Here is a 144,179-nt window from a genome sequence, read left to right on the forward strand (position 1 = left end):
AGAACACACACACACACACAAACACCACCAAGCAAGGTCTTTGCTCACCATCTAACACATACAGAGGAGTAACATTTTGCCTAAGAAACTGTATTAAATGTGAGAACATTCCTAACACCATCCACATGAGGAGTCACGACGCTTTGCAAGTCAGATCAACAGCGGCCTCCCAGTGTGCCACTGGAGAAGAGGAAATTGCTAAAACAAGCATTTTTTCTGTTAATTCTGCTACATGAAATAATTGGTAACATGTCAAGCTTTTCCTTTAAAGCATCCATCTCATCCATGGGCTTAATAGGAAGATATTCTCAGGCTGCTCAACTTCAGCCCGCAGCAAAGCAATTATTCATTTTAACATTTGCATTTAAACCAAATGGTATTAAAATTCATCAAGGTGCCATCACTGATGTTATAAAATGGAGGGTGACACTCTCCCAGCCCAGCTCTTTGAAGCAATGTATCCTGCAAATAATGAGACAGCCTGTGGTCAACACAAATTTTACTGACTTTATCGCATTTGCCATTTAGATATGACTGCAACACCGTTAACAGAAAAAATATCCAGCGGTAGGGCTTTCTATCAGCACTGAAGTCAACCTCAAGCAATAGTGGGCCAAGAAAATTCCTTTTGCTTTAAGGACGCAGTGTCCATTTTGTTAGATTACATGGTTTTTTGGAATTCTAAGGAAGGCAGCAATTTCTACAGCATCGCTTACAACAGCACACAACTGCAAGCGTCTTGCAGCACCAGAGAGCTTCAGCTGCAAGAGGTCCTCACTCTCCTTCGGCAAAGCGACTGTTTCTAGCATCTGCCAGAGTCCAAGAGTTCTTTATAGTCAAAGGAACACTCCCTGGGTGAACTTTAATTAGTGGTGAAATATAATCCCCAGATAAGTCAAAGAGGATGACGATTTATTCTTCTAGGACTCGAATCAATACCCCAGGAGCACCCAAAGAGCCAGTCATTTGTATTTATTATTTAATTGCTTCTATTTCATTTCAACCACAGAAGAGCCTTTCGGAGGAGGGAAGGCAACCACAGCTCCTGCTGTTCAGAAGGCACTTTGGAAATCAAGTGGCCGGTGTGTCACTCTGTCAGATAAAGACCCTCCCCCGACTTCGTTGGGAGCGCTCGGGCTTTGTGCAAGAAGGGCCAGCGTTGGGTGTTCATCAATCCCTCACTAGCTTCAGCATCTTCTGTTTGTTCTCCAGCACGCTGAGATAGACCAGGGAGAGCAAGATAAGGCACTTCTCTAAGACCACCGGTGTTGTTTTCTGGGCCACAGTTACGACACCCGAAATGAAGAGATCCACTTGGGCAGAACGAGCCTTGAGATCAGCCTTAAACCAGGTTTTTGCAATCCTGGGAGTGCCACGCGATTTGGGTTCCTGCTTCCTGGAAGGTCCCTTTGGACCCTTTCCCACTTATAGACCCAAAGGCAGCTCAGCGGTCATCAGACCTGCTCAGTGTAGAAATGAGAAATCTGCCAGAGCAGTGATGGCAGGGCAGAATCAGAAGTCAAATGTCCCAGCTTCCCACCTGGAACTCCTTTTCCAGAGCCAGAGCTAGAAAAAGAAGCTCTCATTTCTCAGACCCGACTCATTTGGGATTTGTGACCATTGCCCTTAACTGGGGCTGCTAAAATACTAACATTAATTTTAAAATTAAATACTAAACTTAGCTTTGAGTTTTCTGACAGTTATAAGTATAGTATTTAAATAAAGAAAGAAATTTGCTAAGAGGTAGTGTGAGCAAGATTGCAGGATGCATATTTAACTAATATTTTAGTTAGAATAATTAACTTTATTATATGTTATATATGACATATAATGAACATATAATAATTAACATATTTATCTAATTTAATGAACAGACTATTTTTGAATATTAGAAGGAGTAGTTCATGTACAATACGCTAAAATCAAATACAAATTATGGTGGATGATCCATTAATTCATTAAAACAGAGCCTTGGAGTTTGCATGATGAATACACGACATTTTGCTAATCTCACTAGTGTTTTGTGTAAACCAAAAGTGATACAACGCTTTAAATGAAGGCTGTGACGGAATACTACTCAGCCATAAAAAAAAAATGAAATTTTGTCATTTGCAAGAACATGGATGGACTTGGAAGCTATTATGCTAAGTGAGATAAGTCAGACAGAGAAAGACAGACACTGTTATCACTTATTTGTGGAACCTAAAACATAACACAAACTAGTGAACATAAGGAAAAAGAAACAGACTCACAGATACAGAGAATAAACTAGTGGTTACCAGTGTGGAGAGGGAAGGGGGGAGGGGCAGGACGGGGTAGCGGATTAAGAGGTACAAAGCACTATGTATAAAATAAATAAGCTACAAGGATATATTGTATAGCACAAGGAATATAGCCAATACTTCATAATAACCATAAATGGAGTATAATCTCTAAAAATTTTGAATCACCATGTTGTACACCCGAAACTAATACAATAGTGTAAATCAACTATACTTCAGTAAAACAATGAATGCTATAACTCAGGCTGCACAGATTCCTCTGGCTGTACCCCAGTTGGTCTGAATCACGGGTCTCAACAATGTTCACATACGGGTCTAGCTACGGTGCTGCTGCTGCAGGAACTTGGCGCTTAGCTCAGACACTTAGGAAAGGTGGCAACAGTGGCAGAGCTTGTCTCTAGTCCTCCGCAGGGTGCTTGTGTCTGCGGATCAAAGGAGGAGGTCGAAGAGGGAGTGTTTGTTAGAGTTTCCAAAGGCAGGGCCAGTCCCCGGGGTCCACCGTACGAGGAGAAACCCTTACACAGGATGGAGAGTTTGAGGGAAACAGGGGGAACCCTTATACGGAGAAGGATGAGAAGGGCCCGTCAGACGGGGGGCAAGGGGAATCAGGCACTTTTGGGGCAAAAATGAAGCAAACAGTGGGCTGGATCAGAGCATTCAGGAGCCGTACCCACACCCAAAAGACGCTGGAGGTGCCTTTTTACAAAAGACATGAACACAATGAAAGTCATTCAAATAAGGGGAAATGACAAAATCTACTCAGTGAAGATGAAAGAGTAAAATGATTTTACCAGAAAACCGAGGCCGAGGAAATCTATCAAAATTGAACACAAACCTTGGCTCTGAGTCCCCTGACACTCCATGTACCATAAATACAAAGAAATCTGGATGGGAGGGTGTATGGAAACCACACTGGCACTTCCTCCGTGGCCCAGTGAATGTCATTGCAGAGGACCAGCTGGCCCCCAGCATCCATGTCCCATCCTTCCTTCCCCACGTCTGAGTCACCCCGGCCAGGGTCCTGGCTGTGACTTGGTCTCCGTGTTGCTTTTCCAACCCCCAGCCCTTGGTTCTCACGGCCGGGCAGTTGGCTGGTCGCTCAGACCAGTGACTAGATGATGCTGGGCGGACACATGTGCTCAGAATCACGGCCCCAGGAGGAAGCAGGGAAGAGACAGACACCACTCACTGGCCCTCAGTATTCTGGATTTATGGTGATTGTGTGAAAACCACCAATTATAGGGGCTGCGGGGGAGAATGATATTGGGCAAGAGAAGATACAAGAAATGTTCAGAAGAGACGTGATCCGACCTTGAATTGCTCACAATCTGGGTGGGGATCTTAAGCCCACCCAGGCCCAATTTCTGACACTGAAGGTGCTGCCCTCCCACTCGAATCTCGAAGTTATAAACTGCTCCCTTGCAGGTTTCCTGCGGTGGTTTTCCCCCTGCCTGTCTCTGAATCTGGCTCTGTGCAATAACTCGTCATAAAGCTTCCTGTTCTGCTGAAATGACATCCATTCCTGTATTTTATGTTTATTCCTCATCTATCAGCACGCTCTTATCTGCTCCGCCAGCACTCTGCATCCCCTAACAGCCGGCACTTTCCCAGTTCATCTCGCCAGTGCTTTTACTGTCAGAGGCTCCGACTTCTCCCCTCTTCACCTCGTTTTAACACTTCACAGGCTTTTTTCTGGGGGGCTTGAAAGCAGTGAAATTATTCAGGCAAATAGGAAATATTCATGAGGCATCTGCTCTGTGTGTGCAAAGCTGCAAGGGGCCCGCCCAGATTCCAGGGCCACCTGCCTTCTGTGTCTACAGCCCTTGGTTCTGGGGTCTCTCCCTCTGCCTGGTCCTGCCCCTCCCCACAACCCCGCTCTTAGTCCTCTCAGGGCTGCGACAACAGAACTCCAGACTGGGTGGTTATAAACAAAGAAATGGACTTCTCAGTCTGGAAGCTGGAAGTCCAAGGTCAAGGCACCAGCAGACTTGGCGTCTGGTGAGAACTTGGTTCTCGGTTCATCGACAGACGTCTTCTTGGCCACGTCCTCACGGGGTGGAAGGGAGCTCGGTGGGGTGTCTTTTATTAGGGCATGAATTCCTTTTGTGAGGGTTCCACCCTCGTGACCTAATCACCTCCCAAAGGCCCCACCTCCTAACACCATCACTTTGGGTGTTAGGTTTGAACATATGAATGTGGGGGGACACGAACGTTCAGTCCATAGCACCCACCTTGCTTCTCTGTGGGTGTTCAGTGCCTTTGTGGTCTCCCCCTGCCCACCTTCCTCCAGCAGAAACTGCTGTCAGGAAAACACTGGATTCCATCCTTTTCTCCTCTCCCTGGGGACGCACGGTGGCTCCTCCCCTCTCACTGTGTGGAGGATCCGGGCGTCTAGACAGGGTGGGGACAGCTGGCCCAGCCTCTCAGGTGGCCTCTCCCCATCCCCCGCTACCCCACACCCAGAAGAACCTTGCAGAGCCGTGAGTGCACCTGGCATCTGGGTCCAGCATATTCGTGACATCTCCAGGCACACTTGCATTGAGGGGGAAATCACCCCACAACTTCGATGCCCCCCGATCCCACACAGCCCCTGCCGGCTCACAGCCCTATGGGCTGTGGGCAGGACGGCAGCTCTTCTGTTTCACCCGTGCTCTGATCTCCCATCGCAGAGTGAGAATCCCAGCCTCTTACTCTGGAAAACGTTCACCTAGAATTTAATCTTACCTTTAACCACCTGGGGAACTAAACTTTCATGTTTGATTGGCCCTCCCTTGTGGGCATATCTGTAATCTGAAAAGCTACATCAGCATTTGAGTTACCTACAGCGTGTGTGTGTGTGAGCCCCTCACTCTGCCCTGGGGTCCACTTTCTTCAGGTTTTCCTTTAATTGGCAAGTCTGGTAACACCACGTGTGCCCAGGTGAGTACTAGCATCTCCCCAGGTTCTATTTCCCCTGCCCAGTGGTGCATGCAGGTGAGAAGGTCCTGGATCTTTGCAGTAGAAAGTCATGAGCAGATGGTGGGACTCACTCACCCCAGGTTGGAAACCCTAGGTGCTGAGGCGTCCACAGGAAGCAAGGCTGCCTCCGAGGGACCAGCTGAGGACACGTGCCCTGAGCCTGGGGTTGGGGGTGGGGGCGGGTCACAGAATTACTACGGTGTTGATGCCGCAAACAATAGCTATTTGTTACGGGGCATTGCTTGGGAACTGTTGCAACATATATTTTACTGTTGTTGGCCTTCAAAAGCTCATATAGGTCGTTTATCAGTCAAAATCATTTGCCCATGTGGACTGGTGTCACCTGTCACTGTGTAGAGAGCTTTCAAGTTTCTGAGATTTCTCCCACTTACACATTTACGATTCCGTAATTCTGGTCCTGGGTGTGGGTTTTTCCCCCCGGGTACCTCTGAATACACACACAAACACACGCACATACACACACACACACACACACACACACACAGGTTTAACCAAACACCGTGCAGCTCCTGGCCATGCCAACACCCCCTGAGCCCTGCCGGCTACACTTCATCCTGGCAAGCCATTCTGGTGACGGTTCGCTGTGATCCATTGCTGACTTGCATAGCTCCCGTGAGGAGCCCCCAGCCATTGATCAAGGGCAGACGGCCAGACAACAAAAGGACACAATTCATCATCCCCAGAACACCCACTCCTTGGAATGTATGGAGATTCAAAACAGGCAGGGCACACAGATGGTGACCGTCAAGATCAAACATAGCACACAGGCACGGGAGGCCTGAGAGAGCCTGTCTCTTCCTGCCAGTGACAGCAGCAAAGCAGAAGAGCCAGGTGCTGAGTTTGTTTCCCGGGATGCTCTGCGGGACTCCAGTTGTCAACGTCTGTGAACGAGCATGGCCCTAGGGCGGTACCCACCCAGGTGATGTGACTGCAGAGGCCCCAGAAAGGACTCCACGCCAGCTCCCGCGAAGCGTTGGGGCAAAGAGGACCCTCCAGCAAACCTTAAATGCCCTCTGTCTCAATCTGTGTCAGAAACCACAGCCTCCCCAAGTTCTCAGTCCTCTGATTCAAATGCTAATCTCTTCCAGAAACACCCTCACAGACACACCCAGAAATAATGGTTTGCCAGCTCTATGGGAACCCCTTAGCTCACTCAAGTTGACACATAAAATAACCATCACAGTGTGTTAACTAACCTTATTGTGAAAGTCATTTTGTAATATGTATGTGTACCAAATCATCACCTTGTACACCCTAAACTTACACAATGTCATATGTCAATTATATTTCAATAAAGTTGGGGGGAAAATTAATCACAGCTAGTATGCCATTTCTACTCTTCTTGGAAATCAAAGAAACATGATTCTGGCCCCAGTCATGATGATACTTAACTGTGTGGCCTTGGGAAAGTCATTTCACCTCTCTGAAAAGTTCAAGGGTTGGGCTCAATCAGGAGTCACAACCTGAATGTCCTCAAAGGCTGGAAAGGAACGACGCTGTGTATAGTCAAGGTGTAAGACAAAAGGGAACAGTAGGGCCTGGGGTACCCTGGAGAGCCTACATGAGCATCTAAAAATATTCCAAAAATGGTACATGCAATCCATAAGAAACACTCCTGCAGGCTACAAATCAGCAACCCTAGGACCGCGTGGTCTCTAAAGCCCACTTTACATAAAATTTCTCAATTCCAAGATCTATATGAGGTAGGGCAGATCATCCCCTAAAGAAATCTGTTTTATGTCCCATAAAAAATCTGTTTTATGTTTTAATCAAGATATATTTGGTTGTCAGGAATATAAATCCAAGAAGGCTCGCTCCAGAAAGGAAAATATATTGTAAGTTGTGGGTTTCAGGGATCCCAAGAAAAGCTGAAGAAATGGGGCCGGGACACCTCCAGGGACCTCAGGAGAAGGGTTCTGTAAGCCTTCAGCCCAGAGCCTCACTCTAGTGGGACAGGCTACACTGTGGGTGTTGCTTCTTCTCTACCCTTCTACTCTTTGCTTGATTCTAAGTGCCCACTTTCAGATTCCAAAGGGAGGACTCTTCAGGCCCATCTTAGACCCAGTGACCATCCTTGACCAAGCAGCCATGACCCGGGAGGACCAGGTCACATGGTCCAATCACAGCTGTGCAGGCACACCTCTTCATTAGGCGGTAGATGGGGATTTGCAACAGAATTTCCCAATTCAAAGTCAAAATGGAATGTACTCACATTCCCAATTATGTTTTTCCTGGACATTTCAGATATCTTCTCTCCAGTGGCACCATCAGACCATTTTCTGCCTTCTTCCTCCTGCTAGTTCATGGATAAAATCTTTCCTTCTGCCCTCTCCGCAGCTTTGTTTCCTCCTGCCCACTAAGGACCTGCCTGCTCTGGGTCTCCCTGGCAGCTGTCTGTTGGGTGGGAAGGGAGCCTTAGAAGGTGAGCCCATGGATTAGGTGTCCTCCTGGGACCAGGAGGGTGAAGAGACACAGAGCAGCTTTACCTCCTTGTCATTCATTCTCGGCGCATATGAGATGTCGTGGGACTTTATGAGTGCTAAATCAGTTTTACTGCCCGTATGATTTGATTGATCTTGTTAGACCTGACAAGAAATCAATTGGAAAAAAATATATGTACCTTCCAAGAATGGGTTCTCCATCTTAAGGTAAAAGAACAGTCTAACAACCGCAGAGGAAGATCCAAGAAGCAGTCTTGGTAAAATATCACTGAGCCCATGGCCCTGGGAAGAGGTTACTTTCTGACTTCCAAACACCAGAAGTAAGTGAAGAGGGAGACGGATAAAAGGGACCCAGTAAATTCAGGGATGTCACCACCAGATGACCCTCTGAGCCTCAGAAAAGGCAAACTGTGTGCCCAGACGTCCCCCAGGCTCTGACCACAAACACTCATAGACGATAGCAAAGCAGAGGAGCCATTCTGGAGACTCAGGAAGGTACCTGGCCATATCCATGTCCAAGGTTGCCTAGCATGATAAAAAGAGGAAGACTGACTCGGATCCAAAGTATGACTCTGCCTTTCTCTAGCTGGGTGCCCTGCAGCCTGCAATGTTCCTTCCCTGACCCTCACAGTGCTGGTCTGTAAAATAGGGGTAAGAGGACCTACCGCATCAGACAGTGTGAAGAATGGCATGAGGCTGACATGAGATAATACACGCAAAGCACTTGCACAGCCCTGGGCACTTGTGGGCACAATGCAGGCTCCTGACCTCCTTCCATCCCCAGTGAGAAGGGCAAACCCAGTGCTGGATCAGCACAAAGGCGGAATGACTCAGTGAAAGAACCCGGGCCACACACCAAGGTTCACCTATGGATTCTGACAACATAATTAGCTGTGATATCCTTGATTCTTTGCCTATAAGTGACCCTGCACCAGAATCACTTGTGGTGCTGGACCAGTCAGCTCTGGCTGCCATAAAAGAAAACCATAAACAAGGTTGCTTAAATACAGAACTGTATTTTCTCACAGCTCTGGAGACTGGAATTGCAAAATCAAGGTGCTGGCCAGTTTGGGTTCTGGTGAGGGCTCTCTTCCTGGCTTGCATGTGGCAGACTTCTCACTGTGCCCTCCCATGGTGGAGAGAGAACAAACCATCTCATGTCTTTTCTTATAAGGCTACTAATCCCATCTGATCAGGGCCCCACCCTTTTGACCTCATTCATCCTTAATTACTTCCTTGAGGGCCCTATCTCCAAAAACAGTGGGTGGCTAGGGCTCCAACTTATGAATTTAGGGGAGACACAATTCGGTCCATAGCAAGTGCTTAATAAAAATACAGATTCCTGGGCCCCATCGAGGCTCATAGAATCAGAGCCCATGGGGGTGGGACCCAGTAAGCTGAATGTTTAACAATCCTCTCTTCCCCCCTCCAGGTGACAGCCCTGCACAGTTTGATTTTGAGAACTGCTGGGTATGTCACAGGCAGGCTGGGGCTGCCATGTCACTTGTTCACAGAGCAATGGAGCCCTTTATAAGAGTGACTTAGTTACCAAAGTGTCCCTTGTCAGCCCCTGATTTAACAGCAGCCCATATATGAGCGGCTATGGCTGTTCTGCTCCCACTTCCAACCACGGGCCTCTTTATGCTGCTGCTGGGGAGCCTCTGTGGGTTTGAGAATAAAAGTCAGAGGGAACTTTTAGAGACCCTGTTGTTTCAGAGGAGAAAGATGGGAAGAAGTTGAAAAGCAAGCGTGGTTCAGAGGCCAAGCACAGGACAGGCAAAGGCAATGCCAGCTTGCTCTGTGGCCGACACCCATCACCCACCCCTACGACTGCCAAAACTCTGCCAGATTTATTCAATGTTTTCTCACCTTTAATCACTTTGGTCAATAAGACTTTAGATATTCATCCTTAGAGTTCAATAGGAACATTTTACAGGGGAGGAAGCAGAGATACTAAGAGATCTAGGAATTCTGGTTTTAAATTAATTTGGGTCTTTAGCAGCAAAATCCACACTGAACAAATGAGAGACCCGTACTTTCAGAATGGGAGTATCTAGAGAATTCGGGGGTTATCAGTCCATTAACATTTCTGTGAATTGAGCAAACTGAGCCCCTTCCTTTCTAACAGCCCCCAAAACAACTGCATGGATGGAAGGGGGTCTGGGTGGGGGAGCATCTCCCTAGAGCACAGGGTGCCCCTCATGACCACCAGCCTGAGTGGAGACTCACCAGGGGTCGGCAGACCCTTAAGGTGTCCCGAGGGTCCCGGGGCTGTGTGGGGTGGGAGGGAAATGGGCTGGGAGGTGAAATGAGGTGCAAGGAAAGAGGGGAACAGGTTAGAAGGAGAACCTCACCTAGATTTCTTTAAAACTGCCTTTGGCAACAATAAGCTGTCACGACACACCAGATGCTGGCGAGGATGGGGAGCTACAGGAGCTCTCGTCGTTGCTGGTGGGGACGCAGCATGGCGCAGCCAGTTGGGAAGACCATGCAGGGGTTTCTTGCAAAACTAAACCCTCTCGCCCTGTGGTCCAGCACCAGCCCCATATCACGCAGAGGCCCCGCTGCTGCCTACGCCCTGGGCGCTGTCGATTCTCTGTGGAGACACAGCCCCTCCTGAGAGGGACCTAAGAGGCAGGAGGGCTGGGTTCTCCACAGACAGTCAGGCCCACGGCCGAGTCATGACCCTCTTTAGAGCAGCCCGTAAACGATGATGGGCCAGCGTCCTCTGCGTCCCTGCCCCTCACTCCAGCCCCCAGCTCCACGTCAGCGGCTACACAAACCCACAGCCTGAAGCAAAGCTCACACACACATACACCCCAATTCACACACCACCTACACACACACATACACACACACCAACTCACATACACACACCAACTCACACACACACCATCACACACCAACTCACACACCCTCTAAACACACACAATTCACACACCACCTACACACATACATACACACACACCAACTCACATATACACACCAACTCACACACACACACCAACTGACACACCACCTACACACATATACCATCACGCATGCACACATCCCTCTGGTGAAAGTGGACCACACGAGTGATCTGGGGGAAGGCAGACCTCTAAAGAGCAGCCCTAAGGAAGCACACAGAGAGGGTTTTCCACGCCTCCCCACACCCTGCACACGATGCTGTTTGGGGGTCAGAGAAAGGGGCTGACGTAGCTGAGCGTATACACAAAATACACAGTGAAGCTTGTCCCCCCTGCAGCCAGCCTCCGGCCCCCATGCCCTGCGGCCAGATGGGGAGCCAGCCCAAACCACAGGGAGGGAGGCCACCTCCTCTATGTCCCCGGACGAGAGGTGACGCGGCTGGTGCTGGCCCATCGCCGAGTGACTCACTGACCCCAGCTGCTTCCTCCTGCGGGCCCGGCCTCCCATCAACGGCCGCCTGCTCGGGGCGGCCCTGACCGAGTGGATTTCATTTTCAGTCAGTGAGCTCCATCACAGAGATATTCTTCACTAGGTGACAATACATTTCAGGCAAGGGGTGGTCACCCATTTAGTATACGAGTGCTTTGGGTCTAAATCAGTGGCCGTGGGCCTGGGCGAGGCGGTGCGGTGTCAGACCCAGTGTGCGCTCTCTCTGGTTCAGTGGGTGATGTATTTGAGTCAGGCTGATGAATCTGGTTCAGCAGATGATCTATTTCCATTTCCAGCCAGTAATTATGTTTTAATGTGTGATATATCCCTTTCTGGGTGACGTGTGTTAAATCCCTAATAACTGTGTATTTATTTCACCGCGTTATATATGCACACAGCCATTAATATACATCTCGACGTTTAATGCATCCACTCTGCCATGCCATGTATATCCCTGCCTCTTTCTGAAGTTTAGAAATGAATGGCATCTCATAAAACACCACTTCATTAAGAATCAACAGGAATAAGCCAACCAGAAAAATTTTTTATTGATGAAGGTTGAACAGAGAAATATCAAGTTCACTTCTCACTTCTCACAGGGGAACGAGACAATGAAATCTTTCCTGGGAAATTCTGGATGTCAGGAATGCACTTCATCTTGTCAGGGGTAGCAGAGCCAGGAAAATAGATAGCTTCTGTGAATCATTGCCCAAGAAGCCCTCACATCTCAACAGCTGGCGGTGCCTTTGTGTCAAACGGCCTTGACATTTCCATTCCTGAGCAGCCTTTCTGTAGGTAAGTCCTGCATTCCAGTCCCTTCTAGAAGCCCTTGGGTGTTGAGCCTCCGGAATCCTCTCTCCCCCATCACAGCTGGCTTCCCCAGAGCCGATGCTGTGACGGAGCCTGAGCAGGGGTACCTGGCAGGCGTGAACACCTGGGGAGGGCACGATGCTGCAGAGTGGCCCCACGGGGCCCGCTGGCCCGCTTCCACATCCCTGCCCCACGTGGAGGTGGTACCCAGGACGGCAGCTGAGGCAGCTCTGTGGCCAAGATAGGTCCTGAAGGCCTCCCAGCATCTGGGGCTGCAGGATTCCCCCCCACGACGGGGGACCGGCCGGCCACCTCCACACCCCCCTACAAAATACACAAAATACACACCAGCTCCGCTCTCTCTAATGAGGCTCTCTCCAGGAATTTCTCCAGCAATTCCCTCCCTGTTGACCTTATAATCTACAAGGAGAACGCTGCAAATACTCTCCTAGTGGGTGGGATTTAGATCAAGGTTAAGCTAAGCTTTCCTGACAAATGCCATATGATATCACTTATATGTCGAATCTAAAATATGACATATGGGACTTCCCTGGTGGCGCAGTGGTTAAGAATCCGCCTGCCAATTCAGAGGACATTGGTTCGAGCCCTGGTCCAGGAAGATCCCACATGCCGTGGAGCAACTAAGCCCATGCGCCACAACTACTGAGCCCACGTGCCACAACTACTGAAACCCGCGTGCCTAGAGCCCATGCTCCACAACAAGGGAAGCCACTGCAATGAGAAGCCCACGCACTGCAATGAAGAGTAGCCCCGGGGGCTTCCCTGGTGGTGCAGTGGTTGAGAATCTGCCTGCCAATGCAGGGCACACGGGTTCGAGCCCTGGTCTGGGAGGATCCCACGTGCCGCGGAGCGACTAGGCCCGTGAGCCACAACTACTGAGCCTGTGCTCCACAATGGGAGGGGCTGCAATAGTGAGAGGCCCGCGCACCGCGATGAAGAGTGGCCCCCACTTGCCGCAACTGGAAAAAGCCCTCGCACAGAAACGAAGACCCAACACAGCCATAAATAAAATAAATAAATTAAAAAAAAAGAGAAGAGTAGCCCCCCGCTCGCTGCAACTAGAGAAAGCCTGCACACAGCAACAAAGACCCAATGCAGCCAAAAATTAATTAATTAATTTAAAATAGTAATAATAAAATAAAATATGACATATAAGTCATATTTTAGACCTATCTATGAAACAGAAACAGACTCACAGACATAGACAACAGACTTGTAGTTGCCAAGGGGGAGAGGGGGTGGGGGAAGGATGGATTGGAATTTGGGGATTAGCTGATGCAAACTATTATACATAGGATGGATAAACAACAAGGTCCTACTGTAGAGCACAGGGAACTATGTTCAATATCCTGTGATAAACCATAATGGAAAAGAATATGAAAAAGAATATATATGTGTATAACTGAGTCACTTTGCTGTACAGCAGAGATTAACACAACATTGTAAATCAACTATACTTCAATAAATTTTTTTTAAAAAGATGAGCTTTTCTGCTTGTTCCCCAGAACGTGCCATTCCCAGGTACCCACAGTCCTGCCTGTCACCGAAGAAAGATGTGATCACTGGGAGGAGTGAAGAAAGGGCTCCTGTGAAAGCAAGTGTAACCCTCTGCAGCAGATGGAGGGACCCTGGGGGTGGGGAGCTGGCTGCACACGTGGGGGTCACCCGAGCCTTCACCTTCCCTTGGAGGTCTCGAACTGTGCCTTCCTGAGGTCTTGGGCTCCCTGGGCAGCAGGAAGGGACAGAAACCCTTCCTCCTTTACCCTCAGGCCAGGCTCCACCCGTAGCACTGCTGGCACACAAGCCCGACAGCTCTTGGTTGCGGGCTTGCCTGTGCCTGGTAAGGTGCGGGCACCGCCCCAGCCTCTACCCACCAAGATAACACCCCCCAACCAGTCATGACAGCCAAAAACATCTCCCGACCTGGCTAGATGTCCCCCGAGGCAAGACTGTCCCTGGTTGAGAACCACTGCTGTAGGCGTATTGTTATCAAATGGAACATAGACAAAAGTGATTTTAAAAAAACATAATAATTATGGAAAATGTGAACAGCATGAAAATAACCAATCTGAAAGTCTAGATTTACACTCTAAGTACCTCGTTCAAATCCTCCAAGAACTGCACGGCACCCAAACAGCCTTCTTCCAGGGCAGCTGCCACCAGCTCGGGCTGCACAGCCTGGCGGGGTCCCTCCTCCCAGCTCCATCTCCACCCACGGGACCAGCAGATTCCACTCATCTTGCCGTTGCCATAAAGAAATGCCTACTTCCCAGTTCTTTGAAAAATAAAATAAGGAGGAAGAGGCAAAGAAGGAGAAGAAGGAAGAGGAAACTATTAGAATCATTTCAAAGATTTTAAAGACGTTTCAAAGACAAAGTTTTTTTCATTTGAATGACTCATCATCCCTATCACCTTTAGACACGTATTTTCACTTTTATACATTTCTATCCAGTGTGGGCCACGTGCATATTTTTCAATGACTATATATCAACTACATGCAATTTTGTAGCCTGTTTGTTTTACTTAACCTTGTATTATAAGCCTTTTCCCAAGATGCAGTATAGTTTCAGAATTATAAGTAATCGTGGTTGAGCAATATCTCAACAATGGTAAGTCAGTTAGGAGAAGCTCGGTTTCGCTGTGATTAGAATCAGTTCCAAACTATCCCAATGAGGTTTATTCTGCGCTCACTCCAAGTTCACTGAGGGTGTGGATGGCTCGCTCACTGTGACACAACCTGACTGTGACGTCAGAGTCCCTGCATCAGGGGAAGAGCCCATGGAGAACCCCCAGCAGCTTTACCTGCTCCCCCCAGGTGACCCAGACCACGTCTGCTCCCAGCCCAGTGGCCGGGATTAGTTATTGCCATGGGGCTGGGAAACATTTCCTGTGTATCCAGGAAGAGAGGAAGTGCTGGAAATTCTGTGTGCCCTGATGGTATGTAAGGTACCGTTAGTAAATCGTTCACTCCCATTGCTGAACTTTATTTCCAAAAGCCAACGTTTTATGACTCAAACTGCCTAGTCCTCGTAGGGGAACTCTCAGTTACTTAAATCCTTGATCTCAAACGTCACTAATCGTCAGGGGTGAAACTCAGAAGGTGGTTCTGTTAGAGCCAGGTTGGGGACCACGCCATTTAAGTCACAAGTAGTTTTCAAGGCAAGGGTGATTGATGCCTCAATTTCCAATGATCTATGACAGGGGTTCCCAAGCTCAGAGCTCTGGATCCTTGCTGGGAGCCTGGGAAATAATTACACGGGGCCTACAGATCTGTACTCAAACCAAGCATTGATTGAATACTGAATAAATAGTAATGATTGTGCATACAATTTGGGGAATATATGTGACGCTATTGTGACTTACAAAATATAGATGCACTAAACACATTCCTACAGATATATTTCTGACTCTATGAGCTGGCTCAAGATAGACTATATCAGTCAAAGTCCCAGAAGGAAATAAATGGACACTCAAAGGGGGTGATTGAGGAGTTTAATGAGAGGACTGTTAATCCAGGGAAATCAGGAAAAGATGGTGATGTTTCCCAGAGCTAGGATCAGTGGAGAGCCTTCCATCTCTATATGAGGGGGCAGGGGAGGGGCTGTCACCAGACCCCAAAGAGGAGACACAGCTGCGGGAGAAGCAGGGGCTGTAGCCAGTTGCAGCTCCACAGCAGAAGGGGGTCAGAGAAATTAACACCGTGACCTCATCCTCCTCTGGGCTCTCCCCACCCACACGGGGAGCCTAGGGCCCAGGACCTGGTGAGTCAATATAGGGCAACCTCTCAGGGCTCAGAGCAGATGGAGAAGGCCAAAGAGTGCATCTGGAGAGGCAAAGAAGAACTTTGGCACTGATGTTAAACATTCAACTGTTATTATGTGAGCACCTACACACTTCCTTACGTTAAAAAGTGTCCTCATACCCTGAAGAGCTGGGAAACATTGAGCCACTTGCCAAGCCCAGGTTACCCCTGGAGCACACATTCTGTGATGACTCAGACAACGGAGCCATCTCTCTCAAGGAAGGCAAGTTGTTTTGCAAAATTCCATTCATCACAACTTCCTTTAATCCATCCCATTATCATAGCATGCTGTGTTAGCCAGGATTCCCTACAACAGAGCCTGAGCAAAGACGATGTGCTCACGTTTGATTGCAGGTGCAACCTTAAGGAAGCAAGAGCGACAGGGAAAGGGGAACGAGGTAGGGAAGAGGGGAAAGAAGATAAAAGTCATGCTTTTCAGAGCTGGCTACACTTTCACGAAAAACACACCTAGTTGCTTAGTCATAAGAGATGTTATGGGAATGTCTGGAACCTCTGCATCTCGGAAACATTTATCTGGGAAGGAAGTGAGAGGATGCTGGCTCCTTGCATGTACCTTCCTTCGTTGATCAAAGTCATCCCATGGGGCATTTTCTCCTCACGCATCAAGGTTGTGTCACCAGCACCTCTGGGCAGCCATCGGTGAAGACAGATCTCACACCCACAGCATGGCACTTCATCGGAGTTCTGAAGTGGGGGAAGGAACCGAATTCTCTGTGGATCCATTGGTCAGCTCCAAGCCTCGGATGTTACCTGCCCCTGTGGCCACTATCACAGGACAGGAAGAGAGATACCTATAGCCCATTGATAGACGACCACGTGGCCACCATCACCAGGGAAACAAATCTCAGCCCTCTCATTCTTCCTCTGCTGCAGGACCAAGACAGAGCATCACTTGGACCATAGAGCTGATGCACCCAAGGCCAATTCTCTTGACACTCCCATTCCATTCTCAGCACCCAAAACACATTATTATCATGCACTACCCAAGCAAAGACTATAGAGGTTCATCATTGCCTATAGAACTCCATTTTCACCCAAGATGTGTGTGTGGGTCTATGTGATATATCTGTGTCAGTGGGTCCCCAAGACTACTCCAGAACTTGATGATTCACTAAAAGGACCCACAGGACTCAGGAAAAGCTGGTATCCTCGTGGCTATGGTTTATGATAAAGAAAAGATACAGATTAAAACCAGCAATGAGAAAAGGTCATGGGTGGAGGAACCAGCCCCAAGCTTGCAGGTGTCTCTCCCAGTGCAGTTACAGGAGAACACACAACTCCCAGCAAGTGTGTGACAACACAACGCATGGGAAGTGTTGCCAACCAGGGAAGCTCACCTGTGCCGTGGTGTCCAGGGTTTTATTGGGTCTGTCATGTAGTCCAGGCGGCACATCTACAAGGCAAAGAACAGCAAAGATTGCCAGCGAACCACCAGCAGCCAGGAGAGGGGCCTGGAACAGCTTCTCCCAACCAGCCTCAGAAACCAGCCCTGCCAACACCTCAAGCTCAGCCTCCAGACCTGTAAGACAAATCCTCTTGTGTAAGCCACCCTGTCTACAGCGCTTTGTTCAGCAGCCCTAGCAAACCAATACAGCTAGGATGTCTACTGCAGGGTCCCCCCCTTGGACAGATGCTTTTTTTCATATAAAGTTTTCTCCCTGTATGAGTTTCCTATGGCTGCTATAACAAATTATCACAAACGGTGAATTAAAACAACACACATAGCTTCTTTTACGGTTCTGGAGTTTAGAAGTCAAAAACCAGGACTGGTTCAAATCAAGGTGCTGCTAAAGCCATGTTCCATCCAAAGCTCTAGGGGAGAATCTGTTTCCTTGCCTTCTCCAGCTTCAAGGGCTCATTCCTTCTGGAATGAGCCACAGCAACTGCCTTCATCTTCAAAGCAAGCAGGATAGCACCTGCTTCGACTGTCACATTGCCTTCTTCTGCAACCTAATAGTCTCCCTCTGGCTCCTTCTTACAAGGACATTTGGGATACATTTAGGGTCCACCTAGATTATCCACGGTAACTGCCCCATTCTAAGATCTTAACTTAATCGTATCTGTAATGTCCCTTTTGCCATATAAGGTTAACATCCTCAGGTACCAGGGATTAGGAGCTGGACATCTTTGGGGGGCATTATTCAGCCTTCCACACTTCCCTCCTGAGTTTGCAAAGAGATTTTATTATGGATTAAAGACGTAAATGTAAGACCTGAAACCATAAAACTTCTAGAATAGAACAGAGGCAGAACACTTTTGGCATAAATCATAGCAATTATTTTTTTACCTGTCTCCTAAAGCAAAGGAAATAAAAGCAAAAATAAACAAATGGGATTATGTTGATTTTTAAATGCCAATCTCACATTCCTGGGATAAATCCCTTTTGGCCATGATGTATTATATATTTATATATTTTTAGATTCAGACTGCTAAAGTTGTGTTAAGAACATCTGAGTTTATCATGGCTATTGGTCTGTGGTTTTATTTTCTTGTATTGTCTTTTCCTGGTTTGGGTAGCGATGTAATACTGGACTTAGAGAATGATTTAGAAAGTATTCTCTCCTCTTCAGTTTTCTGAAAGTTTGTTTAGAATTGGTATTACGTCTTCCTTAAATTTTGATAGACTTCACCACTAAGGCTATAGTTTTCTTTATGTGAAGGTTTTTAACTACAAATTCAATTTTTTAATAAATGCAGGGTGATTCAGTATATCTACTCCTTCTTGGGTGAGTTTTGATAGTTTGTCTTTCAAGAAATTTACCCATTTTTATCTAAGTTGTGGAATTTGTGGATTTTTTTTGGCATAAATTGTTCAAAATATTCTCTTATCCTTATCATGTAGGATATTTCCCTCTTATTCCTGACACTGGTAATTTGGGCCTTATCTCTTTATTTCCCAATCAGTCTTGCTAGAGATTTATCAATTTGGTTGATCTTTTCCAAGAAGCAACTTCCAGTGTCATTGATTTTCTCTCGTTTATCTGCAGTCTAGGTCGCTGATTTCTGTTCTTATCTCTATCGTTCCCTTTTCTTCTGCTTCGTTGGAGATTCCGTGCTCTTCTTTCACTAGTTTGCACGCTAGGAAAAGTCACTGATAAAAATGTGACTTCTGCATGATATGGAAAACATTCTCCTGTTTGCCGCTTGCACCTTGTACATTCATGTTACAGCCACATGCTTTGCAGCAGAACAAAATATATTCCCTGCCAAGGGGGACAAAGTTCCCTTTAAGGTCAAATTGGACATGCCCTATGTCTGATCATCATTAGCTCCATCTTCAGAGAATTTGTCCTCATTACCTACCTATAACCTGAAACCTAGATTAACTCAAGATCCCCTTAAATGTTTGTTAGAAGAAATCTTAGAATACGCTTTTGCAGAAAATCATGCCTGTCCTCTTAGAGTTAGGAACGATGTTTGCCATAGAAAATTGAATTCACTTACCAACTTGCTATAATTAACCCAGTAACTTTGACCTAACCGATCTCTTCTGAGTAAAATTGCCTCTACGTAAACTGAATCCATTCTCTTGCTAGCTTACAAAATCTCTCAGATTACGGGTCTAGCTCTTTCTTCTTGCCAGCTATGCAAGTAAAGTTAAAATGGAAGTGTGAGCATTCATTTTGGAAAGCAGTGGGAAATACTCTTCACAGCTCGCACCTTGCCAACAGGCCCCTGGGAGAGGCATCTGGAGCGGATGGTAAACAGTCCTCCACTCGTTGGGCAGTTTTCATTTAAGCTTTGGAAACCTCTGAAGCCCGTGCACGTGGGCTGATCCGCAGGACGGCAGGGAGCTGCCAGAGCTGCAGTGCTTAGGGCGTGACAACCCTCCCGGGCGTGCCCTCACCCCTGGAGACCTCCTGCTCCTGCGGCCCCCGGCTCCGTGGGATTCCCACGGCTGCACGGTGGGACTGGCTTCTCTCCTGTCCTGCCTGCCTGACAAAAAGTCCGGAAATCTTCAGGAAGCTCTGGTTCCAGGAAATTACACAAGGTTTTCTCTTTGATTTAAATTTGATGTTATAAAGAGATGTGAGCAAGGAGAAATCAATCAGGCAGCCTTTGCTGGGAGTCAGGGGGCCAGGGAGTCACGTGATGAGAAGACTGTGGCCTCATCTCTGCTCTGTGGGTGCGTCGGAGCTGCAAGAAGTCACAGCACCATCTCCTTCTGCAGCGCAGTTGTTTTTTTGAAGTACAGTTGATTTACAATGTTGTGTTAATTTCTGGTGTATAGCAAACGGGTTCCAGTATACATATACACACATTCTTTTTCAGATTCTTTATCGTTAGGGTTTATCACAGGATACTGAATACAGTTCCCTGTGCTGTACAGTAGGACCTTGTTGTTTATCCATTCTCTGTATATAGTTTGCATCTGCTAATCCCAAACTCCCAATCCTTCCTCCCCCCTCTCCCTTCCCCCTTGGCAACCACGAGTCTGTTCTCTGTGTTTGTGAGTCTGTTTCTGTTTTGTAAATACGTTCATTTCTGTCATATTTTAGATTCCACATATAAGTGGTATCGTATGGTGTTTGTCTTCTACTCTTTCTGACTTGCTTCACTTAGTATGATAATTTGTAGTTGCATCCATGTTGCTGCAAATGGCAATATTTCATTCTTTTTTTATATTCCATTGCAGATATGTACCACATCTCCTTTATCCATTCATCTGTCAATGGACACTTAGGTTGCTTCCATGTCTTGGCTATTGTGAATAGTGCCGCTATGAACATAGGGGTGCATGTGTCTTTTTGAATTATAGTTTTGTCTGGATATATGCCCAGGAGTGGGATTGCAGGATCATATGGTAGTTCTATTTTTAGTTTTTTCAGGAGCCTCCATACTGCTCTCCATAATGGCTGCACCAATTTACATTCCCACCAACAGTGCAACACCATTGTTTGATGATGTCATCGTGACGTGTCAGTGATGTCAGGGTGGCCCTTCTCTCCTTCTATTCCCCCTTCCTTTCCCTGTGATGTTTTCCTTCCTCCACCACCAGTCACCCCCGTCTTCCCCAGGGTCGTCTGTGTCTTTCCAGCAAGCCCTACAGACCTCTACAACCAAAGGAAGCCACACGCATATTTCTTTATCCCTTTCGTTTTATAGGGAACACCTTTAACTAAAAGTTATCGAGCACTTACAATGAGCCAGGAATGTACACCTTTTGAATTCTCAGACAATCCTATGAAGTAGCAACTATTATGACCTCCATCTGACAGGTGGGAAAGTGAGGCACAGAGGAGGTGAACTAACTCACCAAAGATCTCTTGACCGGAAATGAAAAGGTTGGAATTTGATCCCAGCCCCACTCCAGAACCCCACCTCTTAGCGCCCACACTGTGTGTTATGTATTTTCATTGTCACTTAACGTATGCTATTGTTACAAATAATAGTGGGAAATGTTCTACTGATTGTTAGTAGAAAAATGTAGAGGGACACACCTAGGATCGCCTCATCTGCCATTACTTTTCATGGGACAATCTGCTGCAATGTGTGGCTTTCCAGGAACACGCCTGTCACGTAAAGCAAGGACCAGCTGTGTCTGCGTTTCAGTCCCATGGCCACCCTGCAGGTCAGGGCCAGCCAGGGCCCTGTTACGGAGACAGACCCGGCAACGTGGGACTGTTGGAATAGCCAGGCGTTGGCTGACACGGCACACGACAACTGAAATACAGAGAAACCAAGCCAACTCGCAGTCAGGCTGATGTCCAAAGTCACCATCCTGAGGTCATAACCCCAGGTCAGAAGGTCAGTGTTGCCCCGAGTCTGTCAGACGGCTAACAACCCACCGAGCAACATCCTCGGGGGACAGGGGACACGCGGGTTTGGAAGAAAAGGTGATGGAGAGGACCTGGAGGAGGTGAGCCAGCCGGGGCCTGGGCTGGGGAGTGTCAGGGTCGCTCAGGGCGTGGGGTCCACCGTGAGGAGCCTCCACGTTCCACGCCGTTCATAACAGGCCACAAACTCACAGTGGGGTACGACTGCTCCCCAGAAGTAAGGGAATCCATGGACTATATTTTCGGAATGGTGGTCCATGCCTGCTTTGAACGTGACCTCCTGGAATACGCGAGCACTTAAAAGCAGGCCCCTTGCATGGGGGACACGCTGACCCGCCCGCAGCCGGGAGCCCGGTGCCCGGCCACTCAGCGAGGGTCCAGGAGCTCCGGCAGGGCCAAAGCTGGAGAAAACCCTCCCTTTCTTCACCACATCACCACGAGCCCCTCAACCCCGTCCTCCCATCCCCTGCCCCGCAGCTGTCTGCAGATTCCCCAAGGCCCATCTCCCCACCCGGAGGGTGGCAGGGCTCGACCTCCCCTGGGCACCTGCCCTCCCCTGTGCCCTCCCCTACCAGCCCTGCCCCTCCGGCCTCCTGAGCGCATCACTGGTTCCCAGGACACGTCCCTCACCACCAGCTGCCCCGAGGCCTTCTCCATCTCACACTGCCACTTTCAGATCGCTTCCTCCCCCCCCACCTCCGCTTCCCCCATCACAGTGTCCCTCTCCCTCCCCAAGAGTAGAAGCAAATACAGTGATGGAGACTTAGGGAACCTGGTGGCCATTTTTAGGGACATAAATAAATTAACGAACGCACAAGAGGGGGCGGTGGGAAACATGCTCTTTGGTGGCTTTGTCGGGGCAGGGAAGGGTCTCTGAAACCACCTTCTGAGTGACAACCGCCCAATGACCGAGTGCTTTAACCAGGTGACTGTAGCCAGACACACGATTGGCTCTAATTTTATTCCCGACATACTTCATGGGGAGAGAGGGAATAAACAGTCTGATGAGAATCTTTGCACCAAGAAGCTGTTCATTCTCAGAATCTCTTCAGAGATTTCCAGTAGAAAATGCTAGAAGGATGTAATTCTACAAGGAAGCTGCACGGTTGTCTTATCTGAGAGCTGGTCAAGTAGATGCACAGTCGGGTCAGAAACGCAGACTCTGTGAGCTTCTCTGAGGCTGCCAGTGGTCCCCACGGTCCCGGGGCTACGGGTGACGGATGGGACGGGAGCTAGGCACACACGGCTGACTTCACTCCCGCGCCTGGCCGGCCCTCCCAGCTCGGCCAGGCTGATTCTTACAGATCCAGTTCTGAGTAGATCATCCTGAAAAACAGCTTGAAACCAACACACCGTCTGCGGCTCTAAACTGGAAACTTTGCACAGGATTTAATTTTTTAAAACAGTTTAGGGGCTTCCCTGGTTGCGCAGTGGTTGAGAATCCGCCTGCCAATGCAGGGGACAGGGGTTCGAGCCCTGGTCCAGAAAGATCCCACAGGCCACGGAGCAACTAAGCCCATGCGCCACAACTACTGAGCCCACGTCCCACAACTACTGAGCTCACGTGCCACAACTACTGAGCCCACATGCCATAACTACTGAGCCTGCGCTCTAGAGCCTGCGAGCCACAACTACTGAGCCCACGTGCCACAACTACTGAGCTCACATGCCACAACTACTGAGCCCGCGTGCCACAACTACTGAAGCCCATGTGCCTAGAACCCGTGCTCTGCAACAGGAGAAGCCACGGCAATGAGAAGTCCGTGCACCGCAACGAAGAGCGGCCCCCGTTCACCGCAACTAGAGAAAGCCCCCGTGCAGCAACGAAGACCCAATGCAGCCATAAATAAATAAATAAATAAATTTTTAAAAAGAAGAAAAGAAAACCATTTAAATTACACTGGCAGACAGTTGCCAAAATGTCTGCAAGAAAATCCACAACTTATCCCTAAAGCTCCACGCGCCCCTCGCCTTCCCCTCCCACTCCCGTGGGGGAGATCTGCAGGAAAGCCTGGTCCACGCTGGGTCCTCGCTGGGGGGCCGGGTGGCTCAGCCCCAAGCGGGCTCCCTGGAGAAGGCGGGGGAGGGGCTGCACGGCACAGAGTGCGCGTTAGAATTAGAGATGTCAGACGTGGTTTACTTTTTGCCACGAGAAAAGATGTCATTGACTGCAGGCTTGACCGAGAAGGTTCTTTTAATTTTGGAAAGGACACAAAAGAGTGATCTGAGTCGTGCTTAAGAGCTTGGAGCAGAGGCGCTGAGCGCGGGGCCTCCAGCTCCAGAGAGAAATTAAGGTCCAAGGGAGGGACGTCCTTTATGAGGGAGACTCTGGCCGTGCATGTGCACCTGTGGGCAGAGGCCAGGCCGGCAGCCCGGCAGTGCTGGCCACCCGGCGTCCACTTCTCTCTTCCTGGGCTTATGGGTCACAATGCTGACCTGTTATAGGAACGAAATTGCACACGTCACTTGCATGGTTTGGGGAAGCATGCATGCGCTCTTGCAAATTATATGGATTTAGGCATAGATATAAATATAGACCAAGACACCCCCAAACATGGGGCAAAGGGGAAAGAAGGACTTCACACCCCGCCAGCTGTTGGGGATCGAACTGGGTCCTCCCTGAAATGCGTATTTCGGAGCCCTGACCCCAGTACCTCATGGCATGGTCTCATTTGGAAATAGGGTCTTTACAGAGCAAATCAAGTTAAAATGAGGTCAGTAGGGGAGCCCTCATCCAAGATGGTTGGTGTCCTTATCAAAGGGGGAAATTCGAACACAGAGTCAGACGTGCATACAAGACAGGCAGACATGCATTTATGTGAAGATCAAGACACGTGTCTACAAGCTGAGGAGAGAGAGGCCTCTGAAGGAACCAACCCAGCAGACACCTTGATATGGGACTTCCCACCTCCAGAACCAGGAGACAATAAATCTGAGTTGTTTAAACCACCCAGTCTGTGGTAGTGTTTTGTGGCAGGCCTAGGAGACTGATACACGGGCATATAGTAGGTCCTCAATAAAATTTGAAGATGAAATAAATCATATAATGGTAACTACTTGGAAAACTCCCAAAAGGGATGGAACCCCCCAACTGCTACGTAATCCTTTTTCCTCCCTCCTGGAGCAAGTGACACCAACAGAGCTGACGGCAAGGTCCACCCAGGTGCCAGCCTTCTCTAGGAAGACAGGCCCTCATCCAAGGGAAAATACGAACACATGCTTATCTCCTAATTACCGGCCCTGAGGAAGGAAACCCTGCTTGCATGTTCTTTCTGATATGTACAGATTAGAGAGAAAAGAAAGCGGTCATTGGATTTCTCCAACATCGACAATCTCTCCCCTGAGAAAAGTCAGAGATTAGGGAGAGATGCACCCTTTGTGCTCCAAATAAGGTAAAGAAGTTGTCCTTGGTTTTCACCTCAAGTCTCTAATGGCTAAAAACATGAGAGAAATGGAGAGAACCCCTCTGTGGTGTTGCTGACAAGGGGGCCAGGCCTCTGTGTGCCCATCCTGTGAGAAAGCCCCTCTTCTGTTGCCCTGGGTGCCTCTGTGTGCACCCCCGGGGCAGAGCGCCGCTCAGACAATTCTTTTTTAAAGTTTTTTTTTTTTTATGTGGACCATTTTTAAAGTCTTATTGAATTTGTTACGTTACTGCTTCTGTTTTATGTTTTGGTTTTTTGGCCACGAGGCATGTGGGATCTTAGCTCCCCGACCAGGGATGGAACCCGAACCATCTGCATTGGAAGGCGAAGTCCTAACCACTGGACCGCCAGGGAAGTCCCTGCTCAGACAATTCTAAGTCCCCCTCTGGAGGCAGGGCCGAGAAGCAGAACAAGCTGGAAACTCTCCGACCACTGCCCTTGGTAGAATATATAGGGTCTTCCAAACACATGAGCCAGTTTCTATATATTGGTGTCTTAAAATTTCTCTCTCACTGTGATTAAAAGAAGTCAAAGTGTGATCTGGTCCAGAGAGCAGAGGCAGCCTCAAATATGGCACACCCTAGAACCACTGGCATACCCTATGACAGAGGCCTACCTTATAACCACTGGCACAACCTGTAGCCAGTGGCATACCCTATGACCAATGGCACACCCCATGACTGACGGACTTACAGGGGCTGTATGGGAATCCACAGGAGAACGTGTGGAGTTGTGTGATACACACCAGGGGGTCTGGTAGCATTAAGGAAAGGAGACATCCATTCACAGGAGATGGCACCCCAGTTGTATCTTAGAGCCCTGGAGGCATTTGAATCAGCAGAGAGGAGTGATCTGGGGCCTCCAGCTCTCGGTGGGAACCCTGCCTTCCCACCCCCAGTTCATGCTGTGCTACAATGATGGTCTTTCTTACAGAGAAATAAGCTCACATTCCTCTGCTGCTTGCAGTCTTTCCATGGCCTCCGCTGGCTACAGGGTGAAGCCCCAAGCATGGCACCCAAGGCTCCCTGGGTCCTGCCTGTTCTCTCCACGCCCTCCTCGTGCCGGGCCGTCCCAGCCTCTGGCTGCAGTGCTCACCTCCCTCTGCACACCAGCCTCTGTGCCTTTGCCTCTTCATTCAAGTCCACCTGGGGAGCTCCTACATCCTTAAAAGTAATAAAGTTTCAGGTTGATGTGACCCCCCCCCCCCACAAGAGGGGAAATTCCTCTCTCCCTAGTCTCTGGCGTGCACACCTCTGCACTAGCAGACCACACAGCCATCACGTGAGCACAGGGCCGTCTCCTCTGTGAAACCATAAGCCACTTTGTCAGAATGGGTCCTGGGAGGCCAACTCTGAGATGGAGATAGAGACGGAGATGGAGATGGGGATGGGTTGGGGATGGGGGTGGGGATAGGGATGGGGGTGGGGATGGGGATGGAGGTGGGGATGGGGATGGAGGTGGGGATGGGGATGGAGGTGGGGATGGAGGTGGGGATGAGGATGGAGGTGGGGATGCGGATGGGGATGGGGATGGGGATGGAGATGGGGATGGAGGTGGAGGTGGAGGTGGGGATGGAGGTGGGGATAGGGATGGAGGTGGGGATGGGGATGGAGGTGGGTATGGGGATGGGGATGGGGGTGGGGGTGGAGGTGGAGGTGGAAATGGGGATGGAGGTGGGGATAGGGATGGAGGTGGGGATGGGGATGGAGGTGGAGGAGGGGATGGGGATGGGGATGGGGGTGGAGATGGAGGTGGAGGTGGGGAGGGAAGGGGAGAGAAAGGAATGGAAGGGGCGGAAAGGGGAGGGGAGGGGAGCACTGGGGAGAGGGAGGGGTCAAGCCGGATGCAGTCTAAATAAGACTTCAGCTGACCCTGGGTGGAGGCTGTGAGCCAGGGACCACCCTTCAGAGTTGACCCAAGTTGAGGCCAGAGGGCAGTGACTCTGTTACCCCCTCCCCCCACTTCAGCGAGTCACTGGAGGGGGGAGTGGGAGGGAGAACAGGGGTCCAGGAAATGGATATGACCTTGGGGAGGCTCTCTGCAGCCCAGGCATCCCCATGGGGGCTGCCGGCTGAGAGCTGTCTGCTGGAGCTGAGACCTTCATCACTGGGGGGGGGGGGGGGGGGGGGATGTACGTGGTGCATCGCAGCATGCACCACACTCCCTGAGGGAACGGAGTCCAACTCTCACTCATTACTAGGCACACTGTCTCTAGAAAGGGCATCTAACAAATTTTGGTTGCCTTGAATTAAATATCCTACAAGTAAGGGATCGCCTCATCTCCCGTTATCTTTAGGACAATAGAACTACTCCTCCACCCCGCGGTCCAACGAGTCCCCTGTGGCCACAAGGAGCTCTGCAGACGTCTTATCTCCAGTGCTGCCCACAGCCTGCTGGTGACGAAGAACCTTCCAATTTCTCCAGATCGCCAAGGACAAGACTGCACAACCCAAGGGCATAGATCAGGCAGTGCTGTATGTATTTCAAAAGCCGTAGCTCTGTGCCTAAGATGTGTATATGGCATAAAAGTCCGTAGAATATAGCCCACTAAATGTTCTGGTTTTCGTATTTAAAACCTGGTGTGGATTAGATGCTCTTTTGAAAGAACTTCAGTTAAATCTGCTGGTCAGTCTTAGACTCCTATGAAGACAAGTGAAACAGCCAGCAGGTGGGATCACATTCCTATACCTTGGCGCACTGGTCTGTTCTCTGAGAAGTGGTGTTTGCGTGCTCAGCCCTCCTGTCCGATAAAAAGTGCCTTGTGTAAAAGAAGGTCATTTCTCTACATCATCCTGCTGGTGGGGTGCACTGCGGCTCACCCCCAATCTCTCCAACTGAGAATAATGCCGGCTCCAGCACCCCACCTGGGCTCCCCTCCAAAATATTTCACCCGACAGCGAAAGCCTGGCCAAATACCATCTTTTCACTCGAATTTCTCCTCTGAAATCCTGCAGCATTTGTAGATAGATCAGAGGCTTAACCTTGATCACATATTAACGTATATAGTTTTCCTAATAAGACTACAAAATCTCAAGGGTCGAGAAGGTGCTGAATATTTCCTTCTGGGCACCTGTGCATTCAAGGTGAGATGGTAAGGCAGCTCCAGCCCATCACTGCGGCGGTGGGCGCCTTGGGTGTAGCAAGTGAAGGATGGGGTTTCTCTGATCCAGGCTCACACACCACGGTGCAAAGCGGATGCTAGAAACAGGGGATGGATGGAGAAGGGAGAGGAGGGGGACGCATCTCGGGCGGATGGAGGGGAGGGACCCTCCTGCCGTCTCTCCATCCCCATGCACCCACCCGTGCCCGCTCCCTGATAACGCTCACTCCCAGAGGCACTGCGGAAACGTTTTCATCCTTACCATCCATTAAAGCCGGCAAAGTACAGAGGACCTTTGTCTTTACGAATCAACACAGCAACTTCTCAGCTATGGTCCCTTACATAAAATTTCTAGATGACTCAATTAGTTCCATTTATCCATTCACCAAAACCTTATTTTATCCATTTTAAGCTAAAAGCTTTCTTAAATGGATGACACACCTTCATGCCTTCTTAAGCAGTGAGTACTGATCCTATTTCCTCTTCCTTATTCAGAATCGCCATCGTGCATACTAACTCCTGTGCTGAGCTGACCTCTTTCTCACCATCGGGATCAATCCTACAGTTGGGGTGCAGCCCCTTGCCCCCCTCTGATTTGCGGCTTCTGGTGGGTGAGGCACTGGGTGGGGGGGGGGGCGGTGAGACAGATAGAGAGAGAGAGAGAGAGAGAAGGCGAGAGAGAGAGAAAAATTTGTAGCCCTGAGACAGGGAGGATCCTGGACCCCCCCGCACGAGGATTTGGTGACAGTCACCTCAGCCCTCCTGGGTTCAGGCACCTGGGTCCACCTCCCGGGTGAATTCCACAGTGAGGAAGCTGGGTGTGCGGCCAGCAGGGAGAGGGGGGGCCCTTGGACCCAGGCTTGGCCCTTGGCTCTGAGTTCTTGCTTCCAAAGAGCCAAGAGGGTTTTAGGGGCACACCCTCTCTGAAGGTAAAATCGTAAAATAGTTCGCTGTCTGTCACCCAAATCCCATTTGGTTCATTACCACTCCGTGCTGTGATAAGGTTTTTCAATAACCTGGAAGGGTTAATGCATGTAATCTGTCCTCCCTTCCCTCGGATTTCAGCTCGGAACTGCCCTCTGAGGATGGGTCGTGAGCGCAGCACTTTGCAGCCACGCGGGGCCCCGCTCCCCCGGCGCTCAGCCCGGAGCCAGAATCCGCGAGCCGCCCAGGACCAGAGCGGTCGGCGGTGCTGGGGCGCCCTCTGGTGTCCGCCTATGGGACACGCGGCCTGGAAACCTGCTTCCAAGGGTCAGACTGACCGCGGGCGTCGGGAATCACACATCTTGACGGGTGACGCTCCCGCAACCCCCGGAAACCTAAGCAGTCGGAGAGCAAAGGCAGGGAAGAGAGCGAAGGACCAAGTAAGTACCCAGAGACGGTCCATCTCACACTCTCGCATCCCTATCAGCTTTCCCCCTCCCGGCAACCTCGACAGTTCAATTTACATCCTCCGTTTGGGGACCAGGAAACTGAGGGTCAGAGGTTAAGAAATACACTGAGGTTCACACAATTAATAAGTGATGACCCAGGATTGAAATCTTGGCCTCCAGATTTTCAGCTCAGGTCTTTTAAACACCGTTATGTACTATAATGGAAGGCATGAGTGGGTTGAACCAAAAGAAAGCTTCCTATGGTTTGGAGAAGCAGGATGTGGAGAACAGGCACTTGACCTTCTTGTGTGCTCACTGATAAAGGAAAAGAGACACGCCTCTCACAAGCACCGTCAAAGTGTCCAGTGATGTCGTGTACAGGACAGCATTCTGTACAGTGGGCTTACCATTCATATTCTTGTTTTCACTAAGAGATGATTTTGTTGTTAAATTATAAACCAAAGATATAAATTATAAACCCAATCAAGCAGTCATTTACACACTTCCTCCACAAACACACATACACACACACACACACACACACCTTTCTACCAAGAAATTACTCAAAATCACTACTGAGGTCTACCAGGGCAAGGAAAGTTGCCAGATGTAACAAAGTTTAAGGTAAACAATGAATAACTTTTTAGTATAAGTTTGTCCCATACGATGTTTGGAATGTGCTGCAAATATTGCATGGGACATAGTTATGCTAAAAAATTATTTGTTGTTTATCAGAAATTTCCATTTAACTGGGTGTCCTGTATTTTTTTCTGGTGACCCCATTTGAAAGCTGACTGGGGCAATCTTCAGGGTCACAAAAGCAGCTTTAGGAAGCCAGGTATGTGAAGAATAGCGACGGGGGGGGGGGGGGGGGGGCCGGGTCTCAGAATGTGGAAGGTGTACAGAAAGAGAGGTAAGAGGGCACATCAACACAGACCCTGCTGGGGGCCAGCCCAGTGCACTGTGAAACAGAGCTAGACAGAGAAATGAAGTTCTGCCCTGAAAATTAGGACTATGAAGCCCTTTCAGAGCAAGTCTTTAACATTCGACCAGCAAATATTTAGCAAAGGTGGAAAGAAATGACTTTTCTATTAGTAAACATATTATATCTCTTTATATTCCAAATAAGACATTCATTAAATGCCTTGAGCGTCATATAACATTTTACCCTGTTTGGAGTGGATGGCAATGAATTTTTTTATGAGTCTACTATCGCATGAATGGGGCTAATAATTTACATTTTGTTCATTATGTCAGGATACGGGGAAGCGGGTACTGTGTTTCTGAGTTACGTAAATATTGTATAAATATATATTCTAGATCAGCACCCCAGTCAGCTTCCTGGCAAACCCATCCCTTAATCCAAATGTGAACAGTATCTCATTACGTACAGCATAGCTTATGTTTTTGCTGGGGCAAGGTATTGAAGAACATGAACATGGCAGATTACTTGAGCTGGCTTTCCAAGTTCTTAATTGACTTGTCTCCACCCAGCTTCCTTTCTATCACCATCCCTAATTTGAAAATAAGTATTTTCAACTTCTATGCATGGAAAAATGTGAGCATATATCCCCCTCGGCCCACAAAATCATCAAAATATCAATGAGATGCCAAACCTCCCACAAATTTTGGAGATGAGGGCCAAAATTATTTTATCTGAATAGTGAAAACAAAAACAAAAACCAAATACTAATCTTTAAGGCCTTTCAGGTGCAAAAAAATAAAATCAACGTTGTTTATTAAGTATATGCTAGTCAGCAAGTGCCTCTTCATGCTTCTGTTTGACCATCTGTAAAAACAGGGCATGACAATAGCAATTCACAAGGTTTTGTCAGAATTAGAGGAATTGATCACAGAAAGCATTTAGAACCGTGCCTGGTAGAGTATAAGTGCTTAAACCAATCCACGTCATTATTATTATTATTATTGGTGTTGTGCTACGTGAAATAAGTCAGACAGAGAAAGACAAATACTGTATGACATCACTTATATGTGGACTCTAAAAAATACAACAAACCAGTGAATATAACGAAAAAAGAAGCAGGACTCACAGATATGGAGAACAAACTAGTGGTTACCAGTGGGGAGAGGGAGGGGAGGGGCAATATAGGGATGGGGGAGTGGGACATGCAAACTACTGAGTGAAAGACAGGCTACGAGGATGTATTGTTCAACACGGGGAATAGAGCCAATATCTTGTAATTACCGTAAATGGAGTGTACCCTTTAAAATTATATTAAAAAATTAAGTCAAAAAATTTTTTAAATAGAAGGCATCAGATGACATCCAAGGGAAGATATTTGTTCTAGGCTTAAGCAAAGTTCTGGTCTTCTCCCTCTTTTCCAAGCTAGTTGGGCAGATATTGAGAACCCTCCACCCCCAGAATCGCCGGTCAATTCGAGGAGAAAGTTCATGGAAGGTTCTACGAAGCAGCCCGGCATGTGACCCCACAGATCACAGGCTGCTGTGGTCAAAGTCAGCACACAGGCCGTTGGGGGTGGTTTGGAGGCACCAGCGTTTCTGAGGATCTGAACCATGAATGCTGTATTCGTTTGCTAGGGCTGTCGTAACCAAGTACCTCAGGCTGAGGGGATCGCACGGCAGAAATGTGTGGTCTTGACATTCTGGAGGTCCCTGGGGACCGGCGGTCTGTGGTCCTGGGTCGAGGACCTGGTATATTTAAGTCCTTCTCCTCCTCCACTTGCTCCCTGCTTGACGAGGCCCCAGCCCACCTCTTTGTTTGTTCATCTGTAAAATGAGAATAAGAACACTAGGCCCAGACAAAGAAAGATAAATATCATATGATATCGCTTAGATGTGGAATCTAAAAAAAAAAAGAAAAAAAGATACAAGTGAACTTATATACAAAACAGAAATAGACCCACACTTATGGTTCCCAAAGGGGGAAGGGGGGGGGAGGAATAAATTAGGAGTTTGGGATTAACATATACACACTACTATATATAAAATAGATAAACAGCAAGGACTTACTGTATAGCACAGGGAACTATACTCAATATTTTGTAATAACCTATAATGGAAAAGAATCTGAAAAAATTGATATGTGTATATATATGTATAACTGAATCACTTTGCTGTACACCTGAAACTAACACAACATTGTAAATCAACTTTACTTCAATTTTTAAAAAAACAACACACTAGGCCCTCAGTAGATCTGAGGATGATATAATCAAACTACGGTGAATGGCCTGGTTCAGTGTCTGGCACACAGCAAACACTCAAGAGATGCAGGGCCTGTCCTCACTTATAATAGGATTAAATGGATCCACGTACGGACCTGGCACACTGTAAATGCTACCTATGGCTAGCATTACTATTTATTATTGAATTTTACAAAGTAGAGTACGATTGCAACCATCAAGGAGGATTTGTGCTGAAGAGGAAGGGGTCTGAGGGTATGAAAGCTAGAGGCCAAGGTCATTTACCCGTGTTTAAATGGTGTGCTTGAACAACTTAAGATTAAGGGGAAGGGGGAGGAGGTTGGGGGAAGGATGGTGTGAGGTTGGGATTCGCAGATGCGAACTATTATATGTAGGATGGATAAACAACAAGGTCCTCCTGTAGAGCACAGGGAACTATGTTCAATATCCTGTGATAAACCCTAATGGAAAAGAATATGAAAAAGAACGTATATATATATGTATAACTGAATCACTTTGCTGTACAGCAGCAGAAATTAACACAACGTTGTAAATCAACTATACTTCAATAAAAAATATTATTTAAAAATGAAAAAAAAATCACTTATTAAGGAAAAAAAAGATTAAGGGGGAATTTTCATGAGTCTGTGCTTTAGATCCAAAACCCCACAGGAGCCAGCAGCCCACGGTCCGAAGGTTCCTGGCTTGTGACGCGTGATGACCCCAGACCCGCTGTTCACTCTTTGCAGTCCCAGGAGCTCCCCGTGCGCCCGGGCCCCCGAGTCCTGCAGCGGCCCCATCGCACCTGCCAGCGGCCGGCGGCCACCATCCGGGAGGTCAGCACGTCCCAGGAGCGTCCGATGGATGCAGACCCAGCTCGTTACCACACGCCCCTCGATGCCCTATCAGAGCGGCCGGGCTGCGCCGGGTGAGGGCGCAGTGGGGGTGGGAAGGCAGCTTCCTCACCCAGATTGGCTTTCTCGGCGCGTTCCCTGAGATATTTCAAAGATGACGACTTGGGTTCAAAAGGCAAGCAAGCCAATTCCCTTAATGCCTGGAGACACATGTATCCAGGCCTTCAGACCCACCACGAATTCCCTCGTCTGCCTTTGGCAATAAGCCCTTCTTACAAGGTCTTCACGACTTCCTAATGGTCGGAATTGATTTGCTACATTTCTCGTGTCAGAAAACACTTAAAAAATTAATCTCCAATCTTGGGCTGCTATTCATTTCAAAGCTCCTCCTCCTTTATTAAGGGCATCATTTGTTATTTCAGTCAGACACCCCCCCCCCACCTCCGTAGCCTCCCACACGCCAGAGCACAACACGATCACTGCTTTCTACACCCTCCTTGGCCCGCTGTCCTTTCTGCTTAAAGATTCGACTCCCTCATCACCCAGTGACTGCTGTCACGAAATATCTAGCTGACTCGAAGAGGTCATTTGACGATCACTAGCATTAAAAACCGGCGGGATGGGATGGGATGGGCACGTCCTCTGACGCTGTGAACCCAGGCTTCTCTGGCTTCAAGCTCACAGGTGCCCACGCGGTCCCCTCCCTCTGCCCATCACGCATCCCGCCTTGCCTCCCTCCCGTATCTGCGGTTTATCAAAGGTAGCGGGTGGTGGAGGTCATGGGAACGGGTGATGCCTCCCTGCCCTGGCCGCTCCCTTGCCTCTGCCCCCAGGAGCTCCCAGCTCAGCCCAGATCTTTCCCTGCTCTGTACCTTGTCCATCTCTTATCCCTTAATGTTAAACAGAGTACTGTGGCATCAGAAGCCCACAAACATTAGCTGAAAAATTAATTAACTGGTGCTTAATATGAGAGCAATTACTGATTTATTCATCAACATCCATGAAGAATGTCTCCTAGAATTAGAAAAGCAAACAGGTTCCCTCTCTAGTATCCTCTGGGTGATTCTGAGGCCGGGTCCGGGCTCGGGAGGAAAGAGCATTGCCGGCAATTTCCCAGGATGAACTGAGCCCAAGAGAGGGGGTTGGAGGTCAGGTGTGTCAGTCGGGGCTCCAATAGCAGGTCCAATAGGAGATGTGCATGGATGTGAGGGCAGGGGCCGGAGCGGGATTTATTTTAAGGAATTGGCTCACATGATTGGAGGGACTTGGCACATCTGAAACTTAGAGTGTTGGCTGACCATTTAGGAAGTCAGGAAAGAGCTGGTGTTACAGTCTTGAGTCTGAAATCTGCAGGGCAGCCAGGCAAGCTGGAAACTCAGGCAGGACGTCTATGTTAACAGGCTTGAGGCAGAATTCCTTCTTCCCCAGAAACCCTCAGTTTTTGCTCTTAAAGCCTTCAATTGATGGGATGCAGCCCACCCACATTAGGGAGGGTGATCTCCTTAATGTCAGCTGATCGCAGATGTGAATCACATCTACAAAATACCTTCATGGTAACATCTAGACGAGTGTTCGGCCAAACAACTAGGCACCAGAGGCCAGCCAAGTGGACACATAAAATAACCATCACAGGTACCATGACTCTTCCTTCCCTGTTTTAGAAAGGGCTGCTCATCTAATCTGCCAAAGCCTTTGGGTACACTTTGAACAAGGCTTATGCCATTAGGTTCTCAATGGGACCACTTCTTTTGGGTCTGACTTTTGTTTATTTTTTTTTATTGAAGTGTAGTTGATTTACAGTGTTGTGCTAATTTCTGCTGTGCAGCAAAGTGATTCAGTTAAACATATATATACATTCTATTTTTATATTCTTTTCCATTATGGTTTATCACAGGATATTGAATGTAGTTCCCTGTGCTCTATAGTAGGACCTTGTTGTTTATCCATTCTCTATATAATAGTTTGCAACTGCTAACCCCAAACTCCCACCCCATCCCTCCCCCAGCCCCTCTCTCACTTGGCAACCACAAGTCTGTTCTCTATGTCTGTGAGTCTGATTCTGTTTCATAGATAAGTTCATCTGTGTCTTATTTTAGATTCCACACATAAGTGGCATTGTATGATATTTGTCTTTCTCTGTCTGACTTACTTCACTTAGTACAATCATCTCTAGGTCCATCCATGGAGCTGCAAATGGCATTATTTCATTCTTTTTTATGGCTGAGTAATATTCCTAAATGGGACCACTTCTTAACAGACTGTGGAATTAATAAAGTTGATGCTTGATTGTAGAATTTTAAAACCTTGAGGAATTTAATAACTCAATCAGAAAGTCCATCCATGGAGCTGCAAATGGCATTATTTCATTCTTTTTTATGGCTGAGTAATATTCCTAAATGGGACCACTTCTTAACAGACTGTGGAATTAATAAAGTTGATGCTTGATTGTAGAATTTTAAAACCTTGAGGAATTTAATAACTCAATCGGAAAGTTGTGGGAGGGTCCAACATACGTCTAGTGAACACCTGGTTCATTCCTCTACTCCCTGGAGGTCCTGCGTTCACCATTTTTAAAGTCACAAGAGATTCCTCCCTGATGCCTGAGAAAGGGGAAGTGGGAAAGGGATGTGACGGAAAAATGGAAGGTAACATCCAATACGCCCTAATAGCTTAATACACAGGAATAAATTGGTGTTCCATTAAAAGCCAAAAGGCAACAAGCTAAATAGGCCTTCTCCTGCTTATGGCCTGTACACATGGTGATGTATAGATGCAATAAGACTTAATTGGTTTTGTTGAGACGGCACAGAAGAAAAAACTACAGATCCCAATTGCTACCCCTAATTAGAATTTCAGAGAAACTGATTACCCACTCCTCCATCGTGTTCTAATCTTCTCGATCAAATCTGTGCACCCAGCCTTCCTGGTGAGTCCTCTGATACCCCTCCCATTGGGTCTGAATGACTAGGTCACCCTTGCAGATCGCCACAGATGCTCGGCCCAGGCTGACTGGAGCTCCTGACCGCTAGCGTCCTCCAGCACTTACACATGACCTTGTGTTATTTAGGATGCCATGTGGATGTCTTGTCTCTGCATCAGAATTGCAAATGTTTAGAACAGCAGCCATATCTTACCACCCACTATTCTGGTCAACAAATGCTCCACGAATGATGCTGCTTTACACAGACGTCTGCAAAATGTTAGACACCATGATAACAACAGTGATTGTGCAGACGGCCAACAGAGCACTTCTACGTGTTACCTTATTTGATTCTCCCCACATCCCTGTAACATAAGTGACTTCATTTCTCATGTGGTCAACAGGAAACTGAATCTCTCGTGTCTTCAGTTACAGATGGTGCTGGAAAACTGCATAGCTACATGTAAAAAAATGAAATTAGAACATTCTTTAACCCCATACACACAAGTAAACTCAAAATTGATTAAAGACCTACATGTGAGACCAGACACTATAAAACTCTTGGAGGAAAACATAGGCAGAACACTCTGACATGAATCGCAGCAATACCTTTTTTGATCCATCTCCCAGAGTAATGGAAGTAAAAGCAAAAATAAACGAATGAGACCTAATTAAACTCAAAAGCTTTTGCACAGCAAAGGAAACCATAAACAAAAGGAAAAGACAACCCACAGATTGGGAGAAAATATTTGCAAATTATGTGACCGACAAGGGATTAGTCTCCAAAATTTACAAACAGCTCATGAGGCTTAATATCATCAAAACAAACAACCCAATCAAAAAATGGGCAGAAGACCTAAATAGACATTTCTCCAAAGAAGACATACAGAAGGCCAAGAGGCACATGAAAAGATGGTCAACATCGCTAATCATTAGAGAAATGCAAATCAAAACTACAATGAGGTATCACCTCACACCGGTCAGAATGACCATCATCAAAAAATCTACAAACAACAAATGCTGCAGAGGGTGTGGAGAGAAGGGAACCCTCCTACACTGTTGGTGGGAATGTAAGTTGGTACAGCCACTATGGATTACAGTATGGAGGTTCCTTAAAAAACTAAAAATAGAGCTACCATATGATCCTGCAGTCCTGTCTGCTCCTGGACATATACCCAGAGAAAAACATGGTCTGAAAGGATACATGCACCCCAGTGTTCACTGCAGCGCTGTTTACAATAACCAAGACATGGAAGCAACCTAAATGTCCATCGACAGAGGAATGGATAAAGAAGTTGTGGCACATATATACAATGGAATATTACTCAGCCATTAAAAAGAATGAAATAATGCCATTGGCGGCAACATGGATGGACCTAGAGATTGTCATACTGAGTGAAATAAGTCAGACAGAAAAATAGACATATCATATGATATCACTTATATGCAGAATCTAAAAAAAAAATAAGAATACTAATGAACTTATTTACAAAACAGAAACAGACTCGCAGACTCAGAGAACTTATGGTTACCAGGGGGAAGGGTCAGGGGGAGGGATAGTTAGAGAGTTTGGGATTGACCCAAAAAATTGTATATCACTATATTGTACACCTGTAACTTATATAATATTGTAAGTCAACTATACAGCAATAAAAAAGAAAGAAAAAAAAAAGAAGGGGAGAAGAGGGAATTCCCTGGCGGTCCAGTGGTTAGGACTCAGTGCTTTCTCTGCCATGGCCCCGGGTTCAATCCCTGGTCAGGGAACTAAGATCCCACAAGCCGCACAGCTCAGCCAAAAAAAAGAAAAAGAAAAGGAGAAGAGACGCAGGAGAAAACCATGTGAAGACAGACATCAGAGGGCAGGTGGCCATGGGGTGGCAGAGACAGAGGCTGGAGTGATGCAGCTGCGACCCAAGAAAGGCCAAGGACGATGGCCACCACCAGAAGCCAGAAGAGGGAGCCTGGCCCTGCCAACACCTTGATCTTGGACTTCCAGCCTCCAGAACTGGGAGAGAATAGATGTCTGTTCTTTTTTTTTTTTTTTTTTTTTTAATTAATTAATTTATTTATTTATTTATTTATTTTTGGCTGTGTTGGGTCTCGTTTCTGTGCGAGGGCTTTCTCTAGTTGTGGCAAGCGGGGGCCACTCTTCATCGCGGTGCGCGGGCCTCTCACTATCGTGGCCTCTCTTGTTGCGGAGCACAGGCTCCAGACGCGCAGGCTCGGTAGTTGTGGCACACGGGCCTAGTTGCTCTGCGGCATGTGGGATCTTCCCAGACCAGGGCTTGAACCCGTGTCCCCTGCATTGGCAGGCAGATTCTCAACCACTGCGCCACCAGGGAAGCCCTAGATGTCTGTTCTTTAAGCAACACAGTTTGTGATAGTTTGTGCCAGCAGCCCTGGGAGACTCATAACAGGCGCTTTGTTTTAATTTGTTTTATTTGCTTTAAACAGTAGGCAGAGGGAAAGGGGAATAAGGAAGGAGATTGAGAGTATAAGATAAAAATGAAGGATTCTTCTAGTTATTTCTATCACCTCATTCCTAGTCTCAACGGGCCGAATAAGACAGAATTGGCTGTGTTCATGGGGAATTAAAAGCCAGCAACGAGCGTCTTCCAGGAAAGTGTCCTATTTCCTTAGGCTAAGATCAAAGGAAAGAGGCCTGAAAACCCCGTCGGTGCTCCTTGAAGCGACCAACGTGACTCTTGGGAAATGGAGATTGATGTCAGCACATGTGGGATCTCGGGGCAGGGGCAGCTCTGAAGCACTTGGGCCAGGAGAGGAGGCCCTTTGTCCTTGAAGCATCAGTCCACCCTTTTAAAAAAGAAATCTATAAAAACTGATCCTTCAGCTCAGCTGTGACAGACTGCTCATCAATGCCCAACATCCACTCTCCTATTTTTTAATCATGAAACACTGAGTTTTAGCTAAGCCCACTGTCCCCCAGCCAAACGACTCCATTTACCACCATCGCTGGCAGTTGGTTATTGCCATGCAATCAAGTTCAAGAAAGTGCTGGCTGGTGCTTCCGTGAAATATCCTGAAGAGGGAGGAGTCACTCCCTTTCGAGCCACTTTCTTCATCCTGCTGGCTGGAGAGCATGTGTGTCAGCTGGCGCTCCAGCCACTACTTTGGGCTATGAGGACCAGGGCCACAGTCTAGGGACTGTAGGCCAGAATGTTTGGAGGAGCATGTCCCCGAGGCCCTCAGGGAAATCGTGATGCCAGCCATGGACAGCCTGCCTACAGGAAAAAATAAAACCTTATGTATTGAAACTACTATTGATACTGTTTTTTTTTACAAGCAGTCAAAATAAGTAGATCCTTTTATTTACACATAAAAGCCCCACTCTTACACTAGACCGATAAATATATGGAGGGGGAAAAAATAGGCTTCTACACTAAGTTGGGTTTTTTTTTAAAGATTTTTTGATGTGGACCATTTTTAAAGTCTTTATTGAATTTGTTACAGTATTGCTTCTGTTTTATGTTTTGGTGTTTTGGCCCCAAGGCATGTGGGATCTTAGCTCCCCGACCAGGGATCGAGCCCGCACCCCCTGCATTGGAAGGTGAAGTGTTAACCACTGGACCGCCAGGGAAGTCCCTACACTAAGTATTTTTAACCAACCTCCTCTACCCCTGAAATCTTGTTTGTAGATAATTAGATTCATGAAATGGGAATATTTTCTAACTTGCCTGACAGGAATCATTATTCACCCTGAAGAAGTCATAGAGCTACTACAAGAGCAGTTTAAATTCTTTCTTTCTGTTTTTTTCCCTGCTCTAATCCTTAGTACATCTTATCTTCCAATCCAATAGTAAAATTGAGCCTCTGTCTTCAGCTGACCTGGGTAGCTTCTGCTCCTAGTTCTTCATTACTGGATAACATTTTCATTTCTAAAATGATTAAAAGAATTTGATACTATTCAACTTTACCAAATTTGAAACTAGCGAATCTATGTCCTTTTATCTTCTGCAAAGGGGACAGAGGGTCCAGCATGTCCTTCCCACACAATCATTTCTCTTGTTCTTTCAGTTCTTTGGTCCCTGAGTTCAGCCTCTTCCACACATGTGCTGCTTCCGGAGAGGAACTCAATTTGCTTTCATTTTAACAGCTTCAGAGACAGAGTTCAGATGCACCGACGAAGGAAATAAATCACCATATTTAGGAACAGACTGGTAACATATGTACGGAGAAAAAGAGTTGGAGTCTGAGGAAGCCTGAAGTGAACCGGGCATTGCAACTGCCTTCTCCCAGACACAGCAGCATGAGTCACCCACCCAGGGGGACGTGTCCACCCAGGGGGACACATTCATCCCAGAGGACACATCCACCCAGGAGGACACATCCACCCAGGAGGACACATCCACCCAGGGGGACGCGTCCACCCAGGAGGACACATCCACCCAGGAGGACACATCCACCCAGGGGGACACGTCCACCCAGGGGGACACATTCACCCAGGGGGACGCATCCACCTAGGGGCACGCGTCTACCCCGGGGGAGACATCCACCCAGGAAGACACATCCACCCAGGAGGAAACATCCACCCTGGGGGACACGTCTACCCCAGAGGACAGGTCTACCCCAGAGGGTGCGTCCACCCAGGCGGACACAGGTGGCCTTTCCCAGATGGCCTTGCAGCTGGCGTTCCACATGTGACCAGGGTCTGCCCGGGCAGGAGGCAGCAATGGGAAGGAGTAGCCCCATCCTGAGAAGTCATCTTGGGCAGCACAGGGGTGCAGCCTCGTGTTTTTTTCAGGCTGTAGTGGCCACGGCAGGAGCCACGTGGTGGGCTGGGCCAGGGGCTCTGCGTTTCTGGTTGGCTTCCAGGCGTTTCTCCCGATGACTGTGCCCTGGCCCTCCTGGGCATTCTGAAGCCACCAGCACTCTTGTTCTTTTAAAATCTAACTTGGTACAGCCATTATTTTATAATAATTTTAAGTGGAGTATATGCTATAAAAATATTGAATCACTATGTTGTACACCTGAAACTAGTATTGTAAATCAATGATACTTCAATTAAAAATTAACCAATATAAATAAATAAATAATGAACTTGCATTCTGTGGTCTGTGACTAAAACCCTGATACATGGGAAAGTGGAACATTGGGATGCTGTATCCTGTATGCAAACCCCCTGCTCGTTCCCTCAGGAATTCTATACTAAACCTATGTACTATTCTTCAAGCTCTCTGCTGCTGCATATTATTTAAATTTGAAAGTATCAAGGGCAGAAGCAAGTTTTGATGCAGGTATTTCTTAAAATCCCCTCCCAACCTAACTCTGTTGAAATAACTTATCGCGTTTTCAATGTATCCTATCTGTAGGTAAACTACATGTTTTGCAAATGGAAAATGAGAATAATCGGTTCTGAAGGACAACCTCAATTTGGCCAACCTCTATTAATAGAATACACTTTGGGGGAAAAAAAAGACAACCTTGAGAAAGCAAAAGATAGATAAAATGTTGTTTGAATTGATCAATAGTTTATAAAAGCTCGAGCATGAAATCTGTGGACACGGTTGTTCTTACAATCCTGTGCTTGCTTTATTTCAAGGAGAGACTCCCTTTGGAAGGGACACCCACAGTCTATGCCCACTGGGTGCCCTGCCAACTATGCTGAGCATATTCATGACACATTTTTGCAAATTTTTTAGTTCTTCACTTTCTTACTTGTCTGACACAAACAATAAGTTTAAGCTGGATAATCAGTTTGTGCTTGACCAGAAGGAAAAGGAGATTAGGTGGAGAAGCAAACTGGTCCATCAGTAGGAGTGTCCTTGTTCTGTCCCAGGGCTGAGCCACAAGCCACAAGTCTGCCCACCACGCTCAAGCCTCCCCCTAAACCCTGAACTCAAGGGACACCGCACAGCAACGCGCAGGCGGGAAAAGCAGAAGGCCCTTCCAGGCAGCCCTGCGGCTGCTCTAATTTACTATTCAAGTGTAAAAGTTTAATGGATGCCCTTAAGAAATCAAAATGTGTTTTCTGGCACATAATTGTTTCTTTTCTCCTCTGCTTTACAAGAAGACTCATGAATCAATAAATACCACGCCCGGCCCCCCGTGGCAGATCCACCCCTGCGCTATCTCACCACCTGCGCCTCCGGGAGGGACACAGGCTTGTAAAGAGAGGCATCCTTACGAAGGACTGGGAGGAAGTCGGGTCACTGAGCATTGTGTACCTGCTCTAGGCATCGATCAAACCTCTCCCATTAGCAGAAACACCTGCTCAACCAAAAAGAGCAACATTCTCCCAGCATCAAGACAACTCCTTAAAAGATAACGTTCCTCCTTGATCGCGTAAGGGTCACGTGACCCACCGCCATGGCACTTAGATCTGGATTATGCAAGCTGTCAATAATATATCATTTAATGTACAGCGCTGTCTCCAAAAAAAACTTATATAACTGGGCCTTGACTTCTAAAGGGCAGAACAGTTCTCAGAGCTTTCTGAGATGCTCTTCCCGGGTTATAAGCCTGAAATTTGGCTCAAATAAAATTTTCCAATTCTTTCTTAGATCGACTGATTGATTTTTCATCGACAAGCATCAGCCCAGGAAGCCAAACCACACGTGCAGCAGCCAGCCCAGGACAGCCAGGACTCTACCAATAACGGACAGCTTCCCTAATTTCTGCCCGCACTTCCAACTCAGGACCAACTGGGGAAAACCTAAGATGCTCCCCTAACCAATCACGTGGGGAAGTGAGCCACCCTAGGTCCCCCGCGCCCATAGCCTCCACCAGGGCGCCCCGGAGCCCCCTTCCCCTGGATGGACCCCTGCGCTCCACCAGCGCTAAGTAAGCAGCCTCTTACTTACGTGGTTCATTTATTTCCATACAACAAAGTTGTATCTTCTTTACCACCAATTATTTTCCCCACAACTAAAAGGAAAGCCGTTTTCATCTTTAATTTTCCTCTACGTTCTGCAGAAGAGGTGCTGCCATGAAGTAAAACAGCCTGAGGGCAGGGCAGGGGGGCAATCAGAGTCCCCCCTGGATAATGAAAGGGAAGAGCCTACGCGATGGAAGGTTGATCACACCCTCCCAAGTTCTGAGTCAAGAAAACATCTGAAAGTAAATGACCTTTAGAAACTCTTTGCCCTAACCACAAATAGGATGCCCACTAAAACTATTAAAATGAATAAAAATTTTCCTCTTTAAGAATATCCACACACACCCCCCCCGAAAAAAAAAGAATATTCTCCAAAGCACACAATTGTGACTGGAGATTAAAGTAAAGAAAACTGGGGGTTCTCACTCAAGAACAAAAGATGTCAGCACAACATCATATCGTTCTTATTTTTATCATACTCGTTAAAAGGAATTTGTTTTCCCTAAAAAATAAAAATTGTTGTCCCAGTGACCACCACACTATCAATCCCCCACACACACACCCCCCCCCCCCAGTTAGCACCATAGGAACCCCTGGCATCTCTCAATCTTTTCCTGTCGGGGATTTTGTTCATATTTGAACTCAAACTCCAATGGATAGAAATTATGTCCTTACAGAAAAACTGCATAAATGCAGCCTGAAGACTGTAACACACCGAACCCGTGCATCATCTCAGATGATGAATAAGAGCGTAAGAAATGAAAAATTATGGAAAGAAATGCCAAACAGCCCATTTTCTTAATTACAATCTTTCTGCAAAATACCAAAATACTTTCTGTAACTTCAATTTTCCTTAATTTCTTTTTTATCACCAATGACCATCAGAAGCACAATGATCATTTCTCTTCAGTTCACAGTAAAATAAAAGTAATTATTCCAAAGTAAAAACAAAAAAATCCTTTTTAGAAACCTCTATTTCCCTCACTTAGTCTACCAAGAGCAAGATGAGAGAGGGCCCTCCACCGACAACCCGATCCGAAGGCGGCACTTCCTGGGGGATCCCGGTAGGACGGATTCCCCAAACTCTGTCCTCTGGACCACTGGTGCCGACATGTGTTACCACTTCGGGGGCCAAGGTGTAGACACGGAACGCAGCGCGCTACATTGTGCTCAGAAGGACACGACGCATCCCAGCATATCAAAAGCTCTCGTCGACTGAGTAAAGAAAGATGCTTTCTAAAAAAAAAGAAAAAAGAAATGTGCTTTCTTTAACACAAGGTTTCCCAAATATATCTGAGCTTGGAACTTGTTTTTCATCTCTCTGCTGTAACAAGCACATCCAGAAGCAATTGTCTGGTATTGAGCCACAGTTCACTTGTGAGCAGGCCTGAGTAATTTTTGTTGGTCTCCGTGGGGTCTCTGGTCAATCCTGTGTGATCCAGCAGGCGTGACTCTGTGCGGTGGACACAGCCTGGAATTCTGCTCACCATCAGTCACTTCTCATCCCACGTCGTCAAGAGGACCTGGTCATGGGGAGGGCGGGGAGAGGTGAACTGCTGGGTCTAAAGGTCTGTAACTCCTGTTATCCCCACAAATCCATCTCTGATGTTGGGGGAAAGAACACCAAGTCCCTTTCCCATTCTATTCACACCGGCAACAAGCATCGCCCTTGAATAAGCAGAAGTCCAGTATTTACAGCCCCAAGGCTTTCTAGAGCAGTCCACTGGAATGGTAGAGTTTAAGATTTAAGAAAAAATATATATACGCCCAAAAATGTATATCTCTTTGTGTGAATGTATCAGTGATTTTTTTTAAGAAAAAACAAAATCCTGAAAAACTATCCCCAGGTGTGGGTTTTTTTTTTTTAAACCATCACTTTTGTTATTTATTTATTTATTTATTTATTTATTTTTGGCTGTGTTGGGTCTTCGTTTCTGTGCGAGGGCCCTCTCCAGTTGCGGCAAGTGGGGGCCACTCTTCATCGTGGTGCGCAGGCCTCTCATTATCGCGGCCTCTCCCGTTGCGGAGCACAGGCTCCAGACGCGCAGGCTCAGCAATTGTGGCTCATGGGCCCAGCTGCTCTGCGGCATATGGGATCTTCCCAGACCAGGGCTCGAACCCGTGTCCCCTGCATTAGCAGGCAGACTCTCAACCACTGCGCCACCAGGTAAGCCCTCCCAGGTGTGGATTTTAAGCCCTATCGACATCATCATTCCGTTTTCATGTAGCTGATTTCCTAATGTGACATTGTGAAACCAGGCGCCTACTTTACTATGTCATGAATATAACAACTTCTCAGGGCACTGGCACGACAAACTTAGTACACATATTATTATGAGTGGTTTAGTGATCACCACCAAATTGCAGAGGATGGCTTCCTCCTTGGAAGGGACACTGTCCATAAAGGCTCGGCACAAGTGCTGTCAGCTCTTTAAAAGTTACTCAACTGTAAATCAACCCGGACATGAGCGGCATATCACCAGTAAAAAGTTCATAATGCTATTCATCTTTGCCAGTAGGGGACATTTAAGTTACATATACTATTATAATAACGTTCTTAAACTCTAATTCAGACCACTGTAATGATATCACACAATAATGTTTTGATTACCTATAACGTTTAATTTATCATAGACTAAGAGCTAATGAATAAATGTTAAAACATACTAATTCAGCTCAAGAAAATGACTGCATAATCAGAAATGCAAGTTCAGTATACCATCCTAATTAAGATGAGTCACGCCGGTGGAAAATACCAGTCATTTGTACCTTTATAGCTCACAAACTTATTTCTCTTGATAGCTTGTTTCTAATGACTATTTAGAGCACTTTTTCTACACTGTGCTGTATCATAAGTCCTTCTGTAATAGCTCTCAAATACCACTGATCATGGACAAATCATAGGAGCTCTTTTTCTACAAAAGAAACAAAGCACAGAGCTAAGAAGAGTGAAAAACACCTACTACTTCTAAATTCAGCAGGAGCAATTGTCTTTCAGTTTTAAAACTGAAAACTAACTGCATCCGCTGGCCGTATATTCTATTATACTAAAACCCCGAAAACCCATTCCCCACCTTCATCTGAAGATCGCAGGAGCTGGCTGCTCTGATTCCTTCTGCCCACTGTTCTACAGGGTAAGTCTCGAGAACTTTCTGCCGGTCTTCCCTGGCTGCCTCTGCCAGACCGTCTGGTCTCACGAGACAACTTTCCCAAGAGAACACCCCAGAGCAGCCCTCACGTCTGGCTGACTCCCCTCTTTCCTTCCACATCCGCTCAGTCTCCAGAGGAAAAGCTACAGCTCTTGGCTGAAACTCCCAGGCATGGCTGCCCCAACCTGATCATCCACTCTGATGCTGAAAATTGTCTTACGCGCCTGAGGACCTTGTTCTCCAGAGAAAGACCGAGGTCTGCACCCGGCCCCACCTTGCATGCCTCTACTCCATCCTACCGGGCCTGTGTGTCAGTGAGGCGTTTAATTGCCATGTCAGCCCCTCCTGGCTGCTTCCCCACACCTCCACCCGGCCGGCGTCTCTCGTGGTCTCAGCTGAGCGTCACTTGCTCGGGAAGCTGCGACACCACCCCTCTGCTCACCCACATCCTCACCCAGGGCCCCTGTGGTATGTCTTAGCGCACCCCACACTTCTTTCTCTCGTGGCCCTCTCACAGTCTGTGATAATCTGTGATTATCTGCTTAACGCACAGCTCTCCCACTGGAAAGGAAACTCCACCTCAGACTGGCACATCCTGGGGCTCACAGGCGCTTAGCAAACGTGCGTTGACAGAACGGGGACTTAGCACAGTACCCAGAACCCAGCAAGCACTTGACAAATGATGGCTTTTCCCAGTTTAAAAAAACAAAAACCGGAGGCAACCGCACAAACCCAGAGGGTGTGGTTCTATAGACTACAGTCTGAGAGGTGCAGTGGGAGCTGGACCACAGCCTCCTGTGGTTTCCTTGACAATGTCCCCATCCCCCCCTAGCTCATCTTTCCAGGAACTCTCGTCATCGGAGTTGTCCAGTAAGGTGGGATCCTGCGGCCACTGGCTCCCCTGGAGCACATAACCCCCATCAGTAGGTGAGCAGGAGAAAGAAATGAACTGATATTAACAAGGACCAGCAACAAGCCGACAGCGATGCCAGAGTCTGGAGGCAGGTTTTCAGCTGGCCCGTTCTCTGCGCAGTCGCCAAGTTCAGCCACACTGCCGTGAAAAGGGACACCAAGAGCACCCCTCAGAACTCCTTCTCATCTGGTCACCAGGGCCAAACTAGCTATAAGCACGAGGAGAGACTACTCAGGCCAAAGTGTGTCTGATGGGAAACAATTAAAAATTTATCTGCAGTAAGTGCTAGTGCAGCCATGAGTGACTTAAATGAGGCTCTGATCAATTACTACAGCTGATCTGACCCCTTAATATTGAAAATATAGCCAATGCTGTATCATTTAGATTTTATTGGCCATCATAAACTCTTGGGTTTGTAATTATTAATTTTTAACAATGTATAGCTATATTCCTCTTTTATCAATCAAAAAACTTTGAAATTCTTAGTAGCAAATACTATTAACTTATATATATATGATTGTACACACACACACATAACCAGAAGTAATCTGTAGCATCCCAAGCTAAAAACAAGAGGGTAAAACCTGAGAAATCCATCTTCAGAGAATAAACAGCTGCTTACTTTTGAGACATAATACAGGGTAGAAAGAACTAATATTTTAACATGAGAAAAATCCTTCCATACCAATATCAAACGATAGGTCTTTTCCTCCTTTTAAACAAGATTTATTTCCATCCGACCAAGCGAAATTGATGTAATTGCCAGTTAGAACCCCACACAATTATTTTGCCAATCAATTTATATTTCTATTTAACAAGCGTGACAGTTACTTTTAAAAGAAACATTATGAAATAGTCTTCAATCAGGTAAAGAATTATTTAACAGATAAATATTCTTAATGGCGCTCTCTTGCGGTTTGAAATAAGCTACACGCTTGATTAACCTCACAAGCCTGTTCAGCACAACCGTACTTTTTCCAAATGAGATAAAATGCAGGGATCATAAAAAATGAATTCATCACAGAACCGTCGGTACTTCAGTCACAAAAGAGCTCGTTAGGCGTATTAGTTAAGTTGGAGAATGAACTGGCCATCGCTACCATAAAATATACTTACGTCTTCAAGATTCCCGCGGGGTCATTTCTTCCACTGGGCTCTCCCGCTGACCACACTGCAGATGGTGACACAGTGGAGGGAGGTCCTCTCACACACGTGTGCTACAGCATCGCACACCCACCTGTCAGGTATACGGAACACCTACTGGAGTCATGGCTTAAGAGCCAGATTTTTTTTCAGAAACCTACTAAGTTCTTAACAGCTTTACTGAGATATAATTAACATGCTACAGAATTCACCTACTTAGTGTGTATAATTCAATGGCTTTTAGTGTAGTCCCAGAGCTGTGCAATCCTCCCTAGGATCAACTTTGGACACTTTACTCATCCCAGAAAGAAACCCTATACCTACTGGTAGGTACATTTCCTCCTAACCTTCCCCACCCCCCAACCCTCTCCCAGGCGACCACTGATCTATTTGATGTAAGAGCTAGATTGGGGGGGAGGATGTTGTGTACAATTTTATGTTTTATCTTTTTAAAAAATTTTTATTGGAGTAGAGTTGATTTACAATGTTGTGTTAGTTTCAGGTGCACAGCAAAGTGATTGTTATACATATACACATATCCACTCTTTTTTAGATTCTATTCCCATATAGGTCATTACAGAGTACTGAATAGAGTTCCCTGTGCTATACAGCAGGTTCTTATTAGTTATTTATTTTATATATAGTAGTGTGTATATGTCAAACCTAATCTTTCAATTTATCCCTCCCCCCCTTCCCCCATAAGTTTGTTTTCTACATCTGTGACTCTATTTCCATTTTGTAAATAGGTTCATTTGTACCATTTTTTTAGATTCCACATATAAGCGATATCATATGATATTTGTCTTTCTCTTTCTGACTTACATCACTTAGTATGATAATCTCTAGGTCCATCCACGTCGCTGCAAATGGCATTATTTCATTCTTTTTTATGGCAGAGTAATATTTCATTTTATATATGTACCACATCTTCTTTATCCATTCAAGAGATAAATGTTATATTGTTAAAAGTCTTAAAGTCATGATGGGTAACACCCCAGACACCCGAAACCCAGCTTTCATCCAAGGTTACCCAAACACACAACACTTCTCACTATACAGCATACCCAGCCTGGAAAAACCAGGGATGGAGTCTTCATGTGATTAGAAATTTAATTCAATATTTAATGGGCACCCACCACGTGCCGGGCATTGCAAAGGTCCTGGGGGCACAAAAATCAGTCCCGTTTTCCAGAACCTCTGTCAGGTGAGGGACAGAGGGCATAGCTGGTGCATGGGTAAGAAGAGGCTGACTCGGTGGGGAAGGTCAAAGAAGGCTTCACACATCGGTGATGCTGGAGCCGAGGGCGAGAGCCCTCAGGGAAAGAAACCCCTTCTGGGGCTGATCCCTTCAGGATGCTGTGCGCCAACCTCCCCTTGAAATAACACCGTGATACCAAAGAGGAACTTTCAAATCCCAGTGTGTTCAACGAAAGCATGTCTGTGGAACACGCATAACCAAGACTGAGGCATCCTCACAGTGGCCATACAGCGGCAGCTCCCAGCACAGAGCCAGGTGTAGTGTGTGTCTGTTAATCCCAAACTCCTAATTTATCCCTCCCCACCCTTTCCCCTTTGGTAATTATAAACTTGTTTTCTGTCTGTGAGTCTATTTTGTAAATAAGTTCATTTGTATCATATTTTTAGTTTCCGCATATAAGTGATATCATGCGATATTTGTCTTTCTCTGGCTTACCTTAGTATGATAATCTCTAGATCCATCCATGTTGCTGCAAATGGCATGATTTCAGTGAATGCAAACTTTAGATCAAATAATGACTTCTCTGCTTCCTAACCGTGTGGTCTCGAGCACGTGATTAAATCTCTTTGAGCCACAGTTTCCAACCTGGAAAATGGGGGGGATAATAGTAATGCCAACTTCACAGGCTGCTCAGATTAAATAAGGTCACGTGCAGTCAGCACTTGGCACAGTTCCCCACACACTCTGTGCTCAGCTCGGGGCCACTACCCACGCAGACTCGGGACTTCGGCGACTGGGTCACAATCCCGCTCTCACCTCTGAGGCCCCGCCCCACCTGGGTGACACCGGCGCGCACCAATCTACCCAACACGCTCATGTCAAAATCCCCTCATCTCTTCCATTCCCAGTGACCTCTACACGATGACCACTCACTTCGGTGGTCCTGTTCTCACTGGGAAGTGCTCCACCTCTGAAATCCGAAACACTAACATCTGCCCTATGAGCCCACCCTCCTGACCTTGAAACTCAGGACCTTCAATCCTCCCTTCCCTTTACTCCCCACCTACCCGGACTTCATAGACTTCAAGGACAGAGAACCCCCAGGACACCTGCCCTGTCGCCACACTTGCCCGGCAAAACCCCACTCCCAAGGAAGCCAACTTGCTGCCTTCCTCCCTCTTCCATCCGGGCTACATGGAAGTTCCACTGAAGGGCGTCCCCAGCCCTGTGGATTTGTTCCACTAGAAGGATCTGGTGCATCCTGGGCTTCTCCTCCCCTCAACTCTGGACCACATCATCTCCCACCTCTGCAAGGACCTCGATCAAGGAGTTACCTACCCCTTGCCCCATTGGTATCTTTTTTTTTTTTTTGGCTGCATTGGGTCTTCGCTGCTGCGCGTGGTCTTTCTCTAGTTGTGGCGAGCGGGGGTTGCTCTTCGTTGCTGTGCGCGGGCTTCTCATTGTGGTGGCTTCTCTTGTTGTGGAGCACAGGCTCTAGAGTGCAGGCTTCAGTAGTTGTGGCACATGGGCTCAGTAGTTGTGGCACACGGGCTCAGTAGTTGTGGCACACGGGCTCAGTAGTTGTGGCTCACGGGCTCTAGAGCGCAGGCTCAGTAGCTGTGGCACACGGGCTCAGCTGCTCCGCGGCATGTGGGATCTTCCCGGACCAGGGCTCGAACCCGTGTCCCCTGCATTGGCAGGCGGATTCGTAACCACTGCGCCAGCAGGGAAGCCTCCCCACTGGTATCTTGAACTTCCCTCTCCTGTGTTCTTCCCCTACCCCTCACACATTTAGGAAAAATATCATAAGCCTCATGTTCTTTGATCCAGTCTTGGCTAGAAGATTAGTAAAAGCAGACGTGGAAGCCCTCAGGAGGAGGAGATGAAGCCCCCCCGTGCGAACACTGAGAGGCGGTTCCCACAGGCGGGCTGCAAAGAGCCACCCCGAGCCGGCCACCGCGTCTCGTTAGGAAGGGAGCGCTGGCAGATGCTCACACACCAGTTAGCCAGGTCTTCCTTAAGTAAAGCGTGCCTGTAATATTCTTATCATCATAAAGTCATGTTTACATCTGTCAAATGGGGTGAAGCGACTTCTTGTCGTATCTACAGGTTTAACAGTTGTAAAAACTACTGACTTATAACTTTAGAATGTTTTGTGAAAGTGTGCATTGGTTGAAATTTTTTATAGAAAACTGTTCGCTGAGAGTTATAAGGCATTTATAAGGCATCACAGAAGGTTGATTTTACCCAACAACTCCATTAATACTTAACTCATTGCTACATTATGATCTAGTGCTAATTCAATCTGAAGAAGAGGTATGTGTAGATTTTCTTAAAATTACTAACAACTCTAAGCATTCTTCCTCCTTATAGAATGACCAATGCACATTGCAGAATCACATGCCATTTCTACATCATACAGTATCTGGCAGGTTTATTGAAAAAACAAAAAAATTATGATCACTCCAATCTACTAACAGCAATGGGGCCACTGCAATTCTCAGCTAGATGAGGAAACAGAAGAGAAACCATCTGCATAAGGAACAGCCAGAATTTAGATTCAGATCTTTCAGATTCAAAAGCCCTTCCTCTGCTCACCAGGGTTTTCAGCCCCAGCTACAGATGGGCATCACCTACCACGCTTAAAAACAGAAAGTGAAAAATGAATGCCTTCCTTGTTCCCTCCCACTCCCCCCATCCTGATGCATGTGGTCTGGGAGGGGTCTCAGCCAGAGTTGAGGGCCCCTCATCACACCAGTCACGTTCTCATGTATGACTCTGTCCCACCAATGTTATGTTAAAACAAAATGCTGGGGCTTCCCTGGTGGCGCAGTGGTTGAGAATCTGCCTGCCAATGCAGGGGACACGGGTTCGAGCCCTGGTCTGGGAAGATCCCACATGCCACGGAGCAACTGGGCCCATGAGCCACAATTACTGAGCCTGCGCGTCTGGAGCCTGTGCTCTGCGACAGGAGAGGCTGCGACAGTGAGAGGCCCGCGCACCGCGATGAAGAGTGGCCCCCGCTTGCCACAACTAGAGAAAGCCCTCGCACAGAAACGAAGACCCAACACAGCCATAAATTAAATAAATAAATAAAATTAAAAAAAAAAAAAGCTCTGATGAAGATTCTGTAAGATGAGAAACAAAAGTACAGTCTCAAAGATAATCTTGTCCCGAACAAGGGCAACGGGAGCTTTACAAGTTCTGTGGTTGAAGGACGGGTTACATTAGTTCTAGTTTAGCCAATGTGGGTGATACTGGGCTCCTGACACAGGGTCATTTGAGGGACAGCTAAAACAGGAAGTGGGCACGACCCCTCTGAAGCCCGGGGCCGGCACTGACACACAGGAGCGCATTGCTCTAGGAGTCTGGGGGAAATGCACCTGCCAGCAAAGCACCCGGCCAATCAAAGCAAGGGGGGGACCAAGCAGAGGCAGAAACGGTGCGTTCTCTGTGAGAAGCGCAGAGACAGTGAGGCTGGGGAGGCAAAGGGCCCCAGTGGGAAGATACCCACCGAGGCGGGAGACAGGAGGGGCCCCGAAGGTCCCACGGTTCCTGAACAGAAGAGGAAGGCGGCGGAAGCGGTGTTCGGGGAGGTGACTCCTGCCAACATGTAGGGTGCACGGGGCGCCTGCACGAGAGCTGGAGAGTTGTGACACAGCGGCTGGAAGACCAGGAGAAAGCAACCCAGCCCCGGGGTCCTGAGCAGAGCAGACCCCAGCGGGGCTCCAAAGCAGAGTTTGGACAAAGGAAGAACCAAGTGGCCTGAGACTCTCCACCGAGGAGCTGGAGGGCCTGGGGTCACTGACCAACAGGACCAAGTGGCAGGGACCGCCTACGGCCCGGGAAAACCAATTTTACCACACTGGGCGGAAGGATTCCTTTACTAGCCCAAACTTCTTAACCTTAAAGAGTAAAACCAAATGTTTCTTTACAAAGGCAAATTTTCAGAGAATAAAACATACTTCATGACCTAGAAGAAATACAATAACAGTTTAAAAAGTAACCTAAGTATTATAGGAAGAATGGGGTAAAACCAAATCCCCTAATTTAGCAAATCACCTTTCAAGCCAACAATCCACTCAGCAGATGTCAGAGTAGCTACTCAAAGCTTAAAGCCATGAATTCTGAATTCCCAGGAAGGGGCAGTGGGAACCACGAGGCGCGTCCCTCCACCCGGTCCCCCACGCTCACAGGCCCATCCACCCCACTTCTGACGGCCAAGTGGTCACTGCAAGACAGGCAATCCACATCACTTTAGGAAACCTCCTCCCCAAAACTTGGTGTTAATCATCAAAGCCTCCACAGACGTGAAACAAATTTCAGTATTCTTTGAAAGAAGTTCAGGCACAAAGGGGAAAACCAAAACACCACTACAGCACAAGAGATCTTTATAAAGAGTCTAACTGCTTTTATTACAATGGTGCAAGGTAGTATTTCATCCAACACTCACCAGCAGCAAACCGGCATCTTCTATAAAACAGTTCCAGAAAGTTCAAACAAGAAAATGAAAAGATACGTTGTCTGTAATAATTCTCATACAACACAGCTTAGTGTTTAAACTTCACATCGCTCCAATAAAGTGTAACCATTTTCTAGCAAACATGTGGCCAAAAAAGTTTGCTCTGCTTTATTTTGTCTGCCTACAAACACATCAGAACATGCCTCACAATTAAAAACGTGTTATGACAACACTCCATGACACCGACATCTACTCGTGCTCGGGATCAGCCAGTTGTACCAAATACCGTAAAATACAAAATGACAGGAAATGTAAACATCAATTTGTATTTCAAGTTTATAACGTTTTATTTACAAAAATAGTCTGGGAGGAAAAGGGTTGAGAGCCCCATACTCTGCCCTGGGTGGGGAGCTATTTTGCGCCGTGTTCTAGGGTTTTCCGTAACAAATCTGAGAGTCGCAGCTGAATTCCTCCGGAATTGGGTCTGTGGATGCGAAGCTCGGGTGGAGAGGAGAGCGGGGGTGGGGGTGGGGGGGGGAGGCGGCGGGGGGAGGCCGGGCGCAGAGATGGCTTTGCGGGGCTCCCCGGCACCACGGCACGCGCACTATGTACAGGAGCCGGTCTCCTCCGGGTCTGAAGGACACTTGCGCACCGCCGCGACACCACTGGAAGGGTGGTGTCAAAGCCGCCACTACGACATGACTCCGAAGACGGGGTTGTGGCGGCAGATGGTGGGGCCGTACTCCTCGTAGTCCTTCTTGGTGTGACAGACCTGGAAGAACTCGGGCTGCACGAGGCAACCAGCAGACGGAGCATGAACACTCCAGCAGAGAAACAAAGCTAAGTACACGGCCCAGCAAGTGAGAAACTCTCCTCGCCCCGAACCTCCATCCTCCCCCCGTGACCTCTGTCACGGATTCTGACCTCTTCAAACTGGGACCTTATTTCATTTTTTCAAAACTGATTCAGCTTCTATTTAGGAACAACTATGTGCTTGCCCTACATCAGCAGTTCGTTAGCTGGTCCCAAATTTGAGGCAAGAAAGTAGTAATTGCTCGGAAAAGTCACTGGAACGAGTGATTAACGCAAGATGTTTTAGGTAATTTTTGGATTCTCTTATCCATATTATCTGTACCCCTAATTGGCAAGGATGCTTACGAATTAGCTGTGCAGTTTAAATGGTCATTAAAGTTATTTCTTCTATCTCAGAATTAAACGTGCGGCTGTTTAGAGCCACACACAATTAGAACACGCATAATTTAACCTCCAAAAGACAGCATTTATTCAAACTCAGCAGAGAACACAGAGGTGAGAAGACAGCACAGTCTAGAAAAGGACTTACAGTTGAGGCCAGCATGGAGCCTCCGAACCACACCGCGTAGCGCTGCATATGATGCGTTATCACCTGGACCTCCACGGGCTTGGGCTGGAAGGGGAAGTGATGCGTGCTGACTCACCGGTGCAGACGCCCACACCCTGACGCCTTCCACCTACGCGGCTGCACTCTGAGAGCCTCCTCCCGTCCCGCAGGCCCTGCCGGCAGGTTCAAGCGCCTCCGAGCAGAGGCGAGCCAGAGCAGCCGCACTCCGCCCCGAAAGGAAGGTTCTCAGCCGCTCCTGCTGCCAAACCCGCCTGGCACCCGGCCCCGGCCCCCTCCCCCCGGCCCCCGCCCGGCCCCAGGTGGTGCAGAGAACAAAGCACACAAGTCAAGGGCAGGTTACCTCTATCTAAAGGCATTTTAAAAAGTAAAATATCCAAGCAAATAACCCAACTGATTTTTAACTAAACAAATTAGATGTTTTAGCATTTAGAGAGAATTCCAAATAACACTAAGTGTCCCCAAAATACTGTAAGAATTACACTTTGCCAGCAGGGTGATCCCACTCGGTGAGGACACACAGGTTAGCTCCCATTCACCCCACACCAAAGCCCAAGCTTGCCTGGGTAAACCGAGTAAACTCACCAGCTAGTTAAGAATTATCATCTTGGAGGAACACAGCGTTAACGCCCCGCTCGCGTTAGTCATCTGAGCTTAATGAGAATGTTCCCGAAGGACGTTACAGTTCCTCACCGTGAACTGACCCATCTCCTTGGGATGCTGGTCATTACACTACACACCTGACCTCTTACACGCAAAGGCAGCTGCTGGCGTGCGTGGGTCGGCGGGCAGTGTAAAGCCGCGCAGCTGCCTCGGGAGGTCCGTATCCGCCCTGACCGCACACCTGGGGCGAGTCCAGGTGACAAACCTCTGAATGTCACTTCACACGGTGGCTGAGAGTGGCTGCAACTTGCGCTTCTCCCTCGCTGCCCAGACGGGCGCGCCCGCCGGCCTGTGCTGGGGAGGGGCCTCACCTTTATTCTGCCACCGCTGAGCTCCTCGCTGAGTCTCAGTCTGGCGTCCACCACCCTTTTTAAGTCTCTCTGCAGGCGACGTCCAAAGTCCCTGAACATCGTAGAGCCCCCTGAAAGAACGACATTCTAAAAGACACAAAGCAGAGGTTTCCTTGCATGAAATCACCCGCCCACGCTGGCCTAGCGACCTGCCCACGACACACCCCACGCGCCCAATCGCTTGTTTGAGTAACACACTTCAATCCATGTGAAAAGATAATCACCGAAGCAGAGCTAATGCTATCAAGAAAGTATAAACTGTATTTTTTTTCCTGTGTCACAAATTCTTTCTCTCGGTGCTTTTCCTCAATTATAACCAAGTGAAAACAGGCTGCCCGTTCCATTTCTCAAAGGGCCATCTTCTACCAAAACCCCTCCCCGTTTTCTCTTGACAAACTGCAAATCTAGATCTTTGAGACAACATCCTGCCCCAGAGTCAACATCACGAATAATCACTGCTGCACCCGGTCACCTGTGGAGAAATCGCTCAGAAACAACAGGAGACGGTTCGGCTCCTATCAGAGTCAAGGGGCCACCAACCCACGCTGCTCTCAGGGGTCACCCCTGCTCACCAACACTCCTCCTCGACCTGGCCAGGAGCTGAGAGAACCAGGACCAAGTCCCGGACAGGTCAGATGGCAACCTTAATAGAGTAAAACAAGGGCATTCTGATCCCCACCTTCTTGAAGAGACAGGTCTCTTCACCTGCTAGCACGTTCACATAAACTGCGTATCTGTTTGCTACTGAGAATCACAATTTAAAAGCATTCTTGATATTCTGGGCATCATATCTTAGAATAAGCCTCACAGTTCAATTCTCGACTTCATAAATTATATCGATAAAAAAACTTTATCTAAATCCATCACTGCTCTTCCAATTCTGTCACTTGCACTATTGGCACTCTTTCTAGCATTTTTCTCTCCCGTCCAGGATACAGTCTCGGGTCAGTTACTGCAATTACTTCTCATATCTCTGTAATGAATTTTTTAATTTAAAAATTAACTCACCAGGGTATGAAAACAAATGTTCGTTAAGATCAGAAACATTGCAAGATCTTGAGTTGCTTTCAAAGGCGTAACATATAAGATTCATTTTATCATTCATTCACACAATAAAAACGGTGCTGTGTATACGCTATGTATACGTGGTCAGATGATTTTAGACAAAGCAGCCAAGATACTTCAACAGGAAAAGAATAGTCTTTGCAACAAACGATGCTGAATAATTAATATCCACAGAGGAGAAATGAACATTTGCTTACTTACCTTACTTCACACACACAATTTAACTCAATATGGATCACAGATTTAAAATGCAAGGGCTAAAACTTACAGAGCTTCTAGGAGAAAATATTTTCTTAAAGTCTTCATGACTATGATGTAGGCAAAGATGTCTTTGATCGGACATAAAAAGCGTGAACCATAAAAAATAAAAACTGATAAATTCAACTTTATAAAATGAAAACTTCTATTCTTCAAAAGATACCACTAAGAAAATGAAAAGACAAACCACAGACTAGGAAAAAGTATTTGCAATACATACATCTAACAAAGGACTTATATCCAGAATATAAAAAGAACTTCTACAACTCAATAATAATATAAACAAGCCAATTAAAAAATGGGCAAAAGATTCAAACAGACATTTCACAAAAGAAGATACACAAAAGACTGATAAGTACGTGAAGAGATAGGCAACAGCATTTGTAATCAGGATCATACAAACTAAATCCATTACACACCAAGTTTAGGTTAAAATACAAACAAATGAAACTCTTGCACATCGCTGGTGGAAGTATAAATGATACAACCACTCTGGGAAAAGTTCAGTCGTTTTTATAAAATCAGTGGTTACTGTTTTCTTTCTTAAAGACTTTGGCACTTCTCAAATTTTCTAAATGCATTTTAAGCCAGAAACGATAATCCTCGCTCACCTGTAGAGTCCACGTTTCCTGCACTAAGATCGTGTTTTACGGTGCTGTCCGCCGACCTGCTGAAAGGCCGCGGAGCCCAATCTGCACAGCACCTCCTCACTCAGTGCGGCTGTGCTATCTGCTTACCCAGACCACCGTGCGGACAGGGTTCTTCTACAGACTGCAGCTCACTCTGCTGCACAACTGTTTATCCCGTGATGTCAAATAAAAGCCTCAGTCGTGAACTACCTCTACAAAAGCAAAGGCCCTGTCTTCATGCTAGTGAAGAACATCCCAGCACACATCATCGTGAACACTACACACAGCCTGTCAGCCACCTGATGTTTAAGCCAGAAAGACAAAGTCTATGTTAATAATAAGCTCGTTCAGTACCTTATATAGTATTAAAAATAACAAAAACTCCCATTCCTGTAACGCTAAGTATATTTTGTGCTGGAGACTCTATTCTTACTCTTAATCCCGTCTGACAGACACGCCGTGCCCCTACCCACCGTGCTATTCCTCCGTTAACCAGAGGCACAAAGTAAGATGCTCACAGCGAAGTCTCCACCCCCACCGCTCGCTACAGGTTAAGATGACAACTCTCCCGGCAGGGTCTATTTCCCCTACGTGGAAATTTTGAAAGGCTTGTCCCTCTTTAGGGACAAGAGCTTTCTTTAAAATAAAAAAATTCACAGCTTTTTAGGGAAGCATGCAACTTATTCTGTTACAGCAGTTCTCAAAACTTTTAAAAAAATATTTATTTTTATTTTTGGCCACGTTAGGTCTTAGTTGTGGCACGCGGGCTCTCTAGTTGTGGCGCGAGGGCTTAGTTGCCCCGTGGCATGCAGGATCTTAGTCCCCAACCAGGGATCGAACCGGCGTCCCCTGCATCGCAAGACGGATTCTTAAGCACTGGACCGCCAGGGAAGTCCCGGCACAAGAGCTTTTTTACTCTCAGATGGAACCCAAAGACTGCTATCCCAGCAAAGTCTGAACAAACCTACTTCTCAAAGGTGGGCCGTACGATGCCCTGTCCTGTCCTAGAGAAAATCCAACTCTAAGCCGGCTCGAAGCGGCTGCCTGACCGTAGGAGACGTAACAACCGACGACAGATGTCTTCCGAGAATGACCTGCATGTCTCCTCCGCCCGTGACTCGTCTTCTCCCCTCAGCTGCTGGAACCTGGCCTCTGCCCGCATCCTCACCGAGAACCCAGGGGCCACCTCGACCCCCGTCCTGGGTGACCTCTCGGCGTCACCTGACACGGCTGATGACAGCTGTCTCCCCTTGACTCCCAGAGTGTTCTTTCTCTTCTTTCTTCGACTGCTCCTTCCTGGCTTCTTGGATGGTTAACTTTGTGTGTCAGCTTGGTCTGGCGCCAGCACCCAATGACTGACCCACACGGCAACCTCGGTGTCGCTGTGAAGGTACTTTGCAGATGTGGTCAACGTTAAGAAAAGAGCGCCCTCCCTAACGCGGATGGGGCCTCTTCCAAGGAGCTAGAGGCCCCGGGAGCAAGAATGAGGCGCTGCCCGAGCAAAAGGAGTTGGCCTCAAGCCCGACACACTCCCGTCAGGGTCTGTCCCGGTGCCCACGTGAGGCCGGGCCCTCCTTGGAGGCTCACTGCACATTTGCTCAACATTGTCAAAACGGTGTCAAAACAGTCACCATCGGCCCCTCCTCACTCTCTCATAACGGTAAGCCTCTGAAAGTTCCTCTCCACCTGGCAGGTCAGTGCTCAGCTGTGACATCACTCTTCCCTCCCCAGCGACGCATGGATCCTGCCATTTCTGGACACGTGGGCAGGAAGCATCAGCTATGGGGGTGAGCGTGGCGCTGGGGCTGGACCAGCAAGCCCTGAGCCTGCTCCGTCCACCACCCCGCCCGCTCATCCGCTCACACGTCAGGCTGCACTTGGGATCTCACCTAATAGAAGGCCTACTGCGAAAAGGGGTGAACAAACCAATAACGTCTTAAAATGTGTATTTCGCTCTCTCAAGTATTAAAGATATTTCAACTCGTTCACCATTTAGAATAAAAATACACATATAACTCACTTTGCAATAGCTTCTCTGATTTAAAAGGTATTAACATACTTATATATAACCCAATTCAAGCAATCTGTTCCAGAAAAATCATTCCTTGAACCGTATCAAGATGCAGTCTCGTCTGCTTGACAAACACAATGAATGAGAATTTTTAACAACTCCCAGCCCGCTGCCAAAGCAGGTCTAAAGATATTTAATTGCCAGCCCCGCCCTCCCCCCTGGACTTGCTCCCCACCACCTTCAGTACCACTCTGGGCTCCGCCCGGAGCAGAGTTCTGCAGCCTCTGCCCTGCGCCCGCACTCCCACCTATGCCAAGTGCCCTCCCCCTGGCTTGCATCCCCACCTCATCTCTGCAGGCCGAGCCCTCAGACCAGCTCCATGCCACCTTCTCCAAGGCTTCCTTGAGCCCCTCTCATTAAATTTCCATGACACCTCAATTAACAACATTTAGCTTGTGGTGGTGGTTCCCGTGAGAATTATTTCGGTATTATTTTTAGCTTTTTTATAAGCTCTTGAAGACAAGATCCATCTCTTATACATACTTAAATCCTCTAAGTTAACAACAATAGTGTCGTATTTAGTAGAGACCCAGCTGCATTACAAAGCAACTCAAAATTGGCTTTGCCCTCGAGTAAAGCATGAAAGCTACTAAACGCTGACTAACCCCAGAGTGAACTAGTTGCTAACAGTGGTTCTCAATTTAACTGCACATTAAAATCATCTGGGAAGCTTTTAAAATCCGGATGCCCAGAACAATTACATCAGAATCTCTGGGGGTGGGACCCAGACATCAGTATATTTTAATGCTCCTGGGGTGACGCCCACGGACAGCCAGGGCCGAACACGTCTCGTTTCAAGCAGCAACTGCTGCTGGCAATGACTTGGCTTCGTGGGGAAGTCACAGGCCTCCAAGACTTGGCTCTCACACACGAGTCCCCTCCAGACCCGACCTCCATCATACTGAGAGACTGAACAGAAAAAGAGGGCATGGGAATACCCTTCTGATCTACAGGCCAGACTGAAATAAAAATTAGATTATAACTCCTTTTGTCCACAAAAACCCGTTTTAAGTTTTTGAAGATTCTAAATTTTCAAAGCCACATTTTATTCTCCACTGACTTCTTTTTCTTGTGTACTAGCCTGAGGAAGGTGTTAACTCAAGGACCAAGAAGGTCTCGGGTGTTTCCTCCTGCTCGCTTCACCATAAGAAACTCCACCTACAGTTCCCGAGACTGAGCCTGGGAAACATAAGAGGTCCAGGCCCGACTGGTCCAGACGGCGCCTCTGGGAGCAGGTGAGGCAAAGGGGAGACACCTTCCTCTGACGCTGAGCAGCAGACCTCAGGGCACCAAGCAGCAGCCTCAGAACCCTTCCTGCGGGGCCTGTGGGCTCCCCTCTGGCTGGTTCGGCCCCCTCAGCCGCCCGTCTGAGCCTGTGGGCACTGCGGGGAAAGTGCACGGAGGCAGAAGTCAGGAAACCAGCCTCCTGGAGGGGCACCTTGCCCAGGCACGGAATCCAGCAGGGCTCAGCAGACAGGCTGCTTCCCCTCGGCAATCATGAGTTTCTTTGGGCACGAGCCTGCTTCCTACTTCTTTAGTGGTTACTGAGTACTTTTTTAAGTCCCATGGCAGGTGTCTGAGACACTGACAAGAGGGGGCCCAGCAGGTAGGAAGAAACATCGGTAACAGAGGAGGGAATGACAAAGTAACGGTAAGACTGGAAAGACATGCTACCTAAAGACACGTGAACACAACTCTCCAGAGCAAGACGCCCACGTGTTCTGCAGAAGCACTTGTATGTAGTGTGTCTCTAATTCCTTTCAAAATCCCACAAACTGTACATCTGTGCATTTCATGAACACAGATGTCGCAGTGGAAGGTTCTTTCCACGGCAAGCTCGCGGCTAAACTCTGGAGGAGGAGGCGGAGGAGGGGGAGGAAAGCGGGACCAAAAGTACAGAGTGAATCCGAAGAACAAGGCCGCCCGCCCGGGGTGCTGCCCCGGGAGCCCAGAACACGGGGTGACAGCCTCTGGAGACGAGGGGGCAGAGCAGTGGCCGGCGGGGGCCACAGGGCCCTGGGGTGAGAGGAGCCTTTCCCAACAGCAGCCCTGGCTGCAGTCAGTGAATGAGTGTGTGAGGCCTGAGCCGGAAAGTGTGAGAATCGCACTTCCCGCCTACGTCCCCAACGCCTGTTTTCATACACAAAGTTCTTGGGAACACAACCCCTCCTGGCCACTCGCGTGTTCTCTGGCAGCAACACAGACCGAACGGCCCACAAAGCTGAAAATACTTACCATCTGGCCCTTTGCAGAAAGAGCTGGCCAACCCTTGGTCTAAAACCACCAGGGGAAAAGCACGACGACAGCCATTACCTGGCAGGCAAACACGCAGGAAAGGGCATTTTTAGGCTTCAATATTACACTTGCATTCACTCATCAAGCCCTTTGTTTTGGAAACAAGTCCCTTTCGTGGTGGCCGTGGCAGAGGTGCCAGCAGACAGTCCTCACCCTCCCCACGCCCAGGGCTGGCAGTGCAGCCGGGCCACGTGGCAGCGACGGGCCACGGGCGGGAGCCAGGTGCCTGCCAGCCGCCCCGCAGGGGACAGTCCGTGAACACACAAGTGAACGTGTGCTGCGGGCACACCGGGGTACAGAGCCCGACAAAGGAGAAACACACGGCCCACCCCGTCAGCCCCCCACCAAGCCTACTGAGATCCTACACCACTCGCAAGGCTGCCGTAACTCGGCCAAGGTCCCGCACAGAAGCACTCACACGGCTGGCGGGGCAGGGCCCAGCGACCAGGGCCAAGCAGAAAGCCCTCGAACGCCTCAGGGAAGAAATGACTTTTCCTGGGGGTGAAGCGGTCGGGACAGGGCTTCTCTCTTTGCAGAATCGTCTTCCTTCCACATTTTACATAATCTTCAGTGTGATGTGGTGGAAAAAGCACGAGCTTTCAAAGGTGTGGCAAGTGGACTCAAAATCCAACCCTGCCACTTCGCTAAGCGATCCTACCCGGCGCTTAAGCCCTCTCCAAACTCAGCTGGCTGCTGAACAGCTACATACACAAGAATGAAATCAGAACACTCTCCAACCCCACGTACAAAAATCAACTCAGAATGGATTAAAGACCTAAATGTAAGACCAGAGGCCATAAAACTCCTAGAAGAAAACATAGGCAGAGCACTCTTTGACATAAAGCATAGCAATATTTTTTGGATCTGTCTCCTAAAGCAAAGAAAATAAAAGCAAAAATAAACAAATGGGACCTAATTAAACTTAAAACGTTTGCACAGCAAAGGAAACCATCAATAAAACGAAAAGACAACCTACTGAATGGGAGAAAATATTTGCAAATGATACGACTGATAAGGGGTTAATATCCAAAATATATAAACAGCTCATACAACTCAACATGAGAAGAAACAAACGACCCAATCAAAAAATGGGCAGAGGATCTGAACAGACGTTTTTCCAAAGAAGACATACAGATGGCCAAAAGGCACGTGAAGAGTTGCTCAACAGTGAAGAGTTGCTCAACACCGTTAATCATCAGAGAAATGCAAATTAAAACCACAATGAGCTGTCACCTCACACCTGTCAGAATGGCTATCACCAAAAATACCACAAAAACAAATGTTGGAGAGGGTGTGGAGAAAAGGGAACCCTTGTGCACTGTTGGTGGGAATGTAAATTGGTGCAGCCACTATGGAGAACAGTATGAAGGTTTCTCGAAAAGCTAAAAATAGAACTACCTTATGATCTAGCAATTCCACTTCTGGGTATTTATCCAAAGAAAATGAAAACACTTAACTCAAAAAGATATATGCACCCCTATGTTCATAGCAGCATTACTTACAATTGCCAAGATATGGAAGCAACCTAAGCGTCCATCAACAGATGAATGGATAAAGAAGATGTGGTATATATATATATATATATATATATATATATATATACATACACACATATATACACACACACACACACACACACACAAGGGAATATTACTCAGCCATAAATGAGAATGAAATGTTGCCAATTGCAGCAACATGGATGGACTTGGAGGGTATTATGCTAAGTGAAACAAATCAGACAGAGAAAGACAAATACTATATGAGCTCTCTTATATGGGGAATCTAAAAAAGAAAACAAACTAGTGAACATAACAAAAAAAAAGCAGACTCACAGATATACAGAACAAACTAATGGTTACCAGTGGAGAGCGGGAAGGGGGTAGGGGCAAGACAGGAGTAGGGGATTAAGAGGTACAAACTACTATGTATAAAATAAACAGGCTACAAGGATATACTGTACCAAAACAGGGAATATAGCCAATATTTTACAACAACTAGGAATGGAATATAGCCTTTAAAAATTGCAAATCACTATGTTGTACACCTAAAACTTACATAATATTGTACATCAACTATACCTCAATAATTTTTTTTAGAAGTCCAAGACCAGTTTGCTCCATTTGACCCAGGTCCCTCTAGTTTTGCCTCCTTTTCCCCTCTCTGGGGCTCAGGGCCATCATCTATTAAACAAGGAGCTCAGGTTACAAGGCCATCTCTACTTCCTGTAAATGTACTGAAAGTGAACAATCTGTAACCGTCGGCAGAAGTTTCCTCTCCGTTAGGATGAAATAAAGACTGAAGAGTGCACACCTGTCCCTTGCTTTCATGGACAAGACACAGCTGATGTTACGTGAGATTTAAGAAGCAGGGAGAACAAGGCATGTATTTTACTAAACTTACTAATACTCCCACCTTTCTTGCACATTTTGTTGGAGGAGAGAGCTGTTTAATTAAGGACATGTAACAATAAAAATAGAATTATAATTTGTTTTCACCCATAAAAAGTTGTCTACATAGGAAAATGTTTGCCAATAATAAAAATAACATTTGTTAACTATAAAATTTCAATCTTAAAACACAAGAAGTAGAAGGTAAAAGTTATGCATCTTCCACCCCCAAAGATATTTTAAGAGTTTAGCATTCATTCAAAACCTTTTCATATATATATGCAAACTATATTTTTAAATAAAATAATACTACGTGTAAACTTTACAACTTGCTTTTTCACTTAACAATGTACACTACAGACATCTTTTCATTTGAATTTACACTGATTCACCTCATTCTTTTTAAAGACTGCATAGTATCCCATTGTGTAGACGAAACAAAATTTATTAAGCCCTCACTCCCGAGCCTGGTATGCTCCTCTTTAAACTCAGCTCCCTGGGCTGAGAAGGTAAGACGGGGCAGAGGCTGAGGGCTGAAAATTACATGAGTATTTTCTACCTGACTGCTTCATTTTCAGGCTCTGACCTCTTCCTGGCAACAGCACATTTGGCACAAACCTAAATACGCATGAAGCAAGACCAGTGAATCCATGGAAACCATGAGGGGAAGGATACCCTTCATCTTTCCATCAATACGTAGGGTTAAAATTGTCCAGTTTAAAATACAGCTGGCCACGTAAGAATAAAGCCACGAGAATACTTAAACACTCCTGGTGAGCTGAGTCCTATTTCCAAACATTTAAGTCATCTCCACTCCAAGAAAAATATTTCGCCAGTATGCTGGGCTTTAACAAATCCTGTGAGACAGGAGTGAAACAGGAACATCTGCATACTGACGTTAAGAACCTATTATTCCAAGAATGCTGGGCCTTTAACTGTGGAATGAACCCGAGCACCTTACCCAGGCAGCTTATACCTTATACAGCGGACGACGGACATCGATGGGGCAGTTCTGTATGACTTCATCAACAACGTCCGAGATGGACTCCATAAAGTCTGGGTTGGCAAACTGAATTTCACATAAATATAAAAGAAACATTACACATTTCTCTCAATAACTTGTTAAAAAAGTAACTTTCACAAATACAGAATGTACTATACCTTTAAAACCGTCCCACTGGAATGACTATGTCAAATGTTCATATGTCAGAAGAACCCAAGTGACTGTGCATGGGGTGATGGTGACACGTGCCCTCAGGAGATGACGCGTGTGGGGTCAGCAAGGGGAAAACATCAAAGAGTAGCAAAAACAGACCAGCTCTGTGTTAGGACACACGGTGAATCCTGCTGTCAGAGTGTGAAACGCGTGTGCATGACGTATGTGACATGTAATGAAAACGCTGCGAGTATAGAGTAAGTATATCACTTATGAATGTTAACGTCATGAAAAAACTAGCCATGATATAAGAAAAAAACACAGTCAATGAAAGATCACACTGTAAACCTGAGCTAGAAGCCTGGGGAGGGTTCAGGGGGGTGGCTTTTAAATGAAACAGTCAGTATGGTAGCAATCATGTCACTGAGTAAACAGTCTTGGATTCAATTCCATAAGTTAAATAAGTTAAAGTATAAATAATTCAACTTAAAACAATTTTAAATACACTTTAAAAATCAAGGAAAGCTTTAACGTACTCAAGGGGAAGAAGGTAACATCCAGTTCCTCACCAGCTGTTCACTGGACATTTTTGGTTTTATGTCTATTTTAAATCAATAATATCAAAGGCGTGATTATTAGATTATAGTAAGGCATACATTGTGTGCCATTTCCCTATACAAAATGGTCATACACATCTAAAAACAGGCAGTAGTTTGTAACCTACCTATCAAATGTAAGCTGAATTAGGCAGAAAAATATACCAAAATACAAATAAAATCCACTTTATTTAAACCTTAAAATGTTGCCTCTTGATGACTGCTTCTGCAAAAGTAATAATAATTCTTTGTGACTATAGTTAAAATGATGATATCTGTAATTCCTAAAGCCCATCTAACTAATGGAAAGGTTAGTCCTCAGGGAGAAGCTTTAACTAACTTGCAGCAGGGAACACAGCAGGACCAACTGTCTGGGGTTAAAAACTGCCACTAGGATGGACCATCACCAAGGATGGAAAGGTTACATGTTACCCGACTCCCATACAAAGGCAGACTGCATTCGGCCCCCGGGATTAACTAGTTTTCCTATTACTATGGATTAATTTCATTTCCATTATCTTCTATTGCTCTTAAAGCTTCTCCCTAATCACTCATTATCTCTAACGGAGAACCAAGTCTAAAGGGGGGCATCAGTCAAGCAGGCAACCTGCACAGGGGCTGCAAGAGCTGCAGCGGGTGCAGCGTGTACCCCAGCGTCCTCAGGACAGGCGGCCTGAGAGCTGCTCAGGAAACCCCACTGGGGACGCTCCGTACACACACGAGGTGGCAGTATCGCTCCACACGTGCCATACCTCACACTCAAAAAGCTAACATCGTACCTCCGGGTGAAAGAAAATCTCAGGGCCCAGGAACCTTTCGTAGCCAACGTCTATAATGAACTTCTTCTGGTTGACTGCATTGATCCCCGTGTACTGTTTGATCCACTTCTGAGGATCCACATCATACTTGGCAAATTCCTTGACGATATCAGGGCAAATGTAACAGTATTTCTCCTGCAGACACACACACAGAGATGTCACCAGAGTCTGCCCTCTGACAAGTACCCAGTAACCCGCAGCATCAAACACCCTGAAATGAGTCCCGCCCACACGCAACTCCAGTGTGGACGCGTGGCCAAGCCTCATAGACTTTTCATGACTACGCTCTGGACCTGTAAATCTGCTTCCTTTGCAGCTCGGCTATGAACCTCAGCCCTACCCTATCAAATTTTGCTGCGTATCGTCTGAAGTGATGTCTAAAGGTACCCCTCTCCACACAGCGCCTGGCTGGGCACACACCGCCATCCACCCTCCACCAGCAGACCGCACTCCCCACGGTGAATGCGGTGGATCTCACCCCATGCCCACCAGGGCCCACCGGTGGGCCGTGAACCTGCTGTGCAGCCCAACACAGCACGGTCATCGGCTCCACGACAGCATTCCCTGAGCGCCTAGGCACATGGGATGCGCAAGTGAACAAAACACACACAGACCCCTGCCCACTGGAGCATACGCTCTGGCTGAGAGTCAACAGAGTAAAGTGACAGCGTGATATGTAAGTAAATGACACAGCATGCTAGAAGGCGGCAGGTACCACGGACAAAAGAAAAGGCCCACTTAGGCGGGATGGAGCTGCCGTACGCCCACGCACGAGAACCCGCTCATGGTTTCCACCCCAGCACCGGACCAGCCTGACGGGTGGAAAGTGTCTCCTCAGCATCTGGTGACGCTCGACTGGGGATCTCTGGGTCGATCATCTGTCCTGAGAGCTAACCTCAGCAAAGCAGCAGGTGGAACTTGGGTGGCAGATTCTGAAAGTAAGCTGCCTGTGGGCAAGGTGGGCTTTGTTCAACACCAGGCACACAACTGGTGCTCACTACACATTTTAGAAGGACCTCTGAAGGTCTTTTCATGATATCAAGTTTAAAGTTTCTGAGAATCCCTGAAACAGATCCTAATACCATCCTTGATATACTTTGTCGAATTATAAGCTACACAACCCTGCCTGTTGACAACAGAGTCAGTCCATATGACTTTAAATCTACAGACTGGAGACAGAAACATTACATTGCCTTAAGAGGCCTGGTCAATTTCTTAGGGCACCTCAACTGGCTTAACTGATTCGGTGAAGTGGGATGGAGCACAGCCCTGTCGGCCCTAAGTTCTGGACGCCCGCTGCAAGGACGGTGCGTGCCAGAGCCCACCAGCCTCAGGCCCACCAGCGACCCCGGGAGTAACAAGGTGCAGGGGCTCTAACCGCCCTTTCCAGGATCTCCTCCGTCAGGGAGAGAAGTGAGGCGAGAACGAACAGCAGGGTCGGTGCAGCTCACCTGGAGGGAACACGAGGAGTGTCTTTCACTCCTGACCTCCACTGCCGAGCGGCACACTGTCGGGGCCTGAACGGGCCAGCCCCGGGGTCAGGGTCAGAGCCGGACCCCAGCCAGCCAGCAAGTAGAGGAAATGCCTCCCAATCATCACTCAGGGCTCTGCTCACCCCACGTCCACCCCGAGGGCCGGGTCCCATTTGTGAAAGAGGGGGTGGTGAGGGAACCTGGATCAGAGACCCAAATCTCCTTCCTTGAAGAAAGGCAAGGAGAGGAAGAGGGAAAGTTGGGGAAATATTTTATTCTAAAAAGAAAGTCTTATGTTGCTTCTACAACCTTCCCACCAGAAGGAAAGGACAGGCCCTGGTGCCTTGGCTGGGCATTCGCGGTGCTCCCGTCCTGGGCACATGGGGCAACGGGCCCCTCCTCACAGGAGCCCTGACCACTGCCAGTGCGCCCGGGCTCAGAACACCTGTGCTCACCAAGAGCGGCGGGTGAAACGCGGGAGTCCCGCCCCCGCCCCATGCTTCCTTTCCTTTTATCCAGCCCGGTCCTGGGTGCTTAGTGCGAGGAATTCAGGGAGCAGCGATGGGGGCGTGGGAGAACAGGCTAAACTCCCCTGCGGCTCAGAAGCTAAGTGTATGCTCAAGGCCGTGTGTCATCCCCACGTTTCAATTCTTCTCCAGAAACAAACAAAACCCTTGCTCTTCATCTATATGAAGATCACGCTTGTATTACTAAGAATCTCTTGCATTTTGGCTCAAAAAAAACACAATAATTTGTCCTGATTTTGCAACCTGAAAAGAAAGCTCCTTTAATCAGGGTCTGTCAACTGCTACACACAGAGTCATACAAAGACCAGACTGATGGATCAGGTCAAGCGGGCATTTTAAAAAGGGACCAATGAGCCATTTTCCTTCTACTCTTATTGATTTAATTTTAAAACCTCCTGTAACTTTTCCAGCATGGTAATTACTGTCTGGAAACTACATGTGGATTCTGTTTTATGCTTCCACCCTAGAACAGCATTGCTCTGAAGTGTAGTTCACAGGGCACAGGACCACAGACTCCAGCTACTGGAAACCGGTTTGGATACGGGCTGCCCTCACAGGATTCCTCACGGCCGCTGCTGCCGCCTGTTCCTGACTCTAGAAACGAACGTGGAGGGGGACGTGGGAGGCACATCCAGCTAACTCAAGGTTCCACCTATCGGGCGCCAATGAAACAATGCCGTACTGCGTAGGGCGCTCAACCCCAGCGCCCAGCCTCGGTCAGGCTGTTCTCAAGTATAGCTGGAAGCTCCACAAGCGTACACAGATCGAGACCCACACTCGTGGGGAGTGGGGAGGAAGGAGGGTGAGGGCGGGGGGTCTCGGCAGCAAGGGAAGCACCCAAACACCGTTCCTCTCTCACCCGCAAGCCGGCCGTTTGCTTCTGCTTTTACCTTGATGGCTTTGGCAGTCTCCAGCGACTGCTCCGGAGGAATCCCCACCTCCCGCTCCCTCAGCAGCTGTTGCATGAAATACGTAATATCTCTCCCTGCGATAGGGATGTGTTTGATGCAGCTCCCAATGACATACCCTTCTGCCTAGGAAGAAGAGGAGACAGACGGCGTGTGAGCGACTCCAGGAGAGAAGGGCTCCCTGGACGCTAGGTCAGTCTCCCGCCCCGCCCCGCCCGCGTCACTGCATTTACTGAGCCCCCACTCTGTGCCCAGCTCGGGCCTGGAGGTCTTTTCAAACGACTGCAGGCACAATTCCGGTAGTAGAACCGGAGATGCCCCGTAAGCCACCAAAATGACGTCTTCGTCAGGAACGTAAAGAGAAAAAGCAAATAAAATGGCTCATTTCCAAAAAGTACTGCCGTTTGTCAGAACAATGGATCAATCACTTTTTTCTTCCTCTAACCAAAAGGAAGACGTTTATCTATAAAATCATTAAAACAACTATAAATCCACCCGTATTTGGTTAGCAGGCAGGACATGGACCGCAACCACCTGGACTCAATCCGGCTCCACGTCTGTGGGCTGAGTGGCCGTGGACACGTCGGGTAACACGTTTCATCCTCAGTTCCTTCATCCATAATATGGGGCAAACGGGGTTTACAGTACAGAATTCACGAAACAGAGTAAGTCCAGCTCACAGCCCTGCTTGGGACCGGTAGTTAGGTACTCAATAAACGGTCCGGTTTACTGTACAAAGAGCGGCACTTGGTAGGAGTGATTCTGGCCAGTTCACCCAAATGCTCTGCCATGTGAGACCACGCCGGGAGGAGCTGGGATCCTCTCGCTGGGCCGCCCCCTGCCAGCGCCAGGAAGGGAGCTACAGCCCTTTGCCGGCGGCCCGCAGCTCGGCCCGAGGGCCCACACCTTTTAAAAGGAGCTATACACACACACACCCCCGATATATGCGGAAAATATGCCTGAAATATACATAAATAACTAGTAACAGGGTTCTCTGAGCAGGGGGCCTGGAGGAGGAAGATGAGAAGGAAGAGGAGGTCTGACTGTCCACTGTGTGTCTCCCTGCGGGAATGGCGCCACGGAAGCCAGGCTCGGAGCCTCCGGCTGCTCTACAGAGCTGACAGTCAGAGAGAGAAGCCCTACCCAGCTTCATCAGGTAGAGAAGAAACACTCCGCGATTCCCGTGAAGCAGTGGCTTCTGTGCCAGGTGCCCCTGAGACAGAGGGACAGGAGTGACTCCATGTTTCGGGGGCCTCAGTTCTAACGATCGTAAGCACAGATACAGTTGCCAGTTAAGTTGCAAGAACAAGTCACTGAATTCCTCGTGTGCTTTCTTCTGATGTACCTACTTCTACAAGTAAGAGTAGGTGTGGCCTTTCTAAAGAGTCCAAGCCATTTATAAAATATTTTAAGATCCAGATAAAAGGTATGTACAAATTATTAAAATAATAAAGATCAACTTCAAAACTCCTAAGAATATGAATTCTAACACAAACTATTCACAATTTTTGTAATCCATGCCTTACATATAACATTTTCTAAAATGAATTCAACCAGTGTTAAGTAAGTATCAGCTTCATCACAGCATTAGATATATTAAAACAACCCACAATCCAACAACAGGAAAATAAGTGAGTAATGTTACACCCCCACATGATGGGCTATTATGTAGTTACTATTTTTTCACAGAATATTTAACCCTAGGAAAAAACATTAGGGATTAAACCAACATGCAAAAGATAATTTTAGGATTACACTGTACAATTAGAATACAAAATCAGACATAGGATATTCCAATTTTGCTTAAAACGTGCACACATGTGTTTAAGAAAAAGAGCTTAGAAGGCTATACAACCAAAAGTATGATGCAGCCCTCCAGGTGGGTTTATGAGTCATTTTATTTTCTTCTTCACATTTCTCTATTTTGTCCAAATTTTGTACAACAAATGTAATTTTTATAATCAGCAAAAAAACTGAACTGAGAAACATAAAAAAGTCGAACAACGGCTTTCTCTGTGGGCCTGTACACCGTGTGGCATTCGTTTTCTTTTCTTCTCCTCAATCAGATGGATGAGGAAGGCAAAGAAGCAGGGCCCACAAGCACCTCTCTGGACCTTGGTCTGTGCTCATCTTTGAGCGCAACGCTCAGAGAGAAGGCCGGTCAGCATGACTCCTCAAGGAGCACGAACAGTTGTCACAGCCCCCTAAGGAGGAAGTGCTCGGAGCCCGGCCGAGGGGCGCTCCGAGCACAGAGGAGGCTCGACCCCGTCTCCCTCGCCCCGCGGAGGGCACACTGGCAAGGGCGTGGGGACGACACACTGACCTTCCCCTGCAGTGATTCCTGGCCTTTCAGGAACTAAAGCCTTAGCCTATTAGTACATCATTCCTTCCACTTCCTGAAATGAAAACGGTGGCTCTTTTTTCAATTAAAGTAAATGGTTTAAAAAAAAAACAAACCCAGTTTGCATTTTTAAAAGGAGCTATACACACACACACGCACCCCATATATGCAGAAAATATGCCTGTAATATACGTAAATAACTAGTAACAGGGTTCTCTGAGCAGGGGGCCTGGAGGAGGAGGATGAGAAGGAAGAGGAGGTCTGACTGTCCACTGTGTGTCCCCTTGCAGGCAGCTTCCATTCATCTTCAAAAAAGCAAACTTCAAATAATTCATTTAAATAGTCCACGGGACCGAAAGAAAAATATAGACGTTGTCTCTTGACCCTGAATTAGGAATCACTTCTCTAATATTTTGAAAATTAAAACCAAAAAGTGACACTGCAGAGCATTCTGCAAGTCAAAAGGAACAATCTCCCCTTCTTGGCTCTTAAATAAATTTTGAAAAACAAGAAGCGATTTCTCTAAAGCGTGAGCTGGCTGAAGCCGTCCACATCGTGTCACAGAGCTCACCCTTCAGAGCGGCCGTGCACCACACCTACTGATGCCCAAGCTGACAGCTCAGAACGTAAGCCAGGAAGGCCCTCCTGGTGATGGACCCCCGGTGATCAGGCAGAGCCCTGGAGACCCCGAACGACTGCTGACATCCTGACTGCAGAAACTTCCCAGCATGAATTCCAACTTGCCAGCACCGAAGACACTGGTCTTCTTCTTCTTTCTCACATACCTGAGTTTAAAGACTCTTGTTACCTTTGCTAAGTACAGTTACGGTTTCTAAAGTGTACTTTAGAAAGTACCTTAACTTCTGTACCTTAATTACAGAAGGGTTTTTTCCTTTAATCTCTCCCCTTACCTCCAGTCGGGGGAGGCCTACAGAAAGCGAAGCACTGAACACTCTGCTTACCACTGGGATAGCATGGGTGACCCCATCCCCACTGTCGATGACGATCCCCGTTAATGTACGTTCGCCCACTTGTCGCGAGGTCCAAGACGCTGCTAAGGCCAGCACTGCCTGCACCAAAGACACGGAGACCATTAGCATTCGGAGAAACTCTTCCCAAGGACTGCACCTGATTGTTCTCAGGTTCAATCAATAAGACCTTTCTTATGAGTAACTCTTCCCCTTCCCTATCCTCCATCTTCCCCCCAAAATTCAAATTCCAAATTGAACAACTAACACGCAAATTCTGTATACTTCATCTGGAGGGGTCAAGTTTTCAATAAAATAAAAGTTTTGCATAGAAAAGCCGGAGAGAATCACCAGAGGCAACAGCCTGTGCTATCTCCCAAATTAATTTTCTATGCAACTCCTTCTCCTTTTTCTTAGAAGGGACTGGAATATGCAGAAAACATTTTAGGAGATACTTTCTAAAAATTTATTCCCCAAAATCTCAGTCAATTCCCTTATATAGGGTGGCAGATAAATAACAAAATCCAAAACCAACAGAAATTCCCACACTAAGAACAAGTAGCTTCAGAGGAAGTCCTACAAGCTCATGGAAACACAGGAGCCCAGATCCCAAAGGGGGAACCCTCTAGAGACATTTGTTTTGTTTTTTAGCAGATATTATAGTATCTTTCCTTTTTTATGATCAGAAGTGAAAGAAGCCAAAACAGAACCATCATATCGATCTTGTCACCCAGAGAAGAATACATTAGATTCTAAAGCATGTAAAAAGACAAAAGCTGGACAAACTCTATACCAGCAGTAAAAACATAAAAATATAAATCATAGAACATGGTCTGTACAGTGTCTGAGTTCAAACCTGAATGGGGTGGGTGGGTGGGTGTGTGTGTGTGTGTAGGGTGTGGAAAAGGAAGAATGCACAGCAGCACAATCTTACAACAGAGGCCTTGAGAATCACCATTTCTTCCACTATTAGACAGCTAAGGTCATTTGGGAATCATAAAAATCACTTTGTTTTTACCTGAACTGCAATGTAGAGTCCTGGTACATTAAATGATTCAAACATAATTTCTGCAAGATATTCTCTGTTTTCTGGTGTGTTCAGTGGAGGTTCTGTCTGTAAGAAAACATTCACTATATTTAGTGTTCACCCAAATTTCATGTAACTATATCAGAATCATAAAAAAGTTAACCTAAAAGCATGTTAATTAGGATTCTGTACAACTTCCTGATTTTACAGGTAGCGTACACCCAGAGCGTACTCTAAAGAAATTTGTACTTAAAGAAACTGTCTTAAAGAACTTTGGCTGCGGGGCTTAAAAGCTTTGACACAGCAGAGTAAAGTCCTCTCTAAACACTTCTGCTCTTATTAACCACCCCGAAACAGGAACAAGTTACAGAAAAGGGAACTCTACCTTCGATAACATAACACCCAAACACCCTGAAACTGAAGAGCCCTGCAGCAAGTTGCCAAGGGTAGTAATAACCCCACCGAGACGAGTGAGTATGCCAAGAGGGAACACCGGTGACTTCAGACCCCAGGCAAGCTACACAGGCCTCCAGAGAGAGGAAAAGCAGTGAGCCCGTGCTTGGAACAAGACCAGTTTGAGCAGAACAGCTGAGAAGCCTCCCTCCCCAAGCCCCACCTGCCATCAGAGCACAGGCCGCAAGGTTAGACAAAGCATCTTTGCCATCAGCTGCGAGGCAGAAAAAGCTGGGCAGAAGCAGATTCACCCAGACACTGCCCCCTGCCCGGCCTCGACTCACACACACAGCCTGTCCAGGAAGAATTCCCCTCATTCAAAGAGGAGGAAAGAACACAAAGAAACCAGCCAAAGACCATATAAAAACACTGAAAGAAAAAGAGAGGGAAGAGAGGAAAGGAACAGGAAAAACAAATGGCAGACAAAAAAACATGTACCCAGAAAAATGTAAAAATACAGCAGATGAAAATCATGATAAAGACATTTCAAAAAATTCAAATATCTATTTTAAAATAATAACCATTATCAAATAGGAGGAAATTAACAGGATTACAGAAAGATAAAAAGAATAAATAAACCTGCTTTTTTGTCATTCAGCAATAGGTTGTGAACATTTTTCCATGTCAATAAATATGGTTATACATCACATATTTAAGCTGCAAAACAAAGAAAGAAAGAAAGAAAAAAAGAATAAATAAGAATTCTCTGGGCCTTTTGGCAAAAACTCCCACATTACCCTTTGTTATAGACTGAGCTGTGTCTCCCAAAATTCCTATGTTGAAGCCCAACCCCCAGTGTGACCGCATCTGGGGACGAAGCCTCTGGGGAGGTAATCGAGGTTAAATGAGGTCATGGGGGAAGCCCTAATTCGACAGGACCAATGTCTTTGTAAGAAAAGGAAGAGACACCAGAGAGCTCTCTCTCGCACACGCACACAGGAAAGACCGCGTGAGGACACAGCGGGAAGGCGGCTGTCTGCACACCAGGAAGGAAGGTCTCACCAGAAACCAACCCTGACAGTACGTTGATCTCGGACCTAAAGCCTCCAGAACTGTGAGAAAACAAATGTCTGCTGTGTAAGCCACTCAGCCTGTGGGATTCTGTTATGCTGAGTTCGAGCACCTAAAACACCCTTAAAGCAGGAAAAGTACAGCCAGCCTTGGCCATCAACACAGATACGTTTGTAGCACTGGGACACATGGGGCCACACTTACAGAGTCTTCAGGGCAGGAAGGTGTGACCCAAGAATTCTACCTCTGGCCACACTGCCAATCAAGTATGTTGCAAAAACAAAGGAACTTTAAACATATAAGAACTCGGGAGAATTTGGTTCCTATGAAGCCTTCACGAGTTAACTATTAGAAGATAAGCTTTTGCCAAAAAATAAGAATGCAGAAAGTACAGCCAAAGACTCACAGTGAGCAATTAATCCATTTAAGATGTAGGAATAAAGATTTTTCTTTCCAGGGAATAATAGCTATAGAACAGAATGCAAACATTATAAATTAAAACAGCAGAACCAGCATCAAGTTGAGAGGTACAGATGGAAGGAGAGGTACAGATGGAAGGAGAGAATATAGACATTGATATCCTTGTACCATGGAATCAAAAGATAATTGTTTTATTATAGAGTATCAGAGACATCAGTAAACCCAAAGTTGTAAATAGTAGAATAAGTTTAGTAACATAATCAATCAAAAGCAGGTGACAGAGGAAGGAAGAGGAGGTAAGAAAATGTGGAAATGTACCAACTTGATCACTGAGCACAGTAGGAAGTAATCACACCTAAACAAACACAGGTAAATATATTACACAGAAGTATAGTTACATTAAAATAGTTTTAATGAATTATTAATTATGAATTATTTTTATAAATAATAAGTCTTAAAATACTAATACATAAATAAAACACATTAAAACCAGAAAGCAAAGCATACAGTAGAACAGCTGAACTAAGGCCACACACACCTGTCGCACGGTGGCAGGCCACACCAGCCCAGTTAAAAGGAGAGCTCGTCCCACCTTCAATCTTACTAAGTTTGGAAAGTGATTTCCTCTCAGTGTGTAATTAGCATTGACCTCACAGGAGTCTAAATAAAGTGCTCACGGCAGCACCCAGCACGTGGTGAGTTATTGTTACTAAAATCATCAGCAAGTACCAGTGAGAAACTCACTAAAGACAGTCTCTTAGCTAAGACCATGAAACAAAATCAAATTACATTCTCTAGGCAAGAAAAAACAAGGTGCCTCAGAGAGGTCCAAAGTCAGCATTGCTTCTAAGATCAGAAAAAACCTTGGGACTTCCCTGGTTGTCCAGTGGTTAGGACTCCATGCTCCCAACGCAGGGGGCCCGGGTTCGACCCCCAGTCAGAGAACTAGATCCCACGTGCGTGCCGCAACTAAGGAGCCGGCGAGCTGCAACTAAGGAGCTTGCATGCCGCAACCAAAACCCGGCACAACCAAATAAATAAATATTAAAAAAGAAAAAACCTAAATGCCCATCACTAGGAACTGATTAAACAAATTATGCCACATCCATAAAATGCTACACTTTGCAGCAATTAAAAAGGATGAGGGCTTCCCTGGTGGCGCAGTGGTTGAGAATCCGCCTGCTAATGCAGGGGACACGGGTTCGAACCCCGGTCTGGGAAGATCCCACATGCCGCGGAGCAACTAGGCCCGTGAGCCACAATTGCTGCGCCTGCGCGTCTGGAGCCTGTGCTCCGCAACAAGAGAGGCCGCGATAGAGAGAGGCCTGCGCACCGCGATGAAGAGTGGCTCCCGCTCGCCGCAACTAGAGAAAGCCCTCGCACAGAAACGAAGACCCAACACAGCCAAAAATAAATAAATAAATAATTCTTAAAAAAAAAAAAAAGGATGAGCTCTTTGTGTGCCGGTATGAAACAATCTCTACGATAAACAGTTGAGTGAAAAGAGAAAGGCATCCCCACACTTTACACACCCTTGTATGTTCTTCTGTATCAACAACTTTTTTTAAAAAATCAAGGTGTACGGGGGCGAGGAATAGGGAGCTGTTCACTGGGCAGAGCTTCATTCAGTTCTGCAGGATGCGAAGGTTCTAGAGACCTGTCACACAACAATGCGAATATAGGTAACACTCTGAACTACACACTTAAAAAAGGTTAAGGGAGTAAATTTCATGTTTTTAATCACAATTTTTAAAGGTTTTACAATAAAAAACAAGGTTACAGCCATATGTGTATTTCATTACCATTTTATAAAACAAGTTTATGTATAATCCATATGCCTGCACACAATTATCTCTGGTTAAGAACCGGTAAAGGTGTTTTCCTCCAGGAAGGGGATCTGGGGGGCAGCACAGAGCTGGGAAGGAGACACACATGCACGGGAAATCCTTCTGCACCTTTTGAATTCTGTGCTGTGCGTGTTATCGCTTCAAACAAATAAGCAAGTTTGGCTGTCAGCTCGCGGGGGGCCTTAGCTTAGACTCTTGTGTAGCAATGACGGAAAGCTCAAACGCAGCGCCCCAAGTAAGTTTTAATTACTATGATTAGAATCAATATATAATATTCCCTGGATGGGAGAGAGAAAGCAATCTTAAGACATATGTGAGAAATAATAAAGTCATCAAAAGCAGATTGTAAATAAGGGATCTGAAAGTCACCCAACAACAACATAACTTATTTTAACATGCCTACCTCAGGGGGTTGAGATTAAATTTGTTAATACCTTAAAGCACCCAGCACATAGCTGGCACTGTGTTATGATTACTATTTTAGATTTCTTTCATTTAAAGTACATGAATAATAGCTACACATTCCAACAGTACTGGCTATGTCTCTTTAAAGTACCTCCTATCCATCTGAAAAACAGGCCTAATAACTACCTCCCCCAGGGTTGTTGGTGGGATTAAATAAATGAGTGAATACATGTAAATACTTGGTGAGGGGAGGGGCAGGGCACATAGCAAGCGCTGAATAAATGTCAGCTATACCATCAATAATGTAATTCACACCAGAAAAATTATATATATTAGCTATAGAGATCTATAAAATCTTTTCTCACCATGAAGAGAAATGCAAGCACCTTAATAAGTTAACTTTATAAACAAAGCATTTAAACTGAGTAGAGGGGGAGAAAAGGATCAAGAGAAGAAAACTAAAAAGGCATGAAAAGGGTGAGCACAGTCGAGGAACGTTTCTTGCCTGCCGGCTAAGAGCTGTCTATTTGGTTTGAAGCAAAAAGTGAGCCTACAGAAGACATTCCCAGCAAGAAGTAGATTGACCCTGGCTCCTGGATTCTTCCTGGGTTTAAGTCCAGTGTCAAATGATGTTCCAAATATATCCCAAATGGATGAAAATTATGTATAAACATCAAAGGAAAACAGGTTTACTACATAAAAACTTACAGATTCAAAAACATAATCTACAAAGGGAAAAAAAAACAATTGAGAAAAAAAAGTATCTGCTCCTGACAACAGCTTCCTATCTATTATATGGAAGAGTTCACAGTATAAAAATGTGATACATACATAAAACAGAATATTATTCAGCCCTAAAAAGAAGGAAATTCTGACACGTGCTACAATGTGGCTGAACCCTGAAGACATTATACTAAGTGAAATAAGCCAGTCACAAAAGGAAAAATACTGTAGGATTCCACTTATATGAGGATATAGAATAGTTACAGTCATAGAGACAGAAAGCAGGATGGGGGGTGCCAGGGGCTGGAGGAAGCAGGAAGGGGGAGCTATTCTTCAATGGGGTCAGAGTTTCAGTTTGGAAGATGAGGAAGTTCTGGAGACGGATGGTGGTAACGGGTGCACAACAATGTGAATGTACTCAATTCACCAAACTGTACGTTCAAAAATGGTAAAAATGGTAAATTTTATGTACATTTCATCACAAAAGAAACTTTTAGGTAAAAAAAAAAGATCATAGAAATCACAGCAATAGGAAAAGCAATAAAACACTGGTATGTACAAAACACAGGACATGAATAGGCAATTCACAAAAGAAAAAATACAGCTAATAAACACATGAAAAAATGTTTAAGGTCAAAGTTATTAAAAATGCAAGTTGACAACAAATAATCAAAAATAATATTAATCAATGCTGACAAGAGTTCTAATAATGTGACCTCTAGTGCACTGAAGATTTCAGCGTGAAATGGTATGCTAAAGATTCAAAATTATTAATACTTCTGTACCCCCAAATTATATATAATTTTTATATTTTTAATATAAAAAATGCTAATATAGAAAACACTGTGCAAAGATTACTTCATATTACTTCTTAGAAAACCAAGAAATTGGAAACAACAGTAAACATCTAAAAACAGTGAAACTGCTAAACAGATAGGAAATATTCACTGGATAGAGGATTGTATAGCCATTAAAATGAGGATTACGAAAAGAATGTAAGAAAACGGGGGAAGCGGGACAGAGGACACAATATTGAATGCAAAGGCATACAAAAACATGGGTGAAAAGATTAAATGAAGATACACTAAATGTTAATATTTATGTTAATGGGATGTGAAAAGTCCCACAGATATCTTTCAAATTTTCTAAATCACACTTACAGTTCTATAATAAGAAAAATCTTTACAAGAGTTGTGAAACCCTGGGTTACAGCCTGTGTGTAAAGGCCACAGAAACTCCCAATACAACTTCCTGATTCATTTATCCAGACGGAGAAACTCACAGAGGCAAGACGGCAACACGGCAGAAGCAGCAGTGCGTCTCGACACGGCTTTTCCTGGCCTTCTGGCTCCCGATGGGGATGGAACTCGCCACATCCAGCCAGAGTGGTGAAGACAGCTGAATGAATTCTCGTCTTGCCACTGTCTTCACACCTGTAGTCACATCATTATGGAAGGCACTGCAACGTGCCTACCCTGTACCTATTCTCCCTTCTGCCTTAAGGACAGACCACTGATCAATCACAGGCCCAGAGGAAAAGCATTTCCCAGACTTCCTCATGGACAGGGATGGCTAAGTGAGTAAGTTCCGGCCAAGAAGAAGCAAAAGCTGATGGATGTGGCTTCTAGGAAAGCTCCTTACAGGGTTGAAGGCAGACTCAAGCAGTAGACTCCCTTCTGCTCGCTCTTAATGCCTTCTTTCCTGGAATGCGGAGGTGATGAGGGAGCTGCAGGAGCCAACGTGGGGTCATCAGGTAACCTCGGAATGAAAGCCATATGCTAGAGATACTAGAGCACAGAGACCGCTAATGACACCAGAACGCTGCCCTGCCAGCACTGCCCTCCCTACTACAAATGTATGTAAGGAAAATAAAACCCTTAGCTTGCTAAAACCAATATTTAATTACTTGCTGCCAAACAATTCACCATCTGTGAAGAATTTACATTAAAATATACATACTTCTATTTAAGGGAATGTTTACAATGTAATTAGGTTCTCCTGGCTCCTGAATCAAATTCAGCATTATTAAAGGCATATTCTTACGGGTTCTGAGAATCATAATCATAAACCCATTTTTTCCTCAATCCTCCATTTCTTTTATGTTTACCACCAGTAACTGTTCCTTTAGGAGACCAATTTAAATGAAACTTTCCCAAACCATTATTTACAACAAGATCTAAATAGGAGATATCAAGTTTTTCTTATTTTTTTTTTAATACTGAAGCATATGATTAAAACATCACATGAATGTAAGTTACACAAACAAATTTATTCATAATAATGGTGAAACATCATCTGGTATTAATTCAAAAATAAAGAATTAATCCATTCCATAAAACCAATCCATATTTCTGGATAAAGAGAGCAAACTGAACACATGTCCCTAACACTGCTCCACCCCCAAGCCTCTCTATAACTGCAGTAAAGAAACCTTTTAAAAAATATAAATCCTGAAGGCAGGGAGACCAGGAGAGGAGATGACAAGGTACTGTAAGGTGGAAAGCACGTGGGCCAGGGGTGACGGACTTAGCATACCCAGGGCTGTCAACCTTCGCACCGGCTGGTGGCTTCCGTACTGGACACAGCAGGTCTACATCATTCTCAAGAGCCAGGAAGGCAACTATTATGGCGAGTCAGGACTTACCACGTCATGGTCAGCCTGACTAGGCTAAGGGACACCCGGAGAGCTGGTAAAACATCATTTCTGGGTGTGTCTGTGAGGGTGTCTCTGGAAGAGATTAGCATTCAGCGGACTGAGAACAGAGACACGCCTTCACCAATGTGGGCGGGTGTCATCTGAGCCACTGAGGACCCGAATGGAACAAAAGACGAAGGAAGGGCGATTCTCTCTCTCTCTCTCTTTAAGCTGGGATGTCCATCTTGCCGGCTCCTGGCGCTCAGGCATTCTTGATCAGCACGTGCTGCTTGCTCTTCCTCCTTGATTCATATTCAAAAAGTCTGCCAATCTCTTCTAAAGTTGTAACTCGATTTCCACTCAAGAGCACTGCAATTCTTTAAAATACATGCTTCTGTTTTGAACTCTGGGCACTTCAGTATTGGAGAAAAGAGTAGGATTCCCATTTGCTATCTGCTCAATCCACACGACCGATACAGCTGAGTCTCTGAAACGTCTTGAAAAACGTGAGCCGTAATGAGCTCATTCTCACCTATACGCTCAGGCATCTGGTCACCGCAGTCAGAAAGAACAATTTGGGGGGCTACTGAGGGACCTTTAATTTAACCCCTTTAGACTCTCTTATACCAAAAAGCATTATCTGGTATAGCAGTTCAGTAAATGTCTTCAACTGACTTCTAGACTCGGCCATAAATCTCTATACTTGCTTTACTCCCCTTGAACTATTCCATTAACTGACGACTTAAGGGCATAAACCTGAAAGAAACGTACCATTCTCATTACTTCCTCAATCACATCATGCAATGAACTGACCTTGCAAAATTCAAAGCACAATACACACAACACAATATTTTCTCTGTTTAATTTAATAAACTTGATTATTTTTGAGTATTCATTACAGGTACTCATTTTTGGCAAATGGACTTTTCCATATTCACACCAAACACCTCCAATTCCTTCCGAGAAAGTGGTTTTATCTTACTAGCCTGTAATGTCAGCTAAAGCAGAAAATAATTTCTTGTAGGAAACAATTCCTGCGGGCTGTGTCCTGGTGGTGTGTGTCTGCTCCACAGGCGAGGACTGAGCGTCCCTCTGAGTGGAGTGAGAGGGGACCTCCTGGCGTGGGAAGCTGAGGCGGACAGAAGGAAGCTGCAGGGCGGCGTGCGCTCCCGAAGTCCCGTCCAACAGGTTGTTACGCAACACGCGAGAGATGGAAAGACGCCAAATGGGACGGGTGGGAATCTGTGATCTACTGAGGCTTTAAAGACAAAGCCACTCAGACACACTGTCAGTTTCCTGGCTCCATTTATTTTACGTAAACCACTGTAGACGCACGGGAGAGAAAACACATGGCGGCCTGTAAAACACAGCATTCACACTTGGCAATTCCTAGGTATGGCGATATAGCCAGAAAAAAAGATCAGGGCACTTGCAAGGACTTGCTGTAATAGACATTAAATATATAGATTCCACTACCTACCATAATAGCCTTGTAGTTAACGTATTTTAAGCCAGATAATTCTAAAGAACACTCCATATTTAACATTAGAAAGAACTATATAATTGGGGATCAGGGACCATTTGACAATGTACTTGCATGGAAAAAATCCAAAGCTAAATTATGTAGGTTGTAATGTGCAGCTTAATGCTACGTGCAATTGCTCTCCACAAAGCAAGTGTTTTGTACATGTAATTAATTTTAACTTAAAAAGAACATTTCATGGAAGGAAACATGTGAAGTTGAGTCAAACAATTAGAACAGATTCCATAACCAAGAGATATTTCTTTTCATTTCTCTGTGATGCTTTATTTTGTTTGAACAAGACCAATTACGTACCACAATATCAGGGCCCATAACTCAGGTCAATTTTATTTTAGAGTGCGATTTAAACACTGGCAAAATAACATCTTGACTCAGTTTCCTCTGCTATATAAGAAGCAAAAATCAGACTCATCCAGTTACCTCTCGAGGACATCCAAGTGCACAGTTGGTTTCCTACCCAAATCCATTCCTCCCTCCACCTTCCCTGCTGTTAGAGACCTGTTTAGGTACCTACCCTCTTGGGGCCAGGTGATCAGACATCGTCCCCTCACCAGCCCAAGGGAGAGAATCTTGATCAATCTAAACCTGTCAAGGTAATTCCATTCCCCTTGCAAGGGACCAGGCTAGGCATGGACAGATGGCGTAAATCTGCTGGGAAGGTTTCTAGGAAAGGGATTCTTAATTCCTAAAAAGTGCTTCTACCTCTGACAGCAAATACACCAAGAGGTGGTAAAGGAACTTGGGCAGCCATCCTGGGGCTTGAGAGGAACCAACACAAGAGGCCAAACTACTGAATTAGGCTGGTCCTTGCCTCCGTCCCTGAGCTGCTGAAATCACGAGCCCTGGAGCGGCCTGACTCTGGCCTTTTTGTTTCATGAGATAATAAGCCCCTTTTGGCTTTCAGGCATTTTTGTTGAGCTTTCTGTTATTTGCCCAAAAAGCAGCCCCATTCATACAAACAGCTTTAGCAGGCATTAAAAACTCCCCAGGGAAGAACACCTTGGGTTTAAAATCTACGCAACTTGGACTTCACAGGGATATATTCCTCTTAGGTCCAGTTACTCACCATTAAAAAATAATGATCCTCAGGCTCAGCTCGAAGATACTTAAAAATCACTTGTTCCATGAACCTTTCCATTAGATCCCAGTCTTCAATTATTCCGTGTCTTATTGGCCACTAAAGCAAGAGAAACCAAACTACATCAAGCTTCAGTTCACATCAGTAAGAGCAACAGTTTAACGACAGCACTGGCCCGGAAGAGATGGAAGACAGCAAGTTATTAAACAGTTCCTCTGCATGGAGTGAATGTTAATTTATATAAAGAAACAACAGGCACTTTACCAGAAAGATTACATGACATTACTGTTTATATTCTACTCCACCCATTTCTAAGCACAAAGCATCGTCTTAACAATGGGGTAACAGATGGAAAAGCAGAGCTAATCTACAATACCATTCGATCTGGAGTTTGGGGAGTGTTTTTTTTAGAACAAATGTCTAGTTAAATAACTTTCGTGTTGGCGTGCTGAACTGGGCGATTGGGATTGACATGTATACACTGATGTGTATAAAACTGATGACTGATTAAAAAAATAAAATAAAATAAAATAACTTTAGTGCTTCTTTTTAATTGATCAACCTGCAACTTTCCACATGTGACAGGTTAATTAGTCAACCTGCAGGTTTCCACAGGAGCAGACCTTGCTTTCCACATAACCCAGCGGTCCCTGAGTCAACTCTGCATTTGTAAATTCACTTGATTCCCCATATCAAAAATACCCTCATCAAAAACAACAACAACAAAACCTCTCTTCAAACGTAAGAATAAAACATATTCTAGAACTCACAAGTACAGATTCTACACAAGCACCCTCTTGCATCACTCGCCCCGCTGCTCTGCTCCCGGCTGTGCACTTGCAGAAGCGAACCCCGGGAGGAGTTTACCTTTGTGGCGTACGTGGGTTTATCTATGGCTTCGTCCCCTATGAAGAAGTCCAGGTCGTCGACACCCCTCAACACCCTCCTCTGGGCTTGGTCGACCACCTTTGCCGACTCTCGGATGGCAATACCTTAGGAAAAACAGCACAAAGAGCCCATCACCATACTCATTCATTTCAATCATCAAGAGAGGCTGATAAAATCCCTATGTATGTACAAGTAAATTTTCCACGTTAGGGTTTTATTTGGGGTCGAGTGTGTTCACAGAGAAGACTCTGTCAATGAGTACATCAAGTAATACAGGAACAAGTTACCACGTTCCAGCATTATTTTCAGCGTGGCACAAAAGAACTCAGCTGGTCTGCTTCTAATGCCGACAAAAGCTACGTTACTAAATTTCTCAGTTTCATCTGAAAAAAATTCCTCAAGATAGTAAGTGAAATGCCCATGGAGTATCAAATAGGTTCCAAATTTCTAAATACAATATAGGAGACAAAATTTAAAATATAATACAGAAGAAGAGAGTAAACTGAAAAACGCCTCATGTCATTTTCATGAAACTCTATGTCAGATTTAAAACATATTTTTAGTCTTGTTACCAAAAAATTTTAAAAAAACCTGATTTCCCATTAAAAGAAAAACTAAGAGGTTGCTGACTAGCATCCGACAAAAAGAAAAGTACAATAATCAAACAACTGTATTATGTAAAAATATTAATGGCTTTTTTGAAACATTATTTTACTAAGAGCTTAACCTTGATACTTAGGAATATACTTAGTAGTAAATAATCATATAAAACTTAACTCCAGAATTAACCTCTAATGAAATGTGGAAAGCTTCACAAAGATTCAATTTTCCATTTAAACTCCTAACCCCTGGTTAAACTCTGAGTTCCTAAAAACTACTCTTCATCAAATTCATTCCAAAACAAATTAGTAAACAAATACAATTACTTTTAAAGGTAGATTATCTGAAATCCCCAATTTATTACAAATGAAAAATAGCAACAAAGCTACGGGAGTGAATTTTAATCCTTTTTCTCAGAAAGCTATCTTTAAGTAACAGGCTGAAGAGGTGGAAAAAAAAAAAAGGACAGAAATCACTTTGCCCATCTCCTTTTCTCACTCCAACTCACTGCCACATTTAGTCTCCAAGCTTTCAAGTTACGAAAGGTGGCACAAACCTAAAGGACAGAATTTCTGCAGGAAATGCTGGGGCTGAGCCTAGAGAAGGCATCCAGGTCAGAAGCAGTGAGCCCGTCGGGGCCATGAGGCTGAGAATGGGGCCAGAAAAGTCTGGAGGGCCAACACTTACTAAGGCAACCTGTGGAGACAAACACAACCCGTCTCTGAACACTGACCGGTGGCGCACTGACACAGACTCATCTGATGCGCCAGGGAGCATTTCAAAGGGCCCCTGGAGAGAGGGCTTGCAGGAGACCTCGAAGCTCCTCGCCGTGTGGCAGTGCCAGATCCACCCTCCGGGCAAGACCAAACCTAACCACGCATGAATTTAGAACTAAACCGCCAAGTCAACATAAAAGACTGTAAAGAGACAAAGACACAACGATTCCTCAATTCGTGACTTCATTCAAGTTTGCCAACAATTTGAGGGCAATATATCTAACCAAAAGAAAACTCACCACCTTAAAGAAAAAAATGCTAACCTTAGTGAGGATGAAGCTACCACGCTCAAAAATTCACCTGACAACAAAGTAAACCTTATCCCTCCCAAAAGGGAGATGTAAGTACTCTGACCCCAAACCACAGGAGATCTATGTTTTAGTGGCCCTTAGCAGCAGCAGCAGCAAGAAACCACAGAGCGTGCTTCTTTTAACTATTACACGGAAGCAACTAAAGCCACGAAAGAGAGTAAAGGTTTATAGAGCTTACATTCAAAATCTTTTGTTCATACCTATGAAAAGCAAGATGTGGTCCAAATAGTCCTTGCAAACATGATGGAGAAATGTGTCTAAAGAGTAGCTATCAGTGAGCATCTCTGAGTATTCACGGACTATACACATGACTCATCGTAGGACACAGATCTAAATCACCCGCAGCTCTCTCCAGCACACCACAGCTTCCTACAGGACCCTGACTCAGGTGTAAACAAAGACAACAAGTGTGCGGAGAACATTAAGATGGAAAGGACAACAAATATAACAGATAACAGGATCAGCACCTAAACATTCCAACCACTTACATACATGTGGCATCTCCATGCAATGGAATATCATGAGGCCACAAAAAGCAATGAAGCAGTTCACAAAGTGACCCACAACGTTCTCAAAGATGGAGCGCCACGAGAAAAAAAGCAAGGTGCAAAACGGTGTTCGTGGACGCCACCACTTAGGTAAAAACACGTCTGTGTATATTTGCTGGTACGTGTAGAGCTACATCAGGAAGGAAGAAACCAGAAACAGTAGTTGCCATCTAAGAGGGGAAGTGGATGGTAGAGAGTTAATTTTCACCGTACATCTTTTTACAGCATTTAATTTGTATGTCACATGAATGCATTACCTATTCAAAATTAATTAAATTTGGACTTCTGCTTCTGGAAAGATGGAGTAAACATACTTTTCTCTACTCCTCTCACTAAGCACAGCTAGAATCCCTGGACTTTATATTTGAAAGAAACATAAAAATGCTGAGAGGTGGGGCTTCCCTGGTGGCGCAGTGGTTAAGAATCCACCTGCCAATGCAGGGGACATGGGTTCGAGCCCTGGTCCGGGAAGATCCCACATTCTGCGGAGCAACTAAGCCCGTGCGCCACAACTACTGAGCCTGCGCTCTAGAGCCCGCGAGCCACAACTACTGAGCCCACGTGCCACAACTACTGAAGCCCGTGCGCCTAGAACCCGTGCTCCACAACAAGAGAAGCCACCGCAATGAGAAGCCCGCGCACCGCAATGAAGAATAGCCCCGCTCGCCGCAACTAGAGAAAGCCCGTGTGCAGCAACGAAGACCCAACGCAGCCAAAAATAATAAATAAATAAAATAAATAAATTTATTTAAAAAAAAAATGCGGAGAGGTGAAGAGAAAGCAGCAGACTGGCTAGGGACCTCAGGACCCAAGGAACAACACGCTGGTGACTTCCAGGTTTTCGCTTGTCTCATGTATCCTACACTGGCTGCCAGGGGAGCCAACAACCCAGAAACACCCGTGGGAACAAACAAACACGGTCCCCAAAAGCCTGCTGTCTCCAGCCAAAGGAGGTGAAAGGGGCAGTGAAAACATACAACTGCCTGACTCCAGTCAAACACGACAGAAAAACAAACCCCCCACGCGCAGTGTAGACACCACGTGGGAGCCAGGACTCATCTCACCCCTCTGCCTCCACACCGGGGTCCTGCCAGAGGAGGCCCGGTGGAAAGTCAGCACTTCCACCCCTCACCCTCCCGGCGGATGGTACCTGCAGAGGCCCAGTCAGGGGTCTGATCCCCCGCCCACACTCAGCAGCAACATGGAGCGCCTCCCCAAATGAGTGTCAACAAAGGCCAAGAGGAAAACCTGAACTTCAGCCCCAAACTGGCATTAACAAAGGGTATCCCCCTTCCCCTACTGAAGCGATATCAGAAATGACTTGCCAAAGCATAAGATTTAAATAAGATCTGGAATCTCATAATACCCAAAATGTCCAGGTTTCAATAAAAAAAAAAAACTCTCACCATAGCAAGAACCAGGAACATCTCAAGTGAAATGAGAAAAGATGATCAATAGATACCAACACTGAGACGACACAGAGAATTACCAAACAAGATTTTAGGAGCCATCATAAAATGCTTCAATGAGCAACTACAAACGCACCTGAAACAAATGAAAAATAAAAGGAAGTCAGCAAAGGAACACAAAGTCACAGCAAAGATAAAAGATATAAAGACAAAACCCACAGAAATTTTAGAACCAAAAAACACAATACCTGAAATAAAAATGTCAATGGATGAGCTCAGCAGCAGAAAACGACAGGGGAAAGAGTCACTGAACTTGAAGACAGCAACAGAAATAACCCAACCTGAACAACAAAGAGAAAACAGACTGAAAAACAAATGAACAGGGCTTCAGGGACATGTGGGCTGGACAACAGCAGATCTAATATTCGTGTATTCCGAGTCCCACATGAGAGGAGAAAGGAGGTAGGGCTGGAAACGCATCCAAAGAAATTATGGTTAAAAATTTGTCAAATTTGGGAATTCTCTGGTGGCCCAGTGGTTAGGACTCCGCACTTCCACTGCAGGGGACCTGGGTTCGATCCCTGGTTGGGGAACTAAGATCCTGCAAGCTGCGTGGTGAGAAAAAAAAAAAATTTGGCAAAAAAAATAAAATAAACCCATAAATTTAAGGTTGAATAAACTCCAAAGAGGATAAACCCAAAAAAAATCCAAAAACTAAAGAGCAAAGAAAAAATTCTGAATGCCTCCAGCAAATTTCTCATCAGAAATCAGGGAGCCCAAAAGGAAGTTGCATATTTTCAAGTGTTGCGAGAACTGCCCACTCAGAATTCTATATTCAGCAAAAATTTCCTTCAAAAATGAAGAGCAAATCTAGACATTCTCAGATGAACAAAAACTAACAGAATTTGTCACCAACATATCTACTCTAAAAGACTAAAGAAAGTTCTCTAAATAGAGAGGAAATGATAAAAGAAGGAATCCTGGAACGTCAGGAAGGAAGGAAGAACAAGAGCAAAAATATGGAAATTACAATTCCTTTCCTTCTCCTCTTGTGTTTGCTAAATTATGTTTGGCAGTTAAAGCAAAAATTATAATGCTAATGTGCTTCTCAATGTATAACCTCAATTGTAACAGAAAGGGAGGAGGGTAAAGGGACATAAAGGGAGATAAGGTTTCTACGTGTCAATGAAACTGGTAAATGCTGACACCACAGACTAAGAAAAGCTATGTATATATAAGGTAATAGCTACAGCAACCACTTAAAAAGCTCCACAGAGAGAAGCACTCAAAAACACCACAGATATGGGACTTCCCTGGTGGTCCAGTGGTTGGGACTCTGCGCTCCCAATGCAGGGGGCCTGGGCTCGATCCCTGGTCAAGGAACTAGATTCCCACATGCCACAACTAAGAGCCTGCATGCCACAACAAAGATCCTGCGCGCCACAGCTAAGACCCAGCGCAGCCTAAATAAATAAATAAGACACCACAGATAAGTCAAAATGAAATTCTAAAACATACTCAAGTAATCCACAGGAAGTTAGGTAAAACAAAACAAAGAAATGAAAAACAGAAAGAACAAACAGAAAAAGAACTAATCAATAATCACAATAAATGTAATGGTCTAAACACACCAGTTAAAAGACAGATATTGGTAGAGTGGATTAAAAAAACATGACGGAACTCCACATTGCCTACGAGAAACTCTCTTCAAATATAACAATATACAGGCACACCTGGTTTTACTGTGCTTTGCTTTTATTTAGTTTTTTTTACAAATTGAAGGTTTCTGGCAACCCTAAGTTGAGCAAGTCTACTGGTGCCACTTTTCCAACAGCATTTGCTCACTTCATGTCTCTGTGTCACATTTTGGTAATTCTCACAATATTTCAAACTTTTTCATCATTATTATATTTGTTAAGGGGATCTGTGATCAGTGATCTTTGATGTTACTACTATGATTTGCTGAAGGCTCAGATGATGGTTAGCATTTTTTAGCAATGAAGTATTTTTTAATTAAGGTACATACACTGTTTTTTTAGACATATGCTATTGCACACTTAACAGGTGGCAGAACAGTGTAAACATAACTTTTAAATCGACTGGGAAACCAAAATTTCGTGTGACTCGCTTTATTGTGATATTCACTTTATTGCAGTGGTCTAGAACCAAACCCACAACATCTCCAAGGTATGCCTGTATGTAGGTTAAAACTAGAAAGATGGAAAAAGATACTCCACAAAAATATTAATCAAAGAAAGCATGAGTGGCCATACTGCTATCAGAAAAAGTAAACTTTATAGCAAAGAAAATTACCACTGATAGAAAGGGACATTAAATAGCAATAAAGAGTCAATCTGTCAAGACAGAGCAATCCTAAACGTGTATGTACCAAAGAATGCTGCAAAATATGAAACAAAAACTCAAAGGAGAAAAAGACAAGTCCACAATTATAGATATAGACTTTACCTCTCTCTCAGCTAGTGATGGAACAAGTAGAGAGAAAATGAGCAAGGATATAGAAGAACTCAACACCATCAGCCTACAGGATCTAACCGACATGAAGAGAACATTCCACCCAACAAGAGCAGAACACACATTGTTTTCAAGTGCACATGGGACCAAAATAAATCTAATACTGGACCATAAAAAGAATCTCAACAAGTTTAAAAGAATTAAAACCATAAAAGTGTGCTTTCTGACTACAATGGAATTAACTCAGAAATCAATAACAGAAAGATAATGAGAAAATCCCCCAAATACTTGGCAACTAAACAACATAGTTCTGAATAATCCATGGATCAAAGAGGAAGTCTCAGGGAAACTAAAAACTGCATGAACAGAATGAAAATTAAAATACAAAATATTAAAATGTGTGGGACATAGCTAAAGCAGTGCTAAGAAGGAAATTTTTAACACTACATGCTGACATTAGAAAAAAGAAGAAGTCTCAAATCAATAATCTAAGTTCCCACCTTAAGAACCGAGAAGAGTAAAATAAACCCAAAGCAAGAAAATGGAGGAAATAAAGAGCAGAAATTAATGAAATTTAAAACAGAGAAAAATCAATGAATCAAAAAGCTGATTCATCGAAAGTTAAAACTTTTGCTCTGCAAAAGACCCTGTGAAGAGGATGAAAAGACAAGCTAAATGATGGGAGAAATTACTTGCAAACCACATATCTGACAAACAACTCATATCTAGTATATACAAAGAACCCTGAAAACTTAACAGTAAAAATACAAGCAACACTATTAAAAAATGAGCAAAAGACATGAAGAGACATTTCCAAGAAGATATTCAGATAGCAAATAAGCACATGAAAAGATGTTTGCCATCACTGGACGTTAGGGAAATGAAAATAAGGAGGAGAATGAGACATCACTGCACACTTACTGGAACAGATAAAGTAAACCAGTGACAATGGCAAACGCTGTCAAGGTGAAGCTGGCTCTCTCATACATAGCTGGTGGGAGTGCAAAATGACTCAGCCGCTGTGGAAAGCACTCTGGTAGCTACTGAAAAACACTAAACGCAAACTTGCCATATAACTTGCGCTATACATAGGATTTGTCCAGAGAAATGAAAAATTATGTCCACACAAAGACCTACACACAATTGTTCACAGCAGCTATATTCGTAATAGCTAAAAACTGGAAATAACCGAGATGCCCCTCAAAAGAAGAATGTTTAAACATCTGTGGTACACATCCACACACTGGAATAATACCACTCAGCAATAAAAAGGGACAATCTACTGATACATGCAACAACCTGGATGGAGCCCAAGGGCTTTATGCCAAATGAGCAAGCTAATCTCAAAAGGACACATATAGTGTATTACTCCATCTCTATAACATCCTCTAAACAGCAAAATTATGGGGACGGAAACAGATTAGTGGTGGTCAGTGGGCAAGGACGGTGGAGGGGAGGGGTATACGTGTAATTATAAAGAAATAACATGGGAAATAACACATGTAATTATAAAGTAATAATACGTGTAATTATAAAGAAATAATACATCTTTGTGGTGATGAAATAGTTCTATATCGTGACTGCAGTGGTGGTTACAGGCATCTACACATGGGATAAAATGACAGAGAACTGCACTTACACCGTTCCAACGTCAAACTCCTGGTTTTGATATTGTACTATGATTGTGTAAGATGTAACCTTTGGCAGAAACAGGAAAAAGGGTACACAGAACCTCTCTAAACTCTCTTTACAACTTCCTGTGACTCTATATTTCAAAATAAAATATTTTAAACACAAATAAAATATAGTTGTAAGGTATGTATGAGCTTGTAAATTATTTAAACAAATTAAAAAATAAAGCACCTCAGTTAGCTATAATGATGAATCAAAACTAACAAGATTAAACTTAATAAAGAACAATGTAAAAGTTCTGCAGATCAAAAAAAAAATGTATGGGTATAGAATGTGTATAACCAGAAGACATAAGCTATTCTCCAAGTGCTAAAAAGTCATCGGAAGGCAATCTAAGGAAAATTATCAGGGAGAGTATATCTAAGGAAGAATACACCTAAAGATTTAGATAAAAATTCTATATCTCAAGAACACTTGCTACAGCAGTTGACAGACAACAGTAATTATTTTTTAACATTTATTTATTTGTTTGTTTGTTTATTTGTTTGTTTGGCTGTGCCAGGTCTCAGTTGCGGCACGCAGCATCTTTGTTGCTGCATGTGGGATCTTCGTTGCAGCATGCGGGATCTTGAGATGCGGCATGTGGGATCTTTTAGTTGCAGCATGTGGGAACTTTAGTTGCAGCATGCAAACTCATAGTTGCAGCATGTGGGATCTAGTTCCCTGACCAAGGATCAAACCCGCGCCCCCTGCATTGGGAGAGCAGAGCCTTAGCCACTGGACCACTAGGGAAATCCTGACAACAGTAATTTTTAAAATAAAAATATCCAGTATATTTCTCAAAAGAATGTCAAACATTTTACTAAACCTTCAAACAATAATTCCTAACTTATATAAACTATTCCAAAGAACAGAAAAGCTAACAACCTCATTTCATAAAGCCAGTATAATTTTGATGTACAAACCAAACAAAACTAGTACAAAAAAATTATAGACTAATCTCACTTTTGAACATTAATAGAAAAATCCCAAATAAATATTTGCAAATACAATTCAGCATGTACTTGATATTTCATAACCAAGTAGGGTTTATCTCAAGAATAAAATAAAAGACTGTTCAACATTCGAAAAATATATCAATTAATTCATATTAGGAGCCTAAATGTCAAAACCACATAATCATCTCAAGAGATACACAAAAAGCCTTAAATGTCAACATCTATTCATAATTTAAAAAAAAATTTTTAAAAACCTCTTAGTAAACTAGGGATACAAGGGCACTGTATTAACCTGAAAAAGCATTTCCACAAAAACCTACAACAATCACTAGTGAAACAGTAAAATCATTCTTTTTAAAATCAGAAAGACAAAAGCACCAGCTATCCCCAGTTCTAGTCACTGATAGAAGTTCTAGCCAGTGCAGCCAGATCAAGAAAAAAAATATGAAGTACTGGGGTTGGAAGAGACAAAATAACCATTATTTGCAGTTAATACAATAGCTTGCATAGACAACTTAAGAGAACCTGCAAGCTATTCGAACAAATAAGACAGGGCAGCAGGACTGTTGGATTCAAAAACAACTTTAAAAATTCAGCAGCATTCCTATTATGGTGGCAACAATTAGAAAATTTAATTAAAAAAAAATTCACAACAGCAAAAAAACATAAAGGTACCTAAAAATAAATATGGCAAAAGGTATGTATGAGCTTTTTAAAGAATACTGAAAAACATTACTGAAAAACATAAGAGACATGAATAAACAATAAAACATATATACCATATTCCTGGATAGGAAAATTCAATTCATAAACATATCAAATTTTTAAAAATATTTATTTATTTAGGCTGCGCCGTGTCTTCGTTGCAGCATGCAGGATCTTTGTTGCGGCATGCAGGATCTTTAGTTGCTGCATGCATGTGGGATCTAGTTCCCCGATCAGGGATCGAACTCGGGCACCCTGCATTGGGAGAGTGGAGTCTTACCCACTGGACCACCATGGAAGTCCCAAGATATCAAGTTTTTCCCAAATTAATCTACAAATTCAATGTGTCTCTAATCAAAATCCCATCATAATTTTTCACTGACCTTAAACTGATTCTAAAATTTATGATGAAGAGTAAGGGCCTAAGAATAGCCAAGGCTACTCTGAGAAAGAAAAAGGAGGAGGAACCAGACCTACCGGATATAAAGAGACATGCCAAAGTAATAGTATTTAATACAGTATGAATTTGCAACAGAAAAAACACCATAAATATTCCCAGCCATACACAGTGCCTCAATATGATTGAAGAGGCACCCTCCAATAAGTGGTGCTGGGGCAACTGGCCTTCCATTTGGAAAACAATTAAATTAACTCTCTCTCCCACACCATAAAAAAAAAAATTTTTTTCTTAGAATAAAATACAGACAGTCTTTATGACTTTAGACTATAAATGCATTTTTTAATAGAAACAAATTATAAAAAAGGTAAGACTGAAAAACTGAACTACATGAAACTTTTAAACTTCTGGGATTAAAAAATAATTTTAAAGACATCTTAAAATAGGAGAAGAGGGACTTCCCTAGTGGCGCAGTTGTTAAGAATGCCCCTGCCAATGCAGGGTACACGGGTTTGAGCTCTTGTCTGGGAAGATCCCACATGCCGCGGAGCAGCTAAGCCCGTGCGTCACAACTACTGAGCCGGCATTCTACAGCCCACGAGACACAACTACCAAGCCCACGTGCCACAACTACTGAAGCCTGCACACCTAGAGCCCGTGCTCCACAACAAGAGAAGCCACCGCAATGAGAAGCCCACGCACCGCAACCAAGAGTAGCCTCGGCTCGCTGCAACTAGAGAAAGCCCACGTGCAGCAACGAAGACCCAACACAGCCAAAAAATTAATTAATTAATTAATTATAAATAAATAAATAAATAAAATAGAAGAGGATATTTATAAGACATTAGTATTCAAAGTATACACAGAGTTTCTGTAACTCCATAAAAAAGACCAAAAAATGCAACAGAAAAATGGGCAAATACACAATGAAAGGTGCTCAACCTTCCTAGTAATCAGAGAAATGCAGACTTATAAAATGAGACATCATTTTACGTTCATTAGACTGGCAAAAATTTAAGTCAAATAAGATCAACTGTCGTCAAGGATGTGCAGAATCAGAAACTCCCATCCACTGCTGATGGGCATTTATATCAGTACAGGCGCTCGGAAAAGCCATCTGGCAATACCTGACAAGGCTGAAGAGGTGCATACCTAAGTGATGAAACAACCCCGTTTCTCATATTTTCTCTTGGGAAACTAGCACATGTGGATAAGAAGATACTTACTGTATCACTTTGTACAACAGAGAAAAAACTGGAAGATGCCCAAATGTAGATTCACGTATTACATTTCTGATCTAGATCTGTATATAGCAACGCTGATACACCTTAAAAACAAAATATTGAGGGTTTAAAAAAAAACAGTGCAGGGCTTCCCTGGTGGCGCAGTGGTTGAGAGTCTGCCTGCCAATGCAGGGGACACGGGTTCGAGCCCTGGTCTGGGAGGATCCCACATGCCGCGGAGCAACTGGCCCCGTGAGCCACAATTGCTGAGCCTGTGCGTCTGGAGCCTGTGCTCCGCAACAAGAGAGGCCACGATAGTGAGAGGCCCGCGCACCGCGATGAAGAGTGGCCCCCACTCGCCGCAACTGGAGGAAGCCCTCGCACAGAAACGAAGACCCAACACAGCCATAAATAAATAAATAAAATTTTTTAAAAAAAACAGTGCAGAAAGTTATTTACAGTATAATTATCATTTTGGAGATGATACATACATACTGTCATTGTATCCTGTATCTGTAACATAAGGATGAAGCGTGGACTGAATACAGCTAATGTCCAGCAAAGGAGGGAGAGCGGGGAAGGACTGGAGGAGAGAAAAGGGGCTGGCACTCACACGGATGTATGTCTGTATTACGTATTTACAAGATGCAATTGTGTTAACATTCGTTCATTCCGGGTGGTAGGTAAATGGGTCTTTGTTATATTATCTTTCTTCCTGTCTGTCTTTCTTTTTTTTTCCAAAATAAAGATTTAAAAGACATTCAGAAACAAAAGCATCTCTGGGCTGAATCCCTGTCTCCAGTCTAGACCTTTCCCCAGAGCATCAAACCTTTTACCCAGTTGCCTACAGGACGTTTACACATGAACTCTTCAAACACCAACTGTCTACAATGTACTTACTTTCTCCTGACCCCTCCCACATCCTCTTTCTATGGATGTGATCGCCACACACACACTCCTCTGCCTGAAACTTTTCAATGACTCTCAACATTCTCCAACAACTTAAAGGAAAAAAAAATAGGTAGAGAAAACCTTTCTTCAAACAATCAAGCAAATTCTGCACAGAAGCTCAAATAATAAGATACAGGCAGGGCTGCCCTGGTTGACCAGGACAGGGCTCGGCGACTCTCTAGTCTGGGACGAGGCCCCTGAGGGAGCCTGGGAAACAATGTGAAGGTTCCCCGTTTGCAAAATAAAATGACAATTCCTTAAGATACAAGTGCTGGCCTTCTACACGTTCCCAGCCCGCTCTCCCGCCACCGTCTGCCTGGGAGGTGCCTCCCCTCTGTGCCCACCAGAACCAGAAAGGCCCTGTTCTGGCACTCTCCACACAGCCACACACGTACAGACAAGCTCCCTTCTCTCTTTGGAAGCGAAGCCACTTTGCATCTTGAACTTCACCTTGTGAACAGAGCCTCTGTAACCACAAACAGGGTTCGGTTGCCAGGACTGAGATGGCAGCAGGCCTGCTGCCCAAGGTACCCGAGGCCCTCTGTCCACCTGTCCCAACGCACTCCCTTCTGCCCCCCGCGGCTTCTCTCTTTCAACAAATTCAGCCAAGGGTATAACTCTTCCTTTACTCCTGCCTCCTTGACCTTTTTCTTTCTAGCTTCTCCCACTGCTGTTCTCAGCACCAGTGTGAGAGTTGCCGCACGCTGACAGTGAATGGAATCCTGCTAATAGCTGACTTCAATCCCCTCTCTGTTAATGATGACAGGTGAAGTGGGGCGGCCAACTGAAAGCTGCCGACAGTTGTATTAAAGCAAGAGGTGCAAGGTTATCCTCTTAGAGCTGCTGCACTTCACAAGGTTAAAACTAATCTGCTTTGAAAAATCGGAAAGTCCAATTCCAGTTCACCAGTTCAGCATGGAATGATCCAGTTCTTTGGCATTCACAATATAAAATTCACAAAAGACTGATCTATCCTACAGAATGCCAATTGTTATGGACTGAATTGTGTCCCCTCAAAATTCCTATGCTGAAGCCCTAACCCCCAATGTGACTGTATTTGGAGATGGGACCTCTCAGGTTAAATGAGGTCATAAGGGTAGAGCCTCAGTTCCACAGGACTGGTGTCCTTATAAGAAGAGGAAGAGATACCAGAGGTCTCTCTCTCAGCCATGCACAAAAAAAAAAAAAAAAGGCCATGTGAGGACACAGTGAGAAGGCACCATCCACAAGCCAAGGAGAGAGGCCTCACCAGAAACCAATCCTGATGGCACCTTGATCTTGGACTTCAAGCTTCTATTCTGTGATAAAATTAATTTCTGTTGGTTAAGACATCCAGTCTATGGTATTTTGTTATGGCAGCCCTAGCAAACTAATACAACAAATCATGAATTTAAAATGAGGACCAGCAGACCAATCATGCCTATTGTCGAGGACACCCCATCATAGTAACCAAGCATTTAGACCTAGAAAACCAAGTTCATGAGCAGTTATCCAGCAAGCAAGGATCTGGAATGAGGTGAATTAACTGTTCTCAAGGAATGAGGGTGCCCTTTCTAGCGATGTGAATACCCACATCCACCAAAAAGCCTTTAGTCTCCCTTGAACAAACACTAGTAACTGAGCTCCTTCCCCACTGCTCCGCCAGGCTGCTCACGCTCCACAGTGGTCAGAACCTGTTTCTCCAAAGTCCCTGAGCCCCTAACAGCTTACAATTCCTCAGATCGTGACGTATCTTACAACGGCTACATTTAGGAGGCAGAACTTCACTTCACTCTTGACTGACATACCTGCCTCTTTGGTAAACAGTCTCCAAAAAACAACCCAGAAGTTAAACAGTTTCAGAGAAGAATTCTAACCTGTGGACAACCAACCTGACCTTGGGGTCTCCTGTGAATAAAGAGTGGGCAGGATGCACTCTGGCCAAAATGTGGGCGTTTCTTCCCTTATTATGCTCTACTGACTAAGATTTAAACAAAGACAGAACACTTCAGAACATAATAAAACAGGCCTCTCCTTTCAAAAAAAAAAAAACTTTCAATAAAGTGAATAGTGTAATACAATACATAGTCCACCAAAGTGCTAAGTTAATAAAACTGTACTTACCTAAAATTACAAATTAACCTTAAGGAACCACATATACTTCTTGTAAGCAGCTCAGACAGGTATGACTGAATGAAGGCCTCTGCCAACCACCCAAGCTGAAACTCCAATGACTGTGACAAAGGACTGTATCAGAAGAGAATCAAAGGACTAGAAAGTTGGGGGGGTTTATGTGACGGCTATGGCCGATAGCAATACCAGCAGCCAGATGCCAACATAAATAACTCCCCAGTAACCAGAACAATCATCTAAAAGAAGACGGCAAGTAAATTCATGTACCTTGAAAAACAGAATTAGAATGTTTAGAACAATTATAAGAAACGCAATCCTTTATAAACCGAGGGTGGAGCTTTACTTACATGAAGGAATAATGAACTGTGGCTCAGTGTTGCCTGCGTAGCCAAGCTTGGTATACCTAAAAGCACAAAGTCATCAACACATGTTTAGATAATAATACTCTCCTCTATATCCCATTAATATCTTTTTTTTTTTTTAATTTATTTATGTATTTGTTTGGCTGCACCAGGTCTTAGTTGCGGCAGGCGGGATCTTTCATTGCAGCATGTGGGATCCAGTTCCCTGACCAGGGATCGAACCTGGGCTCCCTGCATTGGGAGCACGGAGTCTTAACCACTGGCCCACTAGGGAAGTCCCCCATTAATGTCTTTTATTACAAGCTCTCCAAGTCCTAAAATATCAAGACTGAAAATATGCCTGTGAAATTAAAGGAAAAAAAAAAAAAAAAAACCTCGTGATGACTAAGAATCAAACGCTAACTTCAGATAAGCAAGCAGTTACAAAAACATAAAATATTATACCTGTTTCTACCGGAAAAATTCATATATTAACACATGAATTACATTTGTGTATCCCTAATAATTTTAAGGTGCTTTTATATTCTTTTAATCTTTACAAAAATCCTACAAAGGAAGTAAATATTATCCCTGTTTTGCAGATGAGAAAACTGAGGCACTGAGAAGTTAATTAAGCTGCCCAAAGCCAAACAGCTAGTGAACAGAAAAAGAACCCAAACCTAAATATGCAGGCTCTAATTCCAGAGCTGCCTCTCAAAAAAATGTACTTACTTCCCAAACTTCATGAACTTTTGGGGGGGTTAGGGAATTCCGTAATTTTCTTAAAGTGTCATGGCACAGGGCTAGAAGAGCTACTGCCAGGTCCTGAGAGTATCCGACAGAAGCAGCTCTCTATCATCTCATTGCAGAACGAGCCCATCTTCTGTCAAGATACTCTTTATGATGGATTCCAAAAGTCTTAACTAAAATGAATGCCAAAATACTACCATCTGTTCCAAAAACATTTGCTTATCTCCTAAAAAAAAAAAAAAAAAAAAAAAAAAGTGGGGCGGGGACCACCCACCGGAACCATCTGCTGGAAATGTGACCCTGGAAAGACTCCTGAGTGCCACCTTCTCAACAGGCCCTCTGTACCAAGAGGTCAGGTCGAGGCGAGGAGCCATCATTCTGCAGTAATGTTCCCAAGGAATAAAAACACTTCCTAGCAGTGCTGAAAGCAACTTTATTAATTCATGCTATTCTACAAATTATTTCAAGATGCTTGATACTAAATTTTTTGATGTGATTAATACATTCCAAGTTCTAATAAATTAATTTTATGATTTTTAAGTGTATTTTAACCATAAGCTAATTTTACTATTTTTGAACACACATTAAATAAATAAGGTTTAGGGAGACAAAAAAAGCAAGTCGGATCCACTTAAATCATGCCTTACTGCTCAGTCTCCGAGGAACTAAGGTCTTGGTTTCACAAGAGTTTGGGCAAGGCCAGGCCCTGAGACCCGTCAGGCCCAACAAGGAGTTTATAAAAGGCAAGACCCATCTGAGGGCACTCCCAAGTTCTACCCAAGTACACAAACCAAGTGGACCCACAAGTCCTCAACTCCAGGGCTCGCCAGACCCAAAAGGAGAGTCGAAGCCAACCCAGAGCCCAGGGAAGGCAATATATACTGAACTTTAAGAACTCCGGATCATCTTCAACTGAACCATTTTTCTGGAAGTAAATCCCAAATAACAAATATAAACAAAGTGAATGACTGACCCAAGGCTAAAGAAGTCCAGAGAAGCTAACAAGCAGGCCAGAAATCCCTAGAATCATTGCACTGTACCTAAGTCAGTGCTTTTAACAGGGGCCACATCGCTCACCAGCCACCCCACCACCTCGTACTTAAAGAAACCCACCCTCCCACACTGTTAGATTATAAATTGCAGGATGACCAGAACAGGGTCCTTCTTCTTGATTTTATCTCCACCCTGGCACAGTCCTGGCTGTGGCAGACATTCCATAAGTATCTGCTGAATGAGTTCTTACCAGGTGTAAGAAAAGGCAATCACTGGCAAACTGCTGGGGAAGGAACCACTGTTTGAAAGGGGGGGATGCTGACAGTCAGAAAAACAATTTGATGGGACAAGAAAAGACCAAAGACATTGTCTGATACAATCTCTCACACTTGGTTTTGTGTAATAGGGTTATTTCAAAAAGAAAAAAACCTGAAACAAATATGAATACCACTGACCCTCTGAACAACACACATTCGAACTGCACGGGCCCACTTATGTGTGGATTTTTTTTCAATAAATATACAAAAATATATGTGTAGAAGATCGTGTGTGAGACTTACACTGAACTGGATAGCCTATCCTTACACAGGCAAAAGGTTAAGTGATATTTAATATAAAATTAATAATGAATCAACTATATACTTCAATAAAAAATAAAATGAAAAAATAAAATAAATAAAATTAATAATGTGTTTGTTTTCTTACTTTGCTTTCAAAGAGTTACATTACAGTATGCCTCTCTCTCTCCAGTAATTGGAGAACCTGCAGACCAGTCTATCATCACAGGTAAGTGGTGGTGTCTAAAATGCAACAATGCTTCCAATACTGTATTATGAATATGACTGTAATACTGTTTGCCATAAAAATTCTATAACAATTCATCCATCAGTGTATATGCTGGGCTACCGAGAAGCAGATGTATTAATTACACTAGGCTTCCATCATACTGCTGCCTCTTCGTTATTAATGCTTGAAATGCATTGTAAATAAATATGAGTTCCTTTTTCACATTTTCTTTTCATTCTTGATGTCTAGTGTTAGTAACACATATAACATCTACAGTGTTTTGTATAATACTGATGTAGGTACTGACAGATGATTCATCTTGTAAACAGATGATGTAAACTTACGGTACCAATAAATACAGTACAGTGCTGTAAATGTATTTTCTCTTATGATTTTCTTAACAACATTTTCTTTTCTCTAACTTACTTTAAGAATATAGTATATAAAAAAAAAAAGAATATAGTATATAATACATACAACAAAATATGTGTTAATCGACTGTTTATGTTGTCAGTTAAGGTCAACAGTAGGCTATTAGTCGTTGTCTTGAGAGAGTCAAACGTTATACACGAATTTTCAACTGTGGGGCGGGGGGGGTCGGTGCCCTTAGCCCCACTGTTGTTCAAGGGTCAACTGTATAGAAAAATTCTAACATTTATTAAAATTAGGCACTAAGTATCATTCATGTCCATTATATTACTTTTGGTATTTCTGAAAGGCAACAGAGTGTACTGTATTGGTTGTGACCATGCACTTTGGCACCAGACTGCCCGAGTTCAAATCCCAGCTCTGTTATTTGCCAAATGTGTAACTATCTGTACCTCAGTTTCTCCATCTGTTAAAAGGAGTATCATAATACAACCTACCCCCTAGGATTAGTGAGTTAATATATTAAAAAGATAAACAGAACGAGCACTACAACAGTGCTAGCTATATGTTTCAGTTATTTTTTACTATTATTTTTCTGTATGTTTGAAATATTTCCTAACTTAAATTTTTGGAAAAATTTTTTTAATTAATTAATGTATTTATTTATTTATTTATTTACTTTTGGCTGAGTTGGGTCTTCGTTGTTTCACGCAGGCTTTCTCTAGTTGCGGCAAGCGGGGGCTACTCTTCGCTGCGGTACGCAGACTTCTCATTGTGGTGGCTTCTCTTGTCATGGAGCATGGGCTCTAGGCGCACGGGCTTCAGTAGTTGTGGCTCGCAGGCTCTAGAGTGCAGGCTCAGTAGTTGTGGCGCACGGGCTTAGTTGCTCCGCAGCATGTGGGATCTTCCCAGACCAGGGACCGAACCCATACCCCTTGCACTGGCAGGCGGATTCTTAACCACTGTGCCACCAGGGAAGTCCCTGAAAATTTTTTTAAAAAACAGGACGTTCTGTGTCCAAAATCATATTACTCAGTCTTTCTGCCATGCCCACTCTAAACACCACAAACTAATTTGTGAAGTGATTTGTGAAGATAAACTGCACTGGCAGTGAAACTAAAAGTACCAGGTGTCCTTCAACAACCGTGGCTCAACTCCATCCCAAGTTCTGTGCCCTGCAATCATAAACAATGGCCCACAGCAGCAAAAGGTCAGGCTGCAGAAATGCATGGGGCCCTTTTCAGGCCCACAGCTCTAAAATTCAACTATATACTGATGATGCCACTACCACATGCCACTTGGCAACAGCTGCTAGAGTGTTCAGATTCTGAAGTCACCACATTCTGAGACAGCACAGCCTTCACAGGAGGGAGGCTTTCTGTCACAGAATCACATGAGTACCTTGCAGCAGTAACATTTGGCAAACAATGATCTTCATGACTGAGGCAAACTAACATTAAACTATATTAATATTTGTAGGTACTAACAACTAACTATGAGGTTTTCCCTTCCTTTGCTAGCAAAACTGAAACCATTAAAACCACTGGCAAAAGCACAAATGACTCAGATCACTTTATGGTAATTTAATGTCTTTGAATCTTCCTGTGCTATTTTTTATATAGCATCAAATATACTTGAGGTTTTCTCACTTTGAATAATCACAACGTAATGAACATGTAACAATATTTTTTAAGAGACACTCAAATTTTAAATTTTAACAAAATCTTCATCAATGCAGTTTCATATAGAACTTCAACAAGACCCTATTAAACAGAACACTGTAAATATAACTAACAAGTGTTCCTCCTAAAATTCTCTCCTAGGAGGACAACCCAGTGCTAAATTGGCACACCCCATTAGAGATGATCTTACAATGGTGCAAATATACAAAGAACACAACCAAAAAGAAATCAACAAGTAAAACACAACTCTTAAACAGGTAAAGTGTTCAAGACACCATTTATGCAAACAAAGAAACATTCCAACCAGTTTACTAGCTAGAAATTATGTAGCAGGCATATACGAGGACACTGAGAGAGGGAGAGGAGGGGAAACACGGCCCTTGTCCTCAAAATGTTCCCCAAAATGTTCACCTGTTAGACTCACAAACACAGAAAACAAACTTATGATGACCAAAGGGGAAAGAGGGGGGAGGGAGAAATTAGGAGTTTGGGATTAGCAGATACAAACTACTATATATAAAACAGATAAACAACAAGGTCCTACTGTACAGCACAGAGAACTATATTCAATATCTTGTAATAATCTATAATGAAAAAGAATATATATATGTATAACTGAATCACTCTGCCATACACCAGAAACTAACACAACATTGTAAATCAACTATACTTCAACTTAAAAAAAAGAAAAATGTAATGTAAAAATAAATAAATGAAAGCCGTACAATAAATGATGTGAATTATACTTTTTTTAAAATGGTCACCTGTTAGAAACATGATTTCAGATTGAGTTTTTCACAGTAGCATGGCCCACATTATCTGGCAGGTGAGTTTAAGATCATCTGGGTAGGCATCTAGAAAGAATGTACCAAGCCTGACTGATCAGATCACCTGGGAAGCTTCTGAAAATACACATTCCCAGGGCCTGTCCCAGAATCACAGAGAAGGAGCCTAGGCATCCGTATTTTAAACATCCCCTGCCCCTCCCCTGCCATGGTTCTGATGATCAACCAGCCCAGGAATCACTGACTAAACTATACCACATGCGATCATCTGTGAACGTTTATGTAACGCAAGCTCCCCATCCTCAAGCTCACGTTCTAACAAAACCATCTACACCTACCACATTATCAGATAAAATGTACCTGTAATGTTGAACTTTAATACTGGCTAGAGGCTCAGAAGAAAGGACTCAGATGTACCGAGTCTGTCTTATTTAGAATACTGTGTGTTTAAGTATTCTATGGGAAAAAAAATGTAGGAAATGCTTTTCAATGCAAACTATTTATGTAATTAAGGTGTGATGAAAAAAATCTAGTAGTGGGAAAAAAAAAAGGCTCAAAACAGAAATAGTTAATCCTTAGGAAGAGATAATAGGGGGGGAAAAAAATCTCTCAAACCAAAGGACAGTGAAAAACTAGAAGCATTCCTATTGAAGACAGAATGAAGCCAAGGAGACCCACCACCATAATTCTCATTTAACATTGTTTTGGAAGAACCAGATAATACAAATCACAAAGAACTAAATAAAAGGAATAATACTGGGAAAGAGGAGGCAAAATTTATTTGTAAATCATAATTACAGACCTGGAATATCAAAGGAAATTAAGTGAAAAACTAAAAGCAATAGGGAATTCAGCAAGATGGCCAGTTACTCAATGAAGAGACAAAAATCATCAACTTTCCTACCAGTAACAAGTGAGACTATACACTGGATGAAAACATCCCATTCACAATGGCAACAACACAGAAAAATACTACCCTTGAGAATAAACCATATGATGTGAGGAACTCTCCATATACAAGGAGACAAACAGAGACACACCTTATTCATACAGGATGAGTCAAGAGTTTTAAAAGAAACATCACATATCACTAAATTCACCTATAAATTTAATGCAAAACCATTCAAAATCTGGGCCAATACTGAAGAAGGTGGTAGTAAATTATACATGGGTGTTATTAAAAGGCTGAAGTGTCATTATAAAGAGAAGTTTCACATTACTTATCAACAATGTGAATGCATATACCATATTATCCAAATAGTTTTAAATGCATACACCCTACTGTCCAAATAGCACATTTCTAGGTATTTACCCCCACAGAAGCACTTTTACATGTATGAAAAGATATGCACAAAAAATGCTCTCTACAGCATTATAACAGCAAAACAACGAAAAAACTGGAAACACTCAAATGCCATAAATAGAGAATAAATTAAATAAACTATATTGCAATCATTCAATAAAATGCTACACAACCAACAAAAATGAAGCAGACTTATGTTACTGGCCATATATAGATATGATTTGAAAACAGTTGTGCTAAAAAACCAATGGGTCAACAATGAAACCAAAGAGGAAATTACAAGATACCTTGAGACAAATGCCAGTAAAAACACAATCCTACACAATCTATGGGATGCAGCAAAAGCAGTTCTCAGAGGGAAGTTCATAGTAAAAATAGTGGCAAAACAGTGTATTTTCATACTGTGAGGGAGTTAATGAGGCCCAGAGTGCTGGGTTCAAAGCGCAGCACTAGCTCTGTGACTTTAATCCCTCCTACTTTAGTTGCTTCATTGGTACAAGGTGAGTAATAACAATCCCTACTTCAATGTTAAACATTACCATTTCTGGAAAATATCTCCTAATTCAAAAAGTAAAAGGATCTCATAGTCAATAATTTTATTTTACTACTGAATGTTATTTGATGTGTAGTCATGATCTGTATTTCTTCCATGAATTATCCTTGATAATTTTTCTACTAGACTTTTGGATCTTATCAATTTGTGTAAACTCTTACATATTGAGGATATTAATGCTTGCTCATATATATTACTAATTTTTCTGAGTTTGCTGTTTACCTTCAGTTATACATTTTCTGAAATACAATTGTTTAAATAATTTAGGTGATCAAATCTACCAGTTATTTTCCTGAATAATTTCCTTTGCAGTTTCTACCTTGAAAGTCTCTCCTTACACTAAAATTTTGTATCATTTCTTCCAGTTCTGTGTACATCTGATATACCTGATACATGAAGAGACACATCAATCAGATTTTCCCAAACATGTGTACATAAGGAAATAAGATCAACAACTTTTACATTAAAAGGCTTTGGTTTTTTGTTTGTTTATTTGAACACCATCTTCCCAAAGGACAGCCAGCATGGTGGGGGCAAGCATCATTCTCAAAAATACATAAACTAAGCTTACAGACTGCCAGCCATATTCTCAAACTCAGTGTCACCTTCCACACATCCCCTGACCTGAGACCTTTTCTCATACGGAAATCAGGACAGACAGAAGATACGGAAACAGATCAATAGCTGCATACAGCAAGACCAAGAGTTACAACTCTGCCTGTTAACCAAATATGTTCTCATAGTTCAAACTTCCAAACACTCTAAAAAGGTACCTATAAAAAGTCTCACTCTCACTCCTACACCCATCTACCCCATTTCGCCTTCCATCCTATTCTCATGTATCCTCCAATGTCTCTTTCTGTAAATAAAGCATATCCTTATTTGCCCCAAACATTTTAAAAGGTCCTTGTGCAAAACTTCTTTCACTCCTCTTGTTAAAGGCCCCTCTGCCCACAGCAGTAACTGCCTGCAGTGAGAAGGATTACTCTGACTGCCGTCAACTCAACACACTTATATATATCCCGCCTACAACCATGTGTCTAGAGCAGAAGGTGACAATGTAAGCTCGATTAATTTATGTGTGAAAGTGGAAATGTCACATTTTAAAACAGTGTTTTTGAAACTGTATCCTGCAGGGAGGTTTTTTTGACTGAGACCTCTTATGAGGTCCAGTCTCAAACGCCCAACTTCAACCAGAATAGCTCTACCCCCTCCTAAGATGTTTTCAGTTTTTAAAAAAGTGACTACACTGACTCAGAATATGATTTTGATAAAACTAAAATTGCTCCCAGATCCTAATGATAGAGTTCTAAATAATATACACTCCCCACACTGTACACTCTATACTGACATATGATCAAATTCTTCAAACGTTTCTTGGGTTGTCTGTCATACAGAAAAGGGTAGTCTCTGTTTACAGGACACAGTTAAACATGTAAGTTCAAATTTATTAATTATTTTATCTAAATCCAATATCCTTTTTTTTCTTTTTCTCTATTTGATCTGTAAATGTTACATTACCCTATATACCTGTCCATGTCTTCTTCTACAGCAGCATTCTTTGCCCTATGGCTAGCAAATATAAGATGATGATGTGTGGCCTCTTTGTGGGTTTGGAGCATTATCAAGTGAACTCTGACTTCCAGGGTAAAACGGTGGACTAAACGTGATCTAATTTCACTCTGTCCCGAAGCCCCACTAAAACCAAAGCAAAATGATTTTTTGAAGATATATAAACCACAACAATAGGGAGAAAAGAAGAGGAGGTAACAGCAAAATTCTGGCCCTGGATAGCAGAGGATCAGTAGTAAGTGGCTTTGGAGGTGTACAAAATCCAGCAGTGGGCAAAGCTGAGAACCAGCCCAACACACCCCGGACCCTGAAAAGCCCCGGAATGGGTGGCTGCACAGGCACCTGTGGAACCAGGACTGAAGGGCCCAAAACACGAAGCTGAGGTGATACTGCCCCCTCCCGCCCCACACCTCGGGGTGACCACCCTTCCCTGACCCCCGCGTTCCCGCAAGCTGACTCTGGAGAGCGTAAAGCCAAGGGCCTTCGGACTCCCAAGTCACCTGGCCTGGGCGAGTCCGGGAACCATTCTGAAAAGAAAGGGGTTACCTGACTGAATACAGAAAAAAGCTGACGGCTCAGAGGCCCTCTCCCACGCCCTTCTCCGCCCCCAACTCAGCTCTCACAACACAAGCACTCAGACCCCACCCTCCAAGCAGATGATCAGAAGTATATCCTCTGGGGAAAATGACCAGCTCAAGAGGAAAGAGCCAAAGACCATAAGACCAGGAGATTTCCCAACAAACAACCCACCTATATCACCCCTGGTGAAGTTCAAAATCAATAAGCCAAATCTACACATGCAGGCACTCAATAAGGCAGCAGTAACTTTCACAAAGCAAGAAAAAATAAACAAGAAACACACTAGTGATAGGAGCACTAAACACACCATTCTCAGTCAAAGAGTAAGTGAACAAAAAAACTGGAAGACCTAAATAACATCACCAATAAGATAGCTCATATAGATATACACTGAACTCTGAACATACCAATAGGGAATATTCCTCTTTCCAAGTACATACAGAACACTCACAAAACTGACCATATCTCAGACACAGTGAAGTCTAAAGAACAGGATATAAACAGCACTCTGACCATAATGTAATAAAACTAGAATGAAAAACAAAATCAAAAAACAAAAAGGCCCTTTTACCTGAAAATTTCAAAACATACTAGTAGAGAAATATTGAGTTAAGAGGGAAATACAAAAGAAAAATACAGAAATGTCTTGAAAACGATAATGAGAAACTATACCCAAATCCCTGTAGGTAAGGGATACATACAGTTAAAGACATAACAGCCAAAATTAAATACTTTTTCAATATAAAGGGAAAATTAAAATGAATTTAATATCCAACTCAAAAACAACAAAAAAAGGAAAGCAGAAGAAAGAAATAAAGATAAAAGTAGAAATAAGTCAAAAAACAGAAAAATAACAGAACTAATAAGTAAACCCCAAGGCTTATCTTTTTTTTTTTATTTTTTTTTTTTTATAGCTACTTTTATTTTCATTTATTTATTTATTTTTGGCTGTGCTGGGTCTTCGGTTCGTGCGAGGGCTTTCTCTAGTTGCGGCAAGTGAGGGCCACTCTTCGTCGCGGTGCGGGGACCGCTCTTCATCGCGGTGCGCGGGCCTTTCACTATCGCGGCCCCTCCCGTTGCGGGGCACAGGCTCCAGACGCGCAGGCTCAGTAGTTGTGGCTCACGGGCCCAGCTGCTCCGTGGCATGTGGGATCTTCCCAGACCAGGGCTCGAACCCGTGTCCCCTGCATTAGCAGGCAGATTCTCAACCACTGCGCCACCAGGGAAGCCCCCAAGGCTTATCTTTTAAAAAAAAAGATCCACAAAATAGGCACATCATTAGGTAAGCCATGAAGAAAAAAGGATGAAAACAAAATAAATGTGAGCAACAAAGGGAAAAATAGCCATAAAAACAAAGATTTTTAAAAATCATGAGACTACTACATACATAAATTTGAAAAATCTAGATGAAATAGAATTTTTCTTTAGACAAATACAACATACCAAAATTGACTCCACTCGAGGTGGGAAGTCTAACCAGCCTTAGAAGAAATGTAAAGAACAGCAGGACTCTCCTCTCAAGAAAGCACTAAGCTCAGACAGTTTCACTGGGGAATTCTACCATGACCTTAAAACTCGGATAATCCCCAAACTACTTAAACTATTCCAGAGCACAGAAAAAGAAAGAAAACTTCCTAATTCGTTTTATGAAGAGAGCGTAACACTGATCCCGAAAACTGACAAAGAATGCACCAGAAAACTAAACTATAACTCATACTAATACTGACATGAAAATCTAAATAAAATATTAACAGAATCTACCTACACATCAAAAAATAATGGAGCATGATCAAGTGGGGATTATTACGGAATGCAAGAGTGGTTCAATATTAGGAAATCCACCATATTAACTGGCTAAGGAAGAAAACCACACATTCCATTTATTATAAAGAAATCATACAACATGCACCACTCATTCATGTTATAACATTCCAAAATATAGCAGTTAACAGATACTTTCTTAACATATTTGTATAACCTTCTTAACATGTATTTGTATACGTAAGTATGTATACACAAACAGCAGCCCAAAAGCCAGCATCTCACTTATTTTAGAAACACCAGAAACTATTCCACTAAAGTAAGGAACAAAAGGATAATGCCCACTAACTCCACTCCTATTTAACATTATTTGGAGGCAATGGCCACTGCAGTATGTCAAAATAAAGGAAAAAAAAAAAAGGCAATTAGAGATCCTAAAAACGGAAAGGAAGAGGGAAAACAATCTCTATTTGCCAATGACAAAATTCTGTATCTGGAAAACCCTAAAGATCAAGGGAAAAATTCATACAAACAATAAAAGCATTTTGTAAAGTAGCAGATTATAAAATTAACACAAATACAGCTTATGCTGAACACCTGCTTTCCTTCTGGGACTCTGGAATTCTCGTTTGTGCTAGGCAGGAGGTGCCATGGCCAGCCCCCAATAAAAACTCTGGGCACTGAGTCTCTAACAAGCTTCCCTGTAAACGTTTCACACGTGTGTCACAACTGGCTGTGATTAAGCACATCTGTGTGACTCCACTGAGAAAGGATTCCGGATGCTTGCTCCTGGTTTCCTCCAGACTCTGCCCCATGTGCCTTCTTCCTTGGCTGTTCTCGCTTTTACCTTTTCACTATCATCCTGTGCTTGTTCCTAGCAAATCAATGAACCTGCGGGTGGTCTGTGGGACCCTCACCACACCTCAATCCATAAAGAGCTTCTGAAAATAAAGAAGCAAAAGACCTAAAACCCACAGAAAAACTGGCTAGAGAAATGAAGAGACAGAAAACAGAAACGCAAATGCCTCTTAACCATATGAAAAGATGCTCATCTTCCCACATAATAATGTAAGAAATTCAAATTAAAACTACAATAAGGGCTTCCCTGGTGGCGCAGTGGTTGAGAATCTGCCTGCCGATGCAGGGGACACGGGTTCGGGCCCTGGTCTGGGAAGACCCCACATGCCGCAGAGCAACTGGGCCCATGAGCCACAACTACTGAGCCTGCGCGTCTGGAGCCTGTGCTCCGCAACAAGAGAGGCCGCGACGGTGAGAGGCCCGCGCACCGCGATGAAGAGTGGCCCCCACTTGCCGCAACTGGAGAAAGCCCTCGCACAGAAACGAAGACCCAACACAGCCATAAATTAATTAATTAATTAATTAAAAAAAAAAAAAAAAACTACAATAAGATATCATTTCCTACCTTCTAGATTGGTAAAAAAAATTTTAATTTGGCAATTACTCTGCTGGTGAGTCTGTAAGAAGCCGTAGGTACTCTCACACGTTGCTGGTGAAGACACACACTACTGAGTGGGATTTGACACTGTCCAGCAAAATTACACATGCCCTTACCCTTTGACCCGGAAATCCCACTTCTGGAAACCTATCTCAGAGATGCTCCAGCAAACAATGCGAAAAGACAGATGCACTGCACTGGCTACGTTGCAGTCTTTGGATAATAACAAAGCGCTCACAAGATGACGGGGACGCGTCTAAAGAACTCCGGAAACAGCCCGAATGGGCTTCTGCTGGCCACATCCGGACAATTTAAGCAGCAGAACAAATAATGGCAATAAGGAATAATAATCCACTGAATATAGTACGGATGACATAAATAACTCTTTGAACAAGAACCCATACAGACGATAAATAAATAAATGGGAGCCACAGAAAAGTGCATCCGTATAGTAAAATGTTAACTAATAAATGTAGAAAATACTGGAGTTTTAAAAATAAAACCACAATATTGCAACCATCACTGTCATAATCCATTAGAACAAGAATCACCACCAATGGATACTAAAACTAATGGGTGAAAGTTTAAGGAAGAACAGGGTATTTGCATAGTCTCATAATATCTCTCCACAAACGACATTAATTACAAAGGGGAAAACAGTAACCGTCCAATGGAGAAATCTAGTCGACACCACCGTATCCGAATAATCCAAATGAACGCCATCAACTATCTTCAGCCTTCTGACAGGATGAGTAAGTTCTGGGGAGCTAATGGGCAACACAATGATTACAGTTCATAATACTGTTTTATACTTGAAAGTTGCCAAGACAAGTAGATCTTAAATATTCTCCCCACAAAAAAAAAAAAAAAAAAAAAAAAAAGGTAATTACGTGACGGGATGGAGGTGTTAGTATCATAATGTGATAATCATTTTGCAATATATAAATGTACCAAATCAACACGTTGTAACCTTAAACTTACGCAATGTTGTGTGTCAAGTACATCTCAATAAAGCTGGAGGGGAAAAGCCTTCTGATGTGATGCACTGAGAAGCTTTGACATCACTTCTGTGGTACTCCTGACAAAAATATACACCCTGTATCTGTCATAAAGAAACACCAGACAAGCCTAAATTGAGGAACATTATCCATAACTGACTGTCAAAAATGTCGCTGTCCTGAAAGACAGAAAAAGGCTAAGGAACTGGTCCAGTGAAACGAGACTAAAAAGACATGATGACAGGCACACACAGTGTACGGTGCCGGATGAGGGCAAAGAGCTGAGCGTCCAGAGGCATAATGGGACCGTTCATGGATCCAGACTTAGTAGACAACGCTACTGCATAAACGTTAAATTTTCTGATTTTGATCACTGGTCTGTGACTATATGAGAGAAGGTCTTTGTTTTCATAAAGGATACACTGAAGTATCTTGGTATAAAACAGCACGACGTCTGCGACTTACAAACAGTTCAGAAAAATGATAATGTGTATAGTATATAGAGAACAATAAAGCAAATGTTAATAGTTGGTAAACTGGATGGAGAATATATAGCAGGTTTTTCGGTACTCTTATTGCAGCTTTTCAGTAGATCTGACATTTTTCAAAGTAAGTTTAAAAATATAAAAATCTTCAAAAATACGAAAAGTCCAGTTAAGAGAAGTAACACTAGGATTTGTGGGATATTCTCTGAACACTAAGCAGCCTAGTGATTCACTTAAGTAAATGAAGCTTCATCTCTGGAGCAGGCAGAGCCGTGGTCCAGATTATCGTGGCTCCCAGCTCGCCTGTGCTCACTGAGCTGGTCTCAGGGCTCATCAGAGGAGGCCAGGCTCCCAGGATGAAATTTATTTGCAATTAAAAAATACTATTTAGTACACTGTCGACTCAATCATTAATGTCCACTATGTATAATTCAGTGTGAATTTTTCTGTTAGAATTTAGTACTAGGAAACGTTTTTTCACCTGAGAAACAGGTATTTCTCTTCCTTCCCGATGACAGGAATTACATAACTGATGGTGACCCTCTTATAATTTTGTCAGACAGGAAGACTAAGGCCAAATGTGAGGCCGGCCGGCTGCACCACTGGTCTACAGTTTAGGGTGACGCCCCAGGCCCATTCTCTTCCTTGGTCCCAGTTATTTTCAATCTGCATTTTACCCCTTTTTATTGTATGTTGAGGTAAAAGTCAATCCAAAAACCACTCAGCTCTATGGGAAATGTAAGAGCTACTATCATGCTTAAATAAATTTAGGCTCTTCCAGGCTGCTCCATGTGGCCACACACTGGACACTGGAAATTTATAATTAACCACCGTTGTTTCCACAACAGAACATGTCCATGGGAAACCCACTGGGAAGATTCCCGCCCACTGTTTCTAAGTCCTGACACCAAAGCCTACGACAGCCTGAAGACAATAACATCACTGGGCCATAAAACAAAGATATTCTGAAGTTACATCTCCAAGTGAGATACCACCTACCTCAAAAGGTCAAAACTGAGCAGCACATTTTAGATATTTACAGCAAGAATGATGAGTAAGGTCCCCAGCTTACTATTAGTAGAGGTATGACAAACCCCGTGGGCACATTTTATTGCTTCTGCCAAGAAATGCTTTGTATTTCAATAGTTTTACGAGACCAAAACCACAAAAACAAAAAATCTCACGTGCAAATGTGAGAAGGAAAAATTCTTTTACCTGCTGCCTGCACTCTTGACACAAACAGACCTCAGGTGGGTGTGGGGTGAACACCAGTTCCTGGGAGGAGGGGTTGAATAAGGAAGCCAACGACCGGGTGGGGGCGTTAATATCAGTACTGGTTTGGGCTTGGGTTTTGGGTAGCAAACAACTTCTAAAATAAAGAGCCCCGGAACTTCTGGTACAATGTGTATTTCAAAAAGGAAAATTAGTACAAGCAGAGAGGCAGTTTTTTCCAGCCTGTAACCACTACCGGCGGCTTCAGCAGCAAAAGGAAAGAACGGTCCGTAGGAGACGGACTGAAGCAAATTAAAGAAGACACCCCTACAAGGCTGTCAAGGAAACTAAACCAAGTGCATTTCTCTACAGAAAAGAATCAAGGCTAAGGTGAACATACCACGGAATACTTTGTGGAAGAAATGATTAAAACCCCATCTTGAAAGATCTTGAAGAGGCTAAATTTAGCAGGCAAGCTTGAATTTCTAAACCACCAGCTAGACGGATTCGGTGAGCACCTTCCTAAAACCAGCGAAGCGGGGGCCGCTGAAAGAAAGTGCAAGAAATTTCCTAAGGTCTCTTTTGCATATCTCAACAACATCAAAAGAAGCAATCACACCCCAAAAGTAATGCGAAATAAAACCTATACCACAAACAGGCTTTCCCAAATTTAGACTTTCTGTTTTTCAAAATGGAGTCTTTTTTTTTTTTTTTTTTTTTAAGTGAAAAGGCAACTCTACGCAAACTAAAGCAAGAGCTTAGCCCGAGAGAACCATTCACTCCTGGAAGAGAGCAGAGTGGGCTGCAAAAAAAAGGTGTCAACTTGGTAGATGAATATAAAAACCTCCGCAAGTAAGTGAGAATCCTCAGCAAGGAGAAATGGCATGCGTTTGGGAACCCCAAACGAGGGCCCCTTTTAAGAACGTGAGAAGGCAGGGGCACCGTCAGGCAGGCAGAAGGCAAGTGACGGCAGCGGGGTCTGCCTGCCCGAAAGCTGGCATCCCGGGAGGCCCCGGCCGAGCGCGGAGAGAGGAGGTGGGAGGAGAGGCGAGCCGGCCCGACTCCGCCCCTCGGTCCTCTCCGCATCAAGGGGAGCGAGCTCCGCGCGTGGCCCTCGCGGGCGTGGAGGAGAGGAGCGGGGCGCGGAGACGGGCCGGCCGCCCGAACCTGCCCAGCTGTCGGCCGAGACCCGCGCCCCGGGCGGGGCGCCTCCAGGTGAGAGAGGGGGCGGGCCGCGGGCAGGTGCTCGGCGCCGGGGCTGGAGCGGGGCCGCGCGGGAGCGGGGTGGGCGCCCGCGGCTCTTACCCGGTGCCGCAGTCCACCACGCAGGGAGGCAGGGAGCCCGCCATGCTCGGCACGCGCGCCTCTCGGTCCACGCTGGCTGCCCGGGAGGCCCCGCCGCTGTCCGCTTGCCGCGCTCACGCCGCGCCGCCCGCTCCCGGGAGCCTCCGCAGCGCCTCTGCCGGGAGCCCGGATGCTCGCCGCCGCCCACGTGACGCCTCTCCTGACTGACCAATCACGGCGCGGGCACGCCCGCCCCGCCCCCTGTCCGCCATCTTTAGTGCTGGCGGCGGAGCCTCGTTGCCCATACGTCCAACCTTGTAGCTGGAGAGACTGCGGTGAACGTGACCCCATTTCCGAAGGCTGACTCCTTCTCATCCTTTAAGTCTCCGCTCAAATGTCACCTTCTTAGATTAGTTGTCTGTGATCACCCACTGGGTGCCCTCCCTGCACCTTACTCTCTATCTCAACAGTCTATTGCTTTCATTCACAACACTTGGAGCAAATTTATATGTTTATTTGTAGTCTGTCCTCCCATTGGAATATAAACTCCGCTAGGATAGGGCTCCTGAATATCTTACCATTGATCACCGGATGCTTAGCACAGTATTCGGTGCATTCATGGGAGGCACCCAAATGTTTTTTGAATGAATAAAGAAAAAAATTGCCGTTAGAATTCTTATACCTACCAGAACATTGCATGCCTTCCTCTATAGAAGAAAAACCTATAAAACAAACGCATGGTCAGCCTTTAGGAATGAATGACCTCCGATTGGGTTAACACTACACCAAGATCATTATGGAAAATGTTTTCAAGTATCAAAGATGGGATGATGTCCAAAAGTTCTTACTGGAACCCTGGGACCGAAGTAGGCAACCACCTACCGACTATGTTATGAAGGTACTGAAAGTCCCACTTCTTTCCTCCTCCCTCCCTATAATAAATTCCTGACATTATTTTTTAGGAGCTTTCTGGAGACATAGTTCCATGTAGTTTAACTGGTGTTAAAAGCACATGGGTTTTTTTGGGGTTTTTTTGGAGGGTCTTGCCGAACAGCTTGTGGGATCTTAGTTCCCCCGACCAGGGATGGAACCCATGTCCCCTGCAGAGGAAGTGTGGAGTCCTACCACTGGACCAGCAGCTTTTAAGTCCCTTAAAAGCACTTTTAAACTGTTTTTTCCCTAGGAAAAGTAGTAGATTAGTTGGTCATGCTAGGTAACCCATGGTCATTCCTTTTTTTTTTTTTTTTTTAACCTATTCAGTTCAAATAAGGGCCAGATCTAGAAATTTTTGAAGGGAACTAGAAAGAAAAGTAGAATGTGGGAGGAAAAGGAAAGGTCAGGAGTGTGGAGGAATCCCAGTATAGGACCCAGAGGCTGGGGGCAAAGGCTCACTCCTTTGTATTTTGCCAAAGCCCTGCCCAGCCCCACTTTTCCATGGCCCTCATCAGAATGTTGCAAACTCTAGACTGCAGACTGTCAGCACTGCCACGTCTTTCATTCGCTTAATACATATTTATCAAGTGCCTACTATGAGACAGGCCTTGTATTAGATTGGGCATGAAACAGTAAGTGGGACATTTACAGTCTCTGCCCCCAAGACTTTAGAGTCTAGTGAGAGATAGCAACAGTAAACAGGCAGTTGCAATACAGTGTAATCCAAGATGGCGCAAGTCCAGGGTGCCCAGAAAGCCATTAACAGGGCACCTAAACCTGTCTTGGGAGTCAATGAAATCTTCTCAAAGCAATGGTGTCTAAGCTGAAAGCCAGAAGGTGGGTGGAGAATAGCTTGATGGTGGAGAGGGTGGGGTGGGAGAGTGTTTCTGGGATGGGAAACACATACAAAGGCCAGGAGGACCTCAAGACTCATATATGGGCCCGTCCCCTTCACCAGGGAAGAAGCCTTAATGGAATTTGGAACTGGCTCGTAATAAAGGATGTGCCTTTTCAGGGAGCGTCCCTTTTGCATAGGACTTATTGGAAATGGTGACCATGGCCAGTAGCTGGTAGTAAACAAAAGACTTCCTGACTTCAATTATTTCCTCTAGACACCACTAACCCTTGATGTATGAGTTAAGGTGTTTTCCCTTAAGATGGCACAGGAAATAGCAAATTTTATTATTTCATGTAATAGAAAATCCAGAAATCCCAGGATAATTCAACCATTCCATGACATCACTGTGGGCCTGTACATTCTGTTCTACCAGACTCTGCAGATTGGCCTTGGTGCTCAGACAGATCCCCTTGCTGTTGTGAAATGGGTACAGCCACTCCATCCACCGTAACTGTAATGGGCAAAGACAGATGGAGAAATGCCCCATCTTGGTTCTTTTCTAAGAAGGAGAGGGAGGAAGGTGTCCCTGGAAGTCCCTAGCTGCTTTCTCTCATTTCATTATCCAGCTCCATGAGTTTCCCAGGGCTGCTGTAACAAAGTACCACAAACTGGGCAGCCTAAAACAACACACATTTATTATCTCACAGTAGGGTAGAAGGTCAAAATCAAGATGTCAGCAGGGGGCTTCCCTGGTGGCACAGTGGTTAAGAATGTGCCTGCCAATACAGGGGACACGGGTTCGAGCCTTGATCCAGGAAGATTCCACATGCCGCAGAGCAACTAAGCCCGGGCGCCACAACTACTGAGCTTGCACGCCACAACTACAGAAGCCCGCATGCCTAGAGCCCGTGCTCTGCAACAGGAGAAGCCACTGCAGTGAGAAGCCCGCACACAGCAACGAAGAGTAGCTCCCGCTCACCACAACTAGAGAAAGCCCACGTGCAGCAACAAAGACCCAACACAGCCAAAAAAAAAAAAAAGATGTCAGCAGGACCAGCCCTCTCGAAAGACTCTAGGAGGAAAGTCAGAAAACCCTGGTGTTCCTTGGTTTATAGATGCATCTCTCCAGTCTCTGCCTCTTCATGACGTGGTGTTCTCCCTGTGTGTTTCTGCATCATCAAATGGTGTTCTTTTCTTATAAAGACCAGTCATATTGGATTAAGGCCCACCCTAATGACCTCATCTTACCACAATTCCATCTGCAAAGGCCTTGTTTCCAAATATGATCACATTTACAGGTACCAGGGTGAGGATTCCAACATGTCTTTTTGGGAGACAGTTCAACTCATAACACCAGCCTATGCCAAAAACAGTCATTGGTAAGGGGAACTGATAGACTGTGATTGGTTTAGACTATTAAAGACCATACTCTTGGGCTGGAGAGGGGCCTCAAGTCCTCAGAAGCATATGGTACCAATGCGTGATGGGAATGGGATTTAATGAGCAATAAGGGGAATGACAACAAATAGTTTCTGCCTCACTGGTTACTTTCCTAATTAAACCATATATTCTAACTGATTCTATGCCTTTTCACTCCTCTAGCCTCTGCTTGGAATTATCATTTAAATAACTCATCTTAGGGACTTCCTGGCAGTCCAGTGCATTCCAGACTCTGTGCTTCCACTGCAGGAGGCACGGGTTCGATCCCTGGTCGGGGAACTAAGATCCCCCATGCCGGGCAGTATGGCCAAAAAAATATATAAATAAATTAAATAAATAAATAAATAAATAATTCATCCTTGCTGACCCAGGTGGAGATCTGCCCCCTCTCTGAAGCTTTCCCTCAACTTCCAGAAAGAGTAATCGCTCTCTCCTCTGGGCTCCCAGAGAGCCTCCTACATCTTTCCACATTTTCACTTATCTGATGGCATCATAACGGTTACGCTTCCATAGCTCTTGGTACACCAGGAGCTCTCTGAGAGTAGAACTATGTCTCGTATAATTTTATGTCTCTAGTTCATCGGACACTTCTGGCATTTTGTAGCCACCGAGTGAATGGTTATTGAATAAATGAAAGTCATCCAGCAATTTTTAAGCCTCTCAATTATACATGACACTTGCTTTTATTTGCTGTCATCATCAAAAGCAAATAAAAGCAAAGGTTATGTATAATTTCTGTGTTCGTGTTTTTGCTATTTATTCTTTATATTACAACCCATTCTTCTTAGATCATAAACTCCTATAGATCAGAGACTGATGGCATCCCTTTTGACAAAGGCCAAAACACCAACAGAGAAATAAACCTCCCATTCTGTAAGAAGCACTTCAAGTACAGTCTCTATTAATTATATTGCTAAGGTTTGCTCCCTCCAACATACTTAGCAAAATTCTACAGTCTCCTTGTAATGAGAGGAATGTTTTATCAATAGTTGGCTTTCTGTAGCAGGAGCGAGCAACTCTTTATCGTGCTTCTACCCAACAATAGCCTCCTACTCCCCTCCCCCGCCCCCAAAAAGGCAGAAACAGGGGAACCGGAATGCTTCCTGTATAGAATTCAGCATCACTTCCGTGGCAGATGTTGTGACTGTTTCCTACTCTCCTGAGGGCTGCATAACCCAGCATCACTCTCAAATGAACTTTTAATAAACATCTTTTGATGCTGGTTACGATGCATTTTTATGCACATGAAGACAACTTAAAAACAAAATAATCAGGACTTACAGAGATTGTCAATCTAATGGAATTTAGTCAGGGCACACTCGGACAATGTGATCTTAATTTCCTGCATTTAACTAGTCGTGCTGGGCCAAGAAGGAAAAAGAACACAAAAACTAAAGGCTGTCTTGAAAAACTGCCCACCTAGCAGCTCTGTGAATCTTAATTTGCAGAGCTGTGGGTAGGAGCGATCTGTGTGTTCTCTGTTGCTATGAGGATGCAAGTAGAGAAAGGAGTACCCAAAAAGTAGGGCCCATTCCTTTGAAAGTAGCTGGCATTTTCCTTTAAGAGGAAGGGCCTGTCACTGCACTCAAAGGACCTCCCAGAGGTCTTGGCAATAGTGTGAGAAAATGGTCCAAGCTGGAGTTGATTGGCCGGAGTGTGCTGAATTGATAACAGACATAAAACCACAAGATTGGTAAGGAAATCACCTAAAGCTCTGACCTTATTCAGATCAACTCTGCTGCTTCTGCCTCCACCCATGGCAAAGATTCCGACTGGAAAACTGGTCCTCCATCCCCTCCCCCTCTTCCTGCTCCCCTCCTGTGCCGTTCATTCAATTCCTCCACTTCCCTTGGGTCTATGACCCTGCTTTTTCTCCTACTGTCACTCTTGCTAAACTACTCCGTAGCTTCCTGCCAGCCAGCCTGTCTCCATGTTTTGCCCATCCAAGACATCTTGGGGTGAATTATGCTGCTAGGAGAAGCAACATGGCAAAACCCAGAAAGTTTGTACATCATGTCAGTCTCCCTTCCCCACAACCTTCAATGACCCCTTATTGTTATGGAATTTGATCCAAACCCTCAAGTTGGCATTCAGGGTCCTCCATGATCTGTTCCCAAGTCACCTTTCTAATCTCATCTCGCATGATGCCCTTGACACGTCTGGGCACAGCCGACCGCGGACCAAACCATTGCTATTGTCTGGTCTTTGTGCAGGTTCCTCAGTCTAGAACATTCTTCTTTACCTACCCCATCCTCTACATCCATTCCATTCAAAGCTCACTCGTCCTTCCAATTTCAGTTCAAATCCACTTCATTTATTCATTCAACAAAACAGGATGAGTGCTTCCTTACGGCTCTAATCAGAATCAATCACCAATTCTATGTCAGAGTCTACAGATGAAGTCTGGAGATGTGCATTTTAATGAGGTCTTCTGCTCTACCAAACAGTCTTATGGTTTTATTTGTAACTATTTCCTACCCACTTTTCATGGAGAAAACTAAATTATAACAGTATCTTAGTTTACAAAGCATTTTCACTCCATCACACATTTAACCTTCATAACAATCCCATGAGGGAGATATTATAAAAACCTCTCTGAAATAAAGAACTGGAGACTCGTACTTTTCAAATTAGGATATATTAAAAGTTTCATTTTGTTCTGGGCACTTTCTTTAGACGCCCTTGAGAAAACAGGAAAATGCTAAAGTGTTCAAAGCCAGCATCTGGTAAGCATAGGTTCAACGTATGTTAAAGCCAGAAGGAATCTCAGCAGTTGGTCCTTCAGACTAACCCAATCCTTTGATAATTTCAAATACACTTTGAAATTTTTGAGCTCTTCACCTTGAATGTTTTCTATTTCCAGTAACAAATGCCCATGAACTCCCATTAGGCCATTACTATATGTTCTAGAGACTGAGTAATATCCAATAAAAATCTAATTCTTTTGCCAATCGGAATGAAACTGCTGAGTAGCGGAATTGGACGCCAAGCAATCTGGACAGAATGTACTGCCAAGAGCTCTAAGTCCAAACGTTTCTCGCCATTGTGCAATCTCACAAGCAACAGGTTTTGAAGGAGTTGTCTTCCCAGGGGCCTCTCCTTTCCTTTTTGATGCTCATTCTAGAACGTTTTTTAGAAGCATCACAGCAAGAACTCTTATAATTATAAGAGAATAAAGGAAGCAAGACTGTGCCGTTTCGACGTGTCTTCACTGGATATTGACTTGGTCCCTTTGGGCAGGAAGAGATGTGCAGGGAAACTTAAAGAGTTTCTACCTGAGCAGTGACAGGTAGGAGGGTGCAAAGTGAGAACCATACCTGCTGAGTTTGTCTTTTCATCCAGCTGAAATTCTGGTTGCAACAAAGTGTATCTGAAACTGGACACACAACCACAATGTTTCCATGTCTTATCTTACTATTTCTTGTGCTTCTTACTTATCAAGGTGCAAGATGAATTCTAAGCAAGAGTAGTTTGCAGAAAAACATTTGGTCACTGTGTTCCCAATAATTATAACTGATAAGAAATAGCTATGAGTTAAGATAAAAGTTACACTGTATTCTTAATCCAGATATTTTTAGTTGTATTAGTTTGTACCAACAAAAAATGTATAAAATTAATTTTACTTGTTTATTGGAGTATGGAAAGAGGCTAAATTTTGAAGTCTTTCAGAACTGTGTTCAGATCTCATCTCAGAAACTTAAATACGTTTCTGCATGAGTTATTTAACATCTCTAAGCTTTAGTTGCCTTATCTGTAAGGAAGGATTTTTCTGAGTTTTCAAATTAGCTTATAAAAATACCAGGCATTGTAACATGTAAAGTGTTCAATATCATTACTGCCCTGATTCTCAGTAGCTGCTTTCCTCTGATTAGTAATTCTCTTAACCTTAGATTTTTGCAGCCACAATCACACAGCTCTGTTCCAGCTATTTGGATTATAACTAAGGGATTAAAAAAAAAAAAGGATTGACATAGACCTATCATCACTAATACTTAAGATTTGAGACATTTTTCCATTAGTGGAGATGAGCTATGTTGAATCATTCATGTCCTCTTACCAGCTCTCCCTTGTGACCAAGGACACTTCATTGTCATGGTGCTAAAGATTTTGTGATTCAGAGCTAAATAGTCTGTATTGGTGAAAGGTCCAGGCTTGGAAGCCAAATTCCCTTGGTTTGAATTTCAGCTCTGACTTTATGCACTTATTAGCAAGTACCTTTTAGATGCTGGCAGTGGGCTAAGTGATTGGGATCTAAAGATGAATGCCTGTGCGGGGAGGGGTAGAGGAGGAAATGTATGCATGTCCGTCTCTGAACATGCTAGGATAGATGGGGACATTGTAGGGAACGCCAAGGAGAGAATAATTAATTCTCATCAGGAGACCTAAGACAAGCTCCACAGAGGGAGAGACATCTAAAAATAAAACAATGAAAAGTGGGAAAAGAAGAAGAACATTTGCAAAAGCACAGAAGCTTATTTCAGGAAATGATTAGTCTGGTGTGAGCCGATGCAGGATACGTTCGTTGGTTGAGATGAAGTTAGAAAGAAGAGTCTGAAATCAAATTGGGCAAAACCTTCAGCACTATTGTATGCCATTATAGTTTATTCTAGACAATAAATATCCAAAGATTTTGCAGGAGGAAAGTGTGTGTGTGTGTGTGTGTGTGTGTGTATGTGTGGAGGGAATAGAGAGGATGAGATTGAATGCAAGGATGTTAACTAAGGAACCAATGAAGTAGTTGAAATAGAGGGTCATGATGGCAATAGGAATAGAAAAGATATTTCAGTGGTAGAAATATGGAAATAAAAGGTCTCAGGGACCAGTTGGATGTTTTTTTTAAGTGAGGAAGAGGAAGACAAAATAATTGCTATATTTAGCTTGTATGGTTCTGTGTATGGGGAAGCCATGAACTGAGATCAAAGGAGGACCAGCAGGTTCCCTTTGAAGCACTTACTGGACATCAAGGGAAAGATGCTCAGGAAGCAGTTGGAAATGCTGGTCTGGAGCTGAGCAGGGAGGGCAGATGCTCTTCATTCCTCCAGTACCATAAAAAGGATGTCACTAACTCTCTGTTATGTTTGGAAGAGGCAAGGTGGGGCTTTGGGTTATTCATCTTTGTCTTTGCCTAGGGCACAGGGACATAGAAATGTCAAAACTCTTCCCACTGCACCGCAAGGCTCCTCTCTCCAGTTATCTGCCCGGCTCCTTCAGCTATCATATGTTTGACGTGCATCCCAGTTTCAATTATTTGGTCCCATTGTCTCCATAAATTTATTTGTACTTAGATCATGTGTCCTAAATTTTAGCTTGGACAATACAGGAACCTTAGTCTTCAGCTATCTGTCATCCACACACTCTGTCACTGGTTTGCATATCCTTCTTGTGTTCTGCTAACACATCAACAGTCTCTTAGTCACTGAACAAGCACGTACCCCATCAGAGGTCCCAGGATTTACCAGAGTCCGTCTACCTTACAACTATTTATTTTTTTTAATCCAGGAGCTCTTAGCAAAACTGGTTTAAGGAATGGAAGAAGGAAAGAGGTGATGAAGAAAACAAGGTCAGCTTAAGAGAGATGATCCCAGGTCAAACTTCCAGGTAAAGCTGGTCTGCCTCAAAGTACCTTCTGTCATACAGGTAGTATGTAAGAAAACAGATAGTGCACCCATTAGCCCTGTCTGAGGGCACGTCATTCTCAAAACGACATTGTAAGAAGGGCATCATTAATATCCCAGCGCTACAGATTCTGGGATTGCTCTCTGTGTCGCTGCCTGAAACTCTAGATTCCATTTCTTCAAAAATGTAAACAACTCGGGGGAGTTTAAGAGGTTTAGGGCTTTCACAGATCATCATAAATTAGCGGTTGCTTGCCTGAGCCAGCTACTGAGGAAATAGGATATTTGATGCAGGGCACAGAGGGCAAGCGTGGTGGGGAGAAGAGGATTGTTTATTTTTTTTAAGGTTTGGACAACTGCCAGAGGCACTGAATATTTAATTACTACTGCAAGAAGAGAATAATGTTGAAGCAGAAAACCTCATAGAACCATAGAAGAAGGGCTTAAGGCAGCTTGAGGGCTCTTGGACCTGGCCCCCCAAGGAGAACAACCCTGGGATAGAGTAGACTGTGCTCTGCCCCCTCCTTACCCTGCAGAACCCCGGCTTCTGGGATGCAAATCTAAGTCCATACATTGCCAGCGACACAATAATAGTATTTATGGGTAATCAAATAGAACATCTAATATTCTTCATATGGTCTGAGTCCAAACAACTGAATGTAAAATGAACCTTTGGAACTCCATCCATATTTACATTGGGAACTGTCTAATAATAAAAATAGCGAACATTTTAAAATTTTATTTTATTGAAGTATAGTTAATTTACAATGTTGTGTTAATTTCTACTGTACAGCAAAATGATTCACTTATACATATATGCATTCGTTTTCTTATTCTTTTCCATTATGGTTTATCACAGGATATTGAATATAGTTCCCTGTGAAAAATAGCTAACATTTAAAAAAACTTACTAATCACTGTGCTAAATGCTTTACATGAGTACTTTTATTTAATCCCTAAAACAGCTCTGGGAGGTTGGTGCTATTGTTATTAGGCTCATTTTGTAGATAGGGAAGCAAGTTTAGAACTAAGTGGTGGATCCAGGATTCCAAGGCAGCAATCGGACTCCAAAACAGCACACTCATCAGGCAAGACACTTGTGTTCAATGACAGTCACTGGTTTTCATTCTGGAAAGAAGATCTTGTCAATCAGCCCGGCAGTTCTGGGTGTTATCTTCACAAGAGATGGTGTGAGTAGTGATTAAAGGTGGGGATCTTGATCCAGGTGGACATGGGTTCCAGTTCTGACTCTGCCACGTGCAATCTGAGTTACCCTGGACAAGTTCTCACCCTCTCTGAAACTTAATACGTTCATCTGTAAAAGAGGGGGAAACAAGGCCGACCATGTAGAAACGGTGTGAAGATTAAATAAGCTGACAGAAAGTGTGCCTGGAACTTCATAAGCATTCAATAAATGGCAACAACTTCTCTGTCTGCCATCCCTGCTTTGGTGGCAGATGTGTAAGCTCTGGAGTATCTGGAAATATGCAATATCTACCAAGAAATTGCAAGGATTTCACCAAAACAGTAGAGTCAGATCATGCCTTCTAGTTCTTCTCTGGTTTCTTACCTAGAATCCCCACCCTGACCGCCCCCCCAAGTAATATACAAGCAGGCAGATGATCAGAAGCATTTCACAAAGCCTACAGCAGTAGCCATCCTCATAGTGATGCAGTTATATTTATAACCCTCACTGGGATTACCTACAGTTGACAAAAGAGAAAAATGATGCAAGTTCTCAAGCTCAATTGGTTGGGCCGGTGAGATCAATTGCTAGGTTAAAAAAAACAAACAAACAACAACAACAAAAACCCAGCCAGCTCTTGTATTTGCCTTTGCTGCTTTGTCCATGGAGTAGAAGGTACTGGAAAATAAGAGGGAAAACACAAAAGATGACAAGCTATTCCAGAAAAGTTTCCATGGATTTCTACGGTTACGTATGCTAGTCTTAAATAGCATACAAGCCCTGCTCTGCCACTGACCGGCTCTGCTGTCTTGGACAAGTTACTTAACCTCTAGTTTCAGTTTCCTCATCTGCAACTTTGGAATATCGAAATACCCTCTTTACAGAGTTGGAAAAGTTAAATGATCAGCAAACATTTAATAGCTCCTTCAACTGTTCTTCCGCACACCTGTGCTGTGCTCCAGGGAAGCAGTAATGAACAACAATAGACAACACTCTTTTGCACAGAGTGTATTGCCTCTCTAGGTGGGAGTGTTGCCCACATGTAAAAAAAAGTTTGGGAAGGACCTTTCTCGGGAGTGGGAGCTATGGAGAGAAGTGAGAGTGTTAAGGATGCAGTAGATACTCCGGTTTTTTCATAAAGTCTACCTTGTTTGAACCTAAACTTCAAGAACCGTCTGAAGATGCATTGTCATCACTTTAAAAATGAGGGAGCCAAGTCCCAGCGAGGTTAAGAAATTGCCTAGCAGCACAAGGCTGGTGAGCAACAGAGTAGGAATTTGAATAGGTCCCTCCCATCCCACACTTCACAATGCTAATGCATTTTAGCAAATGTAAACCCATTAAACTGTCATCTCACTCTAGGAATATTTTTGCATTTTTTTCCAGATTGGTATTTTGGTGTTAATAATGAAAATGTTCAATCCAGCTGTAGAGAATCAGGGTCAGATATCATCATTCCAAGGCAAGATAGGGTCAGAACCAGGGACACCTGCTGAGGGTACAGGGCAGGAGCCGGTCCTGGGGCACTGGTCTCCAAATGCTTGATCATACACTGTTATAAAAAATTTTTGAACTTGCTTTGTATATGTGTGTGTGTGTATGTGTGTGTGTGTGTGTGTCTGTGCATATATATATTGTTTTGTATATATGCTACTGCATTAATATTATTCTAAAACATACACAAAATTTAAATGTAAAAGAATAAAATAAATAATATTTTTTAATAATTCTCATTTTATTTCATCTATTAATGGAACAAAACACACTTTACTTTGTGATTAATTGTGCTTCATTATTTCACAAGATCTTGATTTAACACTGTGATACAGTTATTCAAAGTCTGATATCAAATTTGGTTTCCTTCTGTACTCGTTTCATTACTAAACCTTGCCCAACTTGCTGAAAAAGATACTTCACAAAAGCTAAGAAATGAATAGCTCCTCTTTAAACTCAAAGATTCTTTGAACTACTCTGTGATGAAATAACCAATGAACCTATGTGTGGTACAAAATATTTTCAGGGTCATTCCCCATCTCATTACAAAACTTTTGTGAAGATCACACAATTTAAGATAATACATGGTACATATATAAATTGGAATATTACTCAGCCATAAAAAAGACTGAAATAATGCCATTTGCAGCAACATGGATGGACCTAGAGATTATCATACTAAGTGAAGTAAGTCAGACAGAGAAAGACAAATATCATATGATATCACTTATTTGTGGAATCTAAAAAAATGATACAAATGAACTTGTTTACAAAACAGAAATAGACTCACAGACATAGAAAACAAAGTATGGTTACTAAAGGGGAAAGCTGTGGGGAAGGGATAAATGAGGAGTTTGGGATTAGCAGATACAAACTAATATATACAAAATAGGTAAACAGCAAGGACCTACTGTATAGCACAGGGAACTATATTCAATATCTTGTAATCAACTCTAAGGGAAAAGAATCTGAAAAAGGATATATGTATATATATATTGTGTATAACTGAGTCACTTTGCTGTACACTTGAAACTAACACAACATTGCAAATTAACTATACTTCAATAAAAAAATAATAAAAATTAAAAAAAAAATTTTAAAGATACTACAAGGTATAAAGCCACTTAACCATGTGCACGTAAACTGCCATCTTCACGATGTGCTGGCAGCAAGGAGGCGTAGAGGGGCTGTGTCAGCCCCTTGGAGTGTCCCCTCTTCTTCACTTTCCAGCAGTGTCACATCACCAGCTACAGTGCTGACCCGTGGCCACCAGGCTCTTAGATATTAGCAAAGCTTTGTTTGTGTCTGACTATGTAAAAAGTAGATACAATCAGAATTCTATTTGCCCTGCAACCTCATGGATTTTCTTACATATACCCAGCTTGGATGTCCGAGCTCCAGGGAGGTGACAAGCTCTCGACAGGCTGTGAAGGCCCCGTGCACCAAGTTTCAGGCATGTAACCCAGCAGGTGCCCCTGAGTGGATGCCAAACCCCGAGCCCTGACCGCGGAGCCCCAGGTCTGGGTCCCAGGTCCCAGGTCCCAGGTCGCAGGCGTGACGGCAACTAAACCAAGTCCTCGCCCCACCCACCGGGAATGAAGGGAAACCTAATCATTTTTTATTTTGTGCTGTTTTCTCATTAACCCGGGGGTTAGGCAGGACCAAACTAAAAGGCTACAGATGTTCGATTCTACAGTTGCACGGGGCCATTTATAGGCAACGACTTGATAATAAGTCGCTGAGAAAATCATTTGGAACGTCCTCTATGGGTTTTGTTTTTGTTTTTTTTTAAAATAAATTTATTTATTTATTTTTGGCTCCGTTGGGTCTTCGTTGCTGCGCACGGGCTTTCTCTAGTTGCGGCGAGTGGGGGCTTCTCATTGCGGTGACCTCTCTTGTTCCAGAGCACGGGCTCTAGGTGCCCCGGCTTCAGTAGTTGTGGCACTCGGGCGCAGCAGTTGTGGCACACGGGCTTAGTTGCCCCGCGGCATGTGGGATCTTCCCGGACCAGGGCTCGAACCCGTGTCCCCTGCCTTGGCAGGTGGGTTCCTAACCACTGTGCCGCCAGGGAAGCCCCTCCTATGGGTTTTGAAATACAGGACAGGACCTTAAGCAAAGCACGTAGCCTCCCTAGATCTTAGCTGCCTCATGTGTGAGATGAAGGGGTTAGACCAGGGGATCCTTCTCAAAAAGTCTTTTAATTCCATGAAATAAAAAGGAGGCCAATGTGAACTACCTCTGGAAATTTAGTATCATTCATACGTATTATTTGCGCCTTCTTAATCCTTTCTTTTTAAAAAGCTAAGAGAAAATATTTAATACTTTTCTACAGTCCTTTATCCACAGCCTTTAGTTCCAGCTGCATTTCAGAACTCAGAATTTCGAGGCCTCAGAAAGGAAATGGTGCAGGTATAGATCGTTGGGTAACATCAGCAGGGGTCGGAGCAGCGTGCTGTAATCAATCATGCTAACGTTTCTGCAGTGAAACATAGGACTTCTCACACTAAGTAGTATAAAGACTAAAAATAGCCTCACGTTGGTTCAGGTCAAGTTTTACAGCCAAAAATTCTGCCGCATACTGAACAAAAACCCTTCTGTTTTCAGAGCCCTTTTGAACTTCAGAATTGCTGCAAGGAATCACAGCCCCGTGGTAACTCATGCTAACCCCCAGGTAATCATTTTATGTGTGTGTGTGATGTAAATCAACCTAATATTAGTAAGTTCCAAATATTTCACAACCTACTAGGACGTGTATTATTCAGAATTTAAAGGCCAAAAATTCCCTAAAATTGAAATGTCTCAGACCCATTCTAAGCTCTTCTAGTAGTTAATCACTATTGTAGAAGAAAATTAGGATTGGTCTGATAAAGTGTGTCCTTTACAAAGCCAACGTTTGAGATTTTTGCAATTGGCTTTCTGAACATTTTTACAATTAAAATTAAGTAGACTGCACTATAATCTCTAGTTATACCCTTTGTCCTCGTTTTCTAAGTATAGCCAGTGCATTTATCAGCTCCAGCTCTCCCCCGCTTTGGATTCATAACAACTAGTGTCCTTCAGCATCTTACATTCTACAAGTTCCTAGAAATTCAATATGCCAACAGCATCTCACTCAGATGGAGCAAAAACAACCCGGAGAAAATGCGGACAAAGATATTCCAGAAGTGTCTTATCCTCTTCTGGAAGAAACCTTCCCATAATTTCTGGTTTCATTTCTGCCTATAAGTAGTGAGCAAGGATAGTAGGTCTTGTCAAACTTTCCCTTCTACCAGGATTGTGTTCAGACATGTACAACCTTACCACTCATTTTCCATTACCAACATGGGATGGGGGAGACACATGTATTTTAACTGACCATTTATTATAACCATCTGTTCTCAGAAATATTAAAAGGCAGCAAGATGAACTAGGTTAATTTTCCATTACTGTCACTGTATTTTCTCAGCTCACCTTCAAGTGGAAATCCTAATGACTTTTTTTTTCTTTTTTGGCCACGCCGCGAGGCTTGCGGTATCTCAGTTCCCCAACCAGGGATCGAACCAGGCCATGGCAGTGAAAGCGCTAAATTCTAACCACGAGACCACCAGGGAATTCCCAGAAATCCCAATGATTTTAAACTCTCACCCCACTGGCTCTTCAGAGGAAGAGAAATGAGAAGCCTTAATCAAGATGTGTAACTATGAAGGGACCATTTACACCCACCCCCTTACTTTATAATGCTGTGACATCTAGAACAAAGATATGTACTCAGAGACATTACATATATAGAATATATATATTATGTTTTTATATATTTTATATTTATAGCTGCTGATGACGGTGTTACTCAAAATATAAAACTTAAATGCTCCATGAAAATCAAAATATTGCACGTCTTTTGCTTTGCTGTATCTAGCAATCAAAACAGTTGCTCCATTGGAGAAGAAAATTAAAAGGGACTAACAAGTCTTAGTCTCATAATTGTGCTTTATAACTGATTGATTGATTGTTGTCAGCCATTGATATCACTCTCCTGTCAATGTCTTAGGTGGCTAAATGGAAAATTAGAAGATTTGATTAGTTAACATGAATACTTACAAGGATATAAGTAAAATTCAACTAAAATAGTACAATGTTTCCTTAATCGAAGGTGCCCCACCAATTTCTGCTTTAAATTAAGTGTTTAGGAAATTTAACGAGTGAAAAAAAGTGATACCTTATAACTGAAGAAAAAATTTAAGTGCATATTCTCGCAAAGTGCCAAACGTTTATTACAGTACCGTATCCTCTCCCTGTAATCAACAGTGAAGAGCAAGTCGAAGTACATCCTCCTGGACAAACCCTCAATGAGCTTTCACCTTTTTGTGGCTTTGAAAGGACATGTCACCCGCCTTTTGACCCTATATCCAAGTTCTGGATAACTTCTTAAGTAGTCTCCCCCCTTGTGAACAAGTAATATCTGAAGATTATTTTTGATGACAGGCAAAGGCTGGTATCCTTATGTTTGGTCTGATTGTTGCACGGTTGCAGCAAGAGTGTTATATTAATTTGTCAATGAAACCCTCAAAGTATCTGTGGATTGAAAGTAATTCTGCTGTTTAATTTGATTTAAAAATTATTTGGTAGACTCTCCATCTCAGCATATGAAGCTTGAGGAGCACTCCATTTTTCTGATGAAAAAACAAATTAGCAATTAGCAGTAGCTTTGTCCTGCCCCTGTGAGTGTGTGTGAGTGTGTGTATGCATGTGTGTACAGTATACTTGCAGAGACCACTCCAACGCTCATCATGCTCCATTACTTCTTTAGAGCCTCTGCCTTTCCAAAATTGCTGCGGCCTCACTCCCTAAGTTCTTTCCTGTCTCCAGGAAAGAAGGTCAGTAGACATTTACCTCTGGATACCACAAGGACACCTCAAGTTCAAGCACATAGCAAGAGATGTTATTATCTTTATCAACAAACTAGATCTTCTCTCTGCGGACCATCCTCATTCTCCACACTGTCACCAGAGCCAGATACCCAATGTCATGCATGCACTCTACTAGATTATAATTTTCAAAATGAGAAAATCATGACTCTCATGTAAATGTAAAATGAACATTTGTCAAATATATTATTCAACTCACTAATTAATGCAGGAAATAGTAAGATGTTAATACTGTTACAAAGACCAAATGAGAAGGTAGGTATGTATAAGCAAATTAATGAAGAAACATTAGAATAGGATTGATGGATTGGATTAAAAACTGGCTAATGCACTAGAGGGCAATCAAACATAACCTTTGGGGTTTTCTTTTCCACTGGACCGAAATTATTTTCATCTCTACCAGACAAAAATCTACAAGTTAACATGTAACTTCTTTATGTCTGGGAACTTCAGTTACTAGTAAACAATGAACTAAACAAAGTACATTCTGTGATAATCATTGGGTGGGTTTTTCGCCCTTCTTTGTCATCGACAAGCTGTGCAGCCTACCTTTTTACCTTGTTTCCAAGCTTGGGATAATTTTTCTCAGCATCTCCTGACTCTTCCCCAGCCCCTACGCTCAATTCCTGTTAGTTTTCCCTCTATGACATCCCTGTGAATATCCCCTCCATTGACGATGTTACAGCATTTGTTCATATCCTTATTCTCTTACCTTGGATTTTGCAATTGTTCTTCCTAAATCATCTCCGAAATTCCATGGCATTGTCAGGAGGAAACGCAAATCTGATCAAGTTAATCATGTATTAGCCTCTTCAAAGGTTCCCTGTTACCTATAAGATTGAACACTGGGCCCCCCGTGATATGCCAACATCTCCAGCCTCACCTCTTGACAAGCGTAGATCCTCCGTGCAATTCACCACCATGCACGATTGTTTTATATCTCTGCTCACCCTCTTGGAATCCTCTCCTTGCTCACATCACTCCCTCCCCTGGCCCACCCCAGATTCCTTGCCTTATTTCAAAACTCACTTACTTATTACAAAACTCAGCTCAAGAACCATCTCGTGCCAATAAGTCTACCCCAGGTGGATAGAACTAACCACACCCTCCTTTGTTCCCCTTCACTCATCTTTATACATTTATTGCACCACCCAGACACTTTTCTTTTTGCACTTATCTTTTTGTCACCTTTTCTGTCTTAGTTTGGGGTCACCCAGATGCAGATCCAGAAACAAGGGATCAGAAGCCAATCGTTTATTTTGGAAGTGCAGAAAACACCTGTAAGGGGTCCGAGGTGGGAAAGGGAAAGACACAAAGATGCCTTATCTAGCCGGCTACCTCTGCGCATCTGGACTTCCTCTCATGGGGAAATTCAAAGTTATCCCACTTGAGGGCAATACAGCTGGGGTACCGATACCCCAATTGATAACATTGTCAGTCATTGGCTAAACTCTGCTGGTATTTTGTGCCCAAGTCTTAATTTATAATGGTGACCAAGTGATGACATGAAGAGGACAATGCTGTTGAAAGAAAAGTTTAATGCTATACTCCTGGAGAAATGAGAGGCAGGTCACAGCATGCAGGGCCATGTGGGGAAGCCCCAGGACCAGTCAGGAGGCAGAAAGGAGGGAAAGGAAGGCGTAGGGCACAGCCTTTATTGGGGTTTCCACAGGAAAGGCAAGACAGGGCTAAGATTGGCTGGTATGAATGGTTTCAGTGGCTTTTGGGGCAGAAGTTGTCTGGTACATGGCCCTGGGGTGATTTAGGGGAGGGACAATACTGCTTAGGGTGTGAGTCAGATAAAGGAAGTAATTGGAGATAAGAACCAGGGCTGCTTGGTTTGCATATGAAAGGAGTGTCTGCAGGTGAGTTTAGCCCTGGGAGAGGCAGTTTCTCCCCAGCTGGCAAGGCTCCCAATATGTCAAAATACCATAAAATGCAGAAAATGAAAAATATGATTAATACAGCAGATGGTGTTAATTCCTCAAAGGTCTGGACCTCCGAATCTTGGGGCAGAACTCCTCCAGGACTTTGGAAAGAGCTCTCGGTAGTGTAGCCACTAGCAGCGCTGGAGAAGAGCCTCCGGGTCAGTGGGGGAGAGCCAGATTCTTGATCCCAGGCCTTCTGAACTGGGGGTGAAGCTGTTTAAATGAATGGTGTAGGGACGCCACCTGGGGACTTTGGGGCCACTGCGGGTCCTTGTCCTGTCAGAGTAAATGAGCTGCTGGCCCTATGGGAAAGTAAATCGAGGTGCAATCCCTCTCTTGGGGGGAAGGTGGAGGCTTTGTGCGCAGCTGACTCAGAGTTCCGCAACTGGAGTTCAGTGAGTTCCTTAAATAGCTTTGGGCCGCTCTATTCACTGAATCACCTTGATTGATCTTTGTATTTGTTTCCTGTGGCTGCTGTAACTACAAATGTGGTGGCTTAAAACAGCAGAAATTTATTCTCCCCCAGTTCTAGAGACCAGAAGCCTGAAATCAGTATCACTGGGTCCACATCGGGGTGTCAGCGGGGCTGCACTCCCTCTGGGGGCCCTAGAGGAGAGTCTGTTCCTTCCCTCCTCCAGTTTCTGGTGGCTGCCGGGACTCCTTGGCTGGGGCTACAACACCACCAAGCTTCAGACCAGCATCTTCACATCTCTCTGTTCCGTCTTTACATCACGTCTCCTCTGTGTGTCTCTTTATAAAATCATCTTCTGCCTCTTTGCCCTTTGTAAAGATACACATGGGGTTTCCCTGGTGGCGCAGTGGTTAAGAATCCGCCTTCCAATGCAGGGGACACGGGTTCGAGCCCTGGTCTGGGAAGATCCCACATGCCATGGAGCAACTAAGCCCATGCACCACAACTCCTGAGCCCGCGTGCCACAACTACTGAGCCCACGTTCCTAGAGCCCATGCTCCGCAACGAGAAGCCACCGCAATGAGAAGCTGGTGCACCACAACGAAGAGTAGCCCCCGCTCTCCGCAACTAGAGAAAGCCCGGGCGAAGCAACGAAGACCCAACGCAGCCAAAAATAAAATAAATAAATAAATAAACTTATTTTAAATATATATATATATATATATATATATATATATATATATATATATATTTAGGGGACTTCCCTGCTGGTCCAGTGGGTAAGACTCTGCACTCCCAATGCAGGGGGCCCTTGTCGGGGAACTAGATCCCACATGCATGACGCAACTAAGAGTCCACATGCCACAACTAAGACCTGGCATAGCCAAAATAAATAAATAAACAAATATAAATAAATTTTAGTAAAATAACTGGACTTTAAAGAAAAAACATCCATTGAACAGCTAGATAAACAAATATACATAAGAGAAATAGAATTAGATTATGATCAAACTTCTGGCAGTAACACTTCATATCAGAAGAAAATGGAGTACATTCCTGTGAGCCGAGGATTTCTTTTTTTTTTTTTTTTTTTTGGTTGTTTAGTTTTTATTTCATAACCATAAACTTAACTTTGCAATTCAGCTAAACTTGGAGGGGAATAAGGAAAATATGGAACCCAAAGAAGTGCAATGAGAGCACAAAGATTATAGTATATTTTGAGCAGATGGGGATGAAGGGGTGCTCTCCAGAGCTACAGAAGGAATGGTCTGGTGGTTAAGATAAAACACAAGTCAAATTTATTAGATTTGTCCACAGTCAGCAATGGTGCTCTTCTTGCTGGTCTTGCCATTCCTGGACCCAAAGCGCTCCATGGCTTCCACAATATTCATGCCCTCTTTCACCTTGCCCAAAGCCACATGCTTGCCATCCAACCACTCAGTCTTGGCAGTGCAGATGAAAAACTGGGAACCGTGTGTGTTGGGGCCAGCATTTGCCGTGGACAAGATGCCAGGACCCGCATGCTTCAGGAGGAAATGCTCATCATCAAATTTCTCCCCGTAGATGGACTTGCCACCAGTGCCATTATGGCGTGTGAAGTCACCACCCTGGCACATAAATCCCGGAATTATTCTGTGAAAGCAGGAACCTTTATAACCAAAGCCTTTCTCCCCAGTGCTCAGAGCACGAAAGTTTTCTGCTGTCTTTGGAACTTTGTCTGCAAACAGCTCGAAGGAGACGCGGCCCAAGGGCTCGCCGTCGACGGCGATGTCAAAGAACACGGTAGGGTTGACCATGGTTAGGCAGCGCGGGAGGTTCCGGGGTGGCGGCGTCTGCAAAGCCCCGAGGATTTCTTATTTGGCCAAACTAACCCTCAAGTATACATGGCATAGACGGAGAATATTGTTTTCATTGGCCTTTCCTAAGGAATTCACTAGAGAATGGGTGTCAAACACCAAAATAACTAGAGAGAGAGATAGACATAGCAGTAAATAGTGAGCATTAATTATATAGTTAGTTGTAGAACTAAGACTAAATGTGAGTTAAAAAGAAGAAATATGAGGGGTTATTGGGATAGTGTATGTCAAAATTTTTTTACTGTTTTATTAATCATAATTGGTGGTAGTGGAATTATTGTTCTTTAGAGAATGTTGTGTATAGTTAAGAGGTGTTAATTCCATGAGTAGGTAAGGAACGTTCCAATTCCATATTCTCTAGAGAATCAAAATTCTTACTGTGGAAGAGATACAATAAAAATGCTACATAGAAGAGGTTAAGGAAAAACCCTATAGTCCTGAATTTGAATCGGAAATAGCAATATGAACTCATGAGGTATTTTATCTTTATATAATTCCTAGATCTGTCCAATGTAAAAAACTGAACAACCCAGCAGCAAAAAACATGCCTCGGTCTCAGATCATAGTCTTGAAAAACCATTCCCTGTTAAAATAAATCTGAGCTTCTTGGTGAAATGCCTGGTTCAGGGCTGGGGCAGGAAGTGTACAAGATAAGCCTCAAATATCTTCTCATACTAGAAAGCAAAAAAGCTATCAAAGACTTTAGAGTTATGGCAAAGAACTTAAGAGTCAACCTAAGGAGGCCCCCACTGGCCAAAGGTGGGACGATTTGAGTTTCAATAAAGATAAGAACTACAGTAAATTAAAACCCATCAAATATGCTTAAATCCAGGAGTTCATGATCATATTTAAAACATGGGGACTTCCCTGGTGGTGCAGTGGTTAAGAATCCGCCTGCCAATGCAGGGGACATGGGTTCAATCCCTGGTCCGGGAAGATCTCACATGCTGCAGAGCAACTAAGCCTATGCGCTACAACTACTGAGCCCGCGTACTGCAACTACTGATGCCCACACATCGAGAGCCCGTGCTCTGCAACAAGAGAAGCCACCACAATGAGAAGCACGCGCACCACAACGAAGAGTAGCCCCCGCTCGCCGCAACTAGAGAAAGCCTGCACGCAGAAATGAAGACCCAACGAGGATGTCATCTGAGGATGGCAGGAAACCATTATTTGGAAAGTCAGTAAATAAAAGGAAATAAACATTTTTCCTCACTTTCCTGTATGAACTTTACTAATGGGTTACTTAATAGTAGATGAGGGGTAGCTTTCTTATAAAATCATTTCTGCTTATCCATTAAAATGAAAGATAAAATTAGAATATCATTATTTTGCAAACTCTAATAAATTAAGGGATCTTGGCGTTGTGTATCAATGGCTGCTAACATGAAAGAAGAAATAGAAATAAAATGAGATTATGATTAAACTTCTGGCAGTAACTCTTCATACCAGAAGAAAATGGAGTAAATTCTTGTGAGCCAAAGATTTCCTATTTAGCAAAACTGACCCTCAAGTATAAATGGCACAGATAAACTATTATCAGGAAACCTGAAATTAGGTGTGTTTTGTTGAAAGAACACAACATCACCCCCAGGCTTGCTGAAATGATCACAGCTCAGTGAGATCAAGCCTCTAGCTGCGCTAACCAGTGTAGGGAGGCTGTGCAACACCTAGAAATCTCGTACGTTGCTGGTGTGAGTGTGCATTGGTCCAGCCTCTTTGGAAAACTGTTTAACAGTATTGATTAATGTTAATGTATGCCTACCAGGTGACCCAACAATTCTATCCCCAAGTATGTATATATCCAAGATTAATACTACATATATCCTCCAAAGACATGTACGAAAATGCTCATAGTGGCTTTGTTATAATAACCCAAAACTGGAAAGAACCCGAATGCCTATTTACCTTGCAATGGATAGTGGCTCATAGTGGCTTTGTTATAATAACCCAAAACTGGAAATAAGCCAAATGCCTATTTACCTTGGAATGGATAAATTAATAATGGTGTAGTCATTCATGGAATACTACACAACAGTTAACAAGGACAAACCACTGCTGCACACAACTTGGATGAATCTCACAGAGATTGTGTTGAACCAAAGTATAAACCCTCTGGTTCCATTTATATGAAGGTGAAGAAGAGACAAAACTCACGTTACAGAATTATGAATAGCTCCTAGCTCTGGGTGGAGGAGGGTGGGGTAGTGCCTGGGAGGGAACCTAAGAGAACATTCTTAGTTGTTGGAAATAGTCTGTATCTTGTTTTGGGTGGTGATTACTCCATTGCACACACTATAAAAATTCATTGAACTGTTTGTACTGAATGTATGTTATATCCAAACAGGCAAGTATAAATGAAAAACAATAAACTGAAACATGTACTCCCACAATTTCCAATCCTCAGTAACCATGCTAATATAGTCTCACTCATTTCTCAGATTATCATTTCCTATTTACCCTACGAATTTGTCTACAAATTGGGTTAAAGTTCTGTTACAATTTATCTAGTCTTTCACTCTGAAACAAGAGTCTGCAGTTTCCTCCCCATCCCCCTTATGTATAAAGATTCCATGATTCACAAACCAAGCAGAAACAAAACAACATTTCTAGGTGAAGTACCCAGGCAGTGGAAGTCGATAGAAATGGTCATATCTTGGCATATCTTGGTCATTAACTGGCAAATAGGGACTTTAGCCAAGTCCCTTCATCCTTCACCTCTTTCTTCACGTGCCAAAAGGAGAGAATAATACTTATGCTGTCCACCCATCTCAGAGGTTATGAGAGTAAGTGGGAAAATGAGTATGAACGTGCTTTATTTTTTAAGGTTTTTTTTCATTGAAGTATAGTTAATTTACAATGTTGTGTTAGTTTCCAGTGTAAAGCAAAGTGATTCAGTTATACATTAATACATATATATACTATTTCATATTCTTTTTCATTATAGTTTATTACAAGATATTGAGTATAGTTCCCTGTGCTCTATAGTAGGCCCTTGTTGTTTATCTGTTTTATATATAATAGTGGGTATATGTTAATCCCAAACTCCTGATTTATCTCTCCCCTTCCCCGCTGCCACAAACATGCTTTAGAAACGAGTGGTGCACTTGTCAAATGTTAAGCTTTTATAACTGGTGCATATCACCGTGCAGAAAACAAAATAAATGCTCAATAAACAGTTGAATAGTGGATTGATAACTACTTGCCAGCCAGCCAGGCTGCTTCAGGAAACCCTAAAAAGACAAATATTCTGTACAAATTATTTTTATTTTATTTTTATTTTTTTAACATCTTTATTAGAGTATAATTGCTTTACAATGGTGTGTCAGTTTCTGCTTTATAACAAAGTGAATCAGTTATACATATACATATGTCCCCATATCTCTTCCCTCTTGCATCTCCCTCCCTCCCACCCTCCCTATCCCACCCCTCTAGGTGGTCACAAAGCACTGAGCTGATCTCCCTGTGCTATGCAGCTGCTTCCCACTAGCTATCTATTTTACGTTTGCTAGTGTATATATGTCCATACCACTCTCTCACCTTGTCCCAGCTTACCCTTCCCCCTCCCCGTATCCTCAAGTCCATTCTCTAGTAGGTCTGCATCTTTATTCCCATCTTGCCCGTAGGTTCTTCGGACCTTTTTTTTTTTTTATAGATTCCATATATATGTGTTATCATATGGTATTTGTTTTTCTCCTTCTGACTTACTTCACTCTGTATGACAGTCTCTAGGTCCATCCACCTCACTACAGATAACTCAGTTTCATTCCTTTTCATGGCTGAGTAATATTCCATTGTATATATGTGCCACATCTTCTTTATCCATTCATCTGTCAATGGACACTTAGGTTGCTTCCATGTCCTGGCTATTGTAGATAGAGCTGCAGTGAACATTGTGGTACATGACTCTTTTTGAATTATGGTTTTCTCAGGGTATATGCCCAGTAGTGGGATTGCTGGGTCATATGGTAGTTCTATTTTTAGTTTTTAAAGGAACGTCCATACTGTTCTCCATAGTGGCTGTATCAATTTACATTCCCACCAACAGTGCAAGAGGGTTCCCTTTCCTCCACACCCTCTCCAGCATTTATTGTTTCTAGATTTTTTGATGATGGCCATTCTGACCGGTGTGAGATGATATCTCATTGTAGTTTTGATTTGCATTTCTCTAATGATTAATGATGTTGAGCATTCTTTCATGTGTCTGTTGGCAATCTGTATATCTTCTTTGGAGAAATGTCTATTTAGGTCTTCTGCCCATTTTTGGATTGGGTTGTTTGTTTTTTTGTTATTGAGCTGCATGAGCTGCTTGTAAATCTTGGAGATTAATCCTTTGTCAGTTGCTTCATTTGCAAATATTTTCTCCCATTCTGAGGGTTGTCTTTTGGTCTTGTTTATGGTTTCCTTTATGTGCAAGAGCTTTTAAGTTTCATTAGGTCCCATTTGTTTATTTGTGTTTTTATTTCCATTTCTCTAGGAGCTGGGTCAAAAAGGATCTTGCTGTGATTTATGTCATACAGTGTTCTGCCTATGTTTTCCTCTAAGAGTTTGATAGTGTCTGGCCTTACACTTAGGTCTTTAATCCATTTTGAGTTTATTTTTGTGTATGGTGTCAGGGAGTGTTCTAATTTCATACTTTTACATGTATCTGTCCAATTTTCCCAGCACCACTTATTGAAGAGGCTGTCTTTTCTCCACTGTATATGCTTGCCTCCTTTATCAAAGATAAGGTGACCATAGGTGCGTGGGTTTATCTCTGGGCTTTCTATCCTGTTCCATTGATCTATATTTCTGTTTTTGTGCCAGTACCAAACTGTCTTGATTACTGTAGCTTTATAATATAGTCTGAAGTCAGGGAGCCTGATTCCTCCAGCTCCATTTTTCATTCTCAAGATTGCTTTGGCTATTCGGGGTCTTTTGTGTTTCCATACAAATTGTGAAATTTTTTGTTCTAGTTCTGTGAAAAATGCCAGTGGTAGTTTGATAGGGATTGCATTGAATCTGTAGATTGCTTTGGGTAGTAGAGTCATTTTCACAATGTTGATTCTTCCAATCCAAGAACATGGTATATCTCTCCATCTATTTGTATCACCTTGAATTTCTTTCATCAGTGTCTTACAATTTTCTGCATACAGGTCTTTTGTCTCCTTAGGTAGGTTTATTCCTAGATATTTTATTCTTTTTGTTGCAATGGTAAATGGGAGTCTTTTCTTAATTTCACTTTCAGATTTTTCATCATTAGTGTATAGGAATGCAAGAGATTTCTGTGCATTAATTTTGTATCCTGCTACTTTACCAAATTCATTGATTAGCTCTAGTAGTTTTCTGGTAGCATCTTTCGGATTCTCTATGTATAGTATCATGTCATCTGCAAACAGTGACAGCTTTACTTCTTCTTTTCCAATTTGGATTCCTTTTATTTCTTTTTCTTCTCTGATTGCTGTGGCTAAAACTTCCGAAACTATGTTGAATAATAGTGGTGAGAGTGGGCAACCTTGTCTTGTTCCTGGTCTTAGTGGAAATGGTTTCAGTTTTTCACCATTGAGGATGACGTTGGCTGTGTGTTTGTCATATATGGCCTTTATTATGTTGAGGAAAGTTCCCTCTATGCCTACTTTCTGGAGGGTTTTTATCATAAATGGGTGTTGAATTTTGTCAAAAGCTTTCTCTGCATCTATTGAGATGATCATATGGTTTTTCTCCTTCAATTTGCTAATATGGTGTATCACATTGATTGAATTGCATATATTGAAGACTCCTTGCATTCCTGGGATAAACCCCACTTGATCATGGTGTATGATCCTTTTAATGTGCTGTTGGATTCTGTTTGCTAGTATTTTGTTGAGGATTTTGCATCTATGTTCATCAGTGATATTGGCCTGTAGTTTTCTTTCTTTGTGACATCTTTTTCTGGTTTTGGTATCAGAGTGATGGTGGCCTCGTGGAATGAGTTTGGGAGTGTTCCTCCCTCTGCTATATTTTGGAAGAGTTTGAGAAGGATAGGTGTTAGCTCTTCTCTAAATGTTTGATAAAATTCGCCTGTGAAGCCATCTGGTCCTGGGCTTTTTTTTGTTGGAAAATTTTTAATCACAGTTTCAATTTCAGTGCTTGTGATTGGTCTGTTCATATTTTCTATTTCTTCCTGGTTCAGTCTCGGAAGGTTGTGCATTTCTAAGAATTTGTCCATTTCTTCCAGGTTGTCCATTTTATTGGCATAGAGTTGCTTGTAGTAATCTCTCATGATCCTTTGTATTTCTGCAGTGTCAGTTGTTACTTCTCCTTTTTCATTTCTAATTCTATTGATTTGAGTCTTCTCCCTTTTTTTCTTGCTAAGTCTGGCTAATGGTTTATCAATTTTGTTTATCTTCTCAAAGAACCAACTTTTAGTTTTATTGATCTTTGCTATCATTTCCTTCATTTCTTTTTCATTTATTTCTGATCTGATCTTTATGATTTTTTTCCTTCTGCTAACTTTGGCGGTTTTTTGTTCTTCTTTCTCTAATTGCTTTAGGTGTAAGGTTAGGTTGTTTATTTGAGATGTTTCTTGTTTCTT

General features: G+C 44.2%; 2 protein-coding genes across 18 annotated transcripts; both read right to left on the minus strand.

Moving 5' to 3' along the window:
* Positions 1-23,750: 23,750 nt before the first annotated feature.
* ACTR3B (actin related protein 3B) lies at positions 23,751-117,204 on the minus strand. Of its 17 annotated transcripts, none has more exons than XR_005021181.1 (14): positions 117,042-117,202; positions 100,459-100,514; positions 85,957-86,081; positions 85,078-85,188; positions 74,966-75,061; positions 73,942-74,049; positions 70,621-70,764; positions 67,693-67,866; positions 66,138-66,230; positions 56,418-56,543; positions 55,408-55,491; positions 36,708-36,822; positions 32,006-32,251; positions 23,751-23,968 (listed from the first exon to the last, which is right to left on the minus strand). XR_005021181.1 is itself a non-coding variant. In XM_036863151.1 (13 exons), exons 5-13 carry the CDS (start codon positions 85,147-85,149, stop codon positions 54,757-54,759), a joined length of 1,029 nt encoding a protein of 342 aa, XP_036719046.1. In that variant the 5' UTR covers positions 85,150-85,188; positions 85,957-86,081; positions 89,619-89,757; positions 89,870-89,962; positions 117,042-117,151; the 3' UTR covers positions 53,992-54,756. The 17 variants fall into 17 exon arrangements, 9 of the variants coding, with proteins under 9 accessions (XP_036719047.1, XP_036719046.1, XP_036719043.1 ...); XR_005021182.1 differs by lacking the exon at positions 23,751-23,968 and adding an exon at positions 31,135-31,216; XR_005021180.1 differs by lacking the exon at positions 23,751-23,968 and adding an exon at positions 36,315-36,535 and having other exon boundaries at positions 31,470-32,251.
* A 19,660-nt stretch (positions 117,205-136,864) lies between these two features.
* LOC118900819 (peptidyl-prolyl cis-trans isomerase A-like) lies at positions 136,865-137,604 on the minus strand. The gene has a single exon (XM_036863611.1). The coding sequence runs from the start codon at positions 137,564-137,566 to the stop codon at positions 137,072-137,074; it is 495 nt and encodes a 164-aa protein (XP_036719506.1). The 5' UTR covers positions 137,567-137,604; the 3' UTR covers positions 136,865-137,071.
* Positions 137,605-144,179: the final 6,575 nt, after the last annotated feature.

This window comes from Balaenoptera musculus, chromosome 9 (assembly GCF_009873245.2).
Source record: "Balaenoptera musculus isolate JJ_BM4_2016_0621 chromosome 9, mBalMus1.pri.v3, whole genome shotgun sequence".
In the NCBI taxonomy this organism is placed as follows: Eukaryota; Metazoa; Chordata; class Mammalia; order Artiodactyla; family Balaenopteridae; genus Balaenoptera; species Balaenoptera musculus.

Excerpts from the sequence above, each read along its gene's own strand:
- LOC118900819 (XM_036863611.1), bottom strand. The coding sequence starts at position 137,566 with ATGGTCAACCCTACCGTGTTCTTTGACATCGCCGTCGACGGCGAGCCC.
- ACTR3B (XM_036863148.1), bottom strand. The coding sequence starts at position 117,085 with ATGGCGGGCTCCCTGCCTCCCTGCGTGGTGGACTGCGGCACCGG. Across the intron at positions 85,189-85,956 it reads AACCCACGTACGCCACAAAG|TGGCCAATAAGACACGGAAT; the intron begins GTAAACTCCTCC and ends CTCTTGCTTTAG. Across the intron at positions 55,492-56,417 it reads TCAGCGGTGGCAGAATAAAG|CCCAAGCCCGTGGAGGTCCA; the intron begins GTGAGGCCCCTC and ends TTCCCCTTCCAG.